General features: G+C 39.8%; 1 protein-coding gene across 3 annotated transcripts; it reads right to left on the bottom strand.

The window, feature by feature from the left end:
- On the bottom strand, positions 54,633-132,073 carry C6 (complement C6). Of its 3 annotated transcripts, none has more exons than XM_013972795.2 (19): positions 131,917-132,073; positions 125,310-125,472; positions 123,139-123,295; positions 121,427-121,571; positions 114,303-114,444; positions 109,631-109,769; positions 104,182-104,382; positions 98,262-98,502; positions 92,813-92,935; positions 87,040-87,206; positions 85,399-85,624; positions 84,088-84,259; positions 83,399-83,510; positions 79,034-79,166; positions 77,947-78,135; positions 72,301-72,391; positions 66,102-66,343; positions 57,993-58,112; positions 54,633-56,904 (listed from the first exon to the last, which is right to left on the bottom strand). In XM_013972795.2, exons 2-18 carry the CDS (start codon positions 125,450-125,452, stop codon positions 58,033-58,035), a joined length of 2,703 nt encoding a protein of 900 aa, XP_013828249.2. In that variant the 5' UTR covers positions 125,453-125,472; positions 131,917-132,073; the 3' UTR covers positions 54,633-56,904; positions 57,993-58,032. The 3 variants fall into 3 exon arrangements, with proteins under 3 accessions (XP_013828249.2, XP_005694808.2, XP_013828248.2); XM_005694751.3 differs by lacking the exons at positions 54,633-56,904; positions 57,993-58,112 and adding exons at positions 58,864-59,441; positions 130,278-130,342; XM_013972794.2 differs by lacking the exons at positions 54,633-56,904; positions 57,993-58,112 and adding an exon at positions 58,864-59,441.

The following is a 144,179-nucleotide window of genomic DNA, read 5'->3' as shown; positions in this document are numbered from 1 at the left end:
GATTCCTCCAGTTCCATTCTTCTTTCTCAAGATTGCTTTGGCTATTCGAGGTTTTTTGTGTTTCCATACAAATCTTGAAATTATTTGTTCTAGTTCTGTGAAAAATGTGGCTGGTAGCTTGACAGGGATTGCATTAAATTTGTAAATTGCTTTGGGTAGTATACTCATTTTCACTATATTGATTCTTCCGATCCATGAACATGGTATATTTCTCCATCTATTAGTGTCCTCTTTGATTTCTTTCATCAGTGTTTTATAGTTTTCTATATATAGGTCTTTAGTTTCTTTAGGTAGATATATTCCTAAGTATTTTATTCTTTTCGTTGCAATGGTGAATGGAATTGTTTCCTTGATTTCTTTTTCTACTTTCTCATTATTCGTGTATAGGAATGCAAGGGATTTCTGTGTGTTGATTTTATATCCTGCAACTTTACTATATTCATTGATGAGCTCTAGTAATTTTCTGGTGGAGTCTTTAGGGTTTTCCATGTAGAGGATCATGTCATCTGCAAACAGTGAGAGTTTTACTTCTTCTTTTCCAATTTGGATTCCTTTTATTTCTTTTTCTGCTCTGATTGCTGTGGCCAAAACTTCCAGAACTATGTTGAATAGTAGCGGTGAAAGTGGACACCCTTGTCTTGTTCCTGACTTTAGGGGAAATGCTTTCAATTTTTCACCATTGAGGATAATGTTTGCTGTGGGTTTGTCATATATTGCTTTTATTATGTTGAGGTATGTTCCTTCTATTCCTGCTTTCTGGAGAGTTTTGAATATGCTTTATTTAGGTCTCAGAAATTCTGCTCTGAGGTATACAGCCCTTAGATATGCATACATATAGGCACTAAAAACCTTGTACAAGAATGTTTATATTCACTTTTTGGTAACAGCTTCAAACAGAAAACAATCCAAATTATTTGTCAACAGGTAGGATGGAAAAACTACCATATAGACATGTAACTGTAAACAGAGATGGAGATGGGCTCCATGGACACAAAACAACGTGCATGAATCTCACAAATAGGCGAAGTTAACCTGCGGTGTTAGAATCCACAATTGTGGTTACTCTTGGAGAAGATGTAGAGGGTGATGATTGGGAAAAAAGACGAAGGGGGCCTCTAAGGAGTTAGTAATGTCCACAGTTTTAACCTGAGTGGAGGTCAAATGGATGGCTGACTTTGTGACAACTCAGCACTTTGTATACTTATGGTAATTATGTTTTTCTCCATGTACATTTTACTTTAATAAAACTTAAAAATCTTGAACCTGCAAAATATCATATATATTTGCATCAGGGCATTAAATAATTGTTTTTTCCTTCAGCTCCTCATGCTATCCCTTGTATTAGATACTAAAAAATTATACTCGCTCAAGGATATGTCACACAATACTATGGAAAAGATGCCGAGTAGCTTAGCTTTAGAACTGGTCATTTATTGGTTTATTCCTCTCCCTCCAGACTCTCTCATATAATCTCATGTTCTCAAATCTATTTCTACATTTTCTCAAATCTATTTTGTGCGTGTGGTATACATACCTTGTTTGTTGATATTCTGAAACAACAAACACAACATCTGTTTCTTTGCTGATTGATTGCACAGCTAGATGAATGGCTATTAAATTGTATATATTTTCTTTATAGTATAGACATGTAACCTTAACTGGCAGTCAGGCAAAGTTGCTTTAGGACCAAAGAGCACTTAGATAACTTTATAATACGCAGATAAGAATTCCCTTATTCATTGCATTGTGATTTCTGATTTTATTTTCTTTTACCTTCTTGGTTATTAATACTGGAGGTAGAAATGCACTTAGCGGCACCAAATGTTGTTTTGCTGGAACACAATGTTAACTGTGATGGTAAGTAGGGAAAATAAAAAAATATTGAAAACTGCTATATCTAGTAGAGTAGTTTGAGTCCTTGGACCATCATACTTCACATCTTGTCTCTGCCAAGTATTGGTTATGTGATTGCAAGCAAGCTGTTTAACCTTTCTAAGCCTCAATTTCTCATCTGTAAAATGAACTGAAATAGTTATCCACTCAATGCAGTAACTGTGAGGGGTTAAGTGAAAGAATAATCTAAAAATACCCACGGCAGTACCCAGGTAGATAGTAAATTCTCAATATTTATCAGGTACAAATCTTACCTTCACTGAGGACAGACAAGAAGAAATGGGCAAAATAGAACAGAGAAGACTTGGATGATAAGTAAAGAAGACAGTTCTGACAGCATGGGCCTTAAAATACTGTAAAATAATAGTCACAGAGACGTCAGTGGTGGAAGGAATCCCAGCAGTCACTTCATTTGTTGTTTTAAGAGGTGAAATTGAGGTTGAGAGAAGGACAGAATCACCTGATGGCTCAGTGACTGGTCAGAGGAGAGAGTCCAGGTCTTCAGACTTATCCAAGAAACCTCTTGTGCAGAGAATGCTTTTTCCAGGAACTGAAGGGCAAGTCATCCTCGGCAGACTGTTGATTACTATAGATGTCTTTCAGTTTTGAGGTAGAAGGGGCTTGTGACCATACTTTGTTTACCCATTTTCCTTGATTTTATGATTGCTTGTATTTTTATTAGATTGTCTACTTATCATTTTCACAATATTGCATTACAAAGAGATACCAAAATTTAGCCCACAGCTAAGAGCTAGTAATCATAATCACTAGAGAAAGTGTGGTCCAGTTGAAAAAGGAGACTAGTAGAAACTGACTACGTAGGACAGTGGAAAGAATATGGACAGGGTGGTCATATAGATCTGAATGCCACCTCTCCATCACATTGACTGTCATGACTTTAAGAGAAAATCGCTTAACTCCCTTGACCCTCAGTTTCTCATCTGTAAAATGGGCTAATAGTACTTTGTAGAATTGCAGAGAGGATGGATAAGGGTAACTCCTCCTGGCAGAAGGCCTTCCAAGTAGAAGGCCCTCAGTAAATGGTAGATACTATTACTAGAAAGGATAAGAGTAAAAGGAAAAATAAGGCATTTGCTCCACTTATAGTCTGGTCTTAACAAACAAAGGGGAAACCACAGGGATACCCACCAATGCAGAAAGCGCCTTTCATCCTCTCCTCCTCAGTCAGCCTGAGCATGGTTTGCATGGTGAGCAGGGTCATCATCATGAAGGGAATACTCTGGGACACTGCAGGAAGGGCGCAAGAGGAAGCTCTGTCACAGCTCTGCAAACCATCATCAGTCAACAAGCATCTCAAAGCAGATGAGGTGTGGTGGGAAGCCATTCTGCCCCATACCTACTCCCCAGTGCCAGGCTGTACAGTGAGTCTCCTACATGTGAATTTTCAAGTTGCAAACTTTCAGAGATGAGAATGTGCAGTTGCATGTCCAGTCTCATACGTTAGTTCACGTGTCTGGTATACAAGGTCATGTGCAAGCAGGTATGTTCTTTACCGTCCAGTACTGCGCACAGTACAGAAGCATAGTGTTTTTATTCCAAGCCCCTCATGTCTGGAAGCAAGCACAAAAGCTCTGGTGATGTAGCTTGAGATTACTGTACTTTTCAAGGTACTATACAGTAAGATTAAAGTATTTTCTTCACATTTTGTGTTCATTTTTTATGTATTATTTGTGTCAAAATTATTATCAACCTATTACAGTACAGTACTATACAGCCGAGCATGCTAAGCTAACTTTGTTGGACTGAACGAACAAACTGGGCTTACAAACACGCTCTTGGAATGGAACTCAGTCACATCTGGGGGATTTACTGTAGTTAGAGCACCTTAAAATAAGGTGCCTTCTATCAGTTGTCTGTACCTGTTGCTTCATAGCAATTACTTACTTGGATAATTATTTCATTAATGTTCATCCCTCCCACCAGAACTTGCCTGTACCCCCAGGGCCTAGCACAGGTGATAGGTGCTCCATAAATATGTGTTAAATAAAGTAGTTTAGAAAAAAGCATCCTAGGAAACCCTTACTTCATGTAAGAGTTGAGTGGTTTGCAGAATATGGCTTGTGGAAAATGTGCTTCTGCAAAGCCAGAGGAAAGGAAAGGTGGGAGAAAGAATCCAGCCAAATTCAGAGCAGCGTGGGCCCATGACTGGTGAGCAGGCCCATCCAAGCTCACAAACAGTAGCCCAGACGTCGCTGTCAGTATTTCTTTAGTACAGAAGGAAGTAGAAGAGACCCTCCCCCTCTGCTGTTTGCTTCCATTTGGGTTTAGAAAATTAAAATGATGATTTCCCAGGGAAAATGTGGAGGCTCTTCCCTCCGTACCGTAGCTGGTTGCCAGTTCAGCCAGGGCGAGCACAACGAACTCATTTGGTAGCTCCAGAATCCTGAAGTTACTTTGTAATTCATACATTACAGAGTTGAAGTCATGTGCAGCAAGAGACACCAATACCTCCCCAGCTAGCATTCTGATTTCTCTGAGGATCTGAAGAAGAAAAGGAAAATAACAGTAACAACTGGCAAGAATCAGCAGAGGGGAAATAATTAACGTGATATTTATAAGTTCTCTACCTTTTCAAACAAGGGAGAACAGGCTGTCACAAACCATGTGTGGAAGACTCTAGGGTAGATGTCAGCAGCTGGGAAGCAGAGGTAATTCAAAAGCACCTCAAAGCCAGGTTTTCATAGAGTTCTTTCAAGCTCGAGGCAATGCGTATTTTCTAGCTAATTAATCAGGTACCATGAACTTAAGATTTATGTTTAAGTGATATGAATTACTGAAGGGCATGGAGAAAGAAAAATGGGCTGGGAGTCCAGAGCTTTGAGTTTTAGTATTGTCCTGATCTAATTATCCTCAATGGAGATATTTGGAAGGGCCTTTGCTTTTGGTAATGGTGAATGAAGTCAATTTGATCCATTTTCCTGCTGAGGAGAAGAAAAAGTGCTGGGCAAGATATTAAAAAATATACTCATAGAAACATCAAAGACAATCACAATATAAGGTGGAATGAATTAATGAATTGAAATCTGGACAAGACTGGAAATCCAGAGATATAAACCCTGCCTTTGAGAATGCTTTGCAGCTTTTCAGGACAATAGTCAGAATTCAGGGCCAACCAATAGTGAGACCCTGGTCATCCTATGTTTTACTTTTCAGGCTTAAGACCCCAAAGGGCTGCACTGATATGGAAGGTTAAATTGGCTCTCCATAGACTATTGAGTCACGGAAGTTGCCCAGAAAAATCCCAAGCCCTGAAATTAGATTGCTTGTGCCTTGGCAGGTAAACAAGTAAAAATCCTTTCCAGAAGGAAATAATGTAAGACTCAAATTGCTTCTACGAATAACTTTTCAGATACAATGCCTAGTATACATGGACAATTAGGCATATGAAGAGATAGGACTTCACATGGGAGCCAAGAAATCTGGGTTCTAGTTTATTCATTCTGTTGATAGATAGCTGTGTTACTTTGCAAACAACCTCTCTAAGCACCAACGTCCTCATCTAAAAGTGAATGGGATATTACTTCTAAAACTTTTCAAAGCTCTACCTTGGTTTCCTCATCTGTGATGGGGTAAATAATATCCAAGTTACCATGAAAAACAAATAGAAGTGATCTATGGTCCTTGTAGTGATGTAAAAAAAGTTTATGGATGTCTACATGGGTGCAGTTGCATCACATAAAGACCTGTTACTGGCCCTGACACTGATGCATCATTAAGGATCAAACTTACATTGTCATCTCTCATGTCCTTAGAAGCATAATAAATCAACCTTTGGACAATTGCATCATCCAAGATGTCGGTATTCTGAATAATGGAAGTGAGATGACCATAAATGTCTTCCTGTGAACATACAAAGTTATACACAGAAATTTGAGTTGCAAAACTAAAAGAGTCAGATAATGTCCAGATGAATAATACCATTAAACTAAGCAATGTATCCCTGCTACTGCTGCTAAGTCACTTCAGTCGTGTCCAACCCTGTGTGACCCCATAGATGGCAGCCCACCAGGCTCCCCTGTCCCTGGGATTCTCCAGGCAAGAACACTGCAGTGGGTTGCCATTTCCTTCTCCAATGCATGAAAGTGAAAAGTGAAAGGGAAGTCGCTCAGTTGTGTCCGACTCTTTGCGACCCCATGGACTGCAGCCTACCAGGCTCCTCTCTGGGATTTTCCAGGCAAGAGTACTGGAGTGGGGTGCCATCGCCTTCTCTGAATGTATCCCTACGAGATTTTATATATCCTAATTGAGGCTTCCTTAACATAATATGGGCTTCCCAGATGGCACAGTGGTAAGGAATCTGCCTGCCAATGCGGGAGACCCAAGAGACGTGGGTTTGGTCCCTGGGTCCAGAAAATCCCCTGGAGTAGGAAGTGGCAACCCATTCCAGTATTCTTGTTTGGAAAATTTCAAGGACAGAGGAGCCTGGCAGGCTACAGTCCATGGTGTAGCAAAGAAGTGAACATGATTGAGCACACATGCACTTAACATAATATGCATCTTTAGGAATCAAAGGCTTATAGGTAATGCAAAGTTCATTCTAAAACCTGTTTTAATATGATTATATTTCTAAGGCAATATCTAACTGAAGGCAGGAATGGGCTACTTGACATACTAAAGTCTCTTGAAATTCTCTGTTGTAGGGCCCTCAGGGCAATGGAAATGCCCATCACCCTAACTGTTGCTTTTACTACCAAAGAGCACCTATAGCATTAAGGAATATGATGTGATTCCCAAAGAGGCTGCAAAGTTATGCAGCTTGTTCCTAAAGGGGATTTGTAAACCCTTTCTTCATCTATGCCTTTGTGGAGGAGAATTTGTGAACTCCTTTCCACAGAGCTGCAGCCTCTGGGAACGACATGGCTTGAGCAGATGTTGTGTGTGAGGGCTCTTCTCAATCTCTTAGATGGCCACAAGGCCTTTGGAAGATGAGAGACTGGTCTTCTGAAATCTCCAAGAGCCTCATAGTTACCTTGAGGTACTATTCCTGTATTTAAGGTGTGAGATAATTCACTTTGCGTACAGGATTCTAATATGGAGTCAGGGTTGAGAACCTCTGGATTAAGAGATAAAGGTGTAGGCACTGCCCTTCACAGGGAGGTTACATTGAATAATGATTAGGAGCATTATTTTGGAGTCAGATGGGCTTGTCTATGGTTCTCAAGCATGTTGCTTCTCTGGGCCTCAATTTTTTTAGCTGTCGAATGGAAAGAACAATACCTATATCACAAAGTTGTGAGGAGTGAGCATAATACAGTGCATAATTGTTTGGAAAGAATCAAGTGCCCTAGATAAGTGTTCTATGAAGGGTAGCATTGTTATTTTACGAAAGGTTATTGAAGCCAGAAAAACCTTCAAGTCTCAGAGAAATCCATCTCTATTGTGAAATAGCACTGTAGATGGGTCATTGCTGTCTGTTGTTCTGTTGCTAAGTGCTGTCCTCTCTGCGACCCCACGGACTGCAACACACCTGTCCCTCACTGTCTCCTGGAGTTTGCTCAAACTCATGTCCATCGAGTCCATGATGGACACACCACGTCATCCTCTGTCACCCCCTTCTCCCGCCTTCAACCTTTCCCAACATCAGGATCTTTTCCAGTGAGTCAGTTCTTCCCAGCAGGTGGCCAAAGTGTTGGCTCCTCAGCTTCAGCCTCATTCCTTCCAGTGAATTACTCAGGGTTGATTTCCTTTAGGATTGACTGGTTTGATCTTTGGGAATTTTCTCATAGGAGCCCTCAAATTCCTTGCAGGTCATTTGGTCCTATCCAAAACATTCATAAAACATTTGGTCTGCACCAAAAAATGTCTGCTAACCCTCAGAGTACACAGGAGTAGGCTCTAACCCACGTGGTTGTGACTCTGACATCCCCTTCTTTCCACATCTATCTGCATAAGGATATGGAAGGGGACATTCTTTTGCTAGCTTCTACAACTGGATACTCTGAATCCTCAAATGCCAAGTGTTATGGTGGAAGCATTAAAATGACTGCCATGAAAAGTGCATTTTCTGAAAAACTGAATACAACTTAAGAAGCCCCAAAGAAAAGAAGTTGAAGCAAAGAAGGATGCAGATGAAATATTGCAATAACTAGACTAGAAAAAGTGAATGGGGAAGAGATTTTTCTCTGTCTTCCTTACCTTGCTAATATTATCTTCCTTGTTCAGCAAGCCAAGAGTGAGGTTAATATCTCCCAAAATCTCTAAAATGGATGGGAAAAGAATTAAATATGGCAAAAACTAATACAACATTGTAAGCATTAAAAAAAAAAACACACATGCTGAAATGCCTTCCTGTTAATTACTTTGCAGTGTTCACTTCTCTCTCCCTCTCTTTATCTCCTTCTCTTTCTCTCCTTCTCTGTCTCTCTCCTCTCTCTTCTTCTTTCCTTCTCTCTCCTTTCTTTTCTCTCTCCCTCTCTCCCTTCCTCGTACTTTTCTCCTCTTCCCTCTTGACTGCCAGCTCTTTGATGGCAGGAACACTGTCATGTATATTTCATATACTTGACAATAGAAGATGCTTTGTATTTTTTCTTCAAAACCTAAATTAAACATGGAGGGGAAGACACAAGATGCTATGTCCCAGTTTATGCCTCCAGTCATGTAGGTATCACTCTATATCCTCTTCAGCAAGGCTCAGCTCTCAGATTCCATGAACTGAGCCCCTTATGCCTGACTTGAGCAGGGGAAGGCGGAAGTGTAATAGAGCTGGTTATTTTCTACCTCCTTCCTCCATGCTCCCCTCCATCTTATTTATTCATATCCTCTTTTTCTCTGACTTCCCTTCTGGGCCTGCCAGCTCTTCTGGTACCATGCTCATGCAACCTTGTTCTTTTCTGAAAATGATCCAAATATTTTTGACTTGCACATTCCAGGAATTATTTGAATAAACCACGTTGGAAAACTGAAAAGACATGTTTGAGTCAAGGGAACTGAGAAATTTCACACCACATGGCAAGTTGGTAGGAGGGATCTTTTTGGATGTAATGATTTTCCACAAGTGTCCAAATCAAACAACATCACCCTTTCATACAGTCGTTTTTGGCAAAGCAGAATATTTCCAAAGCACTCTGCCAGCACTGAAGATTAAACAAGAAACTGCCTTTGTGTTGTAGCCACTTTCTCTTCAAATAGACTATACATTTTTAAAGAGGTAAAACACAATCATCTCTCAGGCTCCCAGTCCATCATTGGTCCTTTATACTTATAATTTATAATCTGGTGATTTTTCGTATTTTGGAATAAAGGGAGAGTAGAGAGAAACAATCTTACTTTAATATAATTTTTCATAAAACCTTTTCAGGTGTACCTCAATCATGCTCACTATTCCCCGCCATATGTATAAGGTCACACAGACACAAAATATCTAACTGCTCAGAGTCCAGTGATGCTTACCTGCAGATTCCTCCATGTCCTCAGCCATGTCTTGGCTGTTTCAGGCTATCTAAGAGACAGCACCTAAGTATCAGAAACAGTAAGGCTAACAAGTCCAAGAAACAGGTTTGCAATTTTCTCACATAAGGCTCACATAAGGGTCTCTAAATGAAAGTCCCTCCAACACTCGATTGGCACAATGCTCTGGAAACTTCCAGCGATGGGCTGCTGCTGAGGAAGATGATGCTGTATTCTACCACTGGGACATTTTCTTGCTTCTGAGCTCCTGCTGACCAACAAAATGGCTTCATCTCACCAAATAGTGTCCTTTTGGTGGAGACCAGAGTATCTGAGAAGGAGGAAATTAGAGACTGAAACTCAAACCATTTTGGTAGACCAAAGGAGTTCTTCTCCTTAAACGTGGGTCCATTGATCACAAATTTGGAAATTGTTTTCAGTGGTCACTTTACTGGCCTGGTGCTGGTCAAAATTTTATGGTGACCTTGTTGATTGTTCTACCTGGTGAAAGTCAGTCACACAAACTAGGCATGTTCAGTGGACTGGAATGCCCACCACGGGCAGTTGAATGGAATGTCCAACCGACAGCAGGAGCCCAGACCTTCTCAGCCTCCCTCCCCACTCCCTCTGTCGCTGACTTGATCTGGATACTGCCCCCACTCCAGGCTCAGGTTTTTTTTGCTCTGACTTCATTCTCTCTTCTTATTTTCAAGTCATTCTTTATCCAGATCTCTTGGCTATAATACTTTCAACTTGACTAGTACTTCAGTCTGTTCTCCCCACACCGTCAAACTTAAACCTATTCACAATTTTCAGTGTATGTCCAGACTGTATGTTAAGGTGGTAGATGTCAGAGGAAGTGCAAGTGGGATACCAGCAGTCTGTAGGTCTGGGTGTGAAAGGGGCTGAGGAGAGGGGCCCAGGGCAAGTCTCAGCTACTGCTGCTTCTCCAGCTATCTTCCCTTCATTAAGGATATTTCAGATTCCAAGGCTGGATGCTTTCACCTAAAGCTTTGGATTCATTGTCCTTCTTATAGGTATTTTCACTCTGGATCTGTTACAGAGGTCTTCAGTAGGCTGGTGATTAAAAGCATTGTCAGCTTCCCAAGTCACCATCACTGTTTCTCAAAGTGCGGTCTACAAGTGTGTTATATCAGGAATCACCTGTTGTCCTTATTTAAAAATTTCCACCCCCAGGGACACCTCATACCTGGTAAATTACAAAGGGGCTAGGAATTTGTATTTTTTATGATTACTCTGACTGATTCTTAGGTCCGCTAAAGTCTGAGATGCACTTGCCAAGATCTTTGTGCAATCACCCATTCGTGGATAATTGAAAATTTAGCACTTCCTTGGAGGGTCTTCATTGTGTTTTGGTGAGAATAGCAGCTTCTCATCTTCAGAACAATGACTCACTCACCCATTGGAGGAAAGGCTAAGAATTAGCGGGTCGGAGAGGTGATGAGATGATGAGAGGAAACCCGAATCTCTTAATGTCTTATAGCGAAATGAAAATGTTAGAAATGATGTGCTTTTAGAATCTTAAAGAACACTGTGAAATAGAATCAATACTAAGGAAGACAGTGATTCAGGTGATTGTTACAATCAATTTCTTATTCTTTTCATGAATGGTGGCAAATGATCTTTTTGAGTGTCTGTACATAAAGATTTTCTTGATTTCACAGAGGTTAGGGAAGTTAGGAGATGACTGATTTATACTGACTTTGTAATTTATTAATCAGGGCAATCAAAACAACTTTTTGTTAAATGTTCTTTCAGATAAAGCAACTTACCCATAGATCTCTCTTTTCATAAAGTAGTGTTGCAGATATATATATATATATAAAGTCATTTTCTTATTATTTCCTACTTTTTGTGCTAGGCTAGCACAATATGGGTTTGATTTCTCTGAAGCCCTAGAAGCATGCTAAACCCTAATTCTCAAAGCTAATAGGATGGCATGTGCTAACTAATGATGTATTGTTTCTAGATGTTTGATTGCAGGGGAGCTGATGTTCAACTTGCTAAAGAACTAGGGTGTCTCTCTGGGTATGATGTAACCATCCCCTTTCAGTGTGACTTGTCAAATGATACCACTCAACCCTATGTGTACTATGGGAGCACTATGTTCCCAAATGCAGTGTTATTGGACAAGGATATTAATAAGGCAGTAAAGGAAAAATATAAGGCTATGTGAGAATAGATATGTGAAAATAATACAAAAACATTATAGAAATTAAAATTTTATGAAAATCAAATTTTAAATTTTTGTGGTTTTAGTGGTTTCATTATAGAGTACAATTCCTTAAACCTTAACACAAATCCTTTTGTTCTTTAAATGAAATATTGAATCTTATAAAAGATATCAAAAATGAAATTTAGGCTCTGAGTTTTTGTTCAGTTCAGTTCAGTTCAGTTCAGTTGCTCAGTCATGTCCGACTCTTTGTGACCCCATGTATTGCAGCACGCCAGGCCTCCCTGTCCATCACCATCTCCCGGAGCTCACTCAGACTCATGTCCATCGAGTCCGTGATGCCATCCAGCCATCTCATCCTCGGTCGTCCCCTTCTCCTCCTGCCCTCAATCCCTCCCAGCATCAGAGTCTTTTCCAATGAGTCAACTCTTCGCACGAGGTGTCCAAAGTACTGGAGCTTCAGCTTTAGCATCATTCCTTCCAAAGAAATCCCAGGGTTCATCTCCTTCAGAATGTACTGGTTGGATCTCCTTGCAGTCCAAGGGACTCTCAAGAGTCTTCTCCAACACCACAGTTCAAAAGCATCAATTCTTCAGCGTTCAGCCTTCTTCACAGTCCAACTCTCACATCCATACATGACCACAGGAAAAACCATAGCCTAGACTAGATGGACCTTGGTCAGCAAAGTAATGTCTCTGCTTTTGAATATGCTATCTAGGTTCATGATATAAGCCTAATTCCTTGTACTCTAGTACCCAGAAGGGCAAGAAATATGAGATGGTAATTTCACAGACAGATTAAGTATGCCTTTGTTGTAAGTAGTTTCTATTTTCCTCTTTTTATTTTCCCTTCCTTCTTTCCTTCTCTTTCCCCCTCTCTCCTCTCCCTCTTGCCCTCTTTTTGCTCCTTTCCTCCTCTCTGGTCTCTCTTCTGTCTTGTTTCTCTTTCTCTTTCTTTGCTTTTTCTTCTTGTAGTAAGCAATAACAACTAAAGAATGATGTCCAGTGTAGTTCACTGTGGTTCAATTCAACACACATTTACTGTCTACTTGTTGGGCAAGAAGCTCCATGATGGAGGTGCTTGAACGTATCATGATGAGAGGCTATGTTGTAACCTCAAGGAACTTGCAATCAGAGGGGCGAAGCCACCCCATTGACACAACTGACTGACAAATGATCCAGTGTAGGGATAGTTACACTAAAGGCATAAACCAATAGCCCAGGTGGATTGTGAACTCTGTCCACAGAGCACCGGGGTAGTGCTTGAGATAGTCCATATGACAGTGGAGACGAGTCCTCTGAATGACATACAGAGAAACACACTTCCTGCTTTTTCTAAGTAGAAGCCCACAGACATTCTAATTAACTTATTTTGTCATCAACATGAATAGTAAACATAAGTAATAGCATTTCTTGATTTTTATTTAACAAGATTTAGACTGCTACTCTTTTCAATGCAAATGTAAAGTATTCAGCCATGATACTGTGATAAAATATATATTCAAAATTCTTTCTTTCTTCAGAGCAGAATTCACATAGGAAACAAAAGTGAAATGAAGAAATAGTATGAGACTTGGAGTTTAGGAACTTGGAGTATGTCTAAATCCTGCTACACATTAGCTGTTTTACCCAGGGAAAAATCAATCTCTCTGGACTGAATTTGAGTTTTTTAGTAGCAAAGATGAAAGGATCTGGTTAGTTAACCTGAAAATCTTTCCCTGCAGGAAGCAACTTTGTTTTCACTTTCTCAGTGATACCAAAACCATGCGCAGTGTTGTTTTGCATTTCCAAACACTAAATGTATAAAGGGATGACAGAGGATAAGATGGTTGGATGGCATCACCAACTCAATGGACATGAGTTTGAGCAAAATCCAGGAGATGGTGAAGGACATGGAAGCCTGGAGTGCTGCAGTCCATGGGGTCACAAAAAGTCAGACATGACTGAGCGACTGAACAACAAATGTATAAATGAATTGTTTAGACTACCCTTTTGTGGACAGGGAATTTCTCACCCTCTCCCCCACATAAACCCAGCACGGAGCCTTCCTTCTTCCTTGCCCTGATGGCAACAGTGATGTTGGGCAGTGGTCCCCAACCTTTTGGGCACCAGAGACCGATTTCTTGAAAGACAATTTTTCCACGGACTGGGTCAGGGGGATGCTTTCAGGATGATTCAAACACATTACATTTATTGTACACTTTATTTCTGTTATTATTATATCAGCTTCACCTCAGATTGTTAGGCATTAGATCCCGGAGGTTGGGGACCACTGATGTACAGAGAGGAAGTCGGAGGAGCATCTAAGGATTGAATACAAGGCAACCATCGCTATGGACAGCAAGGGAAGGCACATGAACAAGTTTTCACAAATTACTGAGCTTCATTTGGTGATTCTTGATTAATAACTCTCAGGAGACATTAGTTATGAATTGCTAATGTGAAACACGTATAAACAGCAGTTACTCTTCTGTATGTTATTCATCATGCAGCATTTAAAAATTGAGACTGTGGTTTTAAAGTTATCTCTCAGAAATTCAGAAGAAGCTTGAGTTTAGTCTTGACAAGGGAACTTGCTGATGGATTTATAAAATGGCTTCACTCTCAAGTGACAGATGATTTAAACTCCTGCCGATGAGTAAGTAATTTTCTAGCAAATTCTTTCCCCTTGGGCTTCCCAGGTGGCTCAGCTGGTAAAGAATCGGCTTGCAATGCAGGAGGCCTGGGTTTGATCCCTGGGTTGGGAAGATCCCCTGGAGAAGGGAAAGGCTACCCACTCCAGTGTTCTGGCCTGGAGAATTCCATGGACTGTATAGGCCATGGGGTTGCAAAGAGTCACACATAACAGAGAAAATTCCACTTTCTCATAGTAGGCATTTATATTTTAGTTTTGTTACTAACAGATGTCAAGAGAAGAATGCAGTCTGTTTTTGTAATTTGGAATAGTGAGAGACACGAGAGGAGCCCTTTGTGCCTCTAAACACCCTGCCTCTCTTGTGGTCTGGCATCACGAGAGTTTGCTTTCTGCTTTCTGGAGCCCGTTTGCCCTTAAGAGATTTTAGAAGGACTGAGTTTTAACTGTCAGCGACTTCTTGGACAGCCTGGTTGCATTTTTTTTGTTGTTGTTTTGTTGTTTGTTTATTCTCTAAGTTGTATACAACTCTTTGCAACCCCATGGATGGCAGCACACCAGGCTCCTCGGTCCTCCACTGTCTCTCAGAGTTTACTCAGATTCATGTCCATTGAGTTAGTAAGCTACCTAACCACGTCATCCTCGGCTGCCCCCTTCTTTTGCCTTCAATCTTTCCCAGCATTGGGGTCTTTTCTAATGAGTTGGCTCTTCGTGTCAGCTGGCCAAAGTATTGGAGCTTCAGCCTCAGTATCAGACATTCCAATGAATATTCAGGGGTGATTTCCTTTAGGATTGATGGATTTGATCTCTTTGCAGTCCAAGGGACTCTCAAGAGTCTTCTGCAGGTTGCATTAGTGAGAAATACAACATTATCTTTCTGGTTGAGAAATTCACCTTTAACAGTTGCTAGATAATTCAAAGTAAGATTCTTGCATTACCTCAGTGTTTCAGAATGGATTACTTGGGTCCTGTACCTGCCCAAGTATATAAATCTTAGAAGAAACAATCATCAGTATATTTTTAAGGGATAGAAAAATAGTTCTAAAAATATACTGTGATATTCTTTTCAACTGTTTCATTCATTGTGCTCTTATATCGCCAACAAATATTTTTAATTAAGTTCAGTTCAGTCACTCAGTCATGTCTGACTCTTTGAGACCTCATCGACTATAGCACACCAGGCTCCCCTGCCTGCCACCAACTCCTGGAGCTTGCTCAAACTCATGTCCATTGAGTCGGGGACATCATCCAACCATCTCATCCTCTGTCATCCCCTTCTCCTCCTGCCTTCAATCTTGCCCAGCATCAGGGTCTTTTTCAGTGAGACAGTTCTTTGCATCAGGTGGCCAAAGTATTGGAGTTTCAGCTTCAGCACCAGTCCTTCCAACGAATATGCAGGACTGATTTTCTTTAGGATTTACTGGTTTGATCTCCTTGCTGTCCAAGGGCCTCTCAAGAGTCTTCTCCAACACCAGAGTTGGAAAGCATCAAGTCTTTGGCGTTCAGCCTTCTTTATAGTTCAACTTTCACATCGATACATGGCTACTGGAAAAACCATAGTTTTGACTAGATGGACCTTTGTTGTCAAATTAAGTTCTGCTGTATTAATTTTTGTAATTGACTGTTTTTTACTATAGAGAAAAATAAATTAAAAGTATCATCAAAAAGAGACAATTCCATTGCCTACAGGTGATTATCTTGTATTTACAAAATCCTTTACTTTGATTATGAAAAAACAAATGGGATTCTGTTATTTTTTGTAATAAGTAATCTTACTTATGGCAGAAAGTGAAGAGGAACTAAAGAGCCTCTTGATGGAGTGAAAGAGGAGAGTGAAAAAGTTGGCTTAAAACTCAACATTCAAAAAACTAAGATCATGGCATCTGGTCCCATCACCTCATGGCAAATAGATGGGGAAACAGGGAGAGACTTCATTTTCTTGGGCTCCAAAATCACTGCAGTTGGTGACTGTGGCCATGGAATTAAAAGACACTTTCTCCTTGGAAGAAAAGCTATGACCAACCTAGAGAGCATATTCAAAACCAGAGACATTACTTTGCCAACAAAGATCCATCTAGTCAACTGAACTGAATTGAACCGAACTGAACTGAATCCTACGTTTTGTAAGATTAAACACATGTTTCTAATTCATGATTTTAATAGTTCCAATGCTTTCTAGATATGCCATAAAAATGTGGATATCATAGCAGGAAAACAACTCAATCAAAAGTGCTCAAAAGACCCAAACAGACATTTCTCCAAAGAAGACATATGGATGGCTAATAAGCACACGAAAAGATACTTAACTCTACTCCTTATTAGAGAAATGCAAATCAAAACCACAATGAGGTATCATCTCACATTGGCCAGAATGGCCATCATCGACAAGTCTACAAATGACAAATGCTGGAGAGGGTGTGGAGAAAAGGGAACCCTCTTACACTGTTGGTGGGAATGCAAACTGGTACAGCCACTATGGAGAACAGTATGAAGACTCCTTAAAAAACTGGGAATAGAACTGCAATATGACCTGGTAATCCCACTGCTGGGCGTACACCCTGAGGAAACTAGAATTGAAAGAGACACATGTACCCCCAATGCTTATTGCAGCACTATTTACAGTAACTAGGACATAGAAGCAACCTGGATGTTCATCAGCAGATGAATGGGTAAGAAAGTTGTACATATACACAACGGAATATCACTCAGCCTCAAAAAGGAAGGCATTTGAGTCAGTTATAGTGAGGTGGATGAACCTGGAGCCTATTATACAGAATGAAGTAAGTCAGAAGATAGAGACAATTAATTACTGTATATTAACGCATATATATTGGAGAAGGAAATGGCAACCCACTCCAGTATTCTTGCCTAGAAAATCCCGTGGACAGAGGAGCCTGATGGGCTGCTGTCCATAGGGTCTCACAGAGTCAGACACGACTGAAGTGACTTAGCGCACATGCATGCATTGGAGAAGGAGATGGCAACCCACTCCAGTGTTCTTCCCTGGAGAATCCCAGGGACAGAGGAGCCTGGTGGGCTGCCGCCTGGTGGGCTGCCGTCTATGGGGTCACACAGAGTCAGACACGACTGAAGCTACTTATCAGCAACAGCAGCAATGCATATATTGCAATTTATAAAGAGGGTAATGACGATCCTACATGCAGGGCAGCGAAGGAGACTCGGATGTGAAGAACAGACTTTTGCACTCAATGGGAGAAGGCGATGATGGGGTGATTTGAGAGAATAGCATTGAAACATGTACATTACCATATGCAGAATAGATGACCAGTGCAAGTTCAATAAATGGAGGGCACCGCACTCCTGTGCTCTGGGACAACCCAGAGGGATAGGGTGGGGATAGGGTGGATGCTTCAGGGTGAGGGGGACACATGTATACCTGTGGCCAATTCATGTTGATAGATGGCAAAAACCATCATAATATAGTAAAGTAATTATCCTTCAGTTAAAATCAATAAATTAATTAAACAAATAAACCTCTTAGGGGGGAAAATGTGGATATCTTCAGTTTAGAAACTTTTGCAATTCTACAAATGTTCAATGAATTTTGTAAAAACAACAATAAATAAAACTATTCAAAACATTTTAATCAACAGCTATTAGGTAAAATTTCAAATAATGATATTTCTGGTTACAGAATAGGGATTTTTGCCAGAAAGAGGGTGGATCACAAGACTCTATTCTGGACCCAGGATTTAGAAACAAAACATAACTTTCATGGCTGGTCCCGTGCTAACGTATGTCAGTCTTCTTCTGCTATAGGGCACAGAGATGAACACACACATTCAAGAAGAGGAACCTGGAGCTCATGACAGTATTTTGTGCTGGCTAAAGTAGAAAATTGGAGAAGGCAATGGCACCCCACTCCAGTACTCTTGCCTGGAGAATCCCAGGGACAGGGGAGCCTGGTGGGCTGCCGTCTATGGGGTCGCACAGAGTCGGACACGACTGAAGTGACTTAGCAGCAGCAAAGTAGAAAATAGACATATTCATTAATAAATAATAGAGATGTTTAGCAATAAAGTTACTTGATCTACCCAAGGCTCACTTACATCTTCTGTAAAATGGTTAGGTGAAAAGATTAAATTTTGTTTAAGTTATCATTTCCTGTTGTTTTGTGTTTTTCTGGTTCTTGTCAAATTTGTAGTGTAACCAAAGAACAGACTAGTCAGACCACACCAATCTAGCAGCATTATGCTTATTGAGGTTTTAAGAGTATGGTTTCTGATTTCATAAAAACACATGCTTTTCCAGGACATTTTATGAAATAATCATACTCATGAATGTAATCCTTACCCAATTGTGGTTACTTCTTAAGCATTCCTCATTTATATTATATTTTGTTAAATAATATTCCTTAAATCTTCATTGCTTCCTGATGGTATATTAATTCTATAAAAGCAAAGATACAAATCACTTTCCTTGCTGTTTTCATCCTAAAGAATGTGATTTCTGTTTCTCTTTATTGATTATGGTTATTTCTCTTATTGGTCATATTTTCCTGCTTATTCAAATGTTTTTATTTTTTCCCATTAGATGGCAGACATTATTAATTTTTTCTTGTTGGGTACTAAATATTTTTGAGCTTTGTTCTGTGACACAGTCAAGTCACCTGGAAACAATTTGATCCTTTTCAAGCTTACTTTTAAGTTTTATAAGGTGTGGAGGCCAGGCAACCTTAATAAAGATCTAATTTGGTCCCACTACTGAAGTGATTCCCACTGAGTCCTATCTGGGTCCCATGAGTTATGAAGTTTTCCACTTTGGCTGGTTTCTTTTCGAGAGTTCAACCCATCTGTAAAACTACCTACTCAAAGATAGTATCAGATTCCATAGGCAGAGGGCTTAGTTCCAAGACTGCTACATGCCAGTCACCAGCCCAGATTACCGTCCATGCTGACCTGCTCCAGGTGGTGCTAGTGGTAAAGAATCTGCCTACCAATGCAGGAGGCACGGGTTTGATCCTTGAGTCAGGAAGAGCCTTTGGAGGAGGAAATGGCAACCCACTCTAGTATTCTTGCCTGAAAAATTCCATGGACAGAGGAGCCTGGCTGGCTATAGTCCATGAGGTCACAAAGTGCTAGACACGACTGAGTGTGCACATTCTGACCCACCAGCTATAGATCGGAGGTTCCCATGAACCCTTCTTCAGGTTCCACTGATTTACTACAGTGGCTCACAGAACTCAGTGAAACGTTTTACTTAGTGGATCACCAATTCATTAGAAAAAGTTACAACTCAGGAACAGCCAGATGGAAGAGACGCATTGGAAGAGGTACAGGGGAAGCGCACATAACTTCTGCCCTAATCTTCCAGCGTGCATGAAACCAGAAACTCTCTGAACCCTCTCTTGTTGGGTTTTTATGGAGGCTTTATTGCAGGGGTTTAATTCAGTAAATTGTTGACCAATGGTGACTGAATTCCATCTCCAACTCCTCTCTCTTCCGCAGAGGTCAGGGACTGAGAGTTTCAATCCTTTTAAGTTGGCTCCACTGGCAACTTGCCCCATCCTTTGGTGCTTTCTGGAAGCCACCTCACTGACATAACAAAAGCTTCTTTATTACTCTCAGTACTTAGGAAATTCCAAAGGTTTCGGAAGCCATGAGCCAGAAAAATGGCTAGAAACCAAATATATATGATAAATATGTTTTCTTATCTGCATGATAAAATATGTATTTTTAAATACATAAACAATATTGCTTATTGTTTTAAGGGCAACAAGAAGCAAAATCTGCTACTGCCCACTATTACTTAACAACATGTGGGCTATGACAAAATAATTCTTTTTCCCAATTTACAAAACACTGGTGTAGCTGGAGAAAAAAATGATATTAAGGAAAAGAAGAGAAAATAATCTTGAAAACAGTAACACAACACAGTTAAAGCTATAAATATTTGCTTTATAAAAATAAAGCATACAACATAAGAAGGAATACTTCTAAAAGCATGTATGTGTGTCTATGTGTTTGTGTCTGTATATGTACGTATATACCTTATTTGCATTAAAAATTGGCAAAGTATCTCATTCATAAATTATAGTATTCAGACAGATTTGTAGTTCTGAAGTTGGCACTTAAATATTTCCCTTGCTTGTCAAGAAATGTCACTTTAAAAATTTATTAAATGAATACCATATGCACATCTAAATTTAGACAGTTTTTATTTAAGTGACTGAACTAGAAATCCTCACAAGGGCCATTTTGCCTCACTTTGCGCTGACTGCTCTGTTGTTCGATATAGCTTTCTCCATTGCAGGATGATCATCAGGTTTCTTTGAGTATTTTTTAGTGCCTGGGACTCTCTCTCCTTCGTTTGGTATTTGGTAGAGTAGCAAGTATTGATGAGCGGACTTTAAAATTGGAGAGGATGTTAGATGGTCATACAGACTCACATATGTCTGACGGCAGAACTCCTTCCCTCCTCCTCAGTTCCTAGCAGGTGGCATCTTGACCTCTGCTGGAAACCTTCCAGGGACACAGACTTTACTGCTTCCACACAGCTAGACTACATTGCTTTGACGCAACTTAGTCAAAGTTATTGGAAAGCCCAGCTGATGAGTTTCTTTGGTTTTGAAAGCTTACATTTGCTTCAGATCTGTCTTTTGCAGTAGGAAAATTCTGTTCTCGCTTCCATATGATAGCACTTCAAATATTTGGAAAGGTTTCCAGAACCTTGCTATCCCGTGCTGATTTCCTGTTTTCCAGGAAAATGTCTCTAAAGGATCTCTTTCATAGTTCTCCGTACTCCCCACCCCAGATAACATGATTTCCATGTCTCTTACCATCTTTCTCATTTCCTTCTGATTACTTTCTAGTGTTTAAAAGCCCCTCTTCATTGTTTAGAATGGATCCCAATATTTCATTCAGATATAGACACCGAACTTCTCTTATTTCAGTGTTTTTTTGCTTTGGTTTGTTGGTAGTTGTTGGGCTTCTATGCTGTGGTTAACTCAGACCTTTTTCACTTGAACTGCCAGCATACCAGATCTTCCCAACTTATATTTAAACAAAGGAGTTTTAAAAGCCTATCACCAAATATATTACTTTTCTATTTTTTTTTATTTTTTTAATTTTAAAATCTTTAATTCTTACATGTGTTCCCAAACATGAACCCCTCTCCCACCTCCCTCCCCATATAACATCTCTCTGGGTCATCCCCGTGCACCAGCCCCAAGCATGCTGTATCCTGCGTCAGACATAGACTGGCGATTCGATTCTTACATGATAGTATACATGTTAGAATGCCATTCTGCCAAATCATCCCACCCTCCCCCTCTCCCTCTGAGTCCAAAAGTCCATTATACACATCTGTGTCTTTTTTGCCGTCTTGCATACAGGGTTGTCATTGCCATCTTTCTAAATTCCATATATATGTGTTAGTATACTGTATTGGTGTTTTTCTTTCTGGCTTACTTCACTCTGTATGATCGGCTCCAGTTTCATCCATCTCATCAGAACTGATTCAAATGAATTCTTTTTAACAGCTGAGTAATACTCCATTGTGTATATGTACCACAGCTTTCTTATCCATTCATCTGCTGATGGACATCTAGGTTGTTTCCATGTCCTGGCTATTATAAACAGTGCTGCGATAAACATTGGGGTACATGTGTCTCTTTCAATTCTGGTTTCCTCGGTGTGTATGCCCAGCAGTTTATTTATTTTGATTTGTCATAAAATTTACTTTGATCATTTTGTCTCCTAACTTACTGAATATACCTCCTAGATTTTAGAAAATTTTAAAATTAAGTATATCTACCTTAAGTGAGGGCAGGGAAATTTACTTGTTTATTCATTCATCTGTTTCTAGTTCCTAGAATAGTGCTAGGAAAGTTCTCAGGAAATATTTGTTGAATAAATACATTAAAAATAAACATTTCAAAAATATTTTAGAGCCCATAAATTGGATGATCTCACCCATAGGAATAATTAGAAACTGATAACACTGGCCAGCCAGTAGGGAGAGAATATTAAGACACCAGAGACATGTTTATTGAGATGAAGGATAAACATTCTTAGAGAAGTAAGAAAATATGCTCACACTGATTTGGAAAGATGAGCAGACTTCTGGATCCTGGGATTTCAGGTGGCAGACAAATAGAGAATAAATCATAGCTACAGATGACATGAGGAGAGAGATCCTTGTTAGTGGGTAGGAGAAGTGAGTTTGTGAGGGCCAAGGACTGTCCTAGGGAGGAGCACAGTAGGAGTTTGGAGGCCTCCACAACCCCAACCCAACAGGCAAAACGTAGCTACTAGAGGAACAAAGCAGAACCACAACTAATGGAAAACGCTTAGGATCATATAGGTTTGGCTTCATGGGGAAGAAAGTGGGGCTAGCACTGAAATTTGAGGACTGCTACCCAGGTGCCCAAGATTTACTCCTAGTTCTTGAGATTTGGGTGTAATTGGCTTCAAAGAAGACCTTGAGGGATAGGAGAGTCAGTGTTGCGGACTGATTACTTGCAGTCCCTCAAAATTCTTATGTTGAAGATGGACCTAGAGATTATCAAGTTAAGTGAAGTAAGTCAGAGAAAGACAAATACCATATGGTATCACTTATATGTGGGATCTAAAACATGATACAGATGAACTAATTTATGAAACAAACAGACTCACAGAGAACACACTTGTGGTTGCCAAGGGAAAGGAGGATGGATTGGGAGTTTGGGATTAAGATGCAAATTGTTAACTATTATAAATAGGATGGATAAACAAAGGATCTTACTATATAGCACAGGGAACTGTATTCAGTATCCTGTGGTGACCCATAATGGAAAAGAATATATATATATGAATCAATTTGCTGTATAGCAAAAATTAACACAACACTGTAAATCAACTGTACTTTAATAAAATAAATTTAAAAATTTGCATGTTGAAATTCTAACCTTCAATTAAGCAGTGGAGCCTCTGGTAGGTAATTATGTCGTAAAGGTGGAGCCCTCGTGAATGGCATTAGTGCCCTTATAAAAGAGACCCCAAGAGAGTTCCCTAGCCCTCTCTCTGCCATGTGAGGTCATAACAAGAAGCTGGTGTATATTCTACTGTCAAGATTGGCTTGGGAAAGGGTAAGGGTTCTGGGCTGCTTAAAGGGAGAATTTGGAGAGTCACTTTCTAGAAACAGGGCAGATGGAACAAAGAAAATCAAGCAGGAATTGAAATTTGAGGCTAGAGATTATTCTATGTATATTGACAATGATGAACCAGCTATTTGAGGATTTGTGCTCAATAATTCTTCAAATTTTTCTTCCTGTATGTCTCCATTATAGAGTTCTCTCTCTTGACTATATGGTTGTGAGAATTTTTGCTAATTATCCAATTGAAATAAAACTATGCTCTTTTAGGCACTCATAATATTTTTGCTACTGTTTTATAGAGATTGTACATTTATTTATGACTTTCCATATCTATCAAAGTGACTCTCTCTGAGCCTAGTTCTCATATCACTTTTACTTTTTCCCTTTATGCCCATTCTTCCTTCTGCACCCTTAAACATAAAAACATCAAAACATTGTACAAGAAAGTTATTGAGCACATACTAGATTCTAAATATGATGTCTTGGTGCATTTAATTATTTTAATATCTAATCTTCCAACAAAAGTACAAGGTATTGCTATTCTTATTTCACAAGTGAGGAAACCAAAGTTGACAGAGGTTGTAATGAAAGGGACTTTGAAAGAAAGATAATTAAGTTTCAAAGTCAAATCTTGTCCTTCTGATCTAGAATTGAGTCAAGTGGTTAAGCAGAGGAAGTTTCTCTATAGCACTTGCCTTCACATTTCCCTTTTGGGACCGATTCTAATGTCTATCCTCCTCGTGTCTTACTCAAGCACGTAAGTAGTTCAAACCTGAATTCAGCCCAAATTTACTCAAGTTGTATCCCATTCTCTAAGCTATTTCATCCGCATAGCAAGATCAGAATGAAATAATTTGATCCCCTTTCTGCATCTGTTCTCAAGTTTCAACTGTTTTCAGTACTGGGTACCTCTGGGTATTTTTAGGGGATTTCTGGAGACCCCTGAAAATGGCAACTGTTTGAATATCAGGTATTAAAAATTGGGTTATTCTGGGATTCAAAGGTGGAGTGAAGTCATGAACACAGCACAATTTTAATTGTCTTTAAAGCATCCCACACCCAGTGTGCTCAGGGAATACCTTGATTCTCATGCCTTTGGCTTATATAGTTTATGTTGTCATCTTTAAAATGCTTTCACAAACTTCATCTCATTGAAACTCCACAGGGTAAAGAAGGACAGCTATTTTAAACTACATTTTACTGTTGAGAATACCAAGGCTTCCACTGACATGGCAACTTGTTCACATCTCCTGACTTCATGAATAATTCTCTTTCTTAATTTCTTTTTCTTTAATTGAAATATAGTTGCTTTACAACGTTGTGTTAGTTTCTACTGTACTATGAAGTGAATCAGGTATATGTGTACATATATCCCCTCCCTCTTGGACTTCCCTCCCATGCCCACCACGATCTCACCCATCTAGGTCATCACAGAGCACCCAGCTGAGTTCCCTGTGGGATAGAGAGGCTTCACACAAGCTATCTATTTTGCACATGGTGGTGTATATATGTCAAGCCTAATCCCTCAATTCATTTCACCCTCCCCACTGTGTCTACCTGTCCACTCTCTACATCTGCACCGCTATTCCTGCCCTGCAAATAGGTTCTGTACTAAAGCCAGCAGGTGCTCAGTGTGAGCTGGAAAATCAACTTTCTGGGTGTTTAAAAATTTTGTTATTTTGCTGAACACTGAGGAGTAGAACAGGATCAGGGCACTTCTAGGGGCTTACAAGCAGAGCTGAGAGTTGAGTGAGCGTCCTCTTGGGAGCATCTGGGTGTCGAGGAGGCAGCAGTGTAGAAAAAAGGGCAACTAGCCAAGGAGGCAGGGGACTGAGTGGGAATTTGTAGGAATATAGTCATTAGATATAAACAATAAAATAGGACAAAAAAGTGTGCAAAATGGAAACCTAAAGTAGAAACCACAGTTCTGTAAAATATCTTGGATATTGTGTAATCCAGAAATGCTACTTTATTTTGGACCCGATGCTCCTGACAGGAAAAGCCTACTCCTTTTAATTTACACCCAGCCTCTTGGCACAGCAATGGTAATTTCCCAGCATCCTCCTCCTCAATTTCTGCTGAGTGCTGACTGGTGGGATGCTTTTAATGAGGTCTATTATCATTTTGGCAGCTCAACAGGATTTTCATGAGAGAAGAAGAGAATATGGCTTGGGACAAACACATCTCAAAGCTGTTTCCTGTTATTCATACTGACTACTCAGTTTTCTTAGTAAAAAACTAGACTGGAGTAAAAATTAATTGTTCTATCAATAGAGCATGCATAAAAGGCATAACTGTGGTGCCAAGAAGCCAATATACTACATTTCTGGGTGGCATATTCTTCACAAATCCCTTAGATTTTCCCTCAAAACAAAAGATAAACAAGGAGAGCTAGTGTTGGTGTTTGAGTGTTGAGAAAAAGCTCTTTGTGTTCTCTTAGGACTTATCTTGGAGAAGGCAATGGCACCCCACTCCAGTACTCTTGCCTGGAAAATCCCATGGACAGGAGCCTGATAGGCTACAGTCCATGGGGTTGCAAAGGGTCGGACACGACTGAGTGACTTCACTTTCACTTTTCACTTTTCACTTTCAGGCATTGAATCAGGAAATGGCAACTCACTCTAGTATTCTTGCCTGGAGAATCCCAGGGACAGGGGAGCCTGGTGGGTTCCTGTCTATGGGGTCGCAGAGTCGGACACGACTGATGTGACTTAGCAGCAGCAGCCAGCAGGACTTATCTTCCATACCATGTCACAAACCTCCATCCGTAGCTTTTCAGGCACTCTGTCTATCAGATCTAATCCCTTGAATCTATTTGTCACTTCCACTGTATAATTCTAAGGGATTTGATTTAGGTTGTACCTGAATGGTGTAGTGGTTTCCCCTACTTTCTTCAATTTAAGTCATAATTTTGCAATAAGGAGTTCATGATCTGAGCCACAGTCAGCTCCTGGTCTTGTTTTTGCTGACTGTATAGAGCTTCTCCATTGGCTGCAAAGAATATAAGCAATCTGATTTCGGTATTGACCATCTGGTAATATCCTTGTGTAGAGTCTTCTCTTGTGCTGTTGGAAGAAGGTGTTTGCTATGACCAGTGTATTCTCTTGGCAAAACTCTATTAGCCTTTGCCCTGCTTCATTCTATACTCCAAGACCAAATTTGCCTGTTACCCCATGTGTTTCTAGACTTCCTACTTTTGCATTCCAGTCCCCTGTAATGAAAAAGACATCTTTTGGGGGTGTTAATTCTAAAAGGTCTTGTAAGTCTTCACAGAACTGTTCAACTTCAGCTTCTTCAGTGTTACTGGTCCGGGCATAGACTTGGATTACCGTGAATTGAATGGTTTGCCTTAGAAACGAACAGAGATCATTCTGTCGTTTTTGAGATTGCATCCAAGTACTGCATTTCGGACTCTTTTGTTGACTATCATGGCTACTCCATTTCTTCTAAAGGATTCTTGTCTGCAGTAGTAGATATAATAGCCATCTGAGTTAAATTCACCCATTCCAGTCCATTTTAGTTCACCAATTTCTAAAATGTCAATGTTCACTGTTGTCATCTCCTGTTTGACCACTTCCAATTTGCCTTGATTCATGGACCTAACATTCCAGGTTCCTATGCAATATTGTTCTTTACAGCATTGGACTTTACTTCCATCACCAGTCACATCAACAACTGGATGTTGTTTTTGCTTTGGTTCCATCTCTTCATTCTTTCTGGAGTTTATTTCTCCACTTTTCTCCAGTAGCATATTTGGCACCTACTGACCTGGGGAGTTCATCTTTCAGTGTCCTATCTTTTTGTGTTTTCATACTGTTCATAGGGATCTCAAGGCAAGAATACCGAAGTGGCATGCCATTCCCTTCTCCAGTGGACCACGTTTTATCGGAACTCTCCACCATGACCTGTCTGACTTGGGTGGCCCTACATAGCCTGGCTCATAGTTTCATTGAGTTAGACAAGGCTGTGGTCCATGTGATCAGTTTGATTAGTGTTTTGTGATTGTGGTTTTCATTCTGTCTGTCCTCTGATGGGTAAGGATAAGAGGTTTATGGAAGCTTCCTGATGGGAGAAACTGACTGAAGGGGAAACTGGGTCTTTTTCTGATGGGCAGGGCCATGCTCAGTAAATCTTTAATCCAATTTTCTATTGATGGGAGGGGCTGTGTTCCCTCCCTGTTGTTTGACCTGAGGCCAAACTATGGTGGAGGTAATGAAGATAATGGTGACCTCCTTCAAAAGGTCCCATGCACACAGTGCTGTACTCAGTACCACCAACCCTGCAGCAGCCACCGCCGACCCATGCTTTTGCCAGAGACTCCTGGACACTCACAAGCAAGTCTGGGTCAGTCTCTTGTGGGGTCACTGCTTCTTTCTCCTGGGTCCTGGTGCACACAAGATTTTGTTTGTGCCCTCCAACATCACTGCCTCCTGTACAATGCCCTTCTAGTCAAAGCTATGGTTTTTCCAGGAGTCATGTGGAGAAGGAAATGGCAACCCACTCCAGTACTCTTACCTGGAAAATTCCACGGACTAAGGAGCCTGGTAGGCTACAGTCCATGGGATCGCAAAGAGTTGGACATGACTGAGCAACTTCACATTCACATGTATGGATGTGAGAGTTGGACTATGAGGAAAACTGAGCACCAAAGAATTAGTGCTTTTGAACTGTAGTGTTGGAAAAGACTCCTGAGAGTCCCATGGACTGAAAAGAGGTCCAACCAGTCAATCCTAAAGGAAATCTGTCCTAAATGTTCATTGGAAGAACTGCTGCTGAAGCTGAAACTCCGATACTTTGGCCACCTGATGCGAAGAACTGACTCTTTGGAAAAGAACCTGATGCTGGGAAAGATTGAGGGCAGGAGGAGAAGGGGATGACAGAGGATGAGATGGTTGGATGATATCACCGACTCTATGGACATGAGTTTGAGTGAGCTCTGGGAGTTGGTGATGGACAAGGAACCCTGGCATGCTGCAGTCCATTGGGTCACAAAGAGCCAGGCACGACTGAGTGAATGAACTGAACTGAACTGATCTGAGGGCTTATCTTCATATTCCCTTTGTCTACACACTGCCCTGAGTTCTGTATCAACTTTAGTTGCACTTATATCCATTTGTCATCATATTTCTTTTCTTTTTTTAGAATTGCTTTATTTTAAACTAATTTTTATTGGAGTATAGTTGCTTTACAGTATTTTTCAGCTTCTATTATTACTATACAGCAAAATGAATCCTCCATACATATACATATATCCCCTCTCTTTTGGACTTCCTTCCCATTCAGATCACCACAGTGCATTAAGTTGGGTTCCCTGTGCTATACAATTAATTTATACATGGCATCAATAGTATATATGCATCAATCCCAATCTCCCAATGTCATCATGCTTGTGTGATGATGTGATTCATGTCTGTCTCATCTCCATGAAGACAAGGATCATGTGTGCTTTGGGATCCATTTGTATCCTCTGTGCTGAGCAAAGTATCTTGCCATGGTTGTCCTTCAACAAATGTTGTTGTTGCTGTTCAGTTGCTGAGTCATGTCCAGCTCTTTGTGACCCCATGGACTGCAGCACACCAGGCCCTCTGTCCTCCACTATCTCCTGGAGTTTGCTCAAATTCATGTCTATTGAGTCAGTGATGCTATCTAGCCATGTCATCCTCTACCTCCCCTTCTCCTTTTATCTTCAGTCTTTCTCAGCATCAGGGTCTTTTCCAATGAGTCAGCTCTTTGCATCAGGTGGCTAAAGTATTTGAGCTTCAGTTTCAGCATCAGTCCTTCCAATGAGTATTCAGGGTTGATTTCCTTTAGGATTGACTCACTTGGTCTCCTTGCCATCCAAGGGACTCTCAAGCATCTTTTCCAGCACCACATTTCAAAAGCATCAATTCTGCAGAACTCAGCCTTCTTTATGGTCCAACTCACATCTGTACATGATGACTGGAAAACCATAGCTTCGATTATATGGACCTTTGTCAGCAAAATGATATCTCTGCTTTTTAGTATGCTGTCTAGGTTTATCATAGCTTTCCTTCTGAGGAGCAAGCCTCTTTTATTTTCATGGCTGCAGTAACCTGCAGTGATTTTGGAGCCCAAGAAAAGAAAGCCTGTCACTGTTTCCACTTTTTCCCCTTCCATTTGCCATGAAGTGATGGGATCAGATGCCATGATTTGTTTTTTTCAATGGTGAGTTTCAAACCACCTTTTTCACTCTCCTCTTTCACCCTCATCAAGAGGCTCTTTAGTTTAGTTTCTGCCACTCTAATGGCAGGAAGTGAAGAGGAACCCTTCAATAAATAGCCACTTAATGAATAAATACAACTCATCTGCCTGCATATAATTAGTGAAACTCGCCCACTCTCATTTTAAAATGAAGTTTACAATATCAGCCCTGTGGTAAAGAAGCAAAAGACTAGATTAAATCCTCTGGCCATTTCAGGCAGCCTAAAATTATGGTCTTGCTTTAATTTTATTTCTTTAAATATCTGTCTTCAATGTTTACTCATGGAAGTAAGGGGAAAAAGCAGTCTTTGTTAAAGAAGTTAGATTCCTTGTTGTTAAAGAGACAGATTTACTTATAAATTCACATACACTGACCAGAGCAGAATCAATGTTTAAAAACTTGTCAAACTCAGCCTGGTGCTCTGAAATGACCTAGAGGGGTGGGGTGGGGGTGGGATGTAGAAGGGAAGCTCAAGAGGGAGGGAATATATGTGTACTTATGGCTGATTAATTTTGTTGTAGGGAAGAAACCAACACAAGTTGTAAGGCAATTATCTTCCAATTAAAAAAAAAAAAAAAGCTTTTCGAAATGTGGGCAAGGCTGGTCTGGACAAATCTGGCCTGTGGTGGGTGGGTTGGATGCACAGGCAGCAGGACTGTGATTTTCTTTCACCTGGTATCTGCCCCCTCGTGAATGAGGCTTGTCTAGAGGTTAGCACAGGCTTCCTGGAGGGAGGGGCTGGTGCCTGCCCACTGGCTGATGGAATTGGGTGGTGAGTCTCTGGTGGGCAGGGCCATGGGTAGAGGTGTGTCTAGAAACAGCTGTGGGCTCAGGAAGTCTGCGAGCAGTTTCTCTGCTGTTGGGTAGGGACACAGCCAACACAACCAATAAGTTTCTTGCCCTGAAATGTCCCAGCACTGGCCCTACTGGCTGTTAGGTGGGGCCAGGTCTTGTCACTAATGACCCCGACAGAGGTTCGCATGATGGCTCCCTGGCACACTAGTGTCTCCCAAATACATCTGCCACCAGTGTCTGTGTCCCCAGGGAGAGCTGCAGCACCCTCCTCCCTCCCACAACCCCTACCTCTCCAGGGACTCTCCAGACTAGCAAGAAGGCCTGCCCATATTCCTATCAAGTTGCTGCTTTCACCTTGGGTCCCAGAGCCTGTGAGATTTTGTGTGCGCCTTTTAAGAGTAAAGCCTTTATTTCCCTCAACCCTCAGACACCTGAAATTAAGCCCCACTGGCCTTCAAAGCCAAATGCTCTGAGGGTGCCTCCTCCTGATACCAGACACCCAGGCTGGGGATCTGGATGTGGGGCTCAGACCTCTCCCTCTTGTAGGAGATTCTCTGCAGTATAATTATTCTCCAGTTTGGGGGTCTCCCACCTGGGGGTGCAGGGACTTAATTATATTGTGAGTCCACCCCTCCAACCTGTCTTGCTGTGGTTCCTCTGTATGTCTTTAGTTGTAGAGCTCTTCTGGCAAGTTCTGGCCTTTTATTTTAATAGATGTCTGTTCTGCAGATCGCTGTGATTTTGGTGTGCTCATTAGAGGAGGTGAGCTCAGGGTTCTTTCTATTCCCCATCTGGGCCAATAGCCTCAAAAGAGGTAAAGCAGTGGTGGGAGGGATGTTTTCAAATTTCCCTCCATAGGTGCTACTTTAGTAGGGTTTATGTGTGGAACGGTGCATGGAAACATGTTTGTTTATTCTAGTGATGACTCAGCATCCTTTAGAGATTGACCTCTCCATAATCTGACTCGACAAGAAGTTTCTATTTTTAAAGAGTAGAGAGTTGACTTAAAGTGGGAGATTACTATTAAATAAAAAACTTTTTTTTAAACTCTATATGAACAATATTAGATTTGCAGTGATGGAGGAGAAGGAGTTAAAATGGAAATACACTCACTATAAATGCCCTTCAAAAAACCACCAGTAAGGAAGGTTGAAACCTGTGGGCCTGTGAGCCAAACTTAGCTACCAGATTGTTTTGTGCTTTAATTAAAAAAAAAAAAAAATTATGGCCAAATGTTTTAGTCCTATTTCAGGTACAATAATGTTGGGTGAAATAACAACCCGGAAATGTCAGGGCATGCAACAACAAACATCCATATCCATCACTCCTGAGTCCACAGGTTGGCTGGGGTGGTTCTGCCTTAGATTGCAGGTGAGGGATCTCTTCCATTTTAGGATCAGCGGCTACAGTGGCACTGAGTTTACAGCTCTGGTTAGACATGGAGTACGAGGATCACTCATTGGAGCAAGTCACATGGCCAAGCCCTTCCTCAGAGGGGCCAGGAATTTCACACATGTCAAGGCAGTGGGTGTGTAATTCAGAACAACAAGGAAATCTCTATCACAGCAACATTTAAAATCATTTAAACTTGCACACAAAGTTGGACGATCTTAAATAAAAACCTGTATTCTCAAATCTTAGAGATTAGTGGACTTGTCACATCTGAGCCTATATTCTTTTATTGGCAAAAACGTGGTGGGTCTGAGTAGAGCTTTTTCCCTTCAGAAAGGATGTGCTCTTTCAGTTAGTCAGGAACTCCACCACCCACGATTGCCATTCGTCAGTTCGCTTTACTCATCATTACCCTTCTGGCGTTTGGAGGCAATTCAAATTATGGCCCGTCATATTGCAGATGGGGCAAAATGCAAACACACACAAAATGCCTCAAAATCCAACTGGAAAGTATCATAAAACTACTTTAAAATAAATCACCAGGGGAGAACTCTGGGACAGGGATTATTTTTGGTTGATGGCAAGCCATTAGGCTAGAAAGAGTGAACAGTCTATGAAACTCTTTATTAAAGAGCAAAAATTGGATCAGAGTCCCAAAGCATGGGTAAATTTCACTATATAACAAAAAAGTCTTGTTCTAATAAGTGGTGTGCAGACACTATAGAATGTGTGAAACAGAAGCATGCTCTGGGTGTTAGGAGAAGGGTAATACTAAGCAAAAAGCAGAGATATAACTGATCTGTTTATCTTTACATAGTTATTTTTCTCTAACATAAAGGAGAATTCAGTAAGTTCTTTGGGGCAAGAGAGACCCCATGAAACTGTAGGAATAGACGATAAAAACTAATTAACTTTCCCTATCAGTTATTTTAAAGTGTGAATTTTACAGGTTTCAATTTTTACATACTTCCTGCTTTCAGAGTCATAGCTGGCTGGTGTCTCTTAGAAACATGCCTTTCCCCCCTAGAATGTTAATTACATTCTAGGAAATCAGAAGCTGCTGATCTTGAGCCTTATTGTTTCATAGTTGCCTAACTGTGCAATGTGGCTAGCATTTTAATATTTAAAGAACTCTGAAGGAACATGTCTAGGATTAATTGTTTAACTGAAAGGTTTTCCTTCACTGTGAATACAAGCAATATTCAATCTTTTGTAGGTGTTGCAACCTGCAGGATTAAAAAGAAAAATACAATCCAATTTGTGTGTCATGTGGGGACAGGGTTTGAGGGGTAGATTATTCAGCTATAGCCACAAAACTGCTATGTAACAAATCACCCCAGAATTCAATGCTTTAAAGCAATAGAATTTATTTTTACAGGTCTATAGGCTGGCTGTGGGTGGTTGAGTTAGGCAGGGGTGTGACTGGATGGTTCTATTGATCTTGACTACATTCACTCATGTGTCTGAAGTTTGCTGGGTTCAGCTGGTCCAGGCTGGGTATATTTGGTTCATGTTTTTCTCATCTTCCCTCTGAACCAGTCTTTCTCATGGTGTTGGCAGAGGTAAAACAGGGCAGACCCAACCATGCACATGCTTTAAAGTGCCTGCTTGCATTATGTCTGTTAATATCGCATGGAACAAAGCAAGTCATATGGCTGAGACCTGACTTGAGATATGAGGCTTACTCTCCACCGATGGTTCAGTAGGTAAAGAATCTGCCTGCAATGCATGAGACGCAGAAGACTCAGGTTTAATCCTTGGTTTCAGGTAGATCCCCTGGAGGAGGAAATGGCAACTCACTCCAGTATTCTTGCCTGGAGAATCCCCATAGACAGAGGAGTCTGGAGGGCTACAGTCCAAAGGGTTGCAAAGAGTCAGACATGACTGAGCAACTAAGCATGGACTCCCCTATAGACAGTCTGTCAGTTACTCTGTCATGTCTGACTCTTTGTGACTGACCCCATGGACTATAGCCTACCACATTCCTCTGTCAGTGGGTTTCCATGCCCTTCTCCAGGGGATATTCCTGACCCAGGGATTGAACCCAGGTTTCCTACACTGCAGGCAGATTTTTTACCATTTGAGCTACCTGGCCCTATAAAGTTACCTGGCAGAGACCTCCCTGATGGTCCAGTGGTAAAAAAAAAATCTGCCTGACAATTGAGGGAATGAGAGCTAGATCCCTGGTCCTGGAATATCCCATGTGCAATGGAACGACTAAGCCCATGCATTGTCACTTCTGAAGCTTGTGTGCCTAGAGCCTGTGCTCCACAACAAGAGAAGCCATTGCAATGAGAAGCCCACGCACCTCGACTAGAGAGTAGCCCCTGCTTGCCACAAGCAGAGAAAGCCCAGGCAAAGCAAAGAAGACCCAGAGCAGACAAAAATAAATAAATAAATGCTGGATGCAGGAAGTAGTAAAAAGCTGAAAGCCACATGGCAAAGTGTGGTTGTACAGGAAGTGGTGAAAATTTGGGAGCATTAAGGCAGACTACCACTATGAGCAAGACCACACTCTCATTCAGCTTGTGCAGTATAGTACAAAAAGCTGGAGAAAGCAATGCTTTTGGAACAGATACGGATTCACATCTTGGCTTTGCTCTTTATTTGCTCAGTTTTGTTAACTCTAAAATGGAGCTGCTAACAATACTTACTTGTTATGGTGCAGAAAGTGCTTGGGACCTGGTAAACACTAAGTGCTAGTTCCTCCCTCTTCAAACATGCTTTCTTTCAAATATCTCTTCATCTTGCTTTATGGAGATTTTTCTTTTTAAGACTCATAATCTATATCTTTAGTGAAACCCTCACCTGATATTCTTTGATGAGTGAAGTGAAGTCACTCAGTCGTGTCTGACTCTTTGTGACCCCATGAACTGTAGCCCACCAGGCTCCTCAGTCCTTGGAATTCTCCAGGAAAGAATACTGAAGTGGGTTGCCATTTCCTTCTCCAGGGGAACTTCCTGACCCAGGGATCGAACCCAGGTCTCCTGCATTGCGGGCAGATGCTTTAACCTCTGAGCCACCAGGGAAGCCCGATATTCTTTGGTGGTATGAATCAACTACCTAGGAGGATGCTTTTAGCCCTATAAGAGGGATACCAATGAACATATTCCACCATCGTCATATCTCCCCAGGAATAATTCCTTTGATTATTTTTCAAAGCATGCTCATTGAAACTCTCCTGGCAAGAGCGTTCTTTTGTCAGAACGTAAGTCTAAACTGGGTTTAAGACAGATTTGTGATTTCTAATGAAAGCCATATAACTCTAAAAATAAACATGAATTACAGACACACCACAGCATTCTCTGAGTCTGCAGCAGATTGGAGTTTAAAATAACACAGAGATTTTGCATGATGGGAATACATGAGGTAGTATGTTTGAAACCAAATTGACCTTACAGAACTGGATTGAAACACATTTTTTGTCATGACAGAATTGTCATGAGCTGTATCAAATTCCCTTCAAAGAAACAAACAAAAAATGTATGTGGAAAGAAGGTTTTCAGTGCAAAGAATACAGGCTTTGGCTGTGAAAGGATGCCAGTCTGTATAGTTGAGGCAGAAAGGAAGGATGAGCCCTTGTAAAAGTTCTGCTCAAAGTAAAAAAAAAATCTCTGGGGACATATATCCTCTCCACCAGAATCATTAAATATGTTATCATATTTTCCTTTCCTGGAGCACTGTAATTTTTATTCCAGTGCTGAGTAGGAGTAATACAATCACTTTTATTCTATTAGAGATGAAAATTACCCATGACATTTTGTCTAAACTCATCAGCACTTGGAACTTATTTATCCATATGGAAGAGAAACCATCTGACTTTAAGGATAGCATGGCCATTACCTGGTTAAAACCAGAACTGGTTCTTTTGTGTTTTTTTGTAATATAAAACTTAAGCACAAGGATGAGAGTAAAACTTCAGCAACACTCATTAAAAAGGGTTAGTATTGATCTATATACATATATACAGTATTATTTCAAGTTGAATACTGTGGAATAAGGAGAGAGCATATGCATTTACAGGACCTGTTTTGGTCTCAGCTATATAGATTGTTATACTTCCCTGGCAGCTCAGCTGGTGTAGAATCCACCTGCAATGCAGGAGACCCTGGTTTTATTCCTGGATCAGGAAGATTTGCTGGAGAAGGGATAGGCTACCCATTCCAGTATTCTTAGGTGTCCCTGGTGGCTCAGTTGGTAATGTCTGTCTGCAATGTGGGAGACCTGGGTTTGATCCCTGGGTTGGGAAGATCCCCTGGAGAAGGGAATGGCTATCCACTCCAGTATTCTGGCCTGGAGAGTTCCATGGACTGTACAGTCCATGGGGTCACAAAGCTTTGGACACGACTGAGCGACTTTCACTTTCATATAGATTATTAACTGATGGGTTTGGGACACATTACCAATGATAATATCTGTCACAGCACTTCTATAGAATTGTTTTCAGTATCAAATAAAACAGTATATAATAAGAAAATTGTTTTTAAATGTTAAAGTGCTGTATTTGTGCTGTACCTATGATTTTTTGTTTTCAGATTCCTATGTTTTACAGGTTTCTTTTCAAGTCATATTGTATTTAAATAGCATCACCAAGGTTAGGCAGCTTATACCAAGGGCTTCAACAGTGTTCATTCTTATGTGACCTAGTTGTAATCTCCTAAGATGCTCATCACAGTAATAGTTACAAAATAAAATTTTATTTTGCTTCTTTTGACTTCTTTCAAATTATATTTTAAATCATAACATTTTATTTAGTCATATTATACTTATATAATCATAATTATACTTTTAATCACTTATTACCTTGTTAGTTATATGTTTTTACTATTATTTAGTCATTATGGGTTTAGAGATTACAATCTGTATCCTTAAGTTATTAAAGTATAATATAAATTAATACATTTACCACTTTCTAGACAATGCAAGGACCTTAGAACATTTAAACCTTATTTATCCTTATTCCAATTACTTGGGCTTCCCTGTAGTTCAGCTGATCTAGAATCCATCTGCAATGCAGGAGACCCTGGTTAGATTCCTGGCTTGGGAAGATCCCCTGGAGAAGGAATATGCTACCCACTCCAGTATTCTTGGGCTTCCCTGGTGGCTCAGCTGGTAAAGAATCCTCCTGCAATGCGGGAGACCTAGGTTCGATCCCTGGGTTGGGAAAATCCCCTGGCGGAGGACATGGAAACCCACTCCAGTATTCTTTCCTGGAGAGTCCCCATGGAGAGAGAAGCCTGGTAGACTACAGCCCTTGGGGTCCCAAAGAGTTGGACACGACTGAGTGACTAAGCATGCACACATCACTTTCTAGACAATGCAAGGATCTTAGAACATTTAAACCTTATTTATTCTTTTCTCTAATTATGTAATGTTTTTTCATTTATTTTTCTCTTCATTTTTGTTCAATCTTCACACATCCTGATTATGTACACTCTCTATTCACTTACCCACTTACCCCTTTCCCCTCATTTTCCTTCTATCTAAAGAACAGCTTTTGTCATTTGTTTTGGTGTAGGTCTGCCAGTGATAAATTCTTTGTGTTTCTTAGAAAACATATTTACATCATTTTCATTTTCAAAAGGTATTTTATTGTATATTAATAGATATTTTCTTTCCATCCCTTTACAATTCTATTATCTTTGGCTTCCATTATTTCTGTTTAGAAGTAAGCTGAAAGGTTAATTTCTATTCTTTTGGAGTTTTTTTTTTTTTCGTTTTATAATGACATTAAAGATTTTTTCTGTCTTTAGTTTTCAGCAGTTTAACCTACATGTGGTCTAACACAGCATTATTCTTAGAGTGCAGCTCTTCATTCAGTTCAGTTCAGTTCAGTCGCTCAGTGGTGTCTGACTCTTTGCGACCCCATGAATCGCAGCATGCCAAGCCTCCCTGTCCATCACCAACTCCCAGAGTTCATTCAGACTCACGTCCATCGAGTCAGTGATGCCATCCAGCCATCTCATCCTCGGTCGTCCCCTTCTCCTCCTGCCCCCAATCCCTCTCAGCATCAGTCTTTTCCAGTGAGTCAACTCTTCACATGAGGTGGTCAAAGTACTGGAGTTTCAGCTTCAGCATCATTCCTTCCAAAGAAATCCCAGGGCTGATCTCCTTTAGGATGGACTGGTTGAATCTCCTTGCAGTCCCAGGGACTCTCAAGAGTCTTCTCCAACACCACAGTTCAAAAGCATCAATTCTTCAGTGCTCAGCCTTCTTCACAGTCCAACTCACACACCCATACATGACCACTGGAAAACCATAGCCTTGACTAGACAGACCTTAGTCGGCAAAGTAATGTCTCTGCTTTTGAATATGCTATCTAGGTTGGTCATAACTTTTCTTCCAAGGAGTAAGCGTCTTTTAATATCATGGCTGCAATCACCATCTGCAGTGATTTTGGAGCCCCCAAAAATAAAGTCTGACACTGTTTCCACTGTTTCCCCATCTATTTCCCATGAAGTGATGGGACTGGATGCCATGATCTTCGTTTTCTGAATGTTGAGCTTTAAGCCAACTTTTTCATTCTCCACTTTCACTTTCATCAAGAGGCTTTTTAGTTCCTCTTCACTTTCTGCCATAAGGGTGATGTCATCTGCATATTTGAGGTTATTGATATTTCTCCCGGCAATCTTGATTCCAGCTTGTGTTTCTTCCAGTCCAGCATTTCTCATGATGTACTCTGCATAGAAGTTAAATAAGCAGGGTGACAATATGCAGCTCTTCATAGGCTCAATCAAAAGCCTGGCATATGTGGTAGCGCCTGTCTTTTTGTGTGACCCTTGAACTCAGCTGCAGTAACACCACAGATTGCTCTATACTACTGCTCAGTTTCTCAGCCCTCAGCTGACATTTTCACAGTTGGCAATTATCTCAACGAAAGAGCCAGTTTCTGTGCCTGTCCCCTCTGCCTAGATCTTGCTACCACAGATCCTCATCTTCATGGTAGCTTTCTGATGCTTTCACATAAATTTTGTTAACAAGTTAACTAGATTTCCCAGCTGTCCTCATTGCGATTGTTAGAAGCAGAACCCCTATGTGAGACACTCAGTGAAGTGCTATGGAAATGTCACTCTTAATGTAATCAGACTCATCGATGTAGGCTTGATATGATTTGTTCTGTTGTGCACCAAGCATTTTCTCTCTGATAATTTCTGACTTCGTTTAATTTGGGAAAATCATTAGTCTTTTAATTTAAAAATCTCTGGTCTTAAATTGTGGAACAATGGTCAGGTATATCTTAGAACTTCTTATCTATTCTCTCCTATCTTCTACATTTTTATTTTTGCTTATGTGCTGCATTTTCTTCCAGGTAAATTCTTTTTTAATTTTAAATTTATTTATTTTTAAATTGAAGGATAATTGCTTTACAAAAGTGTGTTTCTTTCTGCCAACATCAACCATCAACATAAACCAGCCATAGATATGCATATGTCCCCTCCTCCTTGAACCTCCTTCCTGGCTCCCTGCCCATCCCACCACTCTAGTCTTACAGAGCCCCAGTTTGAGTTCCCTGAGTCATACAGCAAATTCCCATTGACTATCTATTTTATGTATGATAATGTAAGTTTCCATCTCAGTCTCTCCATACATCCCACCCTCTCCTTCCCCCTCCCCACTCCCTCACCCCAAGTCCATAAGTCTGTTCTTTATTATGTCTGTGTCTCCATTGCTGCCCTGGTTCCAGGTAAATTCCTAACCACTGTCCTCTAATTTGGACTTCTCAGGTGATGAAGTGGTGAAAAATCCACCTGCCAAAGCAGGAGGTGCAAGAGATGTGGGTTTGATCCCTGGATCAGAAAGATCCCTTGGAGGAGGAAATGGCAACCCACTCCAGTATTCTTGCCTGGAAAATTCTGTAGACAGAAGAGCCTGGAGGGCTGTAGTCCATGGGGTCTCCAGGAGCCAGACATGACTGAACACAAATGAATAATCCTTCAATTTACCAGTTATCTCATCAGTTACATCCTTATTTGTCTTTTCCCATTACAGTGATTGTATTTTTCATTTTTGTGATTTGTTTTCCTCTTGCTCTAGTTACTCTTGATTCCTATCTCCCTGGTTTTGTTTCATAATGACTGATTTTGCATTATAGAGACGAGAGCAAGATTCAGGGGAGAAAGTAGAAGCTCACAGATAAATGTTCAGCATTTGGCACCATTTGTTTTCTCTTGAGGTGTTTGTTGATTCCAAAGTTAAGAGGTTGAGAAGTTAAGCATTGATTTTGTTGAATGGGAGTCAGGTAAAAATTTGAAATTTTCTCCTTTATTTTACTCATTGATTTGTTGTAGTAAATGAATCAGTCCACTTGAGAATAGTGGCAGAAGTACTCAATTCATTTTAACTGCTATGATTTTGTTGTTGACTTTAGTGTTAATATTATTCTCCTCATCACTCCACTCCTCTTAATGGAGATTTTGAAGTCCTTGGAAGACTGTTTTAATATATGCCATTATTTTAGAATAATTTTTCTGTTTTTTGAGCTTAATGATGTTTATTATTCTTCAGTCCAGTGCAGTCACTCAGTTGTGTCCGACTCTTTGCTACCCCATGAATCACAGCAGCCAGGCCTCCCTGTCCATCACCAACTCCCGGAGTTCACTCAGATTCACGTCCATCGAGTCAGTGATGCCATCCATCCAGCCATCTCATCCTCTGTCATCCCCTTCTCCTCCTGCCCCCAATCCCTCCCAGCATCAGTCTTTTCCGATGAGTTAACTCTTCGCATGAGGTAGCCAAAGTACTGGAGTTTGAGCTTTAGCATCATTCCTTCCAAAGAAATCCCAGGGCTGATCTCCTTCAGAATGGACTGGTTGGATCTCCTTGCAGTCCAAGGGACTCTCAAGAGTCTTCTCCAACACCACAGTTCAAAAGCATCAATTCTTCAGTGCTCAGCTTTCTTCACAGTCCAACTCTCACATCCTTATATGACCACTGGAAAAACCATAGCCTTGACTAGATGGACCTTAGTTGGCAAAGTAACGTCTCTGCTTTTGAATATGCTATCTAGGTTGGTCATAACTTTTCTTCCAAGGAATAAGTGTCTTTTAATTTCATGGCTGCAGTCACCATCTGCAGTGATTTTGGAGCCCCCCATAATAAAGTCTGCCACTGTTTCCACTGTTTCCCCATCTATTTCCCATGAAGTGATGGAACCAGATGCCATGATCTTCGTTTTCTGAATGTTGAGCTTTAAGCCAATTTTTTCACTCTCCTCTTTCACGTTCATCAAGAGGCTTTTTAGTTCCTCTCCACTTTCTGCCATAAGGGTGGTGTCATTATTATTCTTAACTGCTTTCAAAGTTTTTATTTGCAAGTTTATGTTGTGTAGGATGTATGTGTGTGTGCCCTTGTGTGTGTTTTCTTTTTCCCTTGCCACATGCATACCTCTGTGTTAGTATTTTTAAGTTGGCTTCATTTTGGTATTTTAACAAGAGTCTATTATGCTGGGAGAATAAAAAAAAAAACACATTTTGTAAGGCAACAGGATAGCTTGATCCAAGTTTGTGGTCTCAAATGCTACTACTTTCTCCATATAGAATGGGCTTAAAAAAAAAGAAAGACTTTGTTCAGACAAGAGGCCCCATCTCTGAATTTATGTCACAAAACTGACCCTGGTTGTCTAAAACGTATGCGACATTATGTGAGTCTCCTTGTTGGCTCAGTGGAAAAGAACTCGCCTGTCAATGCAGGAGATATGGGTTTGATCTCTGGATTGCGAAGATCCCTTGGAGAGGGAAATGGCAACCCACTGCCATGTTCTTGCCTGGAAAATCCCATGGACAGAGGAGCCTGGCCTGCCACAGTCCACGGGGGTCACAAAAGAGTCACACATGACTTAGCAACTAAATAAACAAACAAACAAAAACCAATGTGACAATATGGTTTCTTTTTCTTTTTTTGACAATATAGTTTCTAACGAGCTACCTAGAAATTGATGTAGATGTTTGGCCTGGTATCACTCTGAAATTCAATAGGTCTGGGGTCCTAATCCAATGTAATTCTCTTTCTGGTTCATGAATATCTGGTTAATACTGTTTTAAGAACAAATACATACGTATGTTTTAAAACATATGCAGATATTTTATCATTGTTATATGTTTACATTAAAGTTGTTTATTTGATGAATAATCTTACAATTATTCATCAAATTGACTAGAATAAAGTATTGTTGTTATTATCAATGGCAGTAATAGAAATAAGGCTAGCAATTATTGCAGTGTAGGCTCACATTAAGATTGTCAGCACCTAAAAGCCTACTTTTTTAAAAATATAAACTGTTCTAAAGACAGCATTTGGATTTTCTATGTGCATAACACTACTTTTGATGTGCATTCATACATTTTTGGAAGCCAATGAAGGGAAACAACTATGTTTATATAGTTATATTAAAGCTATTTTGGAGAAGGAAGTGGCAACCCACTCCAGTATTCTTGCCTGGAAAATCCCATGGACGGAGGAGCCTGGTAGGGCTACAGTCCATGGGGTCACAAAGAGTCGGACACGACTGAGTGACTTCACTTTCCTTCCATTCATTAAAGCTATTTAAAATATAAACTATTTCGTTTATAGCAAAATAGCAGAAGAAATAGATCAAATAGCCCAATTTTATTATGTAGTGGAAGGAAATAAATTAATCAAGTCACAACAGATATCTTGAGAGATCCTCTCTCCCCTAAAAGATAACATGCTATGAAAAAACAAATGCAAAGTGAAATTAAAATTCTAAAATATAAACTTGGCAATGACAATCCTGCGGGTCTTACGTCTTCAAGATATTTCATTGGTATTGAATTATTTTGCCTTGTGTATTATATAATGAATTGAATTTTTGTCCTTTCATTGAATACATTTTCAAAAAATAAGCATGTAAAAGACATTCAGGCATTTTGTCAAAAAACACACTACACTGATATTCTGCCAAATGTGTTTCTATATTAATGACTTTAGAAATTACAAAACTGGCAAGAAACATTTCAGCTGAATGCCTTCCAAATTGAAACATATAAAAATTAAACATTTTCTTAAAATTTTAAGAAATTTCATGAAATAGACATAAACTAGGGTTTTCTATGTTACAATTTTTCCCCACTGCTTTTTTTAAACTAAATTATAGATTAATCTTATTGATTCACATAAACAAGATTTTATAGTTTCAGAGATGCTACACATTTTAATTTTTATTAAGTCACTAGGTTTATCTAGATGTTTCTATTCTTGAACTTGCTCTCTTTGTGCACATGAATTCCTTTTGGTTATCTTCATGTATATTTGTGGTTTTTTTTAATTTTTAAATTTTTATTTATTTATTTTATATTTTACTTTATTTTACTTTACAATATTGTATTGGTTTTGCCATACATCAACATGAATCCACCACGGGTGTACATGGGTTCCCAATCCTGAACCCTCCCACCTCCCTCCCCATACCACTGCTTTTTTTATTGAACTTCCTATGCTAGTACGTCACTGGCAGCTTCTATTTTATAAACATGCTTTTCTCCCTCTTTCTGTTTTCTGTTCCTAGGTGATGAGGTTGAAGTTTCCTGGCATCATATCTCAAAGGAACAATAAGTGCATTAAGCAAGATAATCCAGTTAATTTATTTGAATTTTTGTTGTAAAAGATTAGAAGAATCATAATTGCTGGATCACAATACATTATGGTTGGTTTATTTATCACAGTTTATTTATCACAATACATGATTGGTTTATTCTTTTAGTTATTTGTTTATGGAATAAACTTTAGACTTCTATTTTACATATAAACATTCATGCAACTAGGAGCATGTTGCCATTTCCAATAAGTGGCTAAATGAGAGCAGAGTTCTTGAACTGAGCTCTTCTATCTTTTTGCTCATATTCAAAAGCAAAGGTGTTTCCAAACACATTTGCATCTAATTAGCAGGAGTTAGTAAACTGCCTACAAATATGTTTTAATTGGCAGGAGAGTAATTAAAATATTTTAAAAATTGTATTTGAATGGCTATAGACGGTGTATTGGAGAAAGAAATGGCAACCCACTCCAGTGTTCTTGCCTGGAGAATCCCAGGGACGGGGGAGCCTGGTGGGCTGCCGTCTGTGGTGTCGCATAGAGTTGGACACGACTGAAGCGACTTAGCAGCACCAGCAGCAGCAGCAGATGGTGTATATGCTGCAGGTTCATCAAAAGATCCCCCACCCCATTCTCTATTAGCAAAAAGCCTGATCTTTACCCATCTTATGCCCTGCCTCTGAAAGCACTGGGATTTGTCGCCCATGTTTAAAGCCTCAAAACTGATATTTGACTACCTGGAAACTGGATTTCTAAATACAAAATGTTTTTGCTCAGTCTGTGTAAAACAGGCAGACATCATACTACTGAAAATAATTCCTAGAGAAAAGTTAGCTTAGTGTGGTAGAAAGTACTGGAGTAAGAATCAGGATACTTGGATTCTAGTCCTTCTTTCGCTGCTGAGTGAGTAGTCTTAGGAAAGCCTCCCAACTTCCGTCAGCTCCCTAACTATTCTACTATCATTCTACCCCATCTTGCTTGAGAGGTTTCTCTCAAGTCAGAAACCCGAGAGATCTTCACTATCTTTCTTTCTCTGACCAATTACATTCAAACCACCAGCAAGTCCTGTAGCATCTACCTCCAAAATATATCTTGAATCTATTTCCTTCTCTTCATATCCTATACAATTCCAGTCCAAGTTACCATCATCTCTCAGCTGGGTTACAGTTATGGCTTCTTAGATGATTTCCTTGATTCTTCTTTTTTAAATGCAAATTGAGTTATTTCACTCTCTTACTTAAAACTATAACTCAGAATAGAATTAAGACTTTTAGGGCTGGTGCACTGGGATGACCCAGAGGGATGGTACGGGGAGGGAGGTGGGAAGGGGGTTCAAGATGGGGAGCACGTGTACACCCGTGACAGATTCATGTTGATGTGTGACAAAACCAATACAATATTGTAAAGTAATTAGCCTCCAATTAAAATAAATAAATTTATATTAAAAAATAAAAATAAATAAATAAATAAATTTGGGGAGTATTTGCATCTTAAAAAATAAAATTAAGACTTTCCACCATAGCCTAAAAGGGTCTGCATGAATAGCCCCTGCTTATATCTTCAATCTTATATTTCATTCTCTTCTATGGTAAAGCTATATTGGCCTTATTTGTCTATTTTAAAAAGATTTTCTTGAACATAATAATCATACTTACTTAAGCAACCCATGTCCTAACGTCAATATCTGGGTCACATGAGAGTCTGTATTTATTGTCTATTTTTCCTCTTGGTTATTGGTTGTATAACCCTTATATGATCCTGTCTAGTAATTTTTAGTTAAGTATCAGACAGTCTATATATTTTAAAAAACTTAGAGGTTCCAGTTGATGTTATTACTCACCAGGGAACTTTCTCTCTTTTCTTTGTTAAGGAGATAGAGGGCAGAACTGATGGCTTTAATCCACTCATTGGTGAGCTTGATTGAGGTTGGATTGTGGTTTACCCCCAGGTGACCCTCATTCTTAGGACTTGGTCCTTTGGGACTTTTTCAGTGAGTCTTGTGGACTTGCATCTCCTTAGTGGAGAGATATAGTATGAACTGCGGTGCTGGGAGGAGACTCTTGTGTGTCCCTTGGACTTCAAGGAGATCCAACCAGTCCAATCTAAAGGAGATCAGTCCTGGGTGTTCATTGGGAGGACTGATGCTGAAGCTGAAACTCCAATACTTTGGCCACCTCATGAGAAGAGTTGACTCATTAGAAAAGACCTTGATGCTGGGAGGGATTGGGGGCAGGAGGAGAAGGGGATGACAGAGGATGAAATGGCTGGATGGCATCACTGACTCAATGCACATGAGTTTGGGTAAACTCCGGGAGTTGGTGATGGACAGGGAGGACTGGCGTGCTGCAGTTCATGGAGTTGCAAAGAGTCGGACACGATTGAGCGACTGAACTGAACTGAGCTGATGGTATGAAACTTCCACTCTGATTTTGACAGGTTTTTATTTAACAGCTTTTTAAAGCTATAATATTCACCCATGTTAAATGTACAATGGAATTTAGTGTTTTGGCAGAGTTGTGCAGCCATCACCTCAATCTAATTTTAGGCCTTTTTAGTGGCTTGCATGGTCTTCCCAGGTGGCTCAGTGGCAAAGAATCCACCTGCCAAGGCAGGAGATACAAGTTTGATCCCTGGGTCAGGAAGATCTCCCAGAGTAGGAAATGGTAAACCACTCCAGTATTCTTGCCTGGAAAATCCCATGGGAAGAGAAGCCTGGTGGGCTACAGTCCGTGGGGTTGCAAAAGAGTCAGATAGCACTGAGCACACACACATGAGAGGTTTTTGACTTAGCTCTTTAGCCTGCCACCCTATGAAGTTTCAGTCGGCAGATGCCTTGAGGGAGAGACTTACTCAGTGCTGAAAGCCCATAAATCTCCATTTTTGTCACTCCTAGTCTACAGGACTGCCAAAGTCCTGCTGGCTTTCCCTTACCTCATCTGTGACTCTTTTCCAGGAACCAGCCTGGATTTTCAGCCTTTAGAAGTGCTGATGTTCCTATATAGGTACATGTGCTGTGCTATGCTTAATCTCTCAGTTGTGTCTCACTATTTGTGACTCCATGGACTGCAGCCCGCCAGGTTTCTCTGTCTATGGGGATTCTCCAAGCACAAATATTGGAGTGGGCTGCCATGCCCTCCTCCAGGGGATCTTCCCAACCCAGGGATTGAACCCAGGTGTCCCACATTACAGGTGGATTCTTTACTGTCTGAACCACCAAGGAAGCCCAAAGCTGGAGTCGGTTGCCTATCCCTTCTCCAGGGGATCTTCGCAACCAGGGATCGAACTCAGGTCTCCTGCATTGTAGGTAGATTCTTTACCAGCTGAGCTATCAGGGAAGCTCCATATTGGTACGTGCTCCCATATAAAATGTGTTAAGAAGTTGCCAGGATCATCTCATCACTTCCTCAAGGGTTCCCGACTCCTACTTGGCCTTTTCTCCCCAGATCTTGTGCTCCCAAGCGCTGGGAGACTGCAAGAAACCCCTCTGCTTTTCTAAGACTCAGCTTAATGTTTTAGCCTCCTGTCCTACATCTCTGGGTTGTCAGTATTTTGAAAGAGAAAGTGGCCAAATGCCTCAAGCCATTTACTTCTCCATTTATCACTCCATTCTGTACAACCAAACGATCCCACTGGTTTCCCTGTGCCCCAGCATTGGCCCACTGCCTGTCTTTGCCCCGATTCTTGGTCTCTAGGAGATGCTGAGGATCAGCATGTGTCCCCAGGGGCAGAGGCAAATCACCAGCTCACCTCGTGAAAGTCCCTTTTCTGAAATGTTAGCCCTTTTAGTCTTTGTTGCTTCTCTAGCCTTTTACACCTTAATAGATACACTTTAAAAATATGTCTGGCTTTTCTTTTTGTTTTAACAGCATATTGGCCTCCAACCTGCTTGAAAGCAGAAGTCAAATTAGTCTCACTTCTTGGAAAGGTCCCGACACTCTCGCAGCTCAGGGTCTTTGCTTGGGCTGTTCTCCACGTCTTCTCTCCTCTCCCTCAGACTTCACATGCTGTATGGCTTCTTCCACCTCTTTGGTTCTCATTGCAGTTTATAATACTGCAACTTACTTACTAGTCATTAATAATTTACTGTTTGTTTCTTCCATAATAATTTATGTTCCATGAGAATAAGAAGCATGCTTGTCCCTAATAATGCTTTTAGTAAACTCTCAATTGAATGAATAAATACTAAAATGAATTAGTGGATGAATAATTCAAAAAAGAAAATCGGGCCTAATTCTCTTAGGGAAATTATTTACTTACATGGTTTTTCGTGTTGCTGGTAGATGACGTATACTTCTATATTTCTAATCTCCTTCTAATCCATTTTCTTTATTTCTCTTATGCTTTTACTTCTATTCAAGTAAGTGTATCACTTTCTGTATCAATAGCTCTCTGCTATGTAGGTTGAAGTTTACTAAGAAGAATTTTAGCTTAGCTCCTTTGCTCATGTATATCACTATCAATTTTAGTAGACTACTAATAAAATTGATAGTATCTCTTTATACATGACACTGAAGCATATACTAAATATTCAGTATATTATTGTTGTTGTTGTTGTTACTTAAACAAGTACCCTAGGTTAAGTATGCTTGAAGTGTCTCCTGAGAACTGAGTCTTGCTGGTTTTCATGGGACAAGGAGCCTGTGATAGAATGCATGTAAACTTCAGTACTAATTACACTGCTTACTTTACCCTACCTTTTTTTTTGGTAGCAAGACTTTATGGATGAAGGAAGCAGTTTGTTGATTTGTATTTTGGTGCTAGCCCATTATCTTTCTGGAGACCATAACAGATAATTCACAGATAAGCATTTTGAGTAGCACTGCTTGAGTCAATTTTGGTACAGGTGATCTTGGTTCCAGGTTTTGAGTTGGAGGATAAATTGCCTACCATTTGACATGGCACATTCTTCTTTCATCCCAGACTGTCATTTTATTCTCTACCATTTTTGTCTCCTTATTTTTCCTCCATTCCTTGCTATCTTAGAACCATAAACATTCTAGAGGTAATAGGAGAAATGAAATGTTTCCTTGACCACTGGGTATGGATTTTCGAGATTCCTAAGATTAAAGCTAGAATCAGCCAGCAGGGCCAGCCAAGGCAGAGGACTTAAGCACAATGCTTGAAGGAACAAACTTGCAGAAAATGCTGGCCATGTGATCTTACTGCCACATGATCTTACTGGCACAAGCCTAGGAAAGCTGTGGAAGCCTTGAAGAGGGTGTGAGAGAGTGGGTAAGGGATAGGGTTTGGATTAGCGCCAGTGTCCAAGGACTCAGAGCACATAGGGAGTATGATTCCTGTTATATAATAAATTGTACGCCTCAGCCTAGAGCTGAAACAGTTTTCCTGACTGGGTTTCTAATTGAGTGTGTGCTTTTATCTGCTCTGGACATTCTGATGTAGTAACTCTGGGTGGGACTTGGGAATCAATCTTTTTAAAAAGCTCTCTAAATGGTTTTGATGATTGCTAGGTTTGGGAACCACTGTTAGTAGATTTCTTATTGCTGTAACAGTGTCTCCACTTTCTGAGTGAGTTATCACTACTCTGATTCAAGACTTTACATTCTTGTAACTCAATGGAAATTTTGAAGCTTTGCTATGACACAGAACTATTGTATTAGGTATGGTGACCAATCTCAAGGGAATTGCACCCCTCCCTCCATCTCTCTTTCTTCCAGAGGGCTAGTGTCCAAGCTGCTTTACTCTGTGCGACCTTGCCTTCTGATCACAGTTCATTGGTCTACACATAACCATCTTACTGAAGCAAGATTAATGAGAGTCTTCCTGGGGGTTTTAACTTGAGACACAGAGAGCCAAGATTTATCCACTCATTTCCTTAAAATTTGGCTGTCATGTTTTCTACTATGCGATCGAGCTCATCTGTGGAGATAGAGAATAAGGCAGAATGCATAAAGAAACTTAAATACGAGATAAGGAGACAGTCCTGATTATATTCAAACATGAGTATTTTGGAAGGTTCTAACATCTCTGGTCCCATGTTATGGGGTCAGAAACAAAGAGGATAGGATATCCTTACTATTTGCAGGAATGATATTGGTCTTCTACTTTGTGAAATGATTTCTCTTTAATTTTTAAAAAAAAAGCTTTCAGGTTTATGGAGAACTCTGAATCTCTTATGGCTAATGATGTTTGGAGTATACCAGATGTGGCAGACAGAATCAGGTCTCCCTAAAGATGTCTATGTTCTGATCTCCAGAACCTGTGACTGTGTGACCTTACATGCACAAAGGGAATTTGCTGATGTTATTAAATTAAGGATGATGAGAAAGAGAGATGACTCTGGACTGTCTGGGTGGGATCAGTGTAATCACAAAGGTTCTGATAAGAGAAAGTGGGAAGAGAAAAGAGGAGGAGGAAGACGTGATGCCAGAAGCAGAGGTAGGGGTGATGAAATTTCTAGGTTCAAATACAGTGGGAGAGAACCAGGTGCCAAGGGAAGCAGACAATCTCTAGGGGCTAGAAATGACAAGGAAAGGGATTTGCTCCTAGAGTCACAAGAAAGAGTCAGGGCTGCGATCACTAATGTTCTGTGTGGAATGATCAGTGGCCATTAGCCCTTAAGTGCAGTCAGAGAGTCCTAAATGATTCTTGTTAATAATTTAATAGAATCCAGCTTTTTTCTTGTTGTTGTTTGTTTTTCTGATATGCTCTCATCCTGGTCTCAACAGATTTGACTGTTTGAGGTAATTCATATAAGCAGAATCACACAATATTTACTTCACTTGGCATAATGTCTTCAAAGTTAATCCAGCATATGTCAGAATTTCCTTCTTTTCAAAAGATGAATAATATTCTCTTGTATGTATATATATGTTTTGTTCATTCATTCATCGATTGATGGACAGTTGTAGAACCCACATCTTAATGAGAGAGAGTAAAACATTGGCAGCCATCTCTATTATTATCACTACAGTAAGTGAAGTCACTCAGTCGTGTCTGACTCTTTGTGACCCCATGGACTGTAGCCTCTCAGGCTCCTCCATCCATGGGATTTTCTAGGCAAGAGTGCTGGAGTGGATTGCCATTTCCTTCTCCAGGGGATCTTCCCAACCCAGGAATCGAACCCAGGTCTCCCACATTGCAGGCAGATGCTTTACTGTCTGATAACCACAGTGTAATTATAAAAACCAACAAATTTTTAACATTGTTACAGTACCATTGGTCCTTGAGTCCTTGAGTTAGACTGGGCAGGTTTGAAGTCTGTCTCTTGTCTCTGCTTTCTACAAGGTATAGACTTGGCAAGTAATTCTGGCCTCTGATCTTTAGTCTCCTCATCTCTAAATGAGGCCAATAATACCTATGTCTTAGGTGGCTGTGAAGCCTAATAAACTACCATGATTCTGGCGCCCAGTAGTGGCTTAGAAAGCTTTAGATTTCCCTTTGACCTCATAGAATTAAACATACCACTGAGTGCTCACGAAGCCTACAATTAATTATTGGCTGGTTGGAAAGCTTTAGAGGCAACTTCAGTTTTCTCAAAAATGATGAAATTCGTTATATGCTTAAATTGTTGCCTTATGAGTTTCTATTTCTGAAGGTTCATCTTTCTTTATCACATGCAAGTTTAGTATTATCAACCAAGAGATAGAATTCTCTATTTTTAAAAAACAATTTATACTCATTTAAAAGAAAAATGTATTACCAATCTAACATGTTAATACAATATATTAATATCATGAAGGTACAAACCTCAAGAACTTGACTAATTTCTGAATCAGGATACCTTTGGCTAATGTAGCAGAGCAACAACTCAAAAATAGGTTATGCTATAGAGACATTATTATAACAGGAAGACCAGAAACATGGATCCCCCAGAACTGGGTAAATCAGTAGATCAATGATTTCACAAGGGTCCACAAAGGGTTCTTTCTATGTCTCTAGTGGAGTCTCTTCCATATGTTGGCTGGACCACAAATGTAAACCTCCTCATGGTGGCAAGATGGCTGTAGCAGTTTCGAGCATCACATTCAGACATGGCAACATTCAGAAGAGAGCATCCTTCCTGTGAACTCTTTCAGAGTGAGAAACTCCTTCTAAGAAGCCCTCCAGAAGATGCTCCTCATCTCCCATTCATCAGATTTGCATCACCTGTACATGTCCAAACCACCTGGGGAGGGAAATGCAACCCTGTAGATTGACTTAAATCAATTGTAGTTTACTTTTTGCATCTAGTGTTGGGGCTGGTACTAACCTTTTCCGAAATACTGGCCATTGGTCAGGAGCTGAATAAATTGGTGGGGGAGGAGCAGTAAATACTACCTGCTACAGTATACTAGTTAGATTGTGTTATAACCAAGCATTAGAAACTAGAATAAAAAAATCCATTTGGTACATTTGCATCATTAGCAAATTCCTGATGTTCTTTAGAAAGCAGTTTTGATAAGCAATTGGCATGAAACATAATAAGAATGATTTGGTAATCAAGAAAAATGAAGTAGATTTAATTAACTTTGAAATGCTTTTTTAAATAGTAAATGTTTCTAAGATTCTAAAAAATTTCCCAAATATAATAAAGAGATTGTTAAAAGTATGTTCACCATTTTTGCATTTGCATTTATGTTTCTTTATAGTCCTAGCTGGTAAACTCTCTATGGAAGGATTTATTTTCTTTTAATTTTAATTTTCCACTAATCAATTTCTCTATAAAATGAGGGATGCAATTATGAATGTATTTAAGAACTAAGCATGATCACTTCTCTTCACTAATTTTAATTTGTTCTGTATTTTTTTTCCAATCATATTAGTGATTATAGGCTCCATTCAGACCAAAAGCAATTCCTATTTACTTAGTAATGCCCACAGGAAACTGAGTGTTCTAGATGCAATCTGGGCAAGTGAAAGAGATCAGCTTCCTATGTCATCATGTCATCTGTTATAGTTAGGATCAGACAGGTAGTAACAATGTAACAAGTATATCACCCCCACACCTCGGAAAGGTTTATATTTTGCTCATGCCATATACCCACAGAAGTTTGACGACCTATAGAGGACTCTGCTCATGCTAGTGAATCAGGTTGATAGAGGAGCTACCATTTCAAATGTGCCACAAAGGAGTGTTGGGAGGTCTTCATGCCAGCAATTCCTTGTTTTGTCCAGAAGCTACACACATACTTCTGATCACATTTTATTTGTCAGAATCAATTACCTGGCACCCTAACCAATGGGGGCTACTAAGTGTGTTCCTACCAGGTCCCTGGGAAATGGAGAGCCAGCAATGGTGAGCAGTATTTTTGACAATGGCAAAGATGTACCAGTGTGAATCATTGCCTTTCAGTAGAAGGGGAGACATGCCGTAAAGGAACAATTAGTGTTCAGTTGTTATAACTGAAATGGAAATGCTTCAGTTAGGGTGTGCTCTATACCCTAGTGTTACTACAAATACAGATTTATAAAGGACAACAGAATCTCACCTCATGAACTGGAACTGTGGTATGGCTTTTCCCTCACATTAAGGGTCATATTTTAGGTAAAATGTAGCCTTTTTCAAAATCTACTCTGTCACTGCATACTGGTAAGGTTCAGTTCAGTTCAGTCGCTCAGTTGTGTCTGACTCTTTGTGACCTAATAAATTGCAGCACGCCAGGCCTCCCTGTCCATCACCAACTCCCGGAGTTCACTCAAACTCACGTCCATCGAGTCGGTGATGCCATCCAGCCATCTCATCCTCTGTCTCCCCTTCTCCTGCCCCCAATACTGGTAGGGTGGTATCAAGCAAATAATCTTGGAGGGTATTTCCAGCTGCCCAGTCTAATTTCCTCTTCATTTTCTAATCATGGGTCTTCTGTCCACATTGCTTTTGATATCATAGATTGTTAGGTTTTTGACTTCAAACATCGAGCCATCTCCCTTTATATGGTATGAAGCATGACTCATTCTAAAGAGAACTTAAAAAACCTTTACTGCTGGTGTTGCTCATTGTGGTCATGCCTGCGTGAGCACAGTGAATAAGCACATTTCATCAGCTTAGTCTGCATGCTTAGTTGGAGTATTCTACCCATTTCTCTCCCCTGAACAATCTAAGTAAGCCCGCAGGCTCTTTAATAAATCACAATTCAGTGGAAAGAATGGCAATAGATGAAGGGTCTCATACAGCAGGAAATAAAGGGAGAAGTCCAGCCACTCTTATCCACTGGTGTTAAATGATAATAATAATAGTGTTTGAGTAGGTGAATGCACATTGCATTCTAGGCTATTTAGTAGTTGTGTGTATTATATGTTCTAGCCTATTTCAGAACAAATAGAGAATTGGCTGGTATTTTCCTGTTTTTATGTGAGGAAACAGTCTTAGATATTTATTCAAGTTCAAACAGCTGTTCAGTGTCTCCAATTGTAATAAAACTTTGGAATTTAGATTTTATTTTATTTTATTGACTGTCCAGTATTTTTAATTCTCTGATGTTATCCTTACTTCTAATTTTAAAATAGCTTTCTATATTATATAATGCTGATTTAAATACACCTTTAAAATCTCCACAGGGTACTGTAAGTACCTCCAAAATCTTTGCACAACTATAGGTCTAACCCTTGTGACTTGGCAGGTATTCAGACAATGCTTATGAATGAATGAGTGCATCCGTGTGAGGCTCACATGTCTAGCCTAGCTGAAGACTACCATGTGTGCAAATTTAGACCAGACAAGCTGTCTGAACTCCAATGCCAATTTGCTATCAGTTTTCTATACAAGTAGAATCAGTTGTCTGGTTTTTCTACTTAAGTTGGAAAGAACATTTCAAGAACAATTTTCATGATTGATCATATATAAAAATTCATGCTGAGTAATATATGTAATGAATAATAGCAGCAAACGTGTAAGCATAAGAACAGATCAATATGAAAATAATTTATTAAGTGTCAATTATTTGTACTGTATTTTCTAAACATCTACAATAAGCTCGTGCTACTTTCATGATTGGAATAAAAAGAAAAAAGATTAAAAAATACAGGCTGATTCTAGAAAATCTAGGAAATGCAGAAAGATATAAATAAGAAAATAAAAATAATTCCAAATTCCAGAGACTTGTTCTCTCAATCATTCTTTCTAAGGGCATGTGGACACACAAAACTTACACAACTGTAAGCATACGTAGTATTGCAGCCTGACTTTTCACATTATCATGTCCTTTAAAATCTTTTTAAAGGATGCTTGTCAGTGGCCTCATACTGTTCTATCGTCTGGAAGGTGCATGATTTATTATTGGACGTTTAGGCTCTGTCAATTTTTTGCGACTATAAATAATGTTGTGATGAACATCTTTCTATATAAATCTCTGTCAGCATGATTTTCAGTGCACCGTCCTTCCCTTGGAGTCCCTTGATTGGTGACGCACACCTCTACTAACTGATATTTGACATGTGGGGCTAAGGCTGTGTAGCTAGAACTTGTCAAGAAGACAAATAGTGTATCAGTGGCCTGTCTCACGCTCATAAAATAAAATGGTTACAACCACAATTCTTCAGACCATTTATTTGGCTAACAGCTAGATGCTTCATTGATTCCATACACAATGTATCCCTAAAGAATGAAGGTGACCTTGGAGACAGCCAGCCATCAAGAATCCAATTAATCCAGCCTCAGGATATTTGGTGCCCAGTACCGACCAGACCCAGCATGATCTGTTAGATCCTTGTTACTCAGAATGTAGGAAGGGATATGGGTTCCATTTAGTTGTGGGTGCTCTTCAGGAGAAAAAACAGAATAGCTTAAATTTTAACTCTAAGGAATGTTGGTTGTGGGAGTTGTAGGCCTTTGTAGAAAGAGTAACGATGTAGTCTAAAATTTAGTGAGCGTTACTGAAGATTGCCAAAAAGAGGAAATATTTGGTTAAACCTGAATGTCACCACACGAGAGGACTGGAAAATTTCATAGTCTTAGAACTCTGCTTCTAGGACATTTGAGATTTATAGCACGTCTATTTATAAAGTTCTTTAAACTGGGGTCCCATTTATTCTGTAGAATCAACAAAAAATTAAAATCCATATAAAAAATGGACTTGAGTTGGTTTCCAGTTACTTAAGCTACCAGTATGAATGCTTTGCATTCATCTCTAGCTTAAGAGGATAAAGCTTTTACCTTTGATCTAGAATTTATTTAATCTTCTAGGACAGCACTGGAGACTCTAGGTCCAAATTCCAGGTATTTAATATGTCTCAGTTTTGCTCTCTGCTTCGTGGTGACAGTTTTATCACTAGCTTTTTACACTTATTGTACTAAATTGCTATATTAATATTAATGTCAGAGTGTGAAAAATTCAACGGGTAAGTGGTATGCAAATTAGCCTAATGCAAACTTTAATGGATTCATGCACTCAAAAAATCCTTTGAAACAAAGGTAACGAAAGTGATAAAAAGACCAACTAATCACCATTAAAAGGGAATATTACTACAAGCACAAGAACAAAATACTTTCAAGCAAGCAAGCTTGACTGATTTTAATCAAACAATATGAATATAATAGCTAGAATAAACCTTTGATTATATTATGGGGTATAAATAGAAAATATATATATTTTTTCCCCCAGTCAGGGTGCTCTGGATTGATTGTGTCTGCAGTAAAAGACAAGTTGAAGTCCAAACACCTAGTACCTGCAAACATAACCTTATTTAGAAATAGGGTCTTCACAGATGTAATACAGTTAAGGTGAGGTCATTAGAGGGGGCCTGACCCAAGATTGCTGTCCGCATATGGTAATGCACATTTAGGCAGACAGGTGTGCACAGAGGGAAGGCAATGAAGAGGGCCATGAGATGCTGGAAGCAAAGACTAGAGTGATGCACCCACAAACTAAGGAATGGGCAGCATTTCTGGCAAACGCCAGAAGCCAGAGGAAGCAGGGAAGAGTTCTCTCCCATAAGCTTCAGAAGGAACATAGTCCAGTGGACAGGCTGATTTTGGATGTCTAGCCCCCTCGGTCTGTGAGACAATGTATTTCTAAGCTGCCCAGTTTGCAGTGCTTTGTTATGACAGCTTCAGCAAGCTAGCAATAGTCATAGTTTTCCTCTATGCTCTGCCAAACCCCATTCTTCTCTTGCCTCAATTAAGTCTGAGACAGGTCACATAGATTTCTGATCAGTTACTATTTTTAAAATTCAGTTCAGGTTATGTTTCTAATCTCAGATCCAATTTATATCTCATCTCCTTCCCTGCCTCCAGTATCAGCCAGGCCTGTTGGTCAGAGGACTCAGAGAGGGAAGGGATGAGAATGGTTCTTGCAAATTTCCCAACCCTCTTAGAAGTGATGGGCAGAGGCATGTCTCATTCTAGGACACCCTTGTCCCCTGCATATGTTGGATCTGGTTCTCTGCTGTTGGAAGGAAGTGGACTTGGAAAGATGGCAGAAGCTTCTTGATACAACAGTCAGTGATGGGGCATGCCCCCTGCACTTGTTCTTACTAAATCTGACTCTATGATATTGGTGTTCCCTGTGTTTTCTTGGGGTGGTATTCTGCTTTACTCTTACCCATGCTGTCTCCCAGAACTTTCTGTGAGAGAGGCAGCTATGCTTCCTTTTGGTGTTCCCAATAGGTTCATGTTCAAGACACAGGTGGCCTCAGAGTTCCTGCCTTTCTTCTTCTCTGTGCTCCTTCCTATGGAGCCATGTAACCCACCAAAGTCCTCCATTTCTTCTCTGTGCCTTGGGATTGAGGTGGAGAAAGGGTTGCATCCATCTTTTTTCCAAGTCATGCCACACCACTCCCTTGTCACTATGGAAACAATCAGACCATTTTGTCAACACCCTGCCTCCCACATGCCCTGGACAGCAAGGGGTCTTGGGCTCATGTAAGAGAGAATTCCTCTGGTGCGGATCCATACCTCCCAGAAACTCCTCCAGCAACCTGCTCACCAGCGGTAGTTCTAAGATTCCACAGCCTCCAGCCAGTGAGGGTGGCATCACATATCCTGGATACGGGTGCCCTGACAAGTGATTCTCTCAAGGCTTTGGTTGCCTGGCCTCAGGGGATACTTAGAGCATCTCCCTCCCCCTCATCAAGGGGAAGAAAAGGACTTTGGGGAGGTAACAGGATCTTCACTATGAGCACTCCTCCCTGTACCTGCAGAGCCCCCTAGCCCCCGGTTCCCCCACCCCTGTCAGCCCTAGTCCTGCTGTACAGCCTGGAAAGGTGTGGTGCTGGTGTGAGAGCTGGCAGAGCAGAGCCAAGTCAGTCCTGAGCAAAGTTTCCCGACTCAGTTGTTGGTGTCTCTCCTTTGAATGTGGGACTATTTAATGCCTAAACTTTGCCTTCATTCTGGCATCTTGGGAGTGCTGAGGGCACAAAACTTACAAGAGTAGCCTGTGCCACTTTGGTAGTGAGAAGGGAGTGGGGCTGTATGATGGGAAAAGATGGGTCACTGACTCTTGGACAAAGATCAATTCCCACTCAGTTGCCATTATACCAGGAAAATGGGTTTTCTGTTTCTAGGCTTTTCCTTCCTCATATTTATCCTTTGATATTGCAAGATGTTTTAGAGGGTTTTTTTTTTTTAAGATTTGGGATTTTTTTTTGGGGGGGGGGGTTGGGGCTGTGCTGCTCAGCATGTGAGATCTTAGTTACCTGACCAGGGATTGAACCTGTGCCCCCTGCAGTGGGGATGCAGAGTCCTAATCACTGGACTGCCAGGGAACTCTGTAAGATGGTTTAGATTTTGGCTGAGATCTTAATGAGATGGAGGAGGAGTGACGTTTAATGTGTAAGCCTAATAAGAGTGTTGCTGGATGGCTGTGACTCATAGCCCCTTCCCTTAGGTGAGCATCCCAGTGAGATTTAGAGGAAGGGAATCTGCTTCTACTCACCTGCTTAGAGACTGACTGGCTCAAGTTGGGATCAGTTACTTTAGTGATTGGATAAGCTGCTTGATGGCTTTACTTCTAGACTGAAAGTTTTCAAAATGTGATCATCATCAGCAGCCCCACCTGGAAAGTTGGTAGGAAGACAGGTTCTCAGGCCCCACCCCAGACCTATTGAACCAGGAACTGGGGGTGGGCTGCAGGCATCTATATTAAAAAGTGCTCCAAGTGACTTCAGTGCACTCTCATGCTGGAGAACCACTGTTCCAAAGATGTTTCTCTTCTCCAACTCAAAATGACACCCTAGCCTCTCTAAGAAATGAGTGTCTACTTGGTAGAGCCTAGTATAATAGATATGACTTACCTTACGAATTATTCGTTTGAAATTTTCTGATGATTTCTCCATCCATCACGCACTTTTAGCTTAAAAGCTTTCTGATGCACTTTAGCTGAAGCAAAAAGAGTCTCCTAAGAAGGAGGAAACTTCAGGAATTTAACTACTTTAAGCAAGGCAATTTCTACTTGGATTCAGTTGTCCTTACTATGATGATTATTAACTATGGAATATTTCCTCACATAAGATGAGGTTTAAGGATGGGACTCACTTTTCCCTGTATTGTCTTCTCCATAAGAATCATCACCATCCAACATACTATATATTTTGTATGCTTCTATTATGTTCTGTATGTCTTCCTCCACAAGAATGGGAGCTTCATGAAGACCAGGGCTTTTGTCTGGTTTATTCAGTGCTGGTTTCCCTAAATAGTGCTAGGTTTATTACAGACGTTCCCAATTATTTATTGAATGAGTGCATGAAAGTGTTGTACAAACTTTCATGCACTTTTAAACAATGAGTGCAAAGAATGTGTTGTACAAGTTGTTTAAATTTCTATGTTTATTGATTCATTGAAGAAAATTATCGTTTTTATTCTGATTTCTTCTTGTCAGTATGATTAATACCGCAGGCATCATAAGGTCTTCAGAAGTCCAATCATTTTAGTGTGACATGAACTGAATAATTTACTAGATTGATGTGGAAGTTATTACGTAGAGATATGCTATAGAGCTGCATGGATGGGAAGTGGATGAGGGAGAAGACATGAGAGAAGCAGGGAGAATTATTGTGTGAAACTAACACCTAAGGATTTTTGTCAGTAATTCCTGAATGTGCCAGTCTGCTGTTTATTCAACAGTGTCCTTTTGTAGGGGTTATTTGCGGTGGGGGCGGGGGGGGGGGGAGAGGGCAGTAACTCTGTTTTTATGGGTAATTGTATTAGGTCTAACACCTCCCAGAATGCAGTATTTCCATTTCCCTTTTGGCACATTTTACAGCTCCTACTTCACATGTGTTCATTGTTTTCCCGCTCACTGATGATCCTATTTTGACGCAGAAGAGTTGGTCTCCGCCCTTGGTGCACCGGGAGGGTAACAGGCAGACACACTTGGAGGTGGTGGCTGCAAGGAGAGAGACAGTGTGACTCTCTACAGGGCTTTAGGATTGGATTTTACCTGACTCCTCCCCAGTGCAGCGAGCACTTTGGTGGCAATGAGTGAGAATGTGGGCACAAAGGGACTGACTCAAAAGACCCAACTGTGGTTGAATGGAGTCATCTGGATGTAAGCGAGGAGAGGCAGCTGGTAAGTCAGTAAGATGTAGGAGCCAGGCTACCTCTGACGCCTCCTCTCCCTCACTAGCCACATCCAATCAGCTGCTCAGTTCAGTTCAGTCGCTCAGTCGTGTCCGACTCTTTGCAACCCCATGAATCACAGCACGCCAGGCCTGCCTGTCCATCACCAACTCCCGGAGTTCACTCAAACTCATGTGCATCGAGTCGGTGATGCCATCCAGCCATCTCATCCTCTGTCATCCCCTTCTCCTCCTGCCCCCAATCCCTCCCAGCATCAGGGTCTTTTCCAATGAGACAACACTTTGCATGAGGTGGCCAAAGTATTGGAGTTTCAGCTTCAACGTCAGTCCTTCCAATGAACACCCAGGACTGATCTCCTTTAGGATGGACTGGTTGGATCTCCTTGCAGTCCAAGGGACTCTCAAGAGTCTTCTCCAACACCACAGTTCAAAAGCATCAATTCTTCAGTGCTCAGCTTTTTTCACAGTCCAACTCTCACATCCATACATGGCCATTGGAAAAACCATAGCCTTGACTAGACGGACCTTCGTTGGCAAAGTAATATCTCTGCTTTTGAATATGCTATCTAGGTTGGTCATAATTTTCCTTCCAAGGAGTAAGCGTCTTTTAATTTCATGGCTGCAAACACCTTCTGCAGTGATTTTGGAACCCCCCAAAATAAAGTCTGACACCTCTTATAATTCTGTACCACATTTTTTATTTCTTCCTAGAATATTCCTAGATTATGACTGGGAATCTGGATTTTGATAAGCAGTGAAGTTGGGTGATACTTTTCTCAGGCTTGGCTTCAAAACCACCCCATCACTTCATAATTCATATAAATCTTGTATTCATGAAAGAGTTTTAAAATGACCATTTGGGGTAAAGTTACCGAAGCCAAGTATATTAAATCAATTTAGAGTAAAAGGATATAAGCTCATTTGATCAAAGTTCAAGGTCTTCCACCATTTGGCCTCAATGTCCTTTTGCAGCAGATATTCTCTGCTTTCTTCATCCCAGATAGAGTGACTCTCTCTCTGTTTCCCAATAAGGACCCCAAGCGTGGTCCAGTTTTTGTCCACTGCCCATCCTATTCCCTTCTTTTGCTAGACTGGTATGCTCTTTCCAATATTCCTGCCCATGTCCAATGTCTATAAGCCTTAACTCCTCCATGAAGCATTGTATAGCCACACATCCCCCACCAAGGTTTTCTATAACTAAATTTTAATGGTGTAAATTTCTCAGTACCACATCTGACATTTTTATAGTCTTTTGTTAATTAGCTTCCCTGGTGGCTTGGATGGTAAAGAATTTGCCTGCAATGCGGGAGATTGGGGTTCAATCTCTGGATTGGGTAGATTCTCCTGGAAAAAGCTAGCTTTTCATATGTCTTTCTCCCAAGCCTCTTACAACTGCTTTGTGAGAGAGCAGTAACCACGACTCATCCATCTGTTTGTCCCAACCAGCTCTTAACAAGGTGCTCAGTTAATTCTGCTTCATCAATTGGTTTCAATTCTGAATTTGGGGTGCAGGTATAAGTATTCAAAAAGAAAAGTATTTGAGGGATAATTTATGTTGCCAAAATATCTGAGTTAGATTGAGTAAGAAATACCTTTTTAGTTTCCTCTTTTCATAAATGCTGTGGTTCATACTTTTGTTCTGGAGTGCCACATGAACAGATATCTCTGTGACACTGACTTTTGCTCACCAGCTAAAGAAGACTGGCACAGGCAGATCATATCTTTAGGGGAAAAATGCTTTCAGTTTTTGGACTGTGTGTAGGATCAAAGGATATTTTAAATGACTTAACTCTCTTATTAAGTAATGTTCATGCTTTATTTTTACTGCCCCAAGACATTCTGCTAATTTGACCAATATTTGTTAAGTATTCAAACTTTATATGTTCTGTGAAATGAAAATATCTCCTGCCATATCAACAAACAAGAAATGTCACAGCCATTGGGCTTTCCTGGTGGCTCAGCAGGTAAAGAATCTGCTTGCAATTCAGGAGACCTGAGTTTGATCCCTGGGTTGAGAAGTTCCCCTGAAGGGGTTCTTCCTGGAGAATCCCCAGGGACAGAGGAGCCTGGTAGGCTACAGTCCATGAGGTCACAAAGAGTTGGACACGACTGAATGACTTAAGCACAGTCACAGCCATCAGCGATTTCTAGCTTCCGAATGTGAATGAGGTCTCCCCAAACTGAGATCTAGCAGATGCTGCCACCACCTGTGGTGATTGCTGAGGAGCTGGGGAAATGCAAGAAGCAGCCATCTGCCATTCCTTAAGGTGAACAAGGAAGGAAACAGGATTGGCTCCAGATAGAGGTGCATATGAAAGGAATGAGTTCAGTGAGCCGAGAGGCTTGCATCTTCCCATACAAAGCATGTTAAATTCCTTAACTTGATATCTGATCTTTGACATTCAGAGGGCCTGCTCCCTTTGTTGCAAACTTGTATATAGCCAGATTCCCCCGCCTGCATCCTTGGAGCAGCTTTCTCAGAGCTACTGAGATCCTGTCTCCTGGGCTCAGGCTCGTGGTCCTAGATGTTCCCACCAAATAAAATAATTCTCTACTTTCAGGTTGTGACTATAGTTTTAGTTGACTGCTCTTTTTTAAAGACAAGCTTAGGATCCTGGTGACTATGGGATTTAGATATACGTAGGGGTCACAAAGAGTCGGACCTAACCTAGGGGCTAAGCACGCACGCACTAAGCAAAGGGCTAAAAATAAAGATATATTTGGACTAAATCGTTAAGTCATGTATTGTTACTCAGCCAAATTTGGAAAGAATAATTTGTAGGAAAAGAAAAAGGGTCGGGGGGGGGAAGAAACTCTTTGAAACAGAGGAGTTCCATGAAGACCTTTCTCCATGATAAACAAGGAAAATAGATGTTAACAGTAAACACATCCCCGAACATCTGTGTTACCTATTGTGGTACAGACAGGCACCATTTGTTCTTCCTGCTGTCCAAATCCCTTTTATTTTTTGTATGTATTTTTGACAATAATGTTCTTACATTATAATTTTTAGAGAAAAAGTTTATTTTTTACATCCAAAATTTAAATAAATACATAGTTGTACAGTACTTTCAGCTCTTATCTATCACAAATTATTGTCTCTGAGAGAGATGTCAGTTAGGTGATGGTATTGGTCAGGCAACAAAAAAATGAATAGTAGTGTTCATGATGATTGAACAATGATTAGAGTCAAGCAATGTAAGTATTTAGGCCTGGTTTTCCATCTTCTATGTAAAATTGGAATGCTCAAACTAATTGTACTCATCTCACATGCTAGTAAAGTAATGCTCAAAATTCTCCAAGCCAGGCTTCAGCAATATGTGAACTTCCAGATGCTCAAGATGGTTTTAGAAAAGGCAGAGGAACCAGAGATCAAATTGCCAATATTCCCTGGATAATCGAAAAAGTAAGAGAGTTCCAGAAAAACATCTATTTCTGCTTTATTGACTATGCCAAAGCCTTTGACTGTGTGGATCACGAGAAACTGGAAAATTCTGACAGAGATGGGAATACCAGACCACCTGACCTGCCTCTTGAGAAACCTATATGCAGGTCAGGAAATAACAGTTAGAACTGGACATGGAACAACACACTGGTTCCCAATAGGAAAAGGAATACATCAAGGCTGTATATTGTCACCCTGCTTATGTAACCTACATGCAGAGTACATCATGAGAAACGCTGGGCTGGATGAAGCACAGCTGGAATCAAGATTGCCGGGAGAAATATCAAAAACCTCAGATATGCAGATGACACCACCCTTATGGCAGAAAGTGAAGAACTAAAGAGCCTCTTGATGAAAGTGAAAGCGGAGAGTGAAAAAGTTGGCTTAAAGCTCAACATTCAGAAAACGAAGATCATGGCATCCGGTCCCATGACTTCATGGGAAATAGATGGGGAAACAGTGGAAACAGTGTCAGACTTTATTTTTGGGGGCTCCAAACTCACTGCAGATGATGATTGCAGCCATGAAATTAAAAGACACTTACTTCTTGGAAGAAAAGTTATGACCAACCTAGATAGCATATTCAAAAGCAGAGACATTACTTTGTCAACAAAGGTCCATCTAGTCAAGGCTATGGTGTTTCCAGTAGTCATGTATGGATATGAGAGTTGGACTGTGAAGAAAGCTGAGTGCCGAAGAATTGATGCTTTTGAACTGCGGTGTTGGAGAAGACTCTTGTGAGTCCCTTGGACTGCAAGGAGATCCAACCAGTCCATCCTAAAGGAAATCGGTCCTGGGTGTTCATTGGAGGGACTGATGTTGAGGCTGAAGCTCCAATATTTTGGCCCCCTGATGCGAACAGCTGACTCTTTTGAAAATACCCTTATTTTGGGAAATATTGAAGGCAGGAGGAAAAGGGGATGGAGGATGAGATGGTTGGATGGCATCACTGACTCAATGGACATGAGTTTGGGTAAACTCCAGGAGCTGGTGAAGGACAGGGAGGCCTGGCTTGCTGTGGTCCAAGGGGTCACAGAGTCAGACATGACTAAGTGACTGAACTGAACTGATGTGAAATTGCCTTATTCGAGGCACAAGGTGAGAAGCCCCAGAGAGTGACTTGCTGAGTAGCCACCATCAGATGGCCTGTTGGCTGTGCCAATCATGGTGACCTTCTGTCATGGATTTCATCCTGCCACCTGTCAAGGGAGCTGGACCTTGATAATCAGCTTTAAGTGGATCAAGAAAAGCCTGGATTTGGTTTATAAAGCATCTCCCTTTTTCCAGGACTGACTCAAAGAACTGGGTTGAAAAGTGAAAGAGAAGTCAAGGGTAATAATAAGGTTTTTATCTTTGTTTTTGCAAAACTAAAGTGGCTTCAGCTAAAGGTAGAAGTTAACAATTCAGTAAGTTCCCGTTGCTTACTTTATGCCTCGATTTCAGATGATTTTTTGAAGATGGGCATGAGGGAAATCTAGCTGCCTATTTGAGTTCTGCTAAGTCCTAATCTTCAACCCATATTTATGTATTATATGAAGCTCAGTTGAACTATTTCAGGTTCCAATTTCACCTTAGCGCAAATGCACTGCTGTGAAGTTTCTGCTTTTAAGCAGTTCACAAATGAAATGCCAATAGGCAATACACTTACCGAAAATAGAAATGTAATACTATTTTTTAAGTATCAAATAGGCAGAGATATAAACAGGTAATAGCTCCAAGGTTTGGTGAGGGTGTGAAAGGCAGTTTTTATCACACACTGTAAATATGAATATAATATGATAAAGACATTTCTAGAAAGCAAGTTGATACATTGCATCAACAAAGACTTTCTATTTTAAAATAGTATTTATCTAGAAACATTCCATTTAAGTAAAATCTAAGGATAGAATCTTAGAGTATAGATTTACCTGTGATAGATTTGTCTATCACAGCACTGTTTCTAATAGCAAAATCTGGGGGAAAATCTCAATATCAAATTGAAGATTGATTAAGTAAAATCACAAAATGCCCATATAAGTTTTTGCAGACATTGAAAATTATGTGGCAGAGTAATATATAATGATATGGAAATAATTTCATGATATATCAAAGTGAAAAAAACCACAATATATAAATAAGATGTAGTATTTGATCCTATTGTTTTCAAGTAATATAATCAGTGCTATCCCTGAGGTGTGTGAGGCTCCAGGGAATTTTTTAATGGGGTGTTTCTTTTATATAAATGATTGAAGCCATTCTAAATAGTGTCAACTCCATGCTAGCATTCCGATCTCAAGCAATTTTGAGAAAGACTACCCTGCTGGCCAGTGGCTCACCAGGCTGCTCTCTGGGAATGAGGGTCTAGCTCTGAGCCAGGGAAGACACTGTAGATACAGTCCCAGAGCTTCTTGGAACATCACATCTAATGAGGAGAGAAGGAGTAGAGGGTAGGAGAATGTTCCACAAGGGGGGAATAGGGCTTGGGCTCACAAGGAACCTCATGTGGGTTCAAGGCATCCTGCCTATGGAACCCTACCAGCATGGGCTGATCCCAGGCACTACAAGGGGACTTCAAAATACTTGAGGCAGATATTTCTGGTAATTGGTATTGATGAGGAACCCAGTCCAGGCTCAGGGCACTCTACCTATGCTGGCCCCAGCTGGTTCCATCTGCCAGAGGAAACTTAGACAATTTGATAAAGGCCCTCCAAAGGGTGGGGAAGTGGGGGTGCTGAAGCATGAGATCAGGATGGGTGTTCTTACTTGGGGATGAAAGGTGAGTCTGATTATGTATGTACAGAAAAAGACTGGAAAGATTTTCACCAAAGTTGTTAAAGTAGTTATTTCTAATTGTGGGTCTGTTGGGTTCTAATTTTTCCTTCTATTTAAATCATTTCCTAACATTTTTTACAATGAAAAAGAATTAGTTTTGATTAAGGAAAGGTTATTTATAAGAAACAATGTGTAAATACAAATAAGATGTACTAGCTGAGATGAAGGTTAAGTGATAGCTTTTTTAGTATGAATTACCACTGGAGCTTACCTGAACATTTTTCCCAGTTGTAGCAGGTGTCATAACCACAGGATTCATTCTTTGTGCTACTGGAGGAAAGTTTTATCCTTTCCAGACCCCATTTTAACTGTGGACCCTCTTCGCATGAACCAATATGTAGAAAATGGAGCTGCTGATTATTTAAACATTTCTCAGCCAAAAGCTTACAAGCAGATGAAGTAAAGTGATGGCTGGATGTTGTATCAAGCACACAGATTTCTTCTGAATAATGGCTATACGGGAGAGAAAAGCAAGCATTTATACATGAAGACTAGAAAAGATGGTGTGTAGCCAACTCATATGTTAACTTTCCACCTAGTTCTGTACCCCAGTTTCTCTCTTCCCCCCAGTTTCTCTCCTTTCAGTCTCATTTAATCTTGCATGCTCTGGGATTCATCTTCCTAAGAAAAAACCAAATCATTTTAAGCTTGTTACTACTCACAATTGCCTTCAAATTAAAGTCTGAATTCATTAATTCTGATAATCAAAATCTTCTATTTTGAATTCATCCAATCAACTTTCCTTTCTAGAATCAGTTTCCCATCCTCCTTAATCCCTTTTTATCACCTGACAATTGTATTGAGCATTTTCTAGACTGACAAGATTATTCTTCCTTTGCTACCATCCCATGCCCTGCTCAATCCATGTTGCACTGTCTCCCATCTCCAGCTGTCTATGTCCAGATCAATTCTTGGCTACATTTTGAAGCTAATTCTGATCAACCTAGTCTATTTTAGTCTGCACTTCCCCTGAACTCATTTGCAACACCAAAGTCTTAAATATAATTATATAGCATTGCAAGTGTGTTTGTATTGTGACTAACAGCATGAGTTTTTAGGTCAATCTCTGATTAACTCACTAAATCTAAGTAAAGGGATGGGTTAACAAGAAGATAGCCATAGTCTTTTTCTTGCTGAGAGGACAAGAACTTGATTACTCCAAACCTGAGTTTCTTCTCTGATGTCAACTTCAGAGTTAAAAATCAGTGCACCAGTGTGTAAATTTGTTTCCAGGAACTGAAGCCCAGAGACAGAACAAAAAGCCACTTTCTAAGTTCAGAGAATTTAAGCTGTGGGGCCAGTCACTCTCACAAACACCTTCGATGCCATATCAAAGAGGACTGAGGCGTATAGGAAGAGGCTGGAGAGGGAGGGCTGAGCTGAAATTCAGACAGTTCTAGAGGACAGTCTGTGCTCTCATAGTCTGGTATTGCAAACAAAGAAAGAAGTTCCCTCCGGGTTACACGGACAATGTGAATGTTGTGAGTTCTCCCTAGAAGGCCATTTTCTGGGTGAGGAGACCCCAGCAGCAGGTAGCTCATACAAGGTGGACCACTTGTGGTCGATTCTTAGGAAGATAGACAGAGCCATCTTTGGGCTGAATTACAACAGTGGAATGTTACAGAAAAAGTCCCTGTAGTGGTCTCGTAAATAAATAAACAAAGTGTCCCTACAAGTGTTTGTTTACTTGGAACTCAGAAGAATGTGAGAGGCAATCAGTGTTAAAGCTGAAAAAAACCTTGGTGCAAAGAAATAGAAGAAAAATTCCAAAGTAGCAATTATGAACTGCTGCTGCTGCTGTTTAGTCGCCAAGTTATGTCTAACCCTTTGTGACTCCATGAACTGTGGCCCAGCAGGCTCCTTGTCCACGGGATTTTCCAGGCAAGAATACTGCAGTGGGTTGCCATTCCCCTCTTCAGGGGATCTTCTTGACCCAGGGATTGAAACTGTGCCTCCTGCATTGGTAGGCGAATTCTTTATCACTGAGCCACCTGGGAAGCCCCAACAATTATGTACATGTGTTTTTGAAGATGAAAATTGCCCTAGAACAGCCTCCATTGTTTAAAATATATAAAAAGTGAAATATCACAACTGGACACAGTCTGTTGACTTCCTATTTCACCATTTATTCATTCTCTTCTTTGATAACTTAATTCTAATTTTATTTACCACGTAGGACTACCCAAGACAGACAGGTCATGGTGGAGAGTTCTGACAAAATGTGGTCCACTGGAGAAAGGAATGGCAAATCACTTCAGTATTCTTGCCTTGAGAACCCCATGAACAGTATGAAAAGGCAAAATGATAGGATACTGAAAGATGGGTGTGCAATATGCTACTAGAGATCAGTGGAGAAATAATTCCAGAAAGAATGAAGGGAAGGAGCCAAAGCAAAAACAACACCCAGTTGTGGATGTGACTGGTGATAGAAGCAAGATCTGATGCTGTAAAGAGCAATACTGCATAGGAACCTGGAATGTCAGGTCCATGAATCAAGGCAAATTGGAAGTGGTCAGACAGGAAACGGCAAGAGTGAATGTCGACATTCTAAAGGAATCAGTGAACTAAAATGGACTGGAATGGGTGAGTTTAACTCAGATGACCATTATATCTACTACTGTGGGCAGGAATCCCTTAGAAGAAATGGATTAGCCATGATAGTCAACAAAAGAGTCCGAAATGCAGTACTTGGATGCAATCTCAAAAACGACAGAATGATCTCTGTTCGTTTCTAAGGCAAACCATTCAATTCACGGTAATCCAAGTCTATGCCTGGGCCTGTAATGCTGAAGAAGCTGAAGTTGAACAGTTCTGTGAAGACTTACAAGACCTTTTAGAACTAACACCCTAAAAGGTGTCCTTTTCATTATAGGGGACTGGAATGCAAAAGTAGGAAGTCAGGAAACACCTGGAATAACAGGCAAATGGCCTTGGAGTATAGAATGAACCAGGGCAAAGGCTAATAAAATTTTGCAAAGAGAACGCACTGGTCATAGCAAACACCCTCTTCCAACAACACAAGAGAAGACTCTACACATGGGCATCACAAGATGGCCAACACCGAAATTAGACTGGTTATATTCTTTGCAGTCAAAAAATGTATAGAAATGATGTATAGAGAAGCTCTATACAAAGAGATGTATAGAGAAGCTCTATACAAAGAGATGTATAGAGAAGCTCTATACAAAGAGATGTATAGAGAAGCTCTATACAGTCAGCCAAAACAAGACCAGAAGCTGACTGTGGCTCAGATCATGAACTCCTTATTACCAAATTCAGACTTAAATTGAAGAAAGTAGGGAAAACCACTAGACCATTCAAGTATGACCTAAGTCAAATCCCTTATGATTATACAGTGGAAGTGAGAAATAGATTTAAGGGACTAGATCTGATAGAGTGCCTGATGAACTATGGATGGAGGTTCGTGACATTGTACAGGAGATAGGGATCAAGACCATCCCCAAGAAAAAGAAATGCAGAAAAGCAAAACGGCTATCTGAGGAGGCATTAAAAATAGCTGTGAAAAGAAGAGAAGCAAAAAGCAAAGGAGAGAAGGAACGATAAACCCATTGGAAGGCAGAGTTCCAAAGAATAGCAAGGAAAAGTCTTCCTCAGTGATTAGTGCAAAGAAATAGAAGAAAATAATAGAATGGCAAAGACTAGAGAGCTCTTTGAGAAAATTAGAGATACTAAGGGAATATTTCATGCAAAGATGGGCTCGATAAATGACAGAAATGGTATGGACCTAACAGAAGCAGAAGATATTAAGAAGAGGTGGCAAGAATACACAGAAGAACTGTACAAAAAAGATCTTCATGACCTAGATAATCACGATGGTGTGATCACTCACCTAGAATCAGACATCCTAGAATGTGAAATCAAGTGGGTCTTAAGGAAGCATCATTAGGAACAAAGCTAGTGGAGGTGAGGAATTCCAGCTGAGCTATTTCAAACCCTAAAAGATTATGCTGTGAAAATGCTGCACCCAATATGCCAGCAAATTTGGAAAACTCAGCAGTGGCCACAGGACTGGAAAAGGTCAGTTTTCATTCCAATCCCAAAGAAAGGCAATGCCAAAGAATGCTCAGACTACCGCAGAATTGCACTCATCTCAACGCTAGTAAAGTAATACTCAAAATTCTCCAAGCCAGGCTTCAGCAATACGTGAACCATGAACTTCCAGATGTTCAAGATGGTTTTAGAAAAGGCAGAGGAACCAGAGATCAAATTGCCAATATCCACTGGATCATTGAAAAAGCAAGAGAGGTCCAGAAAAACATCTATTTCTATTTTATTGACTATGCCAAAGCCTTTGACTGTGTAGATCACAATGTCTATGGAAAACTCTCAAAGAGATGGGAATACCAGACCACCTGACCTGCCTGTTGAGAAATCTGTATGCAGGTCAGGAAGCAACAGTTAGAACTGGACATGGAACAACAGACTGGTTCCAAATAGGAAAAGGAGTACATCAAGGCTGTATATTGTCATCCGGCTTATGTAACCTATATGCAGAGTACATCATGAGAAACGCTGGGCTGGATGAAGCACAGCTGGAATCAAGATTGCCGGGAGAAATATCAATAACCTCAGATATGCAGATGACACCACCCTTATGGCAGAAAGTGAAGAACTAAAGAGCCTCTTGATGAAAGTGAAAGCGGAGAGTGAAAAAGTTGGCTTAAAGCTCAACATTCAGAAAACGAACATCATGGCATCCGGTCCCATGACTTCATGGGAAATAGATGGGGAAACAGTGGAAACAGTGTCAGACTTTATTTTTGGGGGCTCCAAAATCACTGCAGATGATGATTGAAGCCATGAAATTAAAAGATGCTTACTCCTTGGAAGAAAAGTTATGACCAACTTAGACAGCATATTAAAACGCAGAGACATTCCTTTGCCAACTAAGGTCCATCTAGTCAAGGCTATGGTTTTTCCAGTGGCCATGTATGGATGTGAGGGTCGGACTGTGAAGAAAGCTGAGCGCTGAAGAATTGATGCTTTTGAACTGCGGTGTTGGAGAAGACTCTTGTGAGTTCCTTGGACTGGAAGGAGATCCGACCGGTCCATCCTAGAGGAGATCAGTCCTGGTTGTTCATTGGAAGGAGTGATGTTGAAGCTGAAACTCCAATACTTTGGCCCCCTGATGCGAACAGCTGGCTCATTGGAAAAGACCCTGATGCTAGGAAAGTTTGAGGGCAGGAGAAGAAGGGGACGACAGAGGATGAGATGGTTGGATGGCATCACCGAGTCAATGGACATGAGTTTGAGTAAACGCTGGGAGTTGGTGATGGACAGGGAGGCCTGTCGTGCTGTGGTCCATGGGGTTGCAAGGTGTCGGACATGATTAAGGGACTGAACTGAACTGAACTGAATTTTACTGAAAAAAATGCTTTTGCTTCTAGCCAATGATTTTGCTTCTAGGCATTTCATCGCCTCCCTTGCAGGGTCACATGGCCATGTGAACAAGAGAAGAGTAGTGAAACGGGAGCTGTGATGAACCCCCAGGAACTCTCCTTAAAAACAGAGCATGTGTCCATTTCTGATCTTCGTTCCTTTGTACTCCAGCAGAGAAATCTTGCACCATGATATAACTTCAAGAATGTCAGACCAGACAATTTTATTTTAATAAAGAGAAATAAAGTATCAGCTATACCTCAATAAAAAATAAAGTATGAATATTAGATTTAAAAAAAGCATAGCAGAACAGACAGCAGGAAGGGGCTCCAGTCCTATCTGCAAGAAGAGAATCACCAGACCATCCCTAGACTGCCTTCCCCCTGCGTTTATTTTGTAAGATAGAGAAACAAAATTTTACTTTAAGCGAATCTTACTTAGGATTTTTCTCCCACGAAAGTAGTCCTGAAATTAATAAGTACTCTCGACACGCCTGGGTTTGTTTATTTAGAAAAAGGCAGTTATAATTACAGAGAGTCATGGCAGCCATATAAGGATATATCATTTTTCTTTACGCTCTCTGCCACCATGTGAAAGAATAAACTGACAAAGAGATGTGTGTGTATGTGTGTGTGAAGTCCATGCTCACACCTCTTTCTCTACTCCAACCTCTTGGAGTCACAACTTCGCTCCTATACTTAGGGGGAAGAAGAAGGCTTTGAGATAATTGTGTCTGATGCTTTAAACAGGATAGAAATGTCTTTATCACCAGAATGAGATTGTTTTAGTACAAAAGCTATGCAAACTTAGGGAACAAGGCTGAGAGATAATTAAGACTGCTTGCCACTCAGTGGGGAAGGAAGAATTCAACAGGGCACAAGGGGTATCAGTTATATTAAAAATTAATATGCTTTGTATTCATGCTTTAAGAAGCCCGGCTCCTTCATGAAGTTGGTTACACTAGACTGGTTTTCTCAGTTCCTAAGCACAGTCCAGAGAGTATCTCTTACCCACAGTCTTCTTCTGGAGACATGCAAACACATTCAGATCCCAGCTGTTTTTGTCCTGGTTGACAGTGACCCCTTAAGCCTGTCAGGATATCTGAAACAAAAGAAAATGAAGACAAGAACAGTTCACAGCATGGATTTCAAGTGGTCAGTTTGAATTTAGGAGAAAAGGCTATGGTGAAATGTTCTCACTTGTCTCCTAGAGCTAGAGCACTCATTTTAGCTTTTTCAAATCTGTTGTTATGAAATAGTCCATCTGAAAAGTCCTTTCTAGCCCTTGTGAGCTGTCACGTTTCCAACCTAAAACTGCTATTAAGTTCAAGAAATTGCAATTGGTGAAATTTTTGTTCGTTTTTCAAATATTTATTGAACGACTATGATTTACCAGCACTATGATAGATTCTGGCGATAGTGAGTTGAGCAAAATTTGACCCAGATCCCATGCTCACAGAAATTCTAGTCTTGTGGGCAGACAGACATTAATCAAACAAACACACTCTACACATAGAATTTCTGCTGTTATTAGTGCTATTAAAGAGAAAGCATATAATCAAGAAAATTGATGTAGCCAGGAAGGTTATGAATGGTAAAATGGGAAGAGAAAATGGAGTATGATGGAAGCAAAGGAAATAGCAGACATGAACGTGCTCAAAAGAGAGAGAACATTTGACTTTCTTGGAATTGAAAGAAAGCCAGGGAAACAAGGGCAAGCAACAAGAAATGGCCAGAGAAATGGCTGTGCGGTGGACTGTGTAGGGTCATAAAGGGCTTTTGAAGGATTTTTGTCTTATTTTATAACCAGTGGTAAATCTTTGATAGGTTTTAGCAGGGGGTGGTGTGACAAAATCAGGTCTGGATATGGAAAAGAATTTAATTCTGGCTTCTGTGTAGAGAATGCATTTGGAGAGGCAAGGTGGTCAAGACAGTAGACAATTTATGAGGTTATTATTGGGAAGATCCTCTAGAGGAGGGAAAAGGCTACCCACTCCAGTATTCTGGCCTGGAGAATTCCATGGACTGTACGGTCCATGGGGTCGAAAAGAATCTGACATGACTGAGCAACTTTCACTATAGTAGTTTGGGTGAAAGAGAATGGTCATTTGGATCAAAGTGCCAGAGGTGGAAATGGAGAGAAGTGGGTGAATCCGAGACATTTCAACCATGTAAAATGCATGAGATTGCATATTGTGGGTAGGTTATAAGAACTGTCAAGTGTAATTCTTAGATTTCTGGTTTGCATAAGAGAATAGATGTTGGTGCCTAAACTGAAACAGTAAATATTAGAAAAAGTTAGTGGTAGGGAGGCAAGGGTGATGACTCGGGAATTCCTCTCTGCAAATGCTGAATCTGCGATCTCTTTAAGACAGCCAAACAAAACAGATGTATAGGAACTTGGATACTCAGGCCTAAAGCTCAGTGGAGAAGTCTGTGGGAAAGATTTAAATTTGTTATTAGCCTATGGAGGGATCATTGACGCCCTGGGTATGGGTGAGATTCCTCAGCAGGAGAGTGTAGCATGAGGTTAGGGCACAGGTCCGAGTCTTGAGGAACTCCAGCATTTAAAGCCCATGCACAGGCAGGAGCCTGCTAAAGATGCAGGGCAGCAGCCAGAGGGGTAGAAGTTAAACCAGATGGCATTGTGTGTTGGAAGCAGGGAAAGAATACATCTGCAGAAGGTCAGCTCTGTTGAATGTTGCTGAGACCAAAGCAAATGAAGACCGAAATATTGTCCATTGGGTTTAGCAATATGGATGTCAGTGTCAACAACTGTGCAAATGGATTTTAGGGGATAATGAAAAGCCAGATTTTTCTTATAAGAATAATCATTGGAGAAATGGACAGCTCCCAAATGTAGCTATTTATCCCTGCCCGATATTCTAGGTACTAGGATGTTATAGTGGGAAAAAGAGAAGTAGAAAAATGAAAACAGCAGTTATCCTCTTTTCCCATGAATCTAAGCAATAGTGGAAAAAGAGACATTAATCAAATAATCATAGGGATGAGTTTATAATTAAAAGCTGAGATAGGTATTTGGAAGAAATATTTCAGGAGACTGTATCAGCAAAAAATAAAAACTGAGAAAGGTAAGGAAGATTTATAAGGAAATGATGCTTGTGCTAAGATGAGCAATTAAATACTGAATATGAGGACGGGAGATTAAAGTAGAATGAAGAACACGGGTATATTACGTGCTAAATGCTGTGCTTAGTTGCTCAGTCATGTCCAGCTCTTTGCGGCCCTATGGACTGTAGCCTACCAGTCTCCTCTGTCCATGGGGATTCTCCAGGATACTGGAGTGGGTTGCCATGCCCTCCTCCAGGGGAACTTCCCAACCCAGGGATGGAACCCAGGTCTTCCACATTCCATGCGAATTATATACCCGCATTACAGTAGGTATATGGAAGGGGAAATCTTGGTTATCTTCGCTTATGTTGAGGCTCACCCAAAGAAGCTTTAGACTGATTGAATTAAACAAGGAGCTGACATCCCGAGCCTCCTGGATGAAACACACGTCCCTAGACTGGATCTGACTAATCAGGCATCCATATGACCACAATGGCCTCTGAAAGCAGGTAACTGACAAAGGAGGGAAGTAGAAACGTATATCAGGCAGGAGGTTTGGTAGGGAAGCAGGTTTATGTTACAGGCAAAAATAAAGATTTAAAAAATTGGTACATTTTCTTCTTTGCTGCTATGCATTTCCATTCCCTGCTATTCTCCTCTTTTAGGACCCTCATTCTAGCTGGTGAAATTTGGCTCAGAGCTTTCATGAACATGGAGACCTATAACTGCTGCTAAGTTCTCAGATACTAAGATTTCCATTGACATGGGCTTGTTTTTCTTTGGTGTCTTGTGTGGCTATGCCTCTTTGGCTTTTGTAAATAAATCCACACTTACTCAGGTCAAGGAGGGACTCTAAGCTATACATTTCCAAAGAGCATCCGTTTTCAAGCACACAGAGCTTTGCTCCCTGCCTACCAGTTTGACGTCATCAGTGACCACATACAAGGATTCTTTGCTCCCTCACTAAGAATCAGGTGGAAGCCAGAACTGGTCCTCAGCTGCTCACACTTTCTGCCCTGCACAATTTGTGAGCAATGTGGAAATGAAAACATTGCAATCTTTAAAGAGTGATGAAGGCAAGGGGATCTTTGGAGGTGTTAATTTCTTACAGGAAGGGATAAAAATGACAGGGGAGGTGTATGGCATCTCATTTCTTCAGGAAGCAAAATTCTTTTTCACATTAAAAGAATGAAAAGTCTTTCTGGCCAACCAATGACCCGGACATATCTGTATCACACATCTCCCACTACATTGAGAGTAAAGAGGTTCAGTTTTACTGATGACTTTCTTTTTCTGTGACTCCTTTCATTGATCTTTCTGCCAACATTGTCGGAGAGAAAGTAGATGAGATGGAGTATTTCTTTCTTTTATCTCGATGTAGAGCATTTTGTTATCTCTCAGTTTGAATTATAATTGCAATTTCTTTTAAAAACATGGAGGCGTGTGTGTATGTGTATACATATGCTGTTATTTGTATAAAGAGAAGGATCTACCTAAGATGCCCAGAAAGTCTTAATTTTGTAAACTGTGTAGTCCCTAAACACATTCATCTCTCTTACATGTATGATCAAGAATCAGGTGAAGCTAAGCCACAATATCAACCTGAAGTTCTCTCACAGATTTCCATATAATCTCTTTATCAATAGTTTTAAGGTTATATAACCATTGAAAAGTGAAAGTCACTCAATCATGTTCAACTCTTTGTGACTCCATGGACTGTTGCCTACCAGGCTCCTCTGTCCATGGGATTCTCCAAGCAAGAATGCTGGAGTGGGTTACCATTTCCTTCTCCAGGGGATCTTCCCAACCCAGGGACTGAACCCAGGTCTCTTGCATTGCAGGCAGATTCTTTACCATCTGAGCCACCAGGGAAACCCATGTAAGAGATTAAGTTTCTCCTTTTCCTTCAGACATTATAAAAACACAGAACAGGATAAAGAAGGCAAGGTAGCAGAGAGCTTGAGGAATTAGCAGAGCTGCTTGTTTGACCCAAACTGTCTGGTTTTGGGTCTAATTTAGCATCTCTTTGCCTTTAGTTTTTTCATAGGCAAAATAGGCCTAATCATAGCTGAGCTCAGATAAACCCTCCAGGATTCTCTGATTAAAAATGAGACATAACTTGAACAAGCGTGTTGAGAAATTTGGAAGATATGAAATAGTTGAAACTCCCTTCCTTTTCCTCCAAGTAACCAACACACCAGACTAATGGGAGTTCTCAGCTCCTGCTGCCAGCTAGCTGCCTGTCAGAAACTGAACTTCCAGGTTTATATGTTCCTGTCTTTCACAGCTTCACTCTTCTGCACCACTAGTCCAGTTATAGACTTACCAAGAGTCAGTTTTATTTGTTTCCAAGTCTATTTATGCCAATTCCTATTGTAATTGTGTACGCTAATTAAACATATCAACTTCCATAATATATCAAACTTACGTATAAGTTGATAAATATATCAACTGATAAAATAAAGGAGGAAAAATTATTTTTATAAAAACGAAGTTGAAAACATTGAATAATTTAAAATGGTTTGCAAAAATGTTTCTCTGAATTAACTGTGGATGAAGCTACTGTAAAAGATTAAGGAAAAAAATACATAAAACAATTTTAAAGCATTTTCTAGTCAAATTTGCTGCAAAAGTTGCCTTTAAGCTTTCACCTCTCTTCAAAACAGTAACTCTCAACTTTGGCTGTATCCAGATTAACTCGGAAAGATTTGTATAAACACAAATACTGGCCCTCCTAGCTCAACGACATCAGAATCAGAGAAAGGGACTTAAGCAGAGGTGGTTTTCAAAGAAGTGCCCTACTTGGAGTTTAAAAACTTATTGTTTTAGAGAAATTGATATGGGATAGCAAAATTGCCATCTATGGGATAGCAAATGATGAATTAGGTATTTGTTTTATTCAAGAAAGAAATCTTGGAACTCAGATCAGGAGACCCTTTAGGAAATAAGAGGTTGGTCCTATGTTAGAAAATTGGTGAATATTTATATATTTCTATGTTCTAAATTAAAAATAACAGGCTCCCAGTGGCTCAGCAGTAAAGAATCCACCTGCAATGAAGGGACTACAGGAGATGTGGGTATGATCCCTGGGTCGAGAAGATCCCCTGGAGGAGGAAATGGCAACCCACTCCAGTCTTCTTGCTTGGAGAATCCCATGGATGGAGGAGCCTGGCAGGCTACAGTCCAGGGAGTTGCAAAAAGTCAGACAGGACTGAAGCGACTCATCAAACAAGCAAATAAGTTAATATAAAATGTTTAATTAATTAAAAAGCAGTGTGTATTTCTTTTTTGTCACTCTCCAGTTGAGCTAAAATTTCAGTTAACCCTCAATTCTGATCTTGTTATATAAGAGCACTGTGCTCTATCAGAATATTGAAGTATTAGATTGGAAAATAAAATTGACCTCACTCTCCAAGATTTGAAAGTATCCACTTGACCAACAGCTACTTATGTGTGCCTGAGCTCTTCATCAATACAAGGTGAAATACAACTTAGCCCTTCATAAACAACAGCATCTCTGTGGATGCTACACAGATAATCTCAAAGGACACCACCTTAGCAGATCCCAGGATCCTGAGCTGTTACCTTCTTCACAGCTGAGTGAGTCCAAAATAGGTGGTGTCCAGGAATCCCCACTGCATGTGTACCTCGATGGCCCATTGACAACCAAACCTCTGGGACAGGTTAGCACAATGGAGTCACCAATTTTATATAATGTCTGAAATGGTGACAGCGTCAGTCCTTCCGGCACTGTTGGCTTGAGGCACTCTGTCCCTGCAGATAGAGAAACATTTCAGATGCATTTGGTGGAGCAGAACACTCAAGGGATACAGGCAGATTTTGTGCATTCCACTAAATGATTTGATGTGATTGACCACATCGGTTCAGTGTTAATGCTGCCTTTTGAGCAGAAAAATGGGGGCTTGAGGATCCCAGGCTTCCACTGAGAAACTGCCTTTAGTTCCATTAACGGAAGAACTTGCTATGGAAATGATTTCAGATACTCGTAACTTTCACTACATCATTGGGACATTTTCAAGAAATAATCTTTTCACTCTTCTCCCCAGTGAGTTTTCCCAAAAGCAGGTGGCTGCACTGTGGGTGACACAGAGGCAGGATGTTCTAATTGACACTGATTTCAACTTTGTGTCATGGTATTCCATAATAACTCTTTGGAGTTCCCATCTGAACCTTGTTTGAATCACATTTTGACTCTGATGAAGCATGGGTATGTGTGGAGCCTACAAACTCTTGCTCTCTTTTCCAGCAAAGCATGCCAATGTGCTCCAAGGGGAAAACTGCATTTCACATGATATGCCATCTCTGACACCTAAGAGTTAAGCATCATTTCCCTGGGACCCATTAGCTTGCATCTCTTTGTACTCTGGGCCAGGCCGATGTCTGTGGTTGGATGCAGTTAGCAGAAGTCCCCAATTTCTTTTTAAGCACAAGCCTCATAGTCCGGCTAACATGCAGGGGTGAGAATTAAAATATGAAGACAGTTTGAAATCTAACTTTAGCAGATGAATCCTATTTTCTGTTTCACTAAATCGTTTCACCAGAGTTACTGAAAAATGGTAAAATGTACTAATCTAAGGGTGTGACTTTTCTTTATTTATTTTGGGCACTTTCATTCTTTAGCAGTCACATAGAGGGTCTGCCCAGTTCTCACGTTGGCATTCCACATCTCCTTGCCTCCAGCTCCTGTCTGGTAAGCATCTGAAGTACTGGTATCCAACAGCTTTGAATCCAGTAAAGCATAAAATTTCAACTTCTTCTCCAACTGAGTACTGTTTCTTTTCATTCTAGAATTAAAATCAAAATCAGCACATTACTAATGTGATGAATAATATCTTCAAACACCTCAGGGCCCTCCTAGATCTCTTTTGTTCCTTCATTCCTGTATATACTCAGAGTCTGCTAAATGTGTACTTCTAAATATCTCTCAAAGTTCACTCCTTTCCTTTGCCATCATCACTGCCTTTGCTCACAGTACATATTCTCTCTTATCACAACTCGATCCCTGGACCAACAAGATCCCCTGGAGAAGGAAATGGCAACCCATTCCAGTATTCTTGCCTCGAGAATCCCATGGACAGCGGAGCCTGGTGGTCTACAGTTCACCGGGTCACAAAGAGTTGGACACGATTGAGCGACTTCACTCACCATAACTATTGAGCTATCTAACAACCAACTAGTCCCTCTTCTAATCCTTCTTCCATATTTCTAGTTTAAATTGATTAGACTATATATATATATGTATATATACCTATATTTACTTAATAACTTACTCTACTCTGTATATGTGATGGCTTACTATTGCAAGAATAAGAAAACTATATACTATCCTGCGGCTATAAACTGAGTGAGTAATGTATTCTACATATGCAGCAAATATATGCAATCGCTATGGTAACAAATTGACTACAAATCATTTGAAAGTGTTCCTAATAACCTATTGGGCATTACATATTTTCCCACTTAATGTGTAAATAAAGTGCAACTATTGGCATGTGGGAGTTCACGAAAAGATTTTAAGATAAAGTGGATTTTATACTCTTAACTTAGAATATGAAACTTGACCTACTTCCCCATCCTCACCTCTTGCCATTTCTTCCCATAGAATCTATGCTCTGGGAAAACAAAGGCATCTACCATTCTTTGCACATAATATCCTCTTTCATGCCTCCATATCTTTGTTAGCTGTTTCCTCTGTCCTCAACATCTTCTCTCTTCCATTGTCCTGAGACCCAACTCAAGTAGAATTTCCTGTGTGGGAAATCTCTTTCATTTACCAGTTTCATCACGTGTATTATCCTTTCGGTTTTGGAGAGAAACTTGCACAAAGTTCTATTTGATCACATTTATCAGCCCCACCCCTACGCTTAAACTTGTATAAGCTCTATTTTATGTTTATCACATTTATCAGCCCCACACCTCTGCCTGAGTGGTATTTCTTCTACCAGATCTCTGCCTCACAAATCTTTGTGTGTTAGTCACTCAGTTGAGACTGACTCTTTGCAATTCCATGGACTCTAGCCCGCCAAGCCCCTCTGTCTACGGGATTCTCCAGGCAAGAATACTGGCGTAAGTTGCCATTCTCTTCTCCACGATATCTTCCTGACCCAAGGATCGAACCCCGGTCTCCTGCATTGGAAGCAGATTCTTTACCACCTGAGCCTTACACAGGGCTTGATAACTATGCTGAATAAAATGAAAAACACTCTCCTTTTGAGGAAGACAGTAATGTAATGGTCTCTCCTTACTGAATGGGAGGCAAGTACAAAGAACTGACTAGGAAGTTATTCTCTGAGAATTGAAGATGGGACTTTTGAGGGAGGTGAAAGTTCAGTTATCAACCTTTGTTACTACGTGGCCATGAGATACAACTTGTCTCCCAGAAGATGATTAATTTTCTGAATACAAAAAGAGTATCCCATCATTGGTTATTATGGATATGGCTGTGTTTCCAAGGGGAATGGCATGATGGCTAGTATTAATGATCTGGATATTTTGTTCAAAGGCTGCACATTTTCCCTCACAATCATTCTGAAATAAGTTATTGTCACAAGCTTCTGCTTCATTTCTCTTATGAAGCTATAACCTATAAGGATATGCTGCAGCCATCAAGCTTTGGTCAACACATCTGCTAGACCAACTTAGCAAAGGCCTTTACCCAAAGTCAGTGTCACTTGCCTCTGGGGTAAGTGCCTTTGGTCACTAAACAGATATCTTCACATGCAGGGGCATGATTGCCCTAGCCTGGAATGAGGCATATCTGCCTTTGATTCCATAAAAGGGGCATTTTGCTACTTGGAATTCTAGAAAGTGCTCATTAGGAAAGTCAAAATTGTCTTACTTTTGAGCAAAAACTCTTGTTAGGTAGGAATTAGGCCTTTAATAAAGCGTAAATTGAAACAAGGAGTGAACTTATTCATAGAAATGGAAACATATATTCTAATTTTGTGAACAGTCATTGGAATAATGAATCACTGTTTAAACCTTTTGTGTGTTTTTAAAATTAGAACATCAATCATTTTAACGCTTTATGTAAGCAACTGACGCAAACAGATTAAAAATTATTTAGAAATCTGGATGTGACAAAGAGCAATTTTGAGGATAATGTTGAAAAGGGCAGGGATTGACAAACTATTTCTGTAAAGGGCCTTGAGAATCAATTACAGGCCAGGTAGCATCTGTCACCTTGTGCCATTGTTGCACAAAAAAGTCATAGTTATTATGTAAACAAAGGAATGTAGTTGTGTTCCAAAAAATTCACTTGAAAAAGGACGAGCAGGGTCTCCCTGGTGGCTCTGTGGTAAAGAATCCACCTGCCAATGCAAGGGACACGTTTCGACCCCTGGTCCAGGAAGATCCCACACGCCCTGGAAGTCTGTGCATCCCAACTATTGAGCCTGAGCTCTAAAGCCTGGAAGCCACAACTACTGAAACCTGCTCACTCTAGAGCTTGTTTCTCAACAAGAGACATCATGGCAATGAGAAGCCCATTCACCACGATGAAGAGTAAGCCCTGCTTGCTGCAACTAGAGAAAAAAATGGAGCAGCAACAAAGACTCAGCACAGCCAAACGTGAATAAATAAATACTAAAAAAGAAAAGAAAAAGAAAAACAGAGGGCAGACCAGATTTGGCTCCTGGGTATAGTTTGCTGATCCCTGTCCTAAAGGATTTGTTCCCGAAGTGTGGCTCCCCAACTAGCAGCACCAGTATTATAGGAGATCTTGCTTGTTATGGAAGTTTCTGGGCCTTGCTTAAGACTTTGGAGTTTGAGAACCTCTGGTTCTCCAGTAAGGACTAATGAACATTCAGTTCAATCACTCAGTCATGTCCGACTCTTTGTGACCCCGTGGACTGCAGCACGCCAGGTTTCCCTGTCCATCACCAACTCCTGGAGCTTGCTCAAACTCATGTCCATCGAGTTGGTGATGCCATCCCTTTCTCCTCCTGCCTTCAATCGTTTACAGCATCAGGGTCTTTTCTAATGATTCAGCTCTTCACATTAGGTGGCCAAAGACATTACTCCCCTCCAAAACATTTCTCCCCCTTCACACCTCTAGGCCTAGCACCTTATACATGAACAGAAGATGAATGAACAGGGAAGATATATTAGTGCAGACACTGTTCTGTGGCTATTTATTTGCTGGCTTTGGAGAATCGAAGGTTATTTCTCTTTAATCATAAATATGACATAGTTGGAAACAGATGAAAGGCTTTACTGGGTTTAAGAAAGGTAAAATTTCTTTTAAAAATGTGAAATTGATTAAGGCACATGCCTCCTGTGATCAATTTTAAGTATTATGTATCTCCTGAAAATTTATATCTAAAGTCACAGAGCTGTCTAACGAAAAAAGTTGTTTTTAATCATAGAAATATACAGTGGTTTAAAGAAAAAAGATAAAAGGTAATAAAACTTTGATTGCTTAAGAGTTCTATAGGTATTTAGCCTAATAAATCATTATAGGCTCAGCACCACCTATGTTATAGTCAAACTAGTTTGTTTCCCTGATAATGTGCCTTAGATAGGGGGTTAGTTTGTTTAGATTCAGAAATAAACAGTCAGATCTTATTTGTAGACTCTTAGAGAAGCCATCCGGAGAAGGCAATGGCAACCCACTCCAGTATTCTTGCCTTGAGAATCCCAGGGACAGGGGAGCCTGGTGGGCTGCCGTCTCTGGGGTGGCACAGAGTCGGACACGACTGAGGCGACTTAGCAGCAGCAGCAGCAGCAGCAGAGAAGTCATCCAAACCATTCTTTACTCACATAAATGTGTCATCAGCACATGGGTTAGTGCCAAGGAGCACAAAAGACCCTGTCAGCCTTTGGTCTAACTAGGTATGAGGACGTCTTCAGGGAATTCAAGAGGGGAAGTGGTGGAGCCTTTCTACATACCTTTTTTACCTTTTAAGTCAATAGGTTATCAAACTATGAAAAAAACAACTCCACATAAAAGAAAATGCATGCTTCCTAAGTTCTCCTTTTAGGATTCCAAACCTAAAGTGAAGGTCAGGATGCTTACCCGAATAAACCCATTTTCTGGAGGGACTGGTTGAGGACACCCTGAATCTGATTCTAATTCAGGGAGATCAGTTTCTTTCATGTACTCATCATCACTGATGCATGGTTGTCCACTAGAAGGGAAAAAAAAAGATATGTATAATAAAATAAATATGTACACATACCTAAATGTCTATGTATGTACATATATGGATGCATATATATATATATACTTTAGAGCATATATATGCTCTAAAGTGTGTGTATATATGTATACTTTAGAGCATGCTAAGTTGCTTTAATTGTGTCTGACTCTTTGCAACCCCATGGACTGTAGCCCACCAGGCTCCTCTGTCCATGGGATTTCCCAGGCAAGACTACTAGGGTGGGTTGCCATGACCTCCTCCAGGGGATCTTCCGACCCATAGATAGAACCTGTGTCTCTTATGTCTCCTGCATCGGCAGGTGGGTTCTTTGCCACTAGCGCCACTTGGGAAGCCCATATATATATGTATATAAAACAGATAAAAAAGAGAGAAAATATTAGAGAGGAAAAGGGGTAGTAGCATACCTAACACCTCACTGATATGTTGAAATAGGTAAAATTCTAAGTATTTCTTCACTTAGCAATAAAAAAATAAATACTGCAAGTCTCTAACAGTGGGGGTGGGGGCTGCCCACTCTCCCCGGCTCCCGTCTTTCCATCCTTACTCGTTCTGTATTATGGAGAACGTGCAGTGTTCCTCTTGCCGCCTCTCCCCCTCACAGCGTTTTCCTCCTTGCTGAGGGGCAGGGTTGTTACATTCGCGGGTTCTTGATCTCCTGTAAGTAGCATCACACGAGCTCCAGGAGGACCAGCAGCCCCAGTTGCCGTCCACAGCATCTGGAAGACAGGGACATCCACCCACCGATCTCAGTGCAGCCCAGAGAACTGGGGCTTTGAAGCCAGGCCAACTTGGTTGCCTCGCATTTTAGCTGTGGGATCCTTTGCAGGATATCATAGCGTTGTTGTCAGGATTAGAAGAAATTCTCCGTGTAACGAGGCTGATACAACATCTGTTTTTACTTTCCTGTTCCCGCAGGAATAAAATGGCAACAGCTCTGAAAAATTTTCAACTATCAGCAATGTGTCACACAGTACATATATGCATACATCTATGTATACATATTAACATCTTCTGAAAAGGATATATATCTAATATATACATTAAAATACATTTCTAAAGGTAATAGACTATATTCTTACTCCCATGACATATCCTCTTTCTAAAGAGGATTAGAGGTAGCCCTGAATATATCTTAGTCCAGTATGAAAATTTTGATTGTGGCTTAATTTGTCCCTTATTACAAGCTATCCTTATTCTACATTACAATGCATAAGAGACTCATAACATCAGTATCATATAGTTTACTTTATATTATGTTTTTTATTTTATTTATCTTATGTTAAAGGCATTGTGCTGTTTATTTCATATACATATGTTGTTGTTGTTGTTTAGTCAACAACAGTTGTGTCTGATTCTGTGTGACCTGATGGACTGTAGCCTGCCAGGCTCCTTTGTCCATGGGGTTCTCCAGGCAAGAATACTGGAGTGGGTTGCCATTTCCTTCTCCAGGGGATTTTCCTGACTCAAGGATCAAACCTACTTCTCTTATGTTTCCTGCACTGCCAGGTGGGTTCTTTACCACTAGCACCACCGGGGAAGCCCGACTACATAAACACACGTATATAACTTTCAAGTGTATAGTGGCCTTATCTCCATTTTATGGAAAATCGATTTAGGCACAGAGAGGTTAGGTGACTTTTCCAAGGTCACACAGCTGATAGGTTACAGCTGAGACTGACATCAAACTGTTTGACTTTTGAGTCTAATTTTCTCCAGGCCTAATTTCCTTGTGAATTTGCGTAAGGTGGAAATTGCAAGGACAAGTTTTGTTTTGTTTTGCTGTTTTCATTAACCAACCTAGAATACCTTGGGGAGGGGAAAGCTTCCTGCCTCCTAGTAAATTACTGACACTTACTAGATTTGTAATCCGGGGAGCGCCTCTCACAGTTCTCGCCATAGGTGCCGCTCTGGCAAACACACAGACATTCGGTCCCTGAGAGCACGGGGCGGCCATTGTTAGGGCATTGAGCACACCGACAAGGGTCAAACTTGGCTGCATACTCTTGAAAAGCTCTCCTGAGGTTGTTCCGTCTTGTCACTGCACAGGGGATGTTTCTGACCAGGTCCGTGATGGGAGCAAGCTAAGAGCAGATGGGAGGGGGAAGCTCTAGTCAGAATCACCTCTTTGGCATATGTTGATATCACCACCTAGTTCTCATGGAATCAGAGGCAAGACTTGGGCAATCGTATGCTTCAAAGCGATTATTGTAGAATATGGCATATCTGTCTATTGAACCAGTAGAGAAAAGCCCTCTCCAGGGAAGGGGAGGGCAGGGAACTTCTTCCCTTCTATGCTGGGTAGACCAGCTGTCTTCAAGATTAGCTGTCTTCCACTGTCCTTAAAGTACAGCAGGTGTAATGTACATGGAGTTTCCTTTCCCTGAGCTTCTACTATGGAGGAAGCCTCAGATGAGGTGTCACTTATGAGAATTTACATCATCTTACTTATTAAGCATCAACGTCTGGAGATAAGTGACTAAGAGTCAGGCAGCTCAGGAATGTTTTGGTGAAACTTCAACAAGTTTGACTCATGGAGAAAGATCTGGGAAGAGTGAAGAGAGGCTTTCTGTGTTCTTTGTTTTTCCAGGGACAATAATACTGGCTTTTGGTGAACCAGGTGAAAAAATGTGGAGAGAGAACACAAAGAAATGAACTTTCTGGTAGAATCAATAGAAGAATTACAATAACAAATATGGGGGCTAACACAAAAATCAAGGCTCATCAATATTTTAAAACCCCAGAGGAATGACTCTCTATGCAGTGTATGACTCACAAGTGCCCAGATGGATGGCTGGACCACATTTTCCTACCATAACCTGTAGAATTCCAAATATCTTCACATTGCATGTAAATCATCCTACTTTCATGATGATTGAATTCCTTTATTTTCATTTGAATGAAATGAGCAGAATAGTTCCTTTAGGGGCTTTAAAAAATGTGCTTATGTTCCAGGCAAAACTGGTTTAAGTGGCGTATGACTGATTTGTGGACAAAGTATTTCAGACATAATAAAAAACACCCTTTAATGTAATTACAACAAATATAAGACTGGTAAATTTAATCAGTGGTTTTAGAAACAGAATTTCAAATGGATCTAAAATCTCATATATTCCATAGAACTATAAATGAAGATTTAGGAGTGCTCATCAACTAAAGAATTGCAAGAAAAATACAGAAATCAAATGTATTATATACATGGGAAGATAAAGAGCAGTACTCTAGGCAAGTTTAGGCAGTTTTATGCATCAAATTCCCTCTTTTGGTATTTTATGTATGCTACGAATTCTAAATGCCTTACTACAGAATGCTTGTTCCAACAGCAAAAACAAGAGATGTGTAATTCAGTGTTTTCTAAAAAGGTATAGTGTGCGTGCACACCAAAGAAACACATTTCTTTTTCCATCTGAGAAGGAAATGGAAAAGGAATTGTGTGATGCATAGTTTGGGCTGCCAGACAACAGCTTTAGCTCCTACCCATAATGCTTTTCGATCTTACCGCAAAGTCGATCACAGAAGGATTTTCCTTTACTGATTCTAACCAGTCAGAAAATACCCTCTCTTCCGGAGCAGAGCTCCCTTTCTCCCAAGCCAAAGCCGCCGCATACTCACTCCTCCCGCCTTGAACCAGCGATATGGATTTCTCTGATCCCTGCATAAAGGAACCTGCAAGGTATTTCAAGAAAATGACTTGTTTAATTTTATTGCAAATTCAAACTGGAAAGTAAAGCCTATTTACACAGGAGAAAGAAGCAGATGGCAGAACCTTGTAGCTCCATTAAGTCAGCTAAGTGAAAGCTCTGGAACACACCTCCTGTCCCTAAAGGGAGTTTAATAATAGAAATGATAACCATAGTGCTAACAGCTACCATTTATTAAGCGACTCGTGTATGCCCGGCACTCTACTCTCATTATTCATGTAATTCTCATAACAATCCTGAGAAGTAGGTGTTATAATAAACATGGACTTTGAAGCCAGAAGTAATTTGGCCTGGAACACGTGGTTACTAAGGAGAGAGAGGGGGCGGGATACAGATGTAACCCAAGGCCTAAGGACTCTGCCTCTTGCTCTTTGAATGCCAAACCTCTCACTTTTGACTTATATAAGCATATGTCTTGGGCCTCAGAATAACATAAATCACATGGTTTCTGGAACCCATTCAGTGGACCACCATGCCATAATTGACTACAATTACAGAAAAAGGTGATAGAATGCTTTTAAGCCTAAAGATAGGAGTAAAAGTACAACTAATCAAAGGGAAAAATTAAACAGAAGAGTTGGCACAATGTTGCTTTAGAGGTAATGCATTTACTGTATATAGCAAAGATCTTTTACATACATTTTCAGGACAATTCCTATTAACTCATAGTGTCTTTAATATGAGTGTGTGTGTGTGCTCAGTCGTGTCTGACTCTTTGCGACCCCATAGACTCTAGCCTGCCAGGCTCCTCTGTTGATGGAATTTTCCAGTCAAGAATACTGGAGTGGGTTGCCATTTCCTTCTCCAGGGGATCTTCCTGACCCTGGGATCAAACCTGGGTCTCCTGAGGCTCCTGTATTGGCCCGTGGATTTTTACCACTACACTCCTGGGAAGCCCAGCTTGGTGATAAGAAATTGTAATGAGAAAATCAAATGGTAAAGAGGTTAGTGATATGGGTAATAGTTAATGACATGGATTTGATGTCTGTTCTGGAGTTTCAGTAGGGTTCAGCCATGCCCCTATTTAGAAATTCTGCAGTGAGGGAGACTAGGATGATTAAAACAATGGATGAAATACTCTGTCTATGAAAAAACTATGGTCTTTTTCAAAGTGAGCTGCTTAAGAGGGATATAGGAAGAACATTTTAGAAGGTTTTTTTTTTCTTGCATTTATTTTTCATGTGAAATATGAGAGAAGTGATCATTTGCCAATATACCATATACCTAGTGACAGTGATTCTGACTTGCTAGATTGATATCATATATGTCATAAGTGGAATGACACTATGGTAAGAGTTATATATGATAAACTTGGAATCTTGAAGAAAGACCTAGAGTTAAGTCTGTTTATTATTCATTAACTACTATGAACAGAATGCTCACAAGTGAATAAATGGCTTAAAAAGATTCCAGAAAGAAAATTCAGACTGAAGATGATACCTATAGTGCAAACATAAGCAAAACAACTAGTGGAAGGAAGAACAGATCCTTCTCTTTCTTATGCAAGCTTCTCGTTGTCACAACATGAGTTTGATACCAAAGCTGCCTCAAAACATATCAAAAGTTTCAAGGAGTTTTATGAAGTAAAACCCGCTAGGGGTTTTCTAGTGGTTCAGAGGCAAAGAGTACACTAGAATGCAGGGTAGTCGGGTCTGATTCCTGGGTTGGAAAGGTCCCCTGGAGAAGGAAATGGCAACCCACTCAGGTATTCTTGCCTGGAAAACCCCATAGACAGAAGAATCTGGCGGGCTATAGTCCATGGGGTCACAGAAAAGTTAGACTTGACTGAGAGACTCAGTAACAACTATGATGAGCAAGATTATGAAAAATTCTATTTTATATAGACCATCTTTTGAAACTAGCTCAGGGTTAGAAATAGACATATCTGTATTCTTAAGTGTGCTTTTAGAAAACAACATAAATACGTCTTTGTTTTTAGGCAAACTGTCATTGTGATTGATCAGTGTTAGTTGACAATGTTCTGTAAACCAGGCACTAAAAACTTGGGTTGGAGAGTTGACACAGTTCAGGAATATCAGCGATGTGTAAGCAGGGTAGGATGGATGGTTGGGTTGATTAATCGGTTTGGATACTACTGCAATAGTCTCTGGTTTTGCAGTGTCTTCCTGTTATGAATCCATTTTGGACATTTTCTCATCTCTATGTTGGATGGATTTTACAGCTGAGTAGTTTTTATTCATTGAGTACTCAAGAATGAACGTTTACAGAATGCTCTCAGGTTTTGAGACATCTTTCTGTTATGTTTACATATGAACACATTTTCTTTTCTGTTTTAGAAGTTTGTGAACATTCCTTTATTGTCTTAGCTTTGCATTTTGTGGGTAAGTCTGACGCCAGCCAGATTTTGTTGTTATTCTATAGGGAAATTATTTTTTCAGCTAAGGTACTTGAATTCATTTTAAAAATCTTTGAATTTAGTTAATTAGCTAGAATTTGCCTTGAAATTGTATATTTGAACCATATTTCTGATACAATTAATCAAGACAAATTTCGTCCTTTCTTTCTGGGACATGTTCATATATTTAGTTATTTATTAAAATAGTTTTTCTCTTTCATTTCTTGAGCTCTCTATTTCAGGAACATTAATTCCCATATATTAAATTATATTTGTCATTCTATTTCCATTAGATATTCTTTAATAATGGTTAATATCTGAATTTGTCTGCATTTATTATGAATTACTTTAGATCTTTCTTTTATTAATTTTACTTTCAGACAATAATATCTTGAATTTTCAGTGTCTATTTATAACTATAATGGTGATTCTTTTCAATATTTGTGTCCTTGTACCTTAGTTTTGAAATCTTCCTTTTCAGTTAATTCTTGTATTTAATCTTTTCAAACTCTGAGGTCTTGATTTATTGAATTCTCATTCTTATTAAACTATTCTATTGCAAGACAAACTGGTATAGAATCTGTATATTCTCTAATTTACATTACTAGGTTGATTGCATACTGCTTTTTTTGGCTGTAATACAAATGTATAGTTATCAAATCAGCTCTCGTTTTGCTTATGCTCAACATGGGCATCCATATGTAAACCATCAATAGCCTCTGATACTTAAAACTATCTACTTATTATTATAAGTAGCTTAGCTACTTATAATACCGGGGGACCTTGGCTGTCCCCCAGTGACAATATAAGCTTCATATTTGGGGAGTTTCTGTGATTCCCTTTGTTCTGAGCAGAAGCAGTCATCAGTCAGAAAAAGTAAGGGAATAAGAGAATTTTACACAGAGAAGGAGTTATTTATAATGACAAGGCACAGTCGAGAGCATGACTTATTTAGGAAAGAGAGGCAAAAACTTAGCTAGGCAGAAATTGAGGCAGGAACTTATCTTCAAGGCTATGTGAAGCCATTGACATGTTTAAGGCCTGAGTGTTTCATGATAAGATTTGCCTTGGAGAATATTCCTCTCACAGCAAATGTGTAGAATAAGGCAAGACCAGAGGCAAAGGGACCAGTTGGGAGGGCTCTGTGGTAATCCAAGTTGGAAATGATGAATGGAAGGTATGTGCATGGAAATGAGGAAATGGGGAGAAGTGGGAGACATATTAAGAAGGAGGAATGACTGCTTACTGCATCTAGAGGCAAGAAAGAGAGAGGGAGAAATCAAAGACAGCACTCAGGTTTCTCACTTGGTTGTCTGAGTGTTTTTAATGTACTACTTTTAGAGCTTCTGTGCATGCGTCTGACTCTTTGCGACCTCATGGACTGTAGTAGCCTGCTAGGCTCCTCTGTCCATGGGCTTTCCCAGGCAAGAATTCTGGAGTGGGTTGCCATTTCCTCCTCCATAGGAGGCTCCTGACCGAGGGATCAAACCTGTGTCTCTTGCATTGGCAGGCAGATTCTTTACCACTAAGCCGTCTGGGAATCCCCCCTCTTAGAACTTATCAGTCTGTTTTTTTTTTTAATTGAAATATAGTTGATATACAATTTTGTGTTAGTTTCTAGTGTACAACAAAATCATTCTGTTTTACATATATATTAAATATATATATATATGTAAATATTGGAGTAGGAAATGGCAACCCACTCCAGTATTTTTGCCTAGAAAATTCCTTGGACAAAGGGGCCTGGAGGGCTATAGTCCATGGGGTTGCAAAGAATCAGACACAACTGAGCACACACATGTATATATATATTTTTTTTTCATAGTTTTTTCCATTATGGTTTATTATAATATATTGAATGTAGTTTCTTGTGCTATACAGTATGACCTTGTTGTTTAGCTATTTTATGTATAGTAGTTTAGGTCTTTCCTGGTGGCTCAGATGGTAAAGAGTCCACCTGAAATGCAGGAGACCCAGGTTTGATCCCTGAGTTGGGAAGATCTCTTGGAGGAGAAAATGGCAAGCCACTCCAGTAATCTTGCCTGGAGAATCCCAAGGGCAGAGGATTCTGTTGGACAGAGGAGCTACAGTCAGTTGAGTCACAAGAGTCAGACACAACTGAGTGACTCTGCACACACAGACTAGTTTGTATCTTCTAATCCAAAACTCCTAATTTATCCCTACCTCTGCTTCCCATTTGATAATCATAAGTTTGTTTTCTATGCCCCTGAGTCTGTTTCTGTTCTGTAGATAAGTCCATTTGTATCTTATTTTAGATTCCACATAGAAATGATATCATATGTTGTTTATCTTTGGCTTCACTTAGTATGACAATCTCTAGGTCCATCCATGTTGATGCAAGTGGCATTATTTCATTCTTTTTATGGCTGCATAGTATTTCATTGTATGTGTGTACTACATCTCCTGTGTTTTTAATGGTTGTCTATATGTATCCTTACTTTGTAAACTCCTTGAATGGAAAACCTAGTTCATGTCCGTCCTTACTTTACAATGTCTAGTACTCTTGCCTGGAGGGTCCCATGGATGGAGGAGCCTGGTAGGCTGCAGTCCATGGGGTCGCACAGAGTCGGACACGACTGAGCGACTTCACTTTCGTTTTTCACTTCCATGCACTGGAGAGGGAAATGGGAACCCACTGCAGTGTTCTTGCCTGGAGAATCCCAGGGACGGGGGAGCCTGGTGGGCTGCCATCTATGGGGTCGCACAGAGTCGGACACGACTGAAGCGACTTGGCAGCAGCAGCAGCAGCAGTACTGGGTTTGGCCCACATGTGTGAAGTCGCTCAGTCGTGTCTGACTCTTTGCGACCCCGTGGACTGTAGGCTGCCAGGCTCCTCTCTCCATGGGATTCTCCAGGCAAGAATACTGGAGTGGATTGCCAGTTCCTTCTTCAGGGGATTGTCCCAACCCAAGGATTGAACCCGGGTCTCCTGCATTGCAGGCAGATGCATAGGAAGAATCAATAAATGTGCATTCAGACAACCTAAATAAGAGATAAAGAAAATCCTAACCATGTCCTGTTTTGAGTAGTACCAATATTTGATTTTCTTCCTCCATACCACACATAGGACTCTGAGGCAGATAAATGAAACAACTGAAATAGGAAAATAGTGCAGTCGCAGTCAAGTGCAATATGGTACTTAAGTTATTGCCAGTCAGAACCCGCTAGGTAAGCTGCTAAGAGAGTACTGTTACCTTCGTATTTCTCTGACAGTTTGTTAGTGGTGCACCGGTGTTCCACTTTTGTTTTTTTAACAAAAAGGAAGCGTTTCTTTGTTTCAATCCGGATACAATTTTTGGCTTCTTCCTTTGTTAAACCTGGGAAATAAAGTACAAGAAAAAACCCCTGAGAACGCACCCTGGAGAATTCAGAGAAGAGCATGAGATTCTGAGCACTCTGGAAGCTACAGGTACTCTGTACCAGCATCCAGCTCCTTTCCTTCCCGTGAGCTTGAATGATGAATGGCTTTTACTACAAAGGTGGTTCTTCACAGGCCATGGGACATCCTGAAGAGGAAAGGTATTTATGAGTCCCTGCCATCTTCCCTGTGGGGATCATGTTGGCCTCTCCATGTTGCCTGCACACAGTAAACCTCTAAGCTTGCCCATGCTATTGGCCACTGCCCCTGTACACTTGCTCTGTTTGGTGCCCCATCGTCAGGAGGCACCATTCTTTGGGGGCCACAGCTGATTCTGTGAGGACTGAGTCCGTTTCATTTCTCCCCCTGTTCACCACCGCAAATGTAAATCTCGCAGGTCACTTCTCCTTCCCTGAACACTCATTCCCATACTCATCTAAGCTCCCTCTCCCTGACTTGGCCGTTCACTCAACCTCTACCTCCAAAACCCTTTCTTTTGTCTCAGAAACTGCCTTCCTGACTCATGAACTCTTCAGTGTCCTTCGGGACTGTTCGCTCTTTCTCCTTATCTTAATTCAAGCCCATACTTGATACATTTTCCCTGTTGTCTTCAAGGGAGGTTGATGCTGCCTGGTTCCCAGTCTCTTTAGGAGTGGGAGCTGGGCTTGATACCTTCCTCGTTTCCCAGGACTGCTTGCACAGGAAGACACACCACAGTTGTACAAGTCTTGTAAAAATCCTTATGCTCTAAGACTCAGAGTATCCAGTTCTAATACCTTTGGTCCTCATTGTTCTGATCTTTTGCCAAACTTCCTCATTTGTTGAAGATTTTGGTATCTGAATCAGTCTTTCCCGCCCTAATGCTAGTCCATTATCCTTAAGGACTTCAAAATTGGTGGGGGATGTCAGGGATTGAGTGGGACAGAGGCAGGGAAACAGGTCTGGCTGTTTGGAGGCTGACTTGGTACTGTCTCTCTAGGGTAGTTTGAAAAGTGTTTCCTTTATTCTTTTTAAACAGCTTCCTCAGTCACCTGACCTGGTACGCAAAAACACCAAAATTAGAATCCAATTTTTTTGCTGTTTAGTTTAAAATTGCTTTGCAAAATACAAGCACATAAGAGATAGAGCTGTTATGTGAACTATTAAGCACTTGAAAGCAAAGTAGTTTATCAAATACTGATTCTTAGGATTGCAGGTTACAAGAGCCAGGCAAGAGTGTTATCAGAGCCAGAGGCACCATGTGAGTGTGTGATGCTGCAATATAAACCCGAGTGTGCAGCTTATCAAGGAATGAAGCTGAATAGATGCAGATGAGGCTTCCTACTTCGTAGTTTTTTCAATAGTTTGACACATTGAAAGAGATGAATCAAAGATTGGGAGTAAAAAATGTCTTGGTTTGAGGCCCTCGTGTGTACCTGGCATTTTAATTTCTAACAAAAAAGATGGCTGTTTTGATTAGGCTGAATAAATATGACTCATTTTTCTTCCGGTGGCATTGTTCTTATAAATGGGTCAGTCAAATGTTCAGGCAGTGTAAGGAATTTAATGGTCCCCTAACCCTTCCATCTAGTCAAGGCTATGGTTTTTCCAGTGGCCAGGTATGGATGTGAGAGTTGGACTGTGAAGAAAGCTGAGCACTGAAGAATTGATGCTTTTGAACTGTGGTGTTGGAGAAGACTCTTGAGAGTTCCTTGGACTACAAGGAGATCCAACCAGTCCATTCTGAAGGAGATCAGCCCTGGGATTTCTTTGGAGGGAATGATGCTAAAGCTGAACTTTGGCCACCTCATGCAAAGAGTTGACTCATTGGAAAAGACCCTGATGCTGGGAGGGATTGGGGGCAGGAGGAGAAGGGGATGACAGAGGATGAGAGGGCTGGATGGCATCACCGACTCAATGGACGTGAGTTTGAGTGAATTCCGGGAGTTGGTGATGGACAGGGAGGCCTGGCGTGCTGCGATTCCGGGGTCACAAAGAGTTGGACACAACTGAGTGACTGAACTGAACTGAACTGAACCCTTTCTTATTCTTTCATTAGATTTCTATGATTTATTTTAAACAATTTTTTGAAGTGGACCATTTTTAAAGACTTTATTGAATTTGTTGCAATGTTGCTTCTGGGTTTTTTGTTTTGCTTTGGTTTTCTGGCCTTGAGGCATGTAGGGTCTTAGCTCCCTGACCGGAGATCAAACTTATATCCTCTGCATTGGCAGGCAGAGTCTTAACCACTGGACCGCCGGGCAAGTCCCTAGCTTCTATGACTTATAAGTGAAAATCCAATTGCATGTGACCAATTCATCAACTATAGCATAATTAATGAACTATAAACCTCATTCCTTTCAGTTTCTGATGGTTACAGGGGAATCCTTCAAGATTTGAATGATGAATCTCTCTTATGAGCCGCAGTATTGCTCACACAGTGTTGAAAATATCAATGTGTTATCAGTGAATTTCTGTACTGGCCTTTTCTTCCCCACAAGACGCGCTGTAGCTTACGTCTGACCCTATCCACACTGACAAAGGAGTTGCTTGATGCTGAAGCGCTTGCAGTCTCAAACCTGAGTTTGATGTGGCCACAGGAATGAGTATTCTGGAAATGTCCTCAGCTCCTCTGACTGGGCAAAGATCAACAGTGTCAATCAAAAATGTCATACTGATAAACAGTGGGGTGAATAGTTTTTCTTCTTCAATCAGAGCAGAACATGACTTCCCAGCAAAAGAAATTTAAAATTAGCATGTTGTATAACATGATATTCTAATTGTTTACTGTTTCTCTGTGTCCCTGAAGTTCTTTTTACCTTGCACACTGGAGCAAGGTCAACTTTTTATTCAGTGTTTTAAATTGACTGTGGAACACTGCAGAATAGAGGAATACATCAAGAGATGCAAATAAAAAGCAATTTAATTTTGTTTTATTCTTCTTGCACTAGAGAAAGTACTCTGAGGTATTCGAGTCATTTTTTTTTAAAATTAATGACAAGGGATATAATTCTTATTGAATAAAGCAAATAAAACTAAGCCTAAACTCTAGCTCTACATTGTGGCGAAGTAAGGGGAAAAGAACTAAAAAGGGGAAAAGGGAGGAGGCTGAAATATGGATTCATCTAGAGAGTGGGCAAAAACAGACAAGCACATCCACCGGAGAATTCCATTTTAATGAGATTTTTTTCTGTTTCATCTTAAACCACAGTTAAAACTGAGTTCCAATATTATTATTGTGACTCAGAGAAGTATATATATATTATGACTATAAGATTACATATTACATATAAAACATGAGAATATGTCTTATATGCATATATATTATGTATAATGTGTAGTGTTTGTATGTGTACGTAGGTGTGCATGGTTATATGTTTCCAGTTTTATATGACACCTCAGACTCCCTTTCTTTCTCTTATTATGTATATCTGTGTGTCTAAAGTCTCTACCTTTATTAAAAGAGAAAGAGAAGGAAAGTGAGAATATTTCAGGAAGAAAATACAGCTCATCACTCTTCATTTTAGTTATGGGGCTTCAACTATTAAAATCCTGGATGTTTGATTAAAGATTCACATAGTTCTTTAACGGACCTGAACTCTAAGCCTTTAGCAGCTTTGCTGTAAATGCATGAGTATAGCTTATCGAATGAGAAATTATTCTCTGGGCTACAGCAGCAGTGACCAGAATAATTTCATCCCTAGAGTGAGATGAAACCAAGACAAGGGCCAGAGACTTCCCCCAATCATTTTTGCTCAGCTTTAATGTTGGTGCTGTTCTCAGTGGCAAAGACATCAAATTCAGTGAGCAAATATTACTCCAGTGGAAAGGATAACTGTAATGAAATGTAAGAGGCGATGTGGAAAGCCCATCATAGTGTAAATCTCTGGGATTTCAGTTAACTCTGTCAGGCAAAAAATTTTGAAGACCTTCTTACTGAAAATCCTTTTCAAAGACATATATCCCATCTCCTCTCTGTAAAAGCAGATCATGATGGATATCTGCTGATTTAAAGTAGGAAAGACTTAGGGAACCCACATTAAATGTAACTATTTGCCATAATGAGATATAAGAATAGAGGCATTGAAATTCTACTGACCCCAGGGTTGGCTTGGTGTCTTTTAAAAATAAATTCCTGATTTCTTTTGTAGAAGAGTCAAATGATCAAGAATTCTGATTTATTTATGAGAATTGGACACTTGGGTTCTGGTTATTACACAGTTACTAATCATGTTTTCAAGACAGAAGCATCACAAGAATGCTGTGTCATTTCACATTGAAGCCTGAAAACAAATTTATAAAAAGGTACTTAAGCTCTAATAGAAATGAATATTGGTGACTGAGCAACTTCACTTTCCCTTTTCACTTTCATGCATTGGAGAAGGAAATGGCAACCCACTCCAGTGTTCTTTTCTGGAGAATCCCAGGGACGGGGGAGACTGGTGGGCTGCCGTCTATGGGGTCACACAGAGTCGGACACGACAGAAGCAACTTAGCAGCAGCAGCAAGATATTAGTTAAGAAATCAAAAGTTATTTTTTAAACCAAGATTTATATTATTATTTTATATGTAAGCAGAAAATATCACAGATTATATCCCCAGATATAAAATTGCAACTTTTCCTCAAAGAAAAGTGCCTCCCATCTGGTTTCAAGTTTCGCCACCAGTAGGGGCATGTCTGGCTCATATTAACTTAGTCCCTTGTCCAATTATTAATTGCTTTTCATCTTTTGCCCTTGGCTTTTAGTTAAAGTCATTAAAAGAAAAAGACTAGGTCCAGTCTTTAGGACTCAGTGCTTTCATTGCCTAGGGGGCCAGGTTCAGTCTCTGTTGGGGGAACTGAAATCCCACAAGCCATGTGGCAAAAAAAAAAAAGAAAGAAAAAGAAACCAACTGTCAGTGGATTTGTTGTAATTTCAATTTTATAAAATTATCTTCTATAAAAATTCTATAAGTAAATTATTTTTTGGAGTTTAGTTCCAAGACAAATTTTGTTTTCCTAGTTGATGGCATGTATCTCTTTTTAGTTTACCACTGCTAGGCAGTTTATGATGTTCTTAAATGTCAGGAAATTCTGAGACAAATCTGATGCCCAGAGGCAAAACCTATTTATTTCTCCTTCTTCTTTTGACCTGAATTTTCCATTTTTATTTTCTTGAGTACGTACATTTTGGTTGTTCTTCATATCATTTTGGAAATTAAGCACGGTCGAAATAAAGTCGATAAAGAACTGAAAGGATAGAGTAAGAGAAAAATGCAATTCACAGTATCTTATCAGTTAAAAATAAGTGTTGAAGAAATCGAACCTGAGTTCTTTAGTTCCTCCTTGCTAAACTGATAAAGGACGTCATACACGCCTCCCAGGGAGCCAGAGGTGAAATAGTGAGTCCCGAACTCATCAAAGATCCGGCTGTATAAAGCAGAGTTGTATTCTAGAGGCAGATGGTTAAGTGCTTTCAAGAAGACATCAGAAAGCTGCAGATCTTTAGTTTTCATTGTGAAGTTTAAGACTTGTATGACTTTATGGATCCTAATAAAACTGGAAGCCTAAATGGAAAAGAAGAAAGAAGTGAAAAAAAAATGATTAAAGGTAATGAAAGCTTGAGGTATCAAACATTAAATGTTTATTGTCAGCTTCATTGTACCCATAGTATTATAATTGTTAACTGTCCATTGAATGTTCCCACACACAAAATGATAATTTTCATCTTATTTTTCCAGTACCTTTTCCTTCAGTTCAGTTTCCTTAGATATTCAAAACGCTAAACAGATAAGATAACCTCAATCATGTAGATTGTGTGATGGAGGGATATGCTGTCTGCCAAAAAGAAATCAAGGATCAAAAAGTCAGTCTTGCTTTCTTGATGGTCAATCATGGGTGCATCCCTACTGCATTTTTATTTAGAAAGTCTTGCTAATGCAAATAATTGAAAAAATATTGTATACATTTTTAGCTGGAAGTTACACAATGAGATTCAAGTCGTAGCTTTGTCCACCAGCTGGGGAAAGCATATCAATTCTCTGGGCCTCAGTTGTCCGGGAAAAGTCACCTGTGCACAGCCTTCATCTGTGACACTTCACACTCCTTTCAACTCCAAGATGCTATGACTCAAAATTACTTAGGCGGTAAAATTAAGCAAAATTGTTTGTATCCTCTGTCCTCCATCCACAAACAGAACTGTTTGTTTGGAGGTTTTTTTTTTCTTTAATCATCTCTTGTTATGTCAGGTAAATTTAGGATTATGTGGTTGGTAGCTGCCCCAAATTTCATTCCATTAAATTGTCCTATTCCATAGACACTGAGTTTTATGAGTATATCCACATATACTGTTGTTTTAAAAAATTTTAGATATTGTAACTGATGTCTTAGTTTTAGCAAATTGTAATGTTTAAGTAATAAAAAGAGAGGGGCATATTTTAGCCAAAAATCTGTATTAGTTAAATTGTTAAACCTGTCATTATTATGGCTGCAAATTATTAAACAGCTATCTTCCCATGTGCTATAATTATGGCACAAAATGACTATTAACACAGAAGGGGAAAAAGAAAAAAACACCACAAAGCCTGAGGAAGAGACAACATTCGTTCCCCTCCCTCTCTGTTTCCCTCTTGCTCTTCCTCCCTCCTCCTCTCCCTTTCTCCTTGCTCCCTTCTTCCCTTCAATACGTTTCTCTCAGCTATCTCAGAGGCAGTGGACACAAATGTGAGCAAGGCAGAAAAATGCATGCCTTTGTGGAGCTTACATTTTAAGTGTCCATTAACTGTAGGTTTAATACTTGAATTTTGTCATGGAGGTGTGGCCTTGGAAAGATAGAGGGACATTGTGCTCTTAGGAAGAAGCACTCTTACTCCCTGAATATCTGAAATATCTGTTTAGTTATGCTCATTGAAATAGGCTGTTCAAAATTTTCAGGTCACTTTAAAAACGAAATTGTGGGAAATAGAAGTGAAATTTTGGTAACTCGGCTTAGCACAAACATCTCCCTGGTGCTCCATTTGCTAGTTTCTGATGGCTAGAACTGGCTATTTTGGACTAAAAAATTACCTGACAGCAAGTTATTAACTATGTATGATCTATTTCAACATTTTGTGAGATCTTGCATTATTTTAACTATCTTTTTGTTGGTTCAGTTTTGTAAAGCAATTCCAAAAACTCACTGAATAGTATTTTGACTTTGAAGCAGACTGTCTGACCAACCAATGTTTAGTGAGATCTGTGCTTGACAAAATAAAGCATTGAGCGCCACTGAAGGGCTTGAAATGATTTTCAAGCTTGTGGGACCTTGTTTTCAGTATTTGAAGATTAAGAGAGGTTTACAGAAGCATTTTCTATTTAACCTGAGATATCCTGATTCCGTTCAGATCTAATCAAAGATGTTGGGTTGAACCATACAAAGTTGCCAATCTTGTAAGTCAAAAATGGTTGAATATCAGCAATTTCATATGTTTGAATCTGATACTGTGAATAGTCTGAAATGTTTCCACTTCGAGGCAGATATTAAAGGATCAAATAAAAGCTGTTTACCTACAGATAAGAGTTTTGTAAGTATTCTCTAGCATGTTTGAGACATTTAGAAACCGATTCTGAGAAGCAAATCTTAATATTGAAAGCGAAAGTGAAGTCGCTCAGTCTTGTCTGACTCTTTGCAACCCTATGGACTGTAGGCTACCAGGCTTCTCGGTCCATGGGATTTTCCAGGCAAGAGTACTGGAGTGGGTTGCCTTTTCCTTCTCCAGGGTATCCTCCCAATCCAGGGATCGAATCCAGGTCTCCCAAATTGCGGGCAGATGCTTTACCCTCTGAGCCACCAGGGAAGCTGGTGTATGTATGTGTCTGTGTAGATACACACACACACACACACACACACACACACACACACACACACGTGTGGCTCATTCAATAAAAGAAACCTGCCTGCAATGCAGGAGACCTGAGTTCAATCCCTGGGTTGGGAAGATTTCTTGGCGAAAGGAATGGATATCCACTCCAGTATTCTTGCCTGGCAAATTCCATGAACAGAGGAGCCCGGTGGGCGACAGTCCATGGGATCACAAAGAGTTGGACACGACTGAGGGACTACAACACATACACACACACGCACATATATATTTCAACACCTCCATTTCTCTCCTCATCTTTGACTATATTTTTGGGCAGTCATTTCCAATCCTGGATATGATATTAGAGCAAGCTGCTGCTGTTGCTGCTGCTAAGTCACTTCAGTTGCAAGCTGGAGGACTTAAAAAAAAAAGCCAGAATCATACACCCAATCCCAGATAGTCTGAATCAGTAAATTAAAAGAAGGACCTGGGGAGATGTATTTTTACTTCCTGGTAATTCTGACACTAACTTGTCTTAATAATTTGGTTAAGTGTGAGGGGCATGATATAATCCATGATATAACCCATAATCCATTCAGAAGTGAACTAACAGGGGCTCCCCTGGTGGCTCAGTGGTAAAGAATCTGCCTGCCAGTGCAGGAGAAATGGGTTTGATCCCTGATCTGGGAAGACCCCACGTGCCGTGGAGCAACTAAGCCCGTGTGCCCAAGTCCATGCTCCTCAACAAGAGAAGCCACTGTAACGAGAAGCCTGCACCTTGTGAGTAGGGAGTAGCTCCCACTTGCTACTATTAGAGGAAAGCCTGGGTTGCAATGAAGACCCAGCACAGTCAAAAATAAATAAATGAAAAATTTTTAAAGTAGGCCAACAATCTGTGTTATAAAAGGAATTTGTTTTGTTCTTTTTTACATGCTCATATCACTAGAGCTATACTCTTTTCAGAGTTTGATGAAAATAAGCAAGAAGCTTGAAACAGAATGTGGTAGATGTGAATAGTGGGCAAAAATTAGAAAAGTGATTTCAATTCCCAATTCTGGCATTTCCTCATTTTACGATCACGAGAGTCATTTAGCTTCTTGTACTTGAGTATAGTGCCTGATGCAGGGTAGGTCTGTGATGGATGCCAGTTGAATTAAAAATAAATATATGGACTTCAATCTACTTATCTGCAAAATGATGTTAAAAATATCTACCATTACCTGTTAAATAGTAAAGAAGGCTGAGTGCCAAAGAATTGATACTTTTGAACTGTGGTGTTGGAAAAGACTCTTGAGAGTCCCTTGGACAGCAAGGAGATCAAACCAGTCAATCCTAAAAGAAATCAACCCTGAATATTCACTGGAAGGACCGATGCTGAAACTCCAATACTTTGGCCACCTAATGCCGACTCTTTGGAAAAGACCCTGATGCTGGAAAAGATTGAAGGCAAGAGGAGAAGGGGACGATAGAGGATGAGATGGTCAGATGGCGTCACTGACTCAATGGACATGACCTTCAGCAAGCTCCAGTAGATGGTGATAGACAGGGAAGCCTGGCCTGCTGCAGTCCATGGGGTCGCAAAGAGCTGGACATGACTGAGTGAACAACAACATTACCTCTTAGGGTTCTTTTGAAGACAAATGAAATGCTTGGAAAATTTATCTGTAAAGTATTATAAGTACTCATATTTACATAAGTATATGAATGAATTAATAAAAAAATATGAGGGGCACTATGGTAGAAACATAAAGAGCAATAAATTGGTGCCCTCCAGTGCTGGTCCCTTTGGTTCTGACACTGGTACTTTGGTCTATTCTTTTCACATCTGCCATCAAGTTCTAGGATTCAGGACCCAATCCTCCCATATGTCTCTTTGGAAAAAACAAATCCTACTTAGAGTGGTGGTTGTAATGAGAAATAGATACTATTTTAAAAGACACTTGTAAATGTCTAAAAATGCCTAATAGAAATCTATCCCCTAAATCATTTAAGAGTTGGAATACATATCTAGAAGATTTTACAAGCAAACAAAGGAAAAAGGAAGATATGAGGAAAGATTAACCAATGAAAATGCAGTTTTATGTATTGAAAAGTTCCATTAGTTCCTGGCAAGATTAGTAGATAAAGTCCAATGCTTAGAGTATTAAAAATTTCAAATTTCCAGAGAGAGAACAAAAGAAAGAAGATCAGCTTACATATAATTTTTCCTATGTTACAATAGAAATTAGAAGATAGTAGAATAACATCCACCAGCTATCAAGAAAAGAAGACTGTGTCCCAAGATTCCTTTATCCAGTCAAGATATTTTGCATTTTTAGTGTTCAATGAAAAGATAGACATTTGTCTATATATAAGGATTTAGGGAATATACTTTGCATGTATCCTACTTAAAGAAAACACTGGAAATATGGCAATTGAATGAGAACAGGATCTCAAGAAAGGGAAGATGAAAGAAGAAGTGGTGATGAGCATGTATATGGGATATAGACCTATGTAATATATATACACATACACACATACAAAGAAATACACAAATACAAAATACATACTCTGAACTGGAATTTATCAGTATTATGTGAGGAATTGTTAATAGGGAAGATGGGATCCAGAATAAATGACTAATGAACATATATAATACAAAAAAGAATACAAAACAATCCCTAGGAGTAGCTTGGAATACAAAGATTCTATCTCAATAAAACTGAAGGCTTTGGAGGCTTGTGGTGGTAGTGGTGGGGGAATAAAGAAGCAAATATGTTTACTAGGAGATTGTGGGAATGGAATGCGGGGAGTAGAAAAATGATTAATCCTTTGGTGGAGGCTATATAGTACCTTATGGAATAAAAGAAAGACATTGGTTTAATTATGTGCATTAACCAGAGAAAGGTAAGTACCAGCAGAATTTAAAAGTTTAGTAGAACTTCCAAAATGACCAAAAAAAGTAAGAAGAAATGTGACAAAGAAAAGTAAAGAAACAAGAAACTAGCAACAAAGTTAAATGAGTGAGACACATTAAAGAGGAAAGGAGCATGATTAAATATTTCAGAAAGATACTAAATAGAAGTTGGCTGAATTTCTCCAGCAAAGACCCTAGACTGTCAGATTATGTTAAAAAAAACCAATATTCTGTTACATGTGGTTTATAAGAAATGCGCTTAAAATAATAAGACAAAAGTTAAAATAGCAAGAACACAACCACAAGCACAGCCAAATGCTTGCAAAAAAGGCATTATTATCTCTATAACTTTTGAAGTGGGCTATAACAACAAAAAAGTAAGTCTACTTAAATCTATGTTAGAAATCCTACTATTTGATATTAAAATGATCTCCTTCTCCTTGCATGATTGCTGGAATCAGTGTTATTTTTCAGGAAAAATTAAAAAGATCAAGAACCACTTTTATTACCGTTTTGTGGGAGGCTTGAATGGCTTGTTTGAAGGCAGAAGTATGGGAGCTGCTTCGACTTCTCTTTGAGGAATAGAAAATCGGTACATGAAAAGAGCCCGTAGCTTGGCTAGAACCTAAGGCTTCTTGATGTTTATTATCTTCAAGGGCAATTAAATCATCGTAGAAATCTGTTTCCAAGTCATCTTCTTTAGTTTGCACCTGGAGGAAAATCCACAAGAAATAAAACGTAATTTAGGAAATTAGAGCTATTTGTGAACACCTAATCCAATGATCATTCATTCATTGATGCATTCAGTAAACAGTTATTGTGGACCCATTTTCCTAGAGAACAAGGAATAGTATTAGTCCGTGTCTTCAGGAAGTTAATAGTTTAGTGAGGGAGAGAGACAATCAGACACTCAATGAGAGTAGCATTATGTTTCCAATGGGATTGCCACAAATAACTATAACATTCAGAGAGGCAATACTAGGGAAGTTACCATCAAGGAAATGACTCCTAAACTGAGATTTAGTGAGGTGACAAGAACACAGACCTAGTTTAGTCTGCCTGTGAATTTGATGCTCTTTGCAAGCTAATGGAAGGTATCTTTCAGAAAATTGAGACCTAGAAAGGTGGAGGGCAGATCTTGTCCTATTCTGCTCTGGCTCCATCCTGAACCCCTCAGCCTTATTCATATACTAGGCATTAGCACTTCACTGGCCAAGTCTGCAAGACAGAGAACAAATCATCAATAATCCATTGGTTCTGTCTGGTAAGTGGTGATCGGTTTTCATCTGACCGGGTCTGGGAAGAAGAGAAAAAGCAGCCAGTGAAACTTGATTTATGAGTCCTTGATAAATTTTCCAAGCACAAGGTAAACCCTTGCTATGGTTATGCTAGTAAGAGAACAATGGACAAATTTTTAAAAATTGCAAATTTGATTGATTGAAGAGTACCTCTTTATGTTAAAAATGCTTGTTTTGTTGGTAATGAAAAAAACTCTTGTTTTAAATTATTTAATATTAAAATGCACTGTGAGGCAAACCACATGTCATAGTTAAATAGCTTGCACAATTAGTCAAGGGAAGAAATAACCCAGCTGCAAGAGAGTCTTGCTCAACAGTAAAATACAGTCAAAAGTTCAGGATTCCTTTGAGACATTGCAGTGCATGCTAGTTAGCTTTTAAAATGTCCAAAAATGAAGTACATCCATTAACAACAAAGCAATACAACCATAATTAAATGTAGTTGCTGACATTTCTTTAATATTTGTTTAAAAAGCTTGACTACAAATATTTAGTTTTATAAATTAACTCTCATGTAAGAAAAGATGTGTCGACTTAAAGAAAAAATATATTTGCATATAAAGTAAGGACATTGGGTATCCTGGGAAGAAGCTCAGAGAAAATCTGACCATGTATGTTAGCTTGGTGAGAAAGCAAGTTTATCGCTGAGCAATGTTGAAAAATTGAACTGGGAAACTGGGGCCAGGCCTCCTATATTCTGATAAAGCATTTGAATTGACTTCTAAAGGCAAGATTTTGCATCTAATAAGTTCTTTAACAATATTAATTGAAGGATTGAAAAATTGGGGATGCCACATATTGTTTTGCAAAGATCATGTTAACTATAGCTAAACTAGAAGCAAGGAGAGCAGTTTAAAAAACTGTTGCAAAAAAGTTGAAAGAGAAGAATGGCCAGGTCCAGGGCAACATTGGTTGGGTAGAGACAAAGTGGTGGATTTGAAAGATATTTAGGAGGTAAATCAACAGAAGTTGTTGACTAAGCAGAGGTGTATGTGTGTGTGTTCATGTGCCTGGGGGTGGGGGGGGTGGGCAGGGGTGGGGAGAGAGAGAGAAATAATGAATGGGAATGCTGTTCCATGAACAGGAATATGGAAAGCCAAGACAATTTCAAAAGGAGAAAGACGAGTTCTTTTGATGATGAGTAAAGAACAGCTGGTGAGCTCTGATTAGCTTCATCTTCCTAGCTTTTCCCAGAAAGAGATGTTAAGCAAACTCTGGGAAAAAGGTTTTAATCCCCATTTTACATCTTATTTCTAGCCCATCCTGACTATTTGTGGATCTTGTGGGCTGATGACCTCCTAGAGCTTGACGTGTGTTGACATTTCACTTTTGTGTCTGAAGAAAGGAGCTAGGTTTGTAGGGAGGGGTAGAAAACAGTTGAGAGAGGCTGGGGGGAACGGACAGGATGGGTGACCCTTGGTTGCTTGTGATGTGAGGGTTAAAGACAGAACCTAAAGTTATGAATTTCACAAGGGATTTTGAGAGGCTTTGGGGGCACTGCAGACCTTTGAAGTCTTTCAGGCTTGAGGGTCCAGCAAGAAATGTTATCTAGGTAGGTCAGTATATTGGTAAGAATCAAAAAGACTAGTGATAACTGCACTCTGTACTTCGCTGGTGACAGTGAGTACTTAGCGTCCAGCCAGTAGCAAGCAGCAACTCTTAAGAAAAGAGATGAGGTGTCCTGAGATAGTGATACAACTCTGAGGACTGGTGCAGGGGTCGTACTGTGACAGAGCTCTGCATTTAGCACTTGGGAGATCCCTGAGGGGCAAGATTCTTCCTACCATCTTCCATTCTGACTTCCTGTCCAACTGCCTTCCATTCAGCAGCCTTCTCTAATCTTTGTGTACCAGCCAGCTCATGAATTCCATTGTCTCAATATGCTCTGATACTGTAGAAGAATGGAAGTCAGATGCCTGCTGAACTTCTCTTCCTCTGCTGTTTTCAGTGAGGAATAGCTTAGATTTGCACAGATGCCTGTTAATGGCATGAACAAAGTAATAGCTTGCTAACAGGGGTCAGTGGAAAGTGAGCTACTGTAAGGAAAGTAAGTGACCTCAGCTCTGGTCATTTTCAAACCTTCCTCAGCAGTTGAATATTATCTACAGCCCAATGACATATAGATAGAGACCAACTCAGTTAGCTTCTTAAGGCTGAACGAGTTTCAGAACTACATGGATAACAAAAAGAATATACTTTCTTCTGAATAAGGAATTTCAGGCTGTTATTTCCTGATGAAACTTGGCATGCAGGCTTGGGTTACTAAGTTACATGGGTAGATCCAGTATTCTGTGGGTAAATGTTTAAAAACCAATTGTCTGAGGGGGGGAAATAAACAACAAAAAACCCTGTGATTTAATACTACAGCATTGGCCTTTCTCTTGCTGTATATATTCCTACTATGCTGATTTCAAGCTAACTACCTATGTGATACTCTTGAATTCAAACTTGGAAAAAGATGCACAGTAGCAAATTATTTTTTTTTTTGGGGGGGTGGGGAAGCTAATGGTTTATAACAATTAGCAAGGACTGCCAATTGGCGTTGATGGTGAAGTGTTGTGTCCTGCAAATTATTACGTAGTACTTTTATGATACAATAAATGCAAGTAGCTTCAAGAGCATAGATTCGTGGTCAAATGTGCCAAAATAATTGAGAAGTGATATATTTTGAGTAATTATCATGTGTTTTTAATATCTTTATTTAAATTTAATATCTTTATTTAATCTTAATTTAAGATCATATATTTAATATCTAATAATGGTCATGTTTAATAATCAGCTTACAAAAGTCTTGAAAATTTAGCAGTTGGCTTTTGTAAGCTGGAAAAGCTGACTCTAGCACATCATTGGTGAACTTCACAGGTGATACCTTTTAAATGAGAGTTTATGACAGGTACTCAGACCTGGCACTTGTTGCAGAGTCATTAATATCTTTCTTCATACTTTATTATCAAGGTCTCATCTGGCACAAATTCTCATTCCACTGTGCCATTGGTGAACTTCACAGGTGATACCTTTTAAATGAGAGTTTATGACAGGTACTCAGACCTGGCACTTGTTGCAGAGTCATTAATATCTTTCTTCATACTTTATTATCAAGGTCTCATCTGGCACAAATTCTCATTCCACTGTGCCATTTACTTGCTGCATTACTCTGAGAGGGTTTCTAACTTCAATTATCTTAAATATCCTATTGTTAATAAGAGGAACATAAAGTAAATTTCTCTTTCTGGGAAGGTTGTTATGGCACTTGAGTAAAACTCATAGTATTACTTAAGCGTAAAGTGTTAACTCTGCCCATATTTACTATCATGTGTTGAGCCAAGATTTTTTACTTGTAAAACTGTATAAAAGAGATGCTTGCTGAGAGTATAGGCAGTATTTTTTTGGGGGGGAGTTATTTATTTTGAAAGTAAGTTAATGGATTGGTTGTTTAGGAGCTAGAAACCTTCCTTCAACATAACAATAATGTATCTAAACGTTTGGGTTTTAGCTCCTACAAAGCCTACATCTTAAGAATAGAATACATCTTCCATCATTGACAGAATTTTTGATGCTATCTTTTCTTTGGAAATATGTCTCTTCTGAGTTCTTTTTCAGCATTCCAGCAAGACTTTGTCTACCTCCCTTGGTGGTAGTGAATCCTCTGGGGTTAGCATCTTCTGGATCTGTGGCGAGAGAGCGAGTATTTTCTTTACCTGCTCAGGGTCACTTGTTACTCTGGTCACATTTACTTCCAGCCAGAGGTGGGACTTCTCCAGGTAAGTCTCCCCAGAGGAGTTTGAACTTGGCAGTTGGATCCCAAGGATATTTCTCCACATCCATTAATATGTATTAGATGGTTTTTAAGTCAAGTTTGTCAAATTGGAAAATGACTGTATTTATATGAATATAATCTTTTTTTTTAAAGGATCAAATGATTTGCTGAATGCATATTATCTGAAAAGTGGTCTCAGAAATCATTAGATTTTCTGAAATTCTCCCTAGCATGTCAAATTTGTATGCATGGATACAACAATTAAAGTCCTGTCTTTCCTGTTTGCCTTATCATAAATGAGAAGAAACAAACTGTTCACTTTAGTTTGGCAAGTATGTAGTACTTATCATGTATAAGGCACTGGGCTAGATTCTAAGAATATATAACACACTGCTCCTTATGACTCAGAAAAATGAAAAGAAAACCAAACCAACTAGTAGAATGGGATGGAAGGTAAGTAGAATTACCCCCATTATGCTTAAATTCATCTGGATTTTTAAGATGTGTTTTATGTCTAAATTTTGTGGTTATCTGAGAGAACTATGGTAGAAGATTCTGAGTATACCAAGTCATTTATCTGAGTGGGGACCTGTTATAGCTATTTGTTCATGGGAGAAAGCATGGACTCTGGAATTTGGAAAAGTTGTGCTTAAATCTTGAACCCAACTACTTGATAGATGCTTAACTTTGGGCAAATTAGTTTCCTTGTTTTCCCTCTGGGAATTGAGGATGAAAACACTGACATTACTGAGCTGTGGAAGGAATAAATGTCAGCACATGATAGTGATGAAGACTGCTCATTACCCTTTTATTCTGTCCCTTCCTTCATGACTCTCTTTTCATTGAAATTTAGCTTATAATCACCATTGGCATTTGGAATGCCCTCAAGATAGGTTGTCGTACCTCGAAGCTGACATTTTCTAGATTGGCCGCAACACGGTATGGATTACTTGCTCTACTGCTTTTGACAGTTCTACACACTCCTCCAGTGAAAGAGTTATCAAGGACTTCTCCTCTGGGCTCTCCTGCCAGGAAATGAAACCTAGAAACAGAGTAATTTTTAAGAATTCAATAGATGTAAAGCAGTCTTTAACATTTGTTGTATTTATATGAAAGAAATTCTTCTCTTAGGCATGTTTTGACTCTTGACAAATGGCTTGAAGGAAAGTCCATGTTTTCCAGTTTATGGAGAGGTATCCAAAAAGGTCTGGAAGTCAGAGAGCGTCCAGGTCGGTGAGCACACGGAGGTGCAGGTGAGTGGTACCTAAGCAAGGCATGGAAGCTCATGCCCTTTCCACATCCTTGCCATACCTATCTCTCCCAAAAGGGTGTTCATCTGTTAGGTTCTCTCTATTCCACTTATTTAATTGTTCCAACCTTTCACTATGAAATAAAATTTAGGTTTATAATTATTTCATGACTTACAAAACCAACACAAACTTTGGAAGCAGATTATGAAATAAATTACTACATAATTTATGCCATTCTGGGTCCACTCTCTTTACTATCATATAGTAAAAGAATTCTTATAAAGAGCTAATAATGAAATAGTAACAGCAATATTTTAATAGAATTGTAATCTATTATTATTGTTTATACTAATAACTATAATATTTAAAATCTGTTTAACAAATGCTTACATAATGTTTACTGTGTCTAGTACTATTTGATCTGTATTTGATATTAATATTATATTTAATTAATATTTATGACAACCATGTGATATAGGCACAATTATTATACCCATTTTACAAATGAGGAAATTGAAGCACAGACAGATTAATTAGCTTAATACAAATCAAGTATTTAAGAAACTGTTTTGTGGTAGATAAGAAATTCTCCAGAATGCTGATTGTTTTCCAAGTTCTTATAGATATTAATATCTGTTAAATTAATTCTTTAAAAAAGTTTTTTGTCAAAAATTTAGTATTGCTGAATCACATATGATGAGATAATGCGTGCACGCTTAGTTGCTTCAGTCATGTCTGACTCTTTGTGATGCTGTAGACTGTAGCCCACCAGGCTCCTCTTTGCATGGAATTCTCCAGGCAAGAATACTGGAGTGGGTTACCATGCCCTCCTCCAAGGGATCTTCTCAACCCAGGGATTGAACCCACATCTCCTGCATCCCCTGCCTTGCAGGTGGATTCTTTTCCACTGAGCCACCAGGGAAACCAATGATGAGATCATAGAAAATACGCATAATGGCGTCTGCTGCCCATTTCTTGGCACAGAGCTCCCAAAACCCATGTAATTTATGTAGTAAGAGCACTAAGAGCATCTTTTTTTTCTAATATTTGGTCTTTGACCTCAGTTTTTGACACAAGGCTTCTAACACCTTGGAATTTCTTGAGTGATAAAAGTGTCTTTTGTTCCAATGAGGTGATTCTTTGTGGGCTCCCAGATGGGTGCTGGTCACAAAAAAGATCCTGCCATGATTCAAAGCTTAGAATTTTTAGCCCTGCCTTCCATTCTCCAGAGAGGGGAACGGGGCTGAAAATAGGGGTAATGACTGATTACGCCTATGTAATGAAGACTCCATAAGCATCCCAAAAGTATGGGGTTCAGAGAGCTTCCAGGTCAGTGAGCACACGGAGGTGCAGGTGAGTGGTACCTAGGCAAGGCATGGAAGCTCATGCCTCTTCCGCATCCTTGCTGGACCTATCTCTCACAACAGGGTGTTCATCTGTATCCTTTATCGTATTCTTTCATAGCAAACTGGTAAATTTAAGTAAATTGTTTTACTGGTTTCTATGAATAGCTCTTGCAAATTAATCGAACCCAAGGAGGAGTTTATGGGAATCTTCGATGTGACAGGAGCACATATGAGAACCTGAACTTGCAATCGGTGTCTGACATTCTGGGGGAGTGGCGGCAGTCTTGCAGGACTGAGCCCTGAACCGAGGGGATCTAATACTGTCTTCAGGTAGCTAAGGTCAAAATTCAATTAAATTGTGGGGCAGTCACCTGGGGTCACAGACAATGGCTTGGTGGGGGAAACTCCCTGCCTATGTCTGGCATCAAAAGTGTTGAGGTGTGGCAGTGGTGTGAGAATAAAAGATGTACATAACAGGAAAACCCACATGTCAATCAGATCTCAGTAAAACTGATAAAAAAGAATGATTCTTACCTTTCCTGTAAGATATATCTCATAGTCAAATTCTCATCCATATTTGAGTTTGTATAAGTGGGCATTTGAGGGAGGAAGTAAGAGGAGCTGGTCCGGGAAAAACTTTCCAAAGTACTTAAGTTAACATGACTAACACAGGTGTTTAGGACTCATTTTCTGAGTTAAGAGGGGTCAAGGAGGAAAAAACAACTGATGATCTTATACTGCCCTTATCCAGTCTACTTATAAGTTCTCACTAACAAGAAAGGGCTTGAGGGAAATGGCTCGCAGGTCATGAGGAATCTCTGATGGTAGTCACTGCTGGCAGAGGCTGAAGATAGGACTTTTGTGGAGGTGGCCCTGTTAGGGCACCCCAAGGAGACTTTTAGAAGTGAAGTCAACTATGTAGCAGTTTTTAGCACTATTTTCTCTACTCGCCTCTGTGGTATTTAAGTTAATTTAAAATATTTTGGTGTCTCAAACACATTGTGGCTTTTATTATGTTAGGTTTCTAAAGTGTTTTATCTTATTCGACTTTAATGTTATATTTTATAACTTTTTGAATTTCATTAGAATTTCTGTATATAAATATGCATGTGTGTTTGTGTATTTATTTCTGCGTGCGTGTGTGTGCGTCTGTGTGGATGCATTTGTACCTTGTCTGAGCCTGAGAGAACACAAGCAGCCCACTATTATTGCCTGGTTCTTGCTTCAGATTTCAAAACTGGTGACTGATGTTGACAAAGTAGCAATGTTGGAATGTCTTATTAAATTCTTTATTGGAAAGATGCCATTTAAAAGTGAAGGACAGTCACTCAGGAAGCTTCTTTTTTTGGGTAGAAATATGTTGGAGAGAAGCAGCGATTTTAAGGCCAGAAAATTAGAGATTCCAGTAAGCAGCTCTCAGAACTCTCAATCCCTAGGGAGGCGAGGAGAGGACTGGCTGTCCCTGAGCCAGCAGCTTTTGCTCATTTCTGAGAATCCTTGGGACAGCAGTTCTGGCTGGCAGAGTCCCACATGGTCCTTCTGCCAAAGTACACACAGCATGTGGTCTTTCCCATCTGTAACTGGAGAGTCTAGATCAACTGAACAAGAGGTGAGTTTGTAATGTTACCCAGAATCAATCAGAACATTGGAAAATGGGATTATCAGTGGGAGGTTTTGGCTGAGTTTTTCTTCCAAAGAAAAGAAAAAAAGGAAACCATTTCTGTACCTTGACAAGAAGATGCTGTGAAACACTCTTGTTGAAATAACTCTTAACTAGGAGTTCTCAGTTCAGTTCAGTTCAGTCGTTCAGTTCAGTTCAGTCGCTCAGTCGTGTCCGACTCTTTGCGACCCCATGAATCGCAACCCAACCTCAAATCAGTTTGCAGCCATCCAACTTAGAGCTGGGGAAATTACAGCTGAGAGATGTTCACTTACTTGGTCATGATATTGTGAAGTAATGCAGAAGTAGGTGGTGGCTCAGACGGTAAAGAATCTGCCTTTGATCCGGGAGACCTGGATTCGATCCCTGGGTCAGGAAGATCCCCTGGAGAAGGGAATGGCTACCCACTCCAGTATTCTTGCCTGGAGAATCCCATGGATGGAGGAGCCTCCTCTCACTTCCAGATTAATGGCTGTTGCACTTTATTGCTGTCCTTGAGTTTGGTTCTACAGCTGCTGGTTTTCATTCTAATCAAATGAGGTTGTATTTGCAACTGTTGCTGTTTGTCTTTAGAGCCTCAAGGTTTCTTTTTATGCAAGTCGGGCAGTACAAGTAAAGACTTTAAAAATCTCACTACAAAGCAATAAAAGCCTGTATAATACTATTTGCTTTCTGGCCAAAAACTGAAGGGAGAATTATTTATCATGAGAACAGGAGAGTACAAGAATACCTTTACTGGTTTTTCTTATGCTTTCAACTAAGTCTTAGCTCTTGTTTTCTTTTCTTTTTCTGCTTTTTTTTTTTAAATAGGATTGTAATAGGGAAATATTGTGGATAAGTTTTAGAAGATCAAAGCTCAATGGTGATTTTTAAAATACCAGTCATTGAATGATGCTTAAACACCATTTGAGAAGTGGAATATTTCCTGCCGTATCAGTAAACAAAGGATGTCAACAATTGCAGCTACCACCAATGGTGAACTGGTGAGCCCTGAGGGAACTCAGGAAGGAAAGAACACCTGCCATAAGACTTTAAACAAGCTATGTTTATGAAGTACTGATAGCATTGTCTACTACGCACTGAAGGTGAAAATGCTAAATTTAAATTATCATTTTAATTTATTAAATAGCTAAAAATTAAAAGTAATTATTTTTATCATTAAGCCTGGCAGCCAAGTATCAGGGGCAGACAGGACTAGTGGGAGGAGTAAGAGGTTAATGAGGAATGTGAACAGGGGTGGGTCTCACTGCTTCATCGCTGCTTCCAGCTCTGGTTTTGAAATGGTTTTACTTCCCAAACGATAAAAAGATGTTACATACCCCATGCCCATCAGCTGTACACTAGGGATGGGTTTATAGCTCCGTGAACATACTGGTTTTTTTCTCCCACAATTCCTTTCATCTGAATTGTCTCCACAATCATTTTCTCCATTGCATTCCAACTTGCTGGCAATGCAGCGACCTGGTCAAGAAATAGTAATATGGACAACAAATGGTCACTTAACAGAGTATTTATTGATTTGAAACATGTTTACTTTAAATTTCAAGGGAAGGTAGAGGGCCAGTTTTCATTATTTTTGATGGGAAATAAGGAAATGGAATAACAAACTGATATTTTCTCTTCTTGTTTAGGATTGCAAGAGTCTGGATAGAATTAGTCACTCTTGAGCTGATTGTCTTAAATCAAAGAAACAACTCTAGAATCCCATTCCCACTACAGTGAGCTTGCTGCAGAAATCATGTTCTGTAGGAGAAAATTAACAATAAGCTCAGAATTTTGTTTTAATTCAGGATAATAGACTCAAGGTCACTACTTTTATTTTTAAAAAACTATAATTTCACACACACATGTCTACTGGTACACATAACAATGTGACTTAATGTCTAAAATTTTATATTGAGAGAAAGAAGCTGGACACAGATGAGTCATGCCATCTGAGTCTTTTATCTCATGTTCAAAAACAAGAAGGATTAACTAGAAACAGGAAACAAGGAACTTTTGGGGTTTATGGAGATTTTCTGTACCTTGATTGGGGGTTGTTTACGTGGGTGTATATATTTGTCAAAATCAAATTGCACACTCTATCAGTATATTTTACTATATATAATTATTTTGAAAAGTGAAAAAAAAAGTGAAAGTGTAAGTCACTAAGTTGTATTTGACTCTGCAACTCCATGGACTGTAGCTCTCTAGGCTCCTCTGGAGTTTTCTAGGTAAGAATACTGGAGCAGGTTACCATTCCTTTCTCCAGTGGTTATTCCTGACCCAGGGATAGAACCTGTGTCTCCTGCATTGCACGCAGATTCTTTACTGTCTGAGTCACCAGGGAAGCCCCCACTTTACTATACATTATTAAATATTTTATTGTAGATACTCACTATATATGATTACTGTTATAATTACCATTAATAAGAATTTCACTACATAAAATTTACTATATCTATTTTTTGGACACATTAAATGCCTGGATACCACAGTGTTAGATAGCAATTTCTGTGAGTGAGTTTAGAAAACAGTACTAACTCAGATAATTCTCTTTCTTTTAAAACTTGCTGAATTTCATTATGATCCTAGGAAACAGTGTGTGCCTGTATATTACTGAAATTGAAACACTCTTTCTGCAACGACAGATAGCCCGTCTCCTGCTCCTCAGTCTCTTGCGTATAATCAGGAATGCTGGCATCTGTACCATTATGTACAAGTCTCATCAACGGTGATTGAATGTTTTACTCAAGACTATCTTATCTGGAAAATTCCACGGATAGAGGAGCCTGGTGGGCTATACAGTCCATGGGGTTGCAGCGAGTCAGACATGACTGAGCGACTGAGCACCTTCACGCACATACACACATCTCATTACCTATCTTAAATTGTGGTCAACATTTCAGTACAGCTATGAGTGACTATTTTGATCAACTGAAATGCTTGAGGAAATTAGATATTTTGTTGAATTGATTTTTTTTTAACTAATAAAGAGTTCCCCAGAAAGCACTTAGTTTCAACTTTTGGGGGGTTAATAATCTTAATGGATGATAGAAAAAGCAAGAGAATTCCAGAAAAAAACATCTACTTCTGCTTTATTGATTAGGCCAAAGCCTGTGACTGTGTAGATCACAACAAACTGGAAAATTCTTCAAGAGATGAGAATACCAGACCACCTTACCTGCCTCCTGAGAAATCTGTATGCAGGTCAAGAAGCAACAGTTAGAACTGGACATGAAACAACAGACTGGTTCCAAATAGGGAAAGGAGTACATCCAGGCTGTATATTGTCACCCTGCTTATTTAACTTATATGCAGAGTACATCATGCACAATGCCGGACTGGATGAAGCACAAGCTGGGATAAAGATTTCCAGGAGAAATAACCATAACCTCAGATATGCATATTATACCACCCTTATGGCAGAAAGTGAGAGGTACTAAAGAGCCTGTTGATGAAAGTGAAAGAGAAGAGTGAAAAAGCTGGCTTAAAACTCAACATTCAAAAAACTAAGATCATGGCATCCAGTCCCATCACTTCATGGCAAATAGTTGGGGAAACAATGGAAACAGTGACAGACTTTATTTTCTTGGACTCCAAAATCACTGCAGATGGTGACTGCAGCCATGAAATTAAAAGACATTTGCTCCTTGGAAGAAAAGCTATGACCAACCTAGACAGCATATTCAAAAGCAGAGACATTACTTTGCCAACAAAGGCCCATCTAGTCAAACCTATGGTTTTTCCAGTAGTGGTATATGGATGTGAGAGTTAGACTATAAAGAAAGCTGAGGACCAGAGAATTGATGCTGTTGAACTGTGGTGTTGGAGAAGACTTGGGAATCCCTTGGACTGCAAGGAGATCAAACCGATCCATCCTAAAGAAAATCAGCCCTGAATATTCATTGGAAGGACTGATGCTGAAGCTGAAACTCCAATACTTTGGCCACCTGATGAGAAGAATTGGCGCATTGGAAAAGACCCTGATGCTGGGAAAGATTGAAGGTGGGAGGAGAAGGAGACGACAGAGGAAGAGATGGTTAGATGGCATCACTGACTCAAGACATGAGTTTGAGCAAGCTCTGGGAGTTGGTGATGGACAGGGAAGCCTGGCATGCTGCAATCCACGGGGGTCACAAAGAGTCGGACACGACTGAGCAACTGAGCTGAGCTGAAGAATCATCAGTAAGAAAGGTGGAATGTAATGCAGGTAATTAAATCATCCTTTGATTATTCAAAATTTTATACCAAGACATTTATTATAGGTACGAGCATCATAATCACACAAGACTGAAAATATAGAGGGAATTAAATTCCTGTCAGTCCTAAGATATAACCTGAAAGATACCCTAGTTTTTAAAATAGCACATCTCTGGTTTTTCTTGTTTGCTTTTCTTAGGGCAGTGCAGAATGGTTAATTTAGTTTGAAACAGAGATGCTTTACCTAAAGGAGAAAAAAAAGACATATCTTACAGTTTTTAAAAGTTTTGAACCTAGTACTCACAAATTTGAAAAAGAGCTGATTTTTTTATATTTTACACTAAAACTCCCATTTTATCAGATGGAGGTAGAGATACACATGTAAGGTACAATTCTCATTAACCTAGGTTTGTGATCAGGGTACCAGATATGTAAGAAAGTCTACTCATTTGATACTTCTGTAATGGAGCAGGACCCTGTGGGGCTTTCCCAGCTGGCGTTCTCTCATATCCTCTGCTTTAGCTCCTCTCTGAAGTACCTACTGAATATATATGTGTGCGTGTGTGTGTGTGTGTATACTTTTGAAGCACATGTCCTGAGTTGTTTCACAGGTGTGAACATCCCCCACCAAATGGAAGATGTTAACCTCTTGATGACCATGAACACAAAGCCCCAGGCCTCCTGGAGCCTAAGGACTGATAGTGACACACCCCTGTTACCTCATCACCAGCCAGTTAGAGAACTGTGCATGAGCTGATCACATATCCTGTGACTCCCTTCCCTTACCTGGCTTTTAAAAATGCTTTACTGAAATGTTTCAGGGAGCTCAGGGGTTTTTAGGGCTTGAACCACCCATCTCCTTGTATGGCTCTGCAGTTAACTTTCTCTGTTCCAAACTCTGACATTTTGGTTTGTTTGACTTCACTGTGAACTTGTGCTAACAATTTTAGGGATATTATAGAGTCTCTATTAACAAGGGTGGGCTTCCCTGGTGGCTCAGTGATAAAGAATTCACCTGCTAATTCAGGAGACTCAGGTTTGATCCATGGGTCAGCAAGATCCCCTGCAGAAGGAAATGGCAACTCACTCCTGCATTCTTGCTGGGAAAATCCTACAGACAGAAGAGCCTGGCAGGCTATAGTTCATGGGTTGCAAAGAGTTGGGCACGACTTAGTGACTAAACAGCAACAACAAGATTAGCAAGGGTAGGGATGAAAGCAAGAGGACCTCTCTTGAGCGATGTTTAGGAATGGGTGGCAGTGTGAAATAGGACTGATGGGACACAGTTGAGAAAGGTTCTAGGTCATGGAAACACAATGCAATAGGAAGCAGAAAGATTTGTAAGCCACAAATATGTCCTATACTAAAGAAGGAATGGCAGAGGTGAAGGGACATTTCAATAGTACAGAATTTGTAGAAGTCAGCATGCTTTAGCCAACACATGCATATATATATTTACACCTGGAATTATGTAGTCATTTAGAATTATATATGATTTTCCTATTTACTTGAATTGATTTATGTTACTACATGGTATATTATTTTTATAACCAGTTGCAAATTCTCATCTCTGTGTTACAGTTAGGACTTTGAGAGGAGTTGGCATAATGCATGGGGATTTGCCTCATGGGTTCTTCTCAAAGGTCCATGTATACATTAAAGGGATAATTTGAGAGAATAGCACTGAAACATGTATATTACCATATGTGAAATAGATGACCAGTGCAAGTTCGATGCATGAAGCAGGGCACTCAAAGCCAGTGCTCTGGGACAACCCAGAGGCGTGGGGTGGGGAGGGGGATGGGAGGAGGGTTCAGAATGGGGGGACACAGTGCACCCATGGAAAATGTTTTAAAAACTAAACAAACAAACAAAAAAAATACAATTCGCCTTGGGAGATTCTGAAGAGCAATCATGAGAGTAGAAAGGAAAGATAGACATTTTTTCTGTTGTTAACTGATCCAAATATCATCCTGATATTTGTCAGGATGACTTACATCATCCTGATATGTCAGACAAATAATGGTCCATCCAATCTTTTATTCCTTTGAGAGTGGCATTAGTGGACGTTTTTAGGAGAGTACAGTGGTATATCATCTTCAGTGGAGTATTCAACAACCAAGAGCCCATGGCATTACCCAGTCAGAATGGTACCCATGTTTGTACCAGAGATTAATTAGTTAATGGTTAAACTGCGGGAAGATCTAGGAATTTCTGATGAAGGGATCTGGACAGTAGGGCAGAGGTCACTAAGAGAGCTCAGGGTAGCAGCTGCTTATCAACCATTACAGCTGCATTTCAATGGTTCAGTTTCTATCACCAGCTATGGACGTACTACTGATGAAGTAGAGATTGCTGTGCCTATACCAGTAACTTTCCTGAAATCACTCATTTTGAACTGATAGCACATGGATATATCTAAAGACTTCTCAGACTTGTGGATATTTTTGACATAAACTCTTTCATAATAAATTTCATAGATTTATCATCTATTGAATATAAGAGTTCTCCCTGGTAATCTGTTCTAGAAACTACCCTTCAAGCTTCAAATTGATGTACATCCGTTCTAAACTTTTATCTTAATATTCTGAATATAGTGCTTAGGTCTGTATTCCCCTTAGCCATTGCCATCAAGGTTTTTCTCATATTCCCTGTTTTGTCAATATGTGACATGACCTTATTTATATACAGAAATTCAGAAATTTTTTCTCTCATAGTTCTGGAGTGCAGAAGTCCAAACAAGATTTCTGCAGGGCCATGCTCCCTCTAAAACTCTGGGAAGGTCCTTCTTGCCTCTTCTCAGCTTCCAGTTGGTTGTTGGTTGCTCAGTTGCTCAGTCATATCTGACTCCTTGAGGCCGCATGGACTGTAGCTGGCCAGTCTTCTCTTCGCATAGAATTTTCCCAGCAAGAATACTGGAGTGAGTTGCCATTTGCTCCTCCAGGGGATCTTCCCCACTCAGGAATCGAACCCCCATCTCTTGTGTCTCCGGCATTGGCAGGTGGTTTCCTTACCACTAAGGTCACCTGGGAAGCCTCTTATTTACTTAGGCATAATGTATATCTCCCTACCCATGTCTCATCCTCACATCCCGTTTTGGGGATGAGGTACAGAGAGAAAACCCTGGAGCTAGCCTTCCTGTCTGACTTTCAGAAAAGATTGGTAAAGCTGAAAGCAGGAAGCAAAGAGTAAGAGAAGAGAAACATTATGCCCAAGTCTGGGGTCAGTTTATGGGAATTCGAAATCTGCCATCTAGTTCTACTTTTCAGTGTATTTTAGAGTATACAAATAATTTGGATTTTATTAATCAGAACTAATTTTATTTTAACTAAAATTGACTATTTATACAAGAAATCAGTGAACTATGGCCCATGGACAAAAACTGACCTGCTACTTGCTCTTGTAAATAAAATCCTATTGGAACATAGTCATGCTCATTTGTTGATATACTGTTTATTGTATACTGCCAAATTGTGGCAGCTTTGATGCCACGATTCCAGAGCTGAATAGTTGCTACATAGACTGTATGGCCTGCAAAGCCTAAAATATTCACCACCTGGACTTCTCCTGAAAAAGTTTGCAGATCTGACCTATATGATTCAACATGCTGAACTTTGGAAAGCTATTAATTAGCAAGAGAATACATAGATTAAGTAGTATATTCAAGGTTTGGTTATAATCTAACAATACTTAAATATCAAAATGTATGAATCTGTATGAGAATTGAACTTGAAGGGAATTGTTGCCATTGTTTAAATCATTTGCAGTCTCCTCTTCTGTGATTATCTTTGGAGTCATTCAATGGACCATACCAGAAAATTTGTTACATCATCTCTAACCATCCCCTTTACATAATATCTTAGCATTAGCATCCTTATCTTAATAAACTATATTAAAATTTTAAAATGCATCACTTTTTTTCAATTGCTTATTTCAGTTGTGCTTATTAATAGCCCATTTTTAAAAGTATCTGCTTCCTCCTCTATTTCCTCCTCCTCATTCTCTTCCTCTTGTTTCATAACAGTGTAGGAACCTGGGAACCTGTACTTGATGAGCAAAGGAATCAGGTAAGTGGTCAAGATGATTATAGCCTGAAAGCTGTAATTTTACACATGAATAGTACATAATTGGTAGCATAACATCCCTGTCTCCCTAGGCTTAAAATATGGTGGGACTTTTCTATCATGACTTTCACTGGGAGTCAGTTGGAATAACTTTAGTCATTTTTAGTGAAGACTGAACATTTTTCAAAAGACATTACCACTGTCACAGCGGAATTTATTCTTGCAGTCAATCTCTTCAATTTTGCAGAGCTTGGATGGAATGCATGGCTGAAAGGTCATGAGAGGTTCAGTACATGGTTGTCCTCCAAACTGACTGGGGTGCAAGATGGGCCTAACCTTAAACTAAAAGGAAAGGAGAGAAAGGTGAATAACGCTGAGGCTGGGTCAAAGCCAGAAAGTGTCTAAGAAAACTGGGCTTCTCCGTCACAGTAGTGATTTTTCCTATAGTGGCATTTCCCAAATTACTAATGATTTTTTTTCCCAATTCCATTATTGTGTTTTCTTAGGGAAGTCAATACTTTTGGGGTCTCATTTTTCCAACCTGTAAAACGAGGAAGTGGGACAACAAATTTCCTAAGATTTCTAACTCTGAAATCATAGGATTCTAAATTGAATCAAAATCAAATGCACAAATATTTACTGAGCATGTCCTGAGTGCAATAAATCTTCCAGGTCATAACAGTAGCCCTTTTATTCCTCAAAGATAGTGTGAAGTGATAAATGTGAAAGGACTGATGGGAGCAGGCTTATGTATGAGAAAGTCACTGTGGAAACCAAGGCTGGCACATTTTCCACACTTTGAAAGGTTTTAAATTGTCAGTAGTATATCAAAGTGGAGAAGGTAATGGCACCCCCACTCCAGTACTCTTGCTTGGAAAATCCCATGGGTGGAGGAGCCTGGTGGGCTGCAGTCCATGGAGTCGCTAGGAGTCAGACACGACTGAGCAACTTCACTTTCACTTTTCACTTTCATGCATTGGAGAAGGAAATGGCAACCCACTCCAGTGTTCTTGCCTGGAGAATCCCAGGGACGGGGGAGCCTGGTGGGCTGCTGTCTATGGGGTCGCACAGAGTCAGACATGACTGAAGCAACTTAGCAGCAGCAGCAGCAGTAAATCAAAGAGTCAGGGAAAGATAGAATAGGATTCAAAAGTACTGACTTTAAAGTCAGAAAAATCCAAGTTCAATATGTAGCTTTCTATTCATTAGTGATGTGTGCTTGGGTAAATTACTTTACCCCCAATGATCTATAACTTCCTCATCTGTAAAATGGGTAGAAAAACAATGTGATGTGAAGTTTGAGTAAGATGATGTGTGCAAAGGAACCTAAACTGTCTCTCTGAGATAGTGAGTGCTTTCCTTGCACTGGGTCAATTCCTTTACTTCCCTAATGTCTGAATGCTTAGCACCTACCCTGACTGGAATTCACGTGGGCCAGTGCCCTACCTGGAATGCACTTGAGGTAGGTAAATATTGCAGCTGGGAACAATAAACAAATCGAGGGACTTTCCCTTAGCAGGGGCAGTTAAAGAAAGGGCAAGGAGTCATTTTAATTAATGTACCTCATTTCTGTCTGATTTTAAACTTTGGACTGAATTGCCCATTTTTTAGCACCTGTTTTTGCTTTGTGAGCTCTCACAGGGCAGAGGCAGTGGAAATCAGAGCTGGGTGAGTGCAATACCAATCCTCAGGGTTTGGGGGGTGGCAGGCAGAACTTTTTTGGTATTCACATGCCAATAAAGCATGTCAAATGAATCCTGCCTCCCCCTAAAATATTTCCCTCAGTGGAAGCTGGGACAATTTATTTCCAGAAATTAAAGTAATTCATCATTTCTATGATTGTTGAGTTTGTCAGGGAATCCGAGAATTTATGATTCTGATTTCCTGAATATACCCACATTTCACTTACCCGTTTTTGAACACAAGGGTCGCAGTCTGACCAGGGTCCATAATCTCCCAGGCGGCAATTGATAGGGCAAGTTTGCCAGTTACACTCTCTGGACTCCTGCTTGGTACAAAGCTGGCCACAAAAGTTTTCAAAATAGTACTGATCTGTAACAATCCGTCTATAATAAGGAGGAGAAAACTGCTTAGAATGAGTCTCTTTACTGTGGCTCCAGCCCCAAAAGAAAAATATTCATTGAGCATCAATTACAGTGAATAAAAGGAAAGAGGTTTTCATGGAAAATCAAGCAGTCCACCATATGTACAGTTTTTACCACTTAATGGAACTCAGGACTGGGTCCATAATTTGTGGGGTACAGTGCAAAATAAAAGTAGGGGGAATACATGTTCAAAGAAGGCTAAGCACCAAAGAATTGATGCTTTCAAACTGTGGTGCTAGAGAAGCCTTAAGAGTCCCTTGGACTGCAAAGAGATCAAACCAGTCAATCCTAAAGGATATCAATCCTGAATATTCGTTAGAAGGACTGAGGCTGAAAGTGAAGCTCCAATACTTTGGCCACCTAAATGTGAAGAGCCAACTTGTTGGAAAAAAGACCCTGATGCTGGGAAAGATTGAAGGTAGGAGGAGAAGGGGATGGCAGAGGATGAGATGTTTCAGTGGCATCACTGACTCCATGGCCATGAGTTTGAGCAAACTTTGGGAGATAGTGAAGCACTGGGAAACCTGGCGGGCTACTGTTCATGGAGTTGAAAAGAATCAGTCATGATTGAGCGACTGAACAGCAACACACTCATGAATTCTTAAGAATTTCCAAAGAAAGGAGGCAGAGCATGAGGCCACACCACAGCCTCCTCAGAGTGGGATCCTGTGTGGACTGCACAGGCTACACATCTGTGAAGCCTGCCATGCTGGAATTCCTGGGAGGGACTAGAAGAAAGAGAAAGAAGAAAGTTTCTGCAAATTGCTTAAAAGATGACAATGCAGTGTGGTAAGTACAATGACTGAGATAGAGCCAGAGCTCTGTGGGGCTAAAGATGAAAGGAGAAAGTGACATGAGAGATACAGTTTGAAAAATGCACGTGAGTTTTCCAGGCAACAAAGGGAAGGGCGTTCAGAGGAAACAGCTTGTGCACAGATGAGCAGGGAAGGAGTATGACATGTCCATGGAGGAGCTTGTGGGATGGACCTGAGAAGAGCATAATCGAGAGGGATGAGCTTTTATTATGGTACCTTATTTGGTAGTAAGTAGTGAGCTACTCCAGTACTCTTGCCTGGATAATCCCATGGACCGAGGAGCCTGGTAGGCTGCAGTCCATGGGGTCGCTGAGTCGGGCATGACTGAGCGACTTAGCAGCAGCAGCAGCAGTAGTGAGCTACTAAGGGACTTTTGAGTAGGGAAGTATTATGAACAAATCTGTTCTTACATCCAGAGTGGATGGTTTATTGAGGCCATCAGGTGGTGATTTTAATGAGACTCACACTACATATGTAAAAATAGTTTTCTAAAATAGATCTCTAAAATGTTCTATAACAGTTAAAAATACATTAAGTATATGCCTTTTTTCTTCCAAGTCACATGAGCATCTTCATGGAACAGAAATATCTAACAGATTTAAAGAAACTGTGGGGGAGGAATAATCTGAATTAATGAAAAGACTGAATTATTAAATGTTATCAAGTAAAACACAGTTTTCTTGCCTTCTTGTCCATGCCAACAATCGAGCTAATAGCTAGCAGTGCTGCTCAATTGCGGTCCTGTTAGACTCAGTTTAATGAGTAGAAAATTCTCTATAATTAACTCACTAACTGTAGGCAAGCAGAGTTATGTGCTGATTGAAAAAAAGAAAAAGCCCAAGTAGTGATTCTAAGTAAATTAAATAGTCAACTGAAAATATTGAACAGATTCTTAATTGAATTTCTTTAAAATGCTTCAATTTTATGGAGAGAACAAAAGTAGACTCCACTTTAACCTTATGTGGAAAAGACATCAAATTCCATCCAAGTTCATGAGTTCTTTTTAAAATTAAAAAAAAGTTTGCAGATTTTACTCTGCAAAAATTATACTTGCAGATATATTTTCTTTCCCATTGCTTAGTGTGGCACTTTTTGATTTTGCTAATTCTGTCCTTGAGGTTTCCCAGGGCACAAAGAAAAGCTACAAAGCCCACACCCACCTCTCTCTGGTCTGGGTTCCAGAATTGCAGGTTTTTGAGCAGCTGGACCACTGAGTCCATGGGTAATGATCACAGAAACAGGCTTGGCTCTTGTCAATCAGAGCACTCAGCAGGATAAAATACAAGATGGACTGTCTGGCCATGCCTGGAGGGCCTCCAGATCCTGAAAAGAAATTATGTAATACATATCAAACATTCATGGGGTAAAACTTAACAAATCATTCTCAGTTACATTCTCAAATATGATCTTTGAAAACATCTTGCCTTCCTTAAGCCAACACATATAAATTCACAGCCTTATGGGTATAAATCCCATTTCTAAAAAGATTTTTAGGGTGGACACTCCCATAGTTCAAAATCTCAGTACTAGTTAGGTTTCTCTGAACTGTGAGTGATAGGCTACAAGACAAAGTGTGTAGTAAATATTTGTATCTCATTTCATTCCAAAATGGAATTTTTTATATGATCTTACACTTTTTGAGATAATTACTTATTTTGTGCAGACAATACCCTCAAGTATTACCTAGTACTTCCTTTCAGTTTTTCATACCTTTCTGGGACTGGGGAAGGACTTTGGAACCTTTCTTTCTGAAGCTCTGTTTAGTTTCCTGGCATCTTGGCATTAATAGCTTGCTCAAGAGTTCATTGTCCCATTATCTCTACTTTTAGACTCAGAGAAGTTAGAGCTGGAAAGGGTCTTTGAAACCTTTAGGTTAAACTCCCTCATTTTAGGGATGGTGAGGCTGAGGCTTTAGCAGGTACAATAAGGTTGAAGCAACATGACAAGTAAGCCCAAGATTCCACATTCTTAGCTGAGATGTATCCCTTCATTTGATTTCTAGTAATACTAATCTACATGCTTGGAACATCACCACCTAGAGCACAAGAGGGTTTGCCCAGATGTGGCTAAATGCCAGAGAAAACTTGGACCAGTGGTTCCCCATGTGCTGTGGAGCCTTGAGAATCTATGAGTTAATGAATGGAGTTAGCAAAACCATACTTGCCCCACAATACTGCCATTTTGATTTTTGTATCTCTAACAAAACATGCACTCAATATGCCAGCAAATTTGGAAAACTCAGCAGTGTCCACAGGACTGGAAAAGGCCAATTCTCATTCCAATTCCAAAGAAGAGCAATGTCAGAGAATGTTCAAACTATAACACGATTGCACTCGTGTCACATGCTAGCAAAGTAATGCTCAAAAGTCTCCAAGCCAGGTGTCAACAGTTATCAGTATCAGTTCAGTTGCTCAGTCGTGTCTGATTCTTTGTGAACCCATGGACTGCAGCACACCAGGCCTCCCTGTCCATTACCAACTCCCCAGAGTTTACCCAAACTCATGTCCATTGAGCCGGTGATGCCATCCAACCATCTCATCCTCTGTTGTCCCTTTCTCCTCCTGCCTTCAATTTTTCCCAGTATCAGGGTCTTGTCAAATGAGTAAGTTCTTTACATCAGGTGGCCCAACTATTGGAGTTTCAGTGTCAACATCAATCCTTCCAATGAATATTCAGGACTGATTTCCTTTAGGATGGACTGGTAGGATCTCCTTGCAGGCTAAGGGACTCTCAAGAGTCTTCTCCAACATCACAGTTCAAAAGCATCAATTCTTTGGTGTTCAGCTTTCTTTATAGTCCAATACCCACATTCATATATGACTACTGGAAAAACTATAGCTTTGACTAGATGGACCTTTGTTAGCAAAGTCATGTCTCTGCGTTTTAATATGCTGTATAGGTTGGCCATAGCTTTTCTTCCAAGGAGCAAAGGTCTTTTAATTTCACGGCTGCAGTAACCATCTGCAGTGATTTTGGAGCACAAGAAAATAAAGTCTGACACTGTTTCCACTGTTTCCCCATCTGTTTCCCATGAAGTGATGGCACCAGATGCCATGATCTTCGTTTTCTGAATGTTGAGCTTTAAGCCAACTTTTTCACTCTCCTCTTTCACTTTCATCAAGAGGCTTTTTAGTTCTTCTTCACTTTCTGCCATAAGGGTGGTGTCATCTGCATATTTGAGGTTTTTGATATTTCTCCCGGCAATCTTGATTCCAGCTTGTGCTTCATCCAGCCCAGCGTTTCTCATGATGTATGCTGCGTATAAGTTAAATAAGCAGGATGACAATATACAACCTTGACATACTCCTTTTCCTATTTGGAACCAGTCTGTTGTTCCATATCCAGTTCTAACTGTTGCTTCTTGACCTGCATACAGATTTCTCAAGAGGTGGGTCAGATGGTCTGGTATTCCCATCTCTTCAACTGTACATGAACCAAGAACTTCCAGATGTACAAACTGCATTTAGAAAAGGCAGAGGAAGCAGAGATCAAATTGCCAACATCCATTGTATCATAGAAAAAGCAAGAGAATTCAAGAAAAACATATACTTCTGCTTCGTTGACTATGCTAAAGCCATGGACTGTGTGGATCACAACAAACTCTGTGGAAAATTCTTAAAGAGATGGGAATACCAGCCTACCTGCCTCCTGAGAAACCTATCTGTAGATTAAGAATCAACAGTTAGAACTGGACATGGAACAACAGACTGGTTCCAAATAGGGAAAGGAGTATGTCAAGGCTGTATATTGTCACCCTGTTTATTTAACTTCTATGCAGAGTACTTCATGCAAAATGCCAGCCTGGATGAAGCTCAAGTTGGAAGCTGGAATCAAGATTGTTGGGAGAAATATCAATAACCTCAGATATGCAGGTGACACCACTCTAATGACGGAAAATGAAGAGGAACTAAAGAGCCTCTTGATGAAGGTGAAAGAGGAGAGTAAAAGAGCTGGCTTAAAACTCAACATTCAAAAAACTAAGATCATGGCATCTGGTCCCATTAGCCTCATGGCAAACAGATGGGGGGAAAAAAAGAAAACAGTGACAGGCTTTATTTTCTTGGGCTCCAAAGTCACTGTGGATGGTGACTGAAGCCATGAAATTAAAAGATGCTTACTCCTTGGAAGAAAAGCTGTGACTAACCTAGACAGTGCGTGAAAAAGCAGAGACATTACTTTGCCCATAAATGTCTATCTAGTCAAAGCTATGGTTTTTCCAGTAGACAGGTACCAATGTGAGAGCTGTACCATAAAGAAGGCTGAGTGCTGAAGAAATGATGCTCTTGAACCATGGTGCTGAAGAAGACTCTGGAGAATCCCTCGGACTGCAAAGAGAGCCAACTAGTCAGTCCTAAAGGAAATCAGTCCTGGTATTCATTGAAAGGACTGATAAATATTCAGCTGAAGCTGAAGCTCCAATACGTTGGCCACTTAATGAGAAGAGCTGACTCATTGGAAAAGACCCTGATGCTGGGAAAGATTGAGGGCGGGAGAAGAGGGTAACAGAGGATGAGATGATTGGATGACATCATCGACTCAATGGATATGAGTTTGAGCAAACTGGGTGACACTGAAAGACAGGGAAGCCCGGCATGCTGTGTAGTCCATGGGATTACCAAGAGCCAGACATGACTGAGGGATTGAACAACAACAATTTCCGGTATACAGCAAAGTGATTCATATATATATATATATATATGTGTGTGTGTGTGTGTGTGTGTGTATACATACATACATACATATATATATATATATATATATATATATATATATATGCTGGTGCTGGTTTAGACACTAAGTTGTATCTGACTCTTACAACCCCATGTACTATAGCTTGCCAGGCTCCTCTGTCTGTGGGATTCTCCAGGCAAGAATACTGGAGTGAGATGCCATTTCCTACTCCAGAGGATCTTTCCAACCCAGGAATAGAACCTGGGTCTCCTGCATTGCAAGCAGGTTCTTTATTGACTTAGCTATGAAAAAAAAGAAAGAAAGTGAAGTCGCTCAGTTGTGTCCGACTCTGCGACCCCATGGACAGTAGCCTGCACCAGGATCCTCCATCCATGGGATTTTCTAGGCAAGAGTACTGGAGTGGGTTGCCATTTCCTTCTCCAGGGAATCTTCCCGACCCAGGGATCGAACCCAGGTCTCCCACATTGTAGACAGACGCTTTACCATCTGAGTCACAAGGGTTAGAGATTAGCTAAAAGTTATAGACTTAGCTATGAGAGAAGCCCAAATACATATATAAATAAACTGGATGTATGGTTCCCTGTGCTATGCAGTAGGATCTTGTTTATTTCCTTTGTATATAGTAGTTTGTATCTGCTAACTCCAAACTCCTAATTTATCCCTCTCCTACCCCTTTTCCCTTTGGGTAACCATAAATTTGCTTTCTATGTCTTTGAGTCTGTCTTGTAAATAAGTTCACTTGTATCATATTTTATGTTGCCCATATCATATGGCATTTGTCTTTCTAACTTACATCACTTAGTATGTCAGTCAGTAAACATTTTCAAATTGTCCTACAAGCTCAGAGAAAAATGCTAGTATAAAAGCAACAAAATCCACTGACATGTGGCTGAATATGTCCTTTAATTTAAAATGGAATTGACACCTATTTGACTATTCATTGAGCGGGATATAAAGAAACAGAATTCATTATCACTGTCTGAGGAGGGTAGACAGAAACTGAAGATGCTTTTCATGGTTTTTATTCAAACTTTAAAAAAAATTATTTTTAATTGGAGGATAGTTACTTTACAGTATTGACCTGGTTTCTGCCATACATCAACATGAATCAGCCATAGGATACATGTAAGTTGCTACACCCATAGGCTGTTTCAATCATAAAACAAGAGACTCCTTTAAAGACCACTGCACTTGCCTGCCAAATTTAGTTCTCTCAGTCATGTCTGACTCTTTGTGACCCCATGGACTGTAGTCTTTCAGTCTCTTTTGTCCACAGGGATTCTCTAGGCAAGAGTACTGGAGTGGGTTTTCATGCCCTTCTCCATGGGATTGTCCCAATCCAGGGATGGAATTCAAGTCTCCCACATTGCAGGCAGATTCTTTACCACCTGAGCCACGAAGGTAGCCCAATTTTAGTTCACTGGGTTTTAACTCACCTTTTCTGGTTTTCTTCAGCAATACAGAACCATAGACTTTGGGATAAGAGTGTCCAGAAATTAGGCTGGGTTGAAACCAAATACATAGTATGAGTTCTATATACTACACATCAGACCCAAGCTGAGATTGAATGATTTTCTACTGGCTTTCTACCAGCTGCCAAAGGCCCTGAGGCTTCTAAACAATATGAAGTCTTCTTATTAATCACTAGACAGACCACATCCCATTCCCCAACCCCAAATTGGGACCTTCTCAAGCAGGAACCATTTCAGCAAGGAAGGAGACCTAAACAGAGGGGTTTTTCCTGTTGTTTATTTATTTGATCTTTTTCTTATTAAATTTTGAGGAGATAGATATGTTCCAGAATAATTCAGTTGTAAAGAAAATAAATTCTTATTTTGTGGGATCAGCATGTAAATGATCAGGAAAAATTGAATTCCAAGAGATTACTAGTTCTCAATTCTCAGCAGACACTCTGTTTTAACTTCCAAAAGCTTGAAAAGTATAGGTGGATTTTATTCCTCTTATCATAAAACTGCAATAACAGAATCCATATAAAATATGCTAATCTCATATTTGGCTATACTACTCTGAGACAATTTGGAAAATGCTATAAATGAAGATGATAATGCCAAAGATTCTTATTTGAGGAGATGCTAATAAAATAGCTAATCAGTAGCTTCTCCTTTTATGACATTTTATTGTTATAAGGAAAAATTGTCTTATGTTAAAATAATTCTCATTCAAATAAAGATAATTATTTCTTTTATTTTTCTATTATCATAGCCCAGCATCTAACATCAAAGCATTCCTTATTTATCGATTTTTAACATCTTTAGACATTTTGGAGATATCTAAAATTTCATGCAGACGTTATGCCCATTACCACACAATTTTCATATAAACATGGAACAAAAAGAATTTTCAGTGAAGAGAGAAATATACTTAAGAGAAATTTTCTACTGCAGTAGCATAGTAGAAGAGCAGCAGTTCTGGAAGTTTTCTCATTGCCCACACTTTTGAACTCGAAAACTGAGCAGTTCCATTGAACCACTGAAGATGGCTATGTGAACATTTGGAGAATTCTATTATAGAGTGAAATCCATTTATTCTGATCTGTCACCTTCCCGTGTCCTTGACTCACATGAATGATTTGTTCCTAAGGCCGTTCAGCACATCTTACCTGACAGGTTCAGAGGGTGTTCTAGTCTGACCCTAAGTTCAAGTTCTTCCTTTCCATCTTCTTGTAAATGTCTTGACTCTTATTTTTTATTTTCTCCTTCTGCGCATGCCCTAGAAGCTCAAGAAGTGGTATTTACCTCTGCTGGTGCTGTCTGGGGAGCCCAGGCACATGACTAGTCTTTGACTAAAAGGTATGTTTGCTCTACTTTTAAATGTAGTTTATCTCATAGAAAAACTTGATTCACCAAGGCAGCTCTCTGGAAGAACACTTCTTTGAGAAATATGAACCTTTTGGTTCTTTTGAGGTTTAAGCAAAATAGTTACATCTTATTTTAAAAGGAAGTAAAGGACTGTAATCTGTTATGTATTTTCACGCATGAAAGGACAAGTTTGTTGGAAGCATGATCTACAATTTTGAAATCTTAAAATCACAAATGAAATCATTATGTCACTTACCTTAAACAAAGATTGTGGTATCCAGTTTGTGGTATCCAGAGAGCTAATCTGCAGATGGCTAAGGAAACAATAGGTACTCACAGTGAAAAGGGTTTATAGAATAATCCAAACAAATCTTTTTTTCCCCTTTGCTAGCTGACACAAGGTCATGTCCCAGAGATCTAACAACACCTAGAGCACTGTCAGAACAAACATTCCGTGGGAAATCTGGACTTTGGAAATGATTACTTCAATCAGCAGTAATCCTGAAACTTTTTTTTTTCCTTGTTAAGTTTTTTAAAATTTATTTTTATTTGGAGGAAAATTGCTTTACAGTGTAGTGTTGACTTCTGTCATACATAAGTACACATATGTCCCCACCCTCTTGAACCTCCCTCTCACCCTCTAACTCATCCTACCCTTCTAGGTTGTCACAGAGTACTGGGTTGAGCTCCCTGTATTACACAGCAATTTGCCACTAACTATCTCTAGCTATCTATTTTACATATGGTACTACTACTACTAAGTCACTTCAGTCGTGTCCGACTCTGTGCGACCCCATAGACTGCAGCCCACCAGGCTCCCCTGTCCCTGGGATTCTCCAGGCAAGAACACTGGAGTGGGTTGCCATTTCCTTCTCCAATGCATGAAAGTGAAAAGTGAAGAAAGTGAAAAGTGAAGTCGCTCAGTCGTGTCTGACTCCTAGCGACCCCATGGACTGCAGCCGGCTCCTCCATCCATGGAATTTTCCAGGCAAGAGTACTGGAGTGGGTTGCCACCCTTAGGACATAAGTCTGGCATATTTCGCAGAGAAAAAAAGGGCAACACATATGCTACTTCTACCCACTTCCCTTGTTCCTTACAGAACTTGTCTAATTGTAAAACAGTATTATGCTTAAGAGACCCTCCAACCGGCCACCATTCGCCATCCTCCAGTGGATACCGTGGCCATGCAGTATCACATAGGAAGACCAGGTGTGTCTTCTTTAAGCCCTGGGGATCAAATCTATCCCAGGTTTTCAGGATACAATTCAAAGGAGTGAGGCTGTGTGTGGAATATCACACAGCCATAAAAAGGAATGAATTTCAGTTACTTCTGTTGAGGTGGATTAACCTAGAGCTTGTTATGCAGAGTGAAGTAAGTCAGAAAGAGAAAAACAAATATCATATATTAATACATATATATGAAATCTAGAAAAATAGTACTGATGAACTTATTTGCAGGGCAGGAATAGAGATACAGACATAGAGAACAAACTTGTGGACAGAGTAGGGGAAAGACAGGGTGGATGAATTGAGAGTGTAGCATTGAAACAACTCTGCAACAACCCTGTATCTCTTAAGAGTGAGATATTACACAGGGTCCTGCCTTTTCAATGATTTTCCCATTCAAAGACTATTGTAATGGGTACTGCTACTGAAGATAAAAGAAATCTCTGACTCTATTTTAAAAAACTGTCAGAATAAATCGCTTAAAATTGCCTTCTCCTTTAGCAATGTGTCCATTTAATTTAAAAATGTATAGCTTTTTCTGATTACGTAATATTTATTGAGAAAGATTTAGAAAATGTGAAAAGCACGAAGAGGAAAAGCAAAATCAGTTTTCCTAAACAGATAAAACTGTTCATAGTTGGAGTACATACTCCATATATAATGTACTTCAGTCATATAATGTTCAGTGGGACACATATATGTCTCTCCACGTACACATATGCAAAAAAGCATATATATATAATTTTGTGACAGTACACATTTTTAAAAAGATTTAAATGGCACAGAGTTTATCATATTCCATGATTTACAGAACCATATCATCATTGGTCTGTGCAAGATCTTTTATTTAATTTCACTATCTCCCCCCATGATTTTGTTTCATTTCTTTTCCCAGATTAGTTATATATTAGTATATTTCATGTTTGTCCTTACATATGGTTATTTAGATATATGTGTTTATACCCTAAAAATACAAAGTCTCATTTTCTATGAGTATTTTTGTGATTTACACAAATGGTGTTTTGCTAAAGTTTTATTTGATTTCTTACTTTCTTCATTCAACTTTATGCTTCTGAGCCTTATGCAGTGTATGTCTGCTGGAACACAGACATTCACTGTATGGACTACATTTTATTTCCCCACTCTCTTAGCACTTTTGTTGCCTTCATCTCCCTGCAATTATAAACACAATGTTCTCTTTCCTTGTGAACCTTTGAGAAGAATTCCAAGAGACTTCCAGATTGCCCTTCAGAAAAACTATACGTGCTTAAACTTACTAGCAGCCTATGAAGACTTCTCACTAGCACTTTTTGTTTGTTAAGTGTTGTTTAAGTAGCATGTCAGAGATCAATAGTGAACTTCAGCATTCCATTCTCACCCACCATTCTGGCTTTCTATCTGTACAGATGTGCCCCATACATTCTAGATATTAATGTCTTGTAAGATATGGATTTTACAGATCTCTCAGTCTGTCACTTATCTATTAGTTTTATCTATGGTATTTTTGATTGATAAGAGACTTTTAATTTTAATGTCATCTAATTTGTTTATTTTCCTCTGATAGTTTTTGCTTTGGATAGTTTTTCTTTTGTTTAAGAAATTATTTTAAGAAATCTGAAGTCATAGATATAGTCCTAAGTTTTCTTCAGAATCCTATAGTTTTATATTTTTTATATACTCCTTAGTTCTCTACAGTCACACTATGTTTTTATAAATGGTATGAGGTAGAATAAAGTAAATGAAACAAAAACAAAAAACCTTGTAGCTAATATCAATAGCTAGTGCAAAAATATTGAACTTTTTCTTCCTTATACCAGAAAAGAGACAAGATGCCTGTTATCACCATTTTTATTCTGTACTGCACCAGAGATCTTATCCAGTGCAATCAGGAAAGAAAAAAAAAAGTATCAAATTGAAAAGAAAGTAAATTGAATTATAGATAGAATAATAGCGTACATAGAAAATCCAAAAGGAGTTACAGATATAGATTAGAATTAATAAATGAATTTAGTAAGGTTACTGGATACAAATTTATTATCAAAAGTATTTCTATATCCCAGCAAACCCAAGAGAAAACTTATTGTTGATTCTGGCCATCACCAGTTACGTGATTTTTTAATAAATCACTTTACTTCATTGAAGCTGTTTCCTCATTTGTAAAATAAATGTTTCTCTAATTAAAAAAAAAACAGTATAAAATGTCTTTAAAAAATACTAATTATATCCTCATTATGGAAAGAAGCTAAAACAAATATTCTTCAGAAAAATTAAATTTTCACCAAGTGGTGGGCGTGATTACCTCAGTAGTATAAAGATTCATAGGAGCACAGCAGAGAGCCAGTACTCCAAGATATCATGCTTTACCATGCATTCTAGTAACTTACCAAAGACCAAAGCAAGTCAGACCCAGAATACAAGTCTGTCTTCTTTCTCCTATATTGTATTGAGACTTTAAAGACTGAAAATTTAAGCTAAGAAGGAAGGACAATTGGTGCACTGCACGCCAGTGTTGCGGACACTTGGGGCTGGTGTAGCAATTTCAACCATGAGGATCTGAGACTATAAAGAAGAGAGAAAATATTTTATGCCTGGGTGAGAAAATATATCCTTTGTGTGTGAGTACTTCTTTTTCTAGTTGGTTCTTTGAGGGCCTAAAATTAAATGCATTTTCCCTAAGGTACTGTGTTTGGACTTAAGAGAAAATGCTAAAAGTCGGACCCTGGAGAGGTAAGAGCCCAGGCTCAGTGGAATGAGGCTAGATAGAACTATTAACTAAAGTGCGCTACAAGAGAGAGAGAGAAGTGAAAATAGTGTGTGTCGTGGTACAGGAAAAACACAGGTTGAAAGAACTGAAGGCTGCATACAGGAATTCTTGAGAGAAGGTGCAAATATCTATGATGCAAGAGTGACCTGGCATCAAAGGAGAATCTAGCATCTTTTCAAAGATGTATTTGGATTCTCCATCTTGTGTTCTCGTGGATGGTTAAATGACATATCCCACTCAGGGTCCTTTTCTAGAGCAGGGATTGGGAAACTAAAGCCAGTGAGACAATTCTAGCCTGATGTCTATTTTGTAAATAAGGTTTTATTGGAATAAAGTCACACAATTAGTCATTGTCTATGGCTGCTTTTGTACTACAACGGTAGGACTGAGTAGTCCCAACAGAGACTATATAGCATGCAAAGCCAAAAATATTTATTATCTGGCCTACTACAGAAAAAGTTTTCTGAATCCTACAACACCAAAGGGAAAGATTTCTAGTCTGATCAGTACAACCACTATGTCCAGTTGGCTTTGAGAAGTAGCAGTAGTGTTACTTGCGTCTAATACATAGGTGTTGTTTCAGAGCTAGGAGCTGAATGCTTGTGTACAATTATGTTCAGGACTACCCCGGGTGAGAATATGAGTGCTCTCTAAATGATATTTGGATGCATGCTGCTGAGAAACAAAGCATACTATGAAGTTCATCAGAGCTCTCTAAGCGATTGCAGACTTTATAAAGTGTTGGCTGGTGACATGAAATACCTTTTCGCAGAAAATGCTCCATATTTTCATAATGTAGAAATTTGCTAGTGAGCTTAAATTTGACTGACCAGTAAAAAAGGCTTTAATTGTAGAGAAACAGAAGGGTGTGGGAGGAACTTAGAGCCAGGACGTGGAAACTTAAGAGGGAGCAATTATCGTTTTTCCAGAAGGAGAATGTGTATTGTTAAAAATTTTTATTCCTCTCCTAATGATGATAGATTCACAACCAAACGGTATTTTCTGCCAAGAAAATAACCCCACACATAAGATAATGAACAGTGGGAGCTGCTGACTCTCTGAAGGCTTTTTCATAAGTTAAATATTCACATGCCAACTTATCATTATAGCAAAAATACTGTAATTTCTCATTAGCGCCAAGACTAATGACCCCGTCTATTTCACAAGCCCTTTAGAGTGTACTTTGTCAGTCAATGTGTGAGTTGATAAAGTGAAATGCAAATTAAATTATTTCACATGGAGAATCATAGATAAAAAGTCTCAAGTGGAGAAAATAGAAGTTTGCTTTGGACCGCAGGCTACTATGATCTTTTTCTCTTTCCCTTTGCTACTAAAATTATTAGAATAGTCTAAATTCACTACGTTCACTTTTCAATTCTCTATCGGCTCCTGGATGTGGTCAGTCAGTTCAGTCACTTAGTCATGTCCAACTCTTGCGATCCCATGGACTGTAGCACGCCAGGCCTCCCTGTCCATCACCAATTCCCAGAGCTTGCTAAAACTCATGTCCATCAAGTCGGCGATGCCATTCAACCATTTCATTCCATGTCCAGGTACAAGATATATGGTAACTCTCATCCCATGTCCAGGTACAAGATGTATTGTACCTGAACATGGTACAATACATATTTTTTTCTCAGGAAATTCCTCTCTTTTCTCTTTTTATGATTCTCTTCCTACTCCCATCTGGTATTCTATCTTCAATCTCTTTTCTTTTGTAAGGTATTTTATCAACAGCCTTAGATACACAGATGCTACTACTGTAATGCCAGAAAGTGACGAGGAACTAAAGAGCCTCTTGCTGAGGGTGAAAGAGGAGAGTGGAAAAGCTGCCTTAAAACTCAACATTCAAAAAACTAAGATCATGGCATCTGGCCCCATCACTTCATGGCAAACACAGGGGGAAAAAATGGAAGCAGTGACAGCTTTTCTCTTCTTGGGCTCCAAAATCACCAAGGATGGTGACTGTAGCAATGAAATTAAAAGACACATGCATCTTGGAAGGAAAGCTATGAAAAACCTAGACAGTATATTAAAAGTCAAAGCTATGGTCTTTTCAGTAGTCATGAACAGATGTGAGAATTGGATGATAAAGAAGGCTGAATGCTGAAGAACTGATGCTTTTGAATTGTGGTGCTGGAGAAGACTCTTGAGAGTCCTTTGGAGAGCAAGATCAAACCAGTCAATCCTAATGGAAATCAACCCTGAGTACTCATTGGAAGGACTGATGCTGAAGTTGAAGCTCCAATACTCTGGCCACCTGATGCAAACAACTAATTTTTGGAAAAGACCCTGATGCTGGCAAATATTGAAGGCAAAAGGAGAAGAGAGCAGCAGAGGATGGATGGTTGGATGGCATCATCAATTCAGTGGACATGCACTTGGGCAAACTCTGGGAGATGGTGAGGGACAGGGAAGCCTGGTGTGCTGCAGTCCATGGGGTTGCATGAATCTTACACAACTTTGCTACTGAACAACACAATAACAATTATCTCCTTCCATGACATTATCTATCCCCTTTGTATTGATTGCTTTTTCGCCCACCAATCTGTATTCTAACGTTCATTAATAGTATCCATAGAGAACATCCTATTATAACGATGACATCTTCTCTCCCCATTTCCTTTATTCTCAGTTCAGTTCAGTTCAGTTGCTCAGTCATGTCCGACTCTTTGAGACACCATGAACTGCAGCACACCAGGCCTCCCTGTCCATCACCAACTCCCGGAACCTACCCAAACTCACGTCCATTGAGTCAGTGATGCCAACCTCTGTCGTCCCCTTTTCCTCCTGTCCCCAATCCCTCCCAGGATCAGGGTCTTTTCAAATGAGTCAGCTCTTCGCATCAAGTGGCCAAAGTATTGGAGTTTCAGTTTCAACATCAGTCCTTCCAATGAACACCCAGGATGGATCTCCCTGAGGATGGACTGGTTGGATCTCCTTGCAGTCTAAGATACCCGTAAGGGTCTTCTCCAACACCGCAGTTCAAAAGCATAAATTCTTCAGTGCTCAGCTTTCTTTGTAGTCCAACTCTCACATCCATACATGACCACTGGAAAAACCATAGCCTTGACTAGATGGACCTTAGTCAGCAAAGTAATGTCTCTGCGTTTTAATACGCTGTCTAGGTTGGTCATAACTTTCCTTCCAAGGAATAAGCATCTTTTAGTTTCATGGCTGCAATCACCATCTGCAGTGATTTTGGAGCCCCCCAAAATAAAGTCAGCCACTGTTTCCACTGTTTCCCCATCTATTTCCCATGAAGTCATGGGACAAGATGCCATGATCTTAGTTTTCTGAATGTTGAGCTTTAAGCCAACTTCTTCACTCTCTTCTTTCACTTTCATCAAGAGGCTCTTTAGTTCCTCTTCACTTTCTACCATAACGGTGGTGTCATCTGCATATCTGAGTTTATTGATATTTCTCCCAGCAATCTTGATTCCAGCTTGTGCTTCATCCAGCCCAGCATTTCTCATGATGTACTCTGCATATAAGTTTAATAAGCAGAGTGACCATATACAACCTTGACATACTCCTTTTCCTATTTGGAACCAGTCTGTTGTTCCATGTCCAGTTCTGACTGTTGCATCCTGACCTGCATATAGGTTTCTCAAGAGGCAGGTCAGGTGGTCTGGTATTTCATCTCTTTCAGAATTTTCCACAGTTGATTGTGATCCACACAGTCAAAGGCTTTGGCATAGTCAATAAAGCAGAAGTAGATGTTTTTCTGGAACTCTCTTGCTTTTTTGATGATCTAGCAGATGTTGGCAATTTGATCTCTGGTTCCTCTGCCTTTTCTAAAACTAGCTTAAACATCTGAAAGCTCACAGTTCACGTATTGCTGAAGCCTGGTTTGGAGAATTTTGAGCATTACTTTATTACCATGTGAGATGAGTGCAATTGTGCGGTCGTTTGAGCATTCTTTGGCATTTCTTTTCTTTGGAATTGGAATGAAAACTGACCTTTTCCAGTCCTGTGACCACTGCTGAGTTTTCCAAATTTGCTGGCATATTGAGTATAACACTTTCACAGCATCATCTTTCAGGATTTGAAAAAGCTCAACTGGAATTTCATCACCTCCACTAGCTTTGTTTGTAGTGATGCTTCCTAAGGCCCACTTGACTTCACATTCCAGTATGTCTGGCTCTAGGTGAATGATCACACCATCGTGATTATTGGGTTGTGAAGCTAGGTTCTAACTCCTGTAACTCTCTCTTGTCTATGCACTTTGCATCTTTTCCACCTCTTCACCTAGTCTACAGTTACAGCTCCCCCTCCAGCCATGATGACCTCACACCTTGAAGATCTTATCAGTGGCTTAATTTATCTCTAGCCTTTGGACTCTTCCTGTAATTCCTTTCGAACTTTTTTGCTAGAGTAGTTCAGAAGCTCAACTCAGTTCTATAGCTCACCTCCCAGTGGCACAAACTATGCAAAATCTCAGTGTTGCTCTTTTTCAAAAGGCTGTTGGATTAGGAATAGAGTCCCAACACCTAATTTTTTTAAGCCCAGAGCAATTTGACCCTACATTAGCTCTGTAAATGTATTTCTCTTCTTCCATTGGTACCATCATCCAGCTAGATTGGAAAATTTGCTGTTCCTCGAAATGAGATATAATTTCTCCTGTATTTCTTTCTTGGAACTCTTCCCCCCTCAATTCCAAATTCTGAATTATTAGAGTATTGTGCATCTGTTCTTCTTAGGCCATTCCAAATTTATTTCCTTCTTAAAGTTTGTAGAAATTAACAAATCAGCTAAATATTTGCTAAAAATGACTTACTTTCCCCCCTATAGTTGTATGGAAAGAGAAAGCTAGAAATTGGATAGCTTCCTTCAGGTAGCATCATGTAGGATTAACCTGTAAGACAGAAGGAAAGAGGCCAAGAAAAAAGGCCATTCAAAGTTCAAGTGTGACTGTTAAAAGAGGTGAATAGGCTGTACTGAACACTGTTTATCTTCAGGGTTGTGAGTAGCTAATGAGTGAAGCAATAAAAGCAACAGAGATGTGAGGTCCTTGAGATAGTTCTAATGATGTGCTATGAGGGAACATTTTATTCTGATAGTGAGGCTGTGGAAAAATACTGAAAAGTTAATAATGATCACTGATGTGATCCTCTGGGCTTAGGGCAATAGATGAAGCATGGAACAAAGAATAAGTCCAAGTAAGAGATCAGTGAGGTCTTGGCTAGGTTTGAGGCTTCAAGGCAAAGGAAGAAATGTTTTGTTGGGGCAAATCAACATCTCCAGTTTTTAACAACAGGCTAAGAGTAAAAGTCAATGAGAAATAGAGCACATCCTCTCTTCACAATTTGCATCACACAAATAAATACCCATTTTCTTCAAGATCTTTAAGGGAGGAATTATTTTAGTTAAGTATTTGAAAGTCTAACAGGACATAAACAGGATATATATAGCATCTTTACCAGAGCAGTGCAACACAGCAAAAGTAGAGAGGAAAAGAAAGAAATGGAATGAATTGAAGTGTTTAGAGAGGTGTTATGTAGCTGTCTGAGTCCATCAATTGCCAGCATTGTGGTGTGACTAGTTTTGTGGTTCTTATAATTGCAAAATACCCTTTAACAGTAACCATCAGTAAACTTTGAAAAAATTCAAATTTATTACTTACAGAAACTGGAAATTTTACAGCATACCTGGAACCACACAGTGTAGTCTTGGGTAGAGAGAGAGTGCAAGAGTGAATGAACAAGCACCAGGGGTTCTTCTTTTATTGGGGTCAAGGGTGGAGGCCTAAGGTTCCCCAGGCTCACTCTTTATTGGTGAATTTAAAATCTAAGAGCGGGAATTCAAAGCTTGAGAAGAGAAAAATAGTGGCCCCAAACAAAGAAGCCTCAGTGGAGAAGTGGCCTCTTTAGTCATGTGACGGCATTGTGTTTATTCGAGATAGCTGTGTTTGAAGTGAACGACTCTTTGCAGTGAATTTCTTGGCAATCAAAGCTTAAGTCAAGCACCTGGTTTACAAAAAAAAAAAAAAAGAAAAAAGAAAAAGAACAGCCTCCTTTCCCCGCAACTGTCAAGGGTTGCACTACAGGAAGTCACTTTTAAAAATAACTAAACTCTGGTGCATATTTGTATTTTTTAATAAATGATGACAAAGGACAGTCTTACAGTGACAAAATATTCAACTCCTGTTGATATGGTATAGTATGTGATGCAAAGTCAAAGAAGTTTCTTGATTTCATGAAAATATCCCTGGAGTGCCACCTATATGTTAGTGAATGAATTCAACCCTGAATATAATTGTAGCTAAAATAGATATTGCTCTCATGAGCTTACTTATAGTATATTAGGAAAAACGTATTAAAAAATAAGCATGCACATAAAGTGTATAACTTTTGAAATAATAACTTTAAAACTGTTTAATTAAATATGAAGAGTGCTATAAAAATAATAGTTTGCCAGGAGAAAGTATAAAGGATATGAATTCAGATTTGGAGGTCAGAAAAGGATGAAGGATGAACATGTGAGCTAAGCTGTGTTAGATGAATGTGTGTGTGTGTGCTAAGTTCCTTCAGTAGTGTCCAACTCTTTGCGACCCCATGGATTGTAAACTGTCAGGCTCTTCTGTCCATGTGGTTTTCCAGTCAAGAACACTGGAGTGGGTTGCCATTTCTTCCTCCAAGGGATCTTCATGACCCAGGGATCAAACCTGCCTCACCTGTATCTCCTGCATTGAAGGTGGATTCTTTACCGCTTGAGCTATCCGGGAAGCATTTCTTAATACTACCACCCACGTAACTGCCTTTATCTTAATCCCAGGCATTTACATTATCGTCTTAATGTAACCTACATAACACACTGTTATAATTGTTGCTTTAAATTATACATTTATGATAGGGATGACGTTGTCCTCAAGAGGATGAAAATGGTTGTTGGTGAAGATGGTGAAAAATTCTTGGCTATTACAATAGTCTGTAAAAATTCACCCAACAGAACCTTATTCCTTAGGATTTAATTTCACTTACTGGGTCTCTTGGGTAGCACATGAGCAGTAATGACATTGGATTCGAGGAAGATATACAAAATATAAGATGAGTGCTAAGAAATTGTGGTGAGTAAATGGCTTCTTTTTTTCAATTAGGTGATTTATCTCAAGGCATATTTGCAAGAAATGGTCTTCGTGTCTTTTGGCTGCCATTGGATCATTGGTTGATCCTCAGTGTCTCTGTGTATGACTTGGGCTTGAGAATTAAATAAAAATATTTTCAGTTTATTTTATTGAATTCAATAAAAGTTATTTAACATGTCAAGAACTAAAAAGACAAAAAAAAAAAACCCCAATATTCAAATAGATATCTAGCGGTTCTTTATTGTCTCATGTCAAATAAAAATTAAAGTTGATTTCACTAAAGATAATTTTTAAGAAATTTAATATTTCAGTTCAGTTCAGTTCAGTTCAGTTCAGTCACTCAGTCGTGTCTGACTCTTTGTGACCCCATGAACTGCAGCACGCCAGGCCTCCCTGTTCATCACCAGCTCTTGGAGTCCACCGAAACCCATGTCCATTGAGTTGCTGATGCCATCCAGCCATCTCATCCTCTGTTGTCCCCTTCTCCTGCCCTCAATCTTTCCCAACATTAGGGTCTTTTCGAATGAGTCAGCTCTTCACATCAGATGTCCAAAGTATTGGAGTTTCAGCTTCAGCATCAGTCCTTCCAATGAACACCCAAGACTGATCTCCTTTAGGATGGACTGGTTAGATCTCCTTGCAGTCCAAGGGACTCTCAAGAGTCTTCTCCAACACCACAGTTCAAAAGCATCAATTCTTCGGCACTCAGCTTTCTTCACAGTCCAACTCTCACATCCATACATGACCACTGGAAAAATCATAGCCTTGACTAGAGGGACATTTGTTCACAAATGTTATATTACTTTTTTCAAAAATGTATTGCTTTGAGAGGTCTTATTACTGTGTATTTTATACTTTGCTAATTTACTATTATATTTTTTTTACAACTTTCAGAACTAAATAAATTACATTAAAATTTACTTAGCAATAATTATGCAGTCATGGGTTTCCCAGGTGGTGCTAGTGGTAAACAACCTGTCTGCCAATGTAGGAGATGCAAATTCAGTTCAATTCAGTCGCTGAGTCGTGTCCAGCTGTTTGTGATCCCATGGACTGCAGCATGCCAGGCTTCCCTGTCCGTCACCAACTCCGGGAGCCTGCTCAAACTCATGTCCATCGAGTTGGAGAGACCCAGGATTGATCCCTGGGTTGGGAAGATCCCCTGGAGGAGAGCACTGCCACCCACTCCAGTATTCTTGCCTGAAGAATCCTATGGACAGAGGAGCCTGCAGAGCTACAGTTCATATGGTTGCAGAGTCGGACCTGAGGGCAGCAACTTAGCAAGCATGCAGTTATGCAGTTATAAAGTTAGGTTACATGACGTCGCTTTTAAATTTTTTAACGTAACTTTTAAGTTAAAAATTTAGTCATTCTAAACACTATACTAAACAAAAAGAATAAACTTTAGATTGTTGTTTTTGTACATAAAGCAGATATATG

The sequence above is a fragment of the Capra hircus genome, chromosome 20 (genome assembly GCF_001704415.2).
Source record: "Capra hircus breed San Clemente chromosome 20, ASM170441v1, whole genome shotgun sequence".
NCBI classification, from domain to species: Eukaryota; Metazoa; Chordata; class Mammalia; order Artiodactyla; family Bovidae; genus Capra; species Capra hircus.
The sequence above is the reverse complement of the archived record's forward strand: the minus strand, read 5'-3'. Positions and strand labels throughout refer to the sequence as shown.

Coding starts and splice junctions, on each gene's coding strand:
- C6 (XM_005694751.3), bottom strand. CDS start 125,452: ATGGCCAGACAGTCCATCTTGTATTTTATCCTGCTGAGTGCTCTGATT. Junction 109,770..114,302: donor GTACAGCTGATGGGCATGGG/GTATGTAACATC, acceptor CTCTGTTTCTAG/GTTTCATTTCCTGGCAGGAG. Junction 79,167..83,398: donor CAGAAAATGGGTTTATTCGG/GTAAGCATCCTG, acceptor TTTTAATTCTAG/AATGAAAAGAAACAGTACTC.